We start from the raw sequence: 117,733 nt of genomic DNA, 5'->3' as shown, positions 1-117,733 counted from the left end.
AAAACAGTAAAATGGAAGAAAATAAAAGAAAAATAAATTGGAGTAATAGAAAGGGAAATAAAATGTGGGAGAAGGAAAAAGAAAAAGTAGAGAATAAAAGAAAATAAAAAAGATGTTGAATAAAAATAAACATGAGAAAGAATTTACCAAAATTTATTCACAATTTACCAATGGATTTGAAAATTGGTGATGGAAAATAGCAAAAAAAAAAAAGAAGAAATTTTCCTTTAAAATTTACCATTAAAATTTTAAATTTGCTAGTAATTTACCAAAAGATTTTGAAATTCTGACATATAAGGAGAAAGAAAATTTTGTGTTGAAATTATCAACAAGTTCTAAAATTTATTAGTAAATTACAATAATTTATATTTTTTTAAAATATTACTATAAATATTATTAATTTTAGTTTTAATTGTATTATATTAAATATTATTATTATTGTTATATTATAATTATTATAAGCTACCATTATTAAAATAATATTTTATCTAGTTAAAATATTTCTTTAATATTGATTTTTTAAAATAAAATAAAATAAATTATTATTTAATTCTTACAATATGAAAATTTAAATTAATTTATTAACTTTAAAATTTTATTAAAATATTTATAAATTTTTAAAAAATATTAAGTGATAGATCCATTAATTTTAGTAATAGAGTGTAATTAATATTTTTTTTAATTTTTAAAATGTTTTTAGTGTATGTTGCAAAACTGAATCAACAATAATTAATAAATTTTTATATATAACAAGAATTAAATACGAAACACTTTACTATTAAAATTAATAAAATGATTAATTAATTGTTTTTTAAAAATTTTAATAATATTTTAATATATTTTTAAAATTAAAATATTAACTAATGAATTTTTATAAATAATATTTTTTAAATAAATAAAAATAATATAATATATAAATAATAAAAAATGAACTAAATTAATTCCCAACCTTTTCTTTTTCTTTTTCTTTGATTTACATGCTTTGTTAAAATGCTAGAACTTAACATGGTTAGAGAAGTTTTCACATATTGAAACACATTGGAGGGTAGTGCAGGTATAGCTGGATAACAGCTGAGATGGCCAAAATGAACAAATTTTTTTATAACAATAATATAATAACTTAAAATTATAATAAATATAATATTAAACTTTAAAAAATTTTTTAAACTTATTAATATGTATTTTTATAAAAAAAATAATAATAATTTTAGAGAGAGGTCGGAGAAAAGAGAAACACAATTTCTTTTTCTTGAAAAGTCATATTTCATTTATGAGATGAGTTGAGTCCAATTGTTGAATCACATGCCGATAGATAATGTGTCTCTTATAAAAGTTTTAAATATATTTTTTTTTGAACTAGGTTTTGAGAGTTTTAGACACTTTTTCTCTATGTGCCGATTTTTTAGGTGAGTTAGTCTAATTCAAATAGTCTTCTAGGCCCGATGAAATGTGTTGATAATGAAAAAAAGGCTTGCGAATTTTAAAATTTATTAGTATCTATTGAGAGAAAGAAAAAGACTTGCGAATTTTGAAATTTAGTGGTGGGAGAAAGAAATCGGTAATTTACTAGTAAATTTCAAAAGTGTCCTATATAAGTATTATTTTTATATATTAGAATTTTATTAATAAAATCAAGAAAAACATAGTGCGACAAATTTAAATTAAACTTGATCATTCGTGTAAATTACCAAACTTCAAATATTAAATACTAAAGTCATATCTATGAATACCCAACAACAAAAATATCGTAAAGAAAACCATAACCTATGAAAAAATCATTAGAACGAAGCAACAAACTCTTTGTAAATACCTTATTTAGCCAATGCATCAACAATCCAATTTGCCTCCCTTAAAAGTATGCATAAACTCAACAGCACGAAGAATTTGGAGACAATTAACAATTGAGTTAAAGAGCTTCAAAGGGAACAAAGAACATAAAAGACACCACGGTGTATCAAAAGTAAAGCTCCAAAAATTAGGTTTAGTAACTAAGTTACTTTAAGGCTTTATCTATAGTTATATACTTGGCAGCATTAGAGTCTTTAAAATCGAGTAGTAAGGGAAAATGCATATAAGAATCCTTTACAATCTCATAATACACCTATGATAGCAGAATGACTCGGTTTTTCTAATAAAATTTCACCCACAATTCATTTTAATCAGCTTAAAGATAGAAGGTCTAAGCAATAATCGAACGAGATTTTAAAAAATTAAATCAAGATTTAATAGTATTAGATGATAGCAAGAAGTCCATACCATACTAGTACGAGGAAAAGAAGAGTACTAAGCTTTCAACCAAACTGCAATGCTAGGCCGGATTAAAGCACGAAGTGTAGAACCTGAGCGATGTTACCACTAAAATTTTTATCATTCCTTACCAACCGTATTGAAAATAAAATTAGTAATGAATTATAATCGACTTTAAAATATATTAAATTTTAAATTTAAATTTTTTATTTATAAATTATCAATAATATCGTTTGATAATTATTAATGAATTACCAATAGATTTCAAATCTTATTAATAAATTTAATTATACTTTATTAATAATTTTAATTTTAAATTTATAAATATTATTGACCTAATTAAAGGATAGAATTGAAAAAATTCAAAAAATTTTTAATAAAGAAAAATAGAAATACTAACAAAAAGAAAGTATAGATAGCTTTCATTCTCATACACATATAACCTTGTTAATTGGAATTTAAAATTTCATAAGAATTTTAATTTTTTCTATTAAATTTTTTATTTAAAATAGAATTATTTATTTATTTATTTATTTATTTTATAAAATAAATCGTACCATGTGAAGACTGAAGCAAAGAGCCTCCCAGTATTACTAAGTGCGGCTAGTTTTGTCGTCTACAAAGGTTTAGTGCACCCATAAGTTGCTTTTTCGCTGGTAATATTTTCATTTTCTCTATATTTTTTTTAAATTTATTTTTAAATTATATTGTAAGACTAAAATTATTAGATTTTTTAAAATTTATTTTCAAATTATTATTAAAAAATCCATGCGATTAAAATTATTTAAATTGAAAAGGTGTAATTTATATTTTTAATTCCTTACAAGTGATTTCTTTATTTAATATTTTAATAAAATTTCAATAATAAATTTAAATAAAAAAATAAAATTTAATATTTTTTCACATTTAACATATAATTTAAAGATAAGTTTAATTTTTATCGATTATTATTAATTTAGAAGTATTAATTAATTTTTTATTATAAAAATATAGATATGAATAATAATATATACCAATAGGTCTACATGCAGATACTTATTTTCAATAGAATAAGTTTGATAATAAGTAGTTTTAATTTAATTTGAAATAGATTTTTAAATATTAAATTAATAATTTGAATGTAATTTAAAATTATTATAAAAAAAATATATTCTAATAAATAGTTTATTTTATACTTAATAAAATTAAAATTTAGCTTTTATTATTTTAAAAATGCTTTTCAACTCAATTAAAAAAATGCTTTGTAATAGTATTTTAAATTCTGCAATAAGAGATGAATTATTTTTTTTAATTTAATAATTTGATAATAATTTAAAATTAATGCAAATAAAATATTAAATTTTAATTAATCTTTTAAAAAATGTTATTCCAATTGTGCTTAAAATATTCTTTTAAAAAAATTACTTTTTTAACCCCTCAAATTGGGAGAACAATATAAGTGGAAATTCGTCCACTCGGATTACAGTAATTTTGAATTTTATATAACTAGTATAAAACTGCTAAAAAGTGAATTTAAAAATTATTTGAATTAGTTTTCGTCGAACTGTTTTAATCGATATCAGAATCACTCTATAAATCTATGGAAAAAGAGCTATCGGTGTAAGATGAGGTGGAGTCACATAAGGTACTAGTGAACTATAATACTCGAGAGTTCAGTCCTAATTAATAATTATATCTGATTCAGTTATAATAAAAAGATTATAAATTTAGTAATATCAATATAATACGGTAATTCTGAATTATATATAATAATTAGCATAAAATTATTAAATAATTTAAATTAATTGTTTTAGATAAAATAAAAAGTAAATTTTCTTAAAAAAGAGATAACTCCTTTAGTTTGTAGGCTAAATTGTGTTAAAAGAAAAAATGTAAGTCTTATTTTTAGATGGTTTTATTTTTTAAAATTTATTAATCTAATTAATTTAAATTTATATTGAATATATCAGGAGATAAGACACTACTTCTAAGATTTTAAAAATATTTTATAAATAAAGTTTAAATTCGAAGTAAATGCGAATCTCTATTGGTCAGTCAATATTATCATGAAAAGCTACTAAAGTAATGGTGATGGTAGAGAGAATTTCCCCAGGAAAACAAAGTCAACAAATAGCTACCACTTTTGTTTTTTTCTACCCCAAACTGTGGTAAGTAATAAGTAGCATTATTACAGGTTTCATGAAAAATATTTTTTTAAAAAATACTTTTCATATTTCACATGTTTTAAACATTAAAAAATTAGTAAATAAAAATATTTCCTAAATCAAAGTAAAATCTAAATCATTTTTTATATTTTGAAAATTTTATTAACAGTTTTATATATAGATTTGTTAATATATTTTATTTTTTAAAATTAAATAATAAAAAATAATTATTTTGTTAGAAGATCTTTTCTATGGAAGTTGATTTTTTTTAAAATTATTTTTTATAAAAAATATTTATCAAATACAAATTATTTTTAGAGATAATTTTTCCTCTTAACTTTTGTATGTTCTAAAAGAATAAATTAATAATAATTTTATTCTCCATTTATTTTGTAAAATATATTATTTAAGGAAATATTTTACATTTTGTAGTATTTAAAATACTCATAAAAATTAGTTAATAAAAAAATTTTTTTTTATCAAAATGAAAAATTAAATTATTTTTTTCAAAACATGACTTTGAAAAACAAGTCATTTTTTGAGTCTTAAGAATTTTATTAATAATATTGTATTTTCTATGCAGGAATCTTATTAATCTCCATTGTTTTTTTATATTTCAATTAAATAAAAAATATATATATTTTTAAAAAAATTTTCATGCCAAATATAAATGAAAAAAAAAAAAAAGCATAGATCGATCAAAATTCTAAAGTAATATTCTAGCTAGGAAGGCACTTAAAGATAAGAATATTCACTGCCATCCCCAACCTCCAAGCAAATGGCATCCCTCTGTGTGGATGATCTCTTCATTAGTCTAAGCTTTTTTTCATTTTTTCCTCTTCTAGATAAGATTATTCACTGCACTGTCATCTTATGCTCACACTCTAACCACTTTTTGAAAACTAAAGTTTATTAGAATTCTATCTAATTAATTTTTAAATTAATTCTCCCATTTAAAAATATGATAATCTAAATTTTTTAATTTATAAATAGAATTTATGTCGAAAATTCTCCCACTTAAAAATATGATAATTTAAATTTTTTAACTTATAAATAGAACTTATGACGTAAACCTATAGATCAAGTCTAAAAATTCTGAAATAGCTTTTAATATCAATAGTATACTCTCTTTATGGCGCTCAACACGAAAAACAACAAGAATACCAATAATTGAGAATTAAAGAAACAAGACAAAACGTCACAATTGAACTAATAAATTTATCTTGATTCTTGATGCAATTGAAAGAATATAATCTTACACTCTTACAAAGGTATACAAATATTATGAATAATTCTGAATTTTTCATTAAAAGTTCTCTCACTTAAAGGATGGTTTGAGTTTATGTACACATGCCTTGTACAAACTGCGTAAGTTGCACATGCATTACATATGTTTCTCCAAATCTGTCCACTTCATTTGATGGATTTGTACAACTTCTAATTAAGCCAATGAGTTTGAATCTTCACAAAAAATTTCACTTTAGATTTCATTTTGTGTAATTTTGATCCATAGGCTTCATTATGCTCTTTAAACCATAATCGTAAATATTACACTAAATCTACCCCAAATGAATTAAATCACACCCCAATAAATGTATTTGAATCATATAAATATGACTTTAAACTCTTTGTAGACCTAGCTATTTGAATGATATAAGGTTGTTTTACACTATTATAGTAAATCTGCCTTATTGAATTCGTATCAATTTATTTAAAATAAATATAAATCATATTAAAAAAATAATGTTATTTTGTGAGAGTTGAATTCATTTCTTTTTCTGCACATGATTAAAAATATTATAAATTTATTTGAGTTGCTATTTAGTGATTTTTTTTTTTATTTTGCACAGAGATATAACAATACCTTATAATACCAAACAAAGAATATTATAACTTAACATTATAGTTGTTTTAATGCTAAACTTTAGGAACCTTAGGACATATATAGTGTTTTTAAAAGACAGAAAAAGGCACCAAATCAAGTGCCAAGCAAGCAAAGTGCCACTCCATCGGTTCGCTTTGATTAAGTTAAGGTGCTTTGTGAAAATACCGTCTCGGATCTAAAGTAAGGGTACTTTTTTTAACTCTCTCGGTTTGCCTCAATTAAGTTTAGGTACTTTGCGATGATACGGTCTTGGACCAGTGAGGCACCAAAGGAGGCATCTACCTAAAGTAAGGATACTTTTTTTTAACTTTCCCGATTCGCCTCAATTAAATTAAGGTGATTTGCTAACACACCGTTTAAGACCATTGAGGCATCAAATGAGACATCTACCTAAAGCAAGGATACCTTTTTATTGCTTTTAAACAACAAAGGAAAAATTCTAGTATATTCCATCTCTTTCAAGCAACATACAATATTTTTATAACAATCAAACCACTAATTTTTTCCTTTTTTTTTAAAGGCGCAGAAAGGCAACAAACCAAGTGCCAAGCAAGGTGATGTGCCACTCTCTCACTTTGCCTTCATTGAGTCGAGATGCTCTACAAAGACGTTGTCTTGGACTATTGAAGCGCCAAAGCAAACACTTAAATAATGCAAAGTGTAGTTTTTTTAAAAGAGGTTTTAAAACAACAAAAAAAATCCTAGTATATTTCCATGCATCTCTTTCAAACAATAGGCTATATTCTCACAATAGGCAAACTATAAATTTCTTCCTCTTTTTAACTCCTAACACTAATACCTAGGTATTTCTCCCTTCTTCTCCCTTTTTCCTCACGTGTTCTCTGCTTCTCTTTCTCTCTTTCCCCTACTAGGATTTCATCCAATAACATGTTTATTTTTTTAATTATTGTGACAAATATACAATAGTAAAAAACACACATGCGCACTTACAATTACAATAATAAAGTAAGAGATTGAAAAAAAATTAATATCGTTTGACAGTAAGATTTACATTATGAATAAGGTACAATCCTCTCAAAACCCTAACTATAATATGTTTCCTGTTAAATTTGGGTCAGGGTCAGGTCTAACTCACTCAAAAACTAGTTAAAAGGGAGGAGTGCATAAGTAAGGGATACATTACTCCTGTTCGAAACTGATATGAGATTCCACATACCCCTCACGCCCAAAACTACAATGGAGCATGATGTATTTATAGGAGACTAAATATCGGTGGAGAGACTATGATATCATGTTAAATTTAAGTCTACTATAAATATGTCACACTCCATTGTAATTCTTGGCGTGAGGAGGTATGTTGAATCCACGTCAGTTTGAGATAGGAGTAATGTGCCCCTTATGAAATCTTAGACACTCCTTTCCCTTGAGTTAGTTTTTGTGGTGAGTATAATCTAAATTAATATGGTATCAGAGCCTTTCCACAAATGCTAGGTCTCTCATAAATATGTCACGCTCGAATATAGTTTCGGACGTGAGAGGTTTGTTAAATTTAACATTAGTTTGGAATAGGAGTAATATATCCCTATAAGGGCATTAGACACTTCTTCCTTTGAGCTAATTTTTATAGGGAGTTAAATCTGATCTAAATTTAATATTTTCTCATCTCACATCATCTAGAAAAAAAGAATGCAATTCTTTATTACTCTCACATATTTGTATTTTTTTATAAATTCAAGTCACAACATAAAAACTTTTGAGTCCAATCACAATTCCATCAATGAGAAAATATACCCAAATTTAAGTTATAGATTTAACAAAAAAAAGACTTGCGGATTTTGAAATTTAGTAGTGGGAGAAAGAAATCCGTAATTTACTAGTAAATTCAAAAGAAATCAGTATTCTTTTTATATATAAGATTTTTATTAATAAAATCAAGAAAAACATAATGCGACAAATTTAAATTAAACTTGATCATTCTTGTAAATTACCAAACTTCAAATATTAAATACTAAAGCCATATCTATAAATACCCAACAACAAAAATATCGTAAAAAAAACCATAACCTATGAAAAATCATTAGAACGAAGCAACAAACCCTTTGTAGATACCTTATTTAGCCAATGCATCAACAACCCAATTTGCCTCCCTTAAAGTATGCATGAACTCAACAGCATGAAAAATTTTGAGACCATTAACAATTGAGTTAGAGAGCTTCAAAGGGGACAAGAACATGAGAGAGACCATGGTGTACCAAAAGTAAAGCTCCACAAATTAGGTTTAGTAACGAGTTACTTTAAGGCTTTATCTATAGTTATGTACTTCGCAACATTAGAGTCTTTAAAATGGAATAGTAAGGAAAAATACATATAAAAATCCTTTACAATCTCATAATACACCTATAATAGCATAATAACTTAGTTTTCCTAACAAAGATCCATCCATAATCCATTTTAATCGGCTAAAAACAGAGAGTCCAAGCAGTAACCGAACGAGATTTCGAGAGATTAGATAAGAATTTAATAGCATTAGATGATAGCTAGAAGTTTATATCATACGAGTACGAGGAAAAGAAGAGTTCAAAGCTTTCAATCAAACTACAATGCTAGGCCGGATTAAAGCACGGAGTGTGGAAATAGAGCGCATTGCCACTAAAATTTTTTACCATACTTGACCAATCATATTGAACATAAAATTAGTAACGAATTACAACGGACTTTAAAATATGTTAAATTTTAAATTTAAATTTTTTACTTGCAAATTATCAACACCATCAATTAGTAATTACTAATAAATTACTGATAGATTTCAAAATATATTAGTAAATTTTGCATCAAATCTTATTAATAATTTTAATTATATTTTATTCAATTTGTAATTTCAATTTATATTTTATTCAATTTAAAAAAATTTAATGTAATCATTTTATAATAAAAATTATTATAATTGAAAAATTAATGAACAAATTTCACTATCAACTAAATTAATTATTATTTTTTTAATTTATGTGAAAAAATAAAAAAAAATATGAAATAGAGGAAGCATATATACAGTCAAATGCAATATTTAATGATGTAATTAATATGATTAGAATACCAAGCCATAATTAATTATAAATATAAATAATTTTAAATTTATAAATATTATTGACCCAATTAAAGGATAGAAGAAAAAAATTCAAAAATTTTTTAAAAAGAAAAATAGAAATACTAACAAAAAGAAAGTAGAGATAGCTTTCAATCTCACACACATATACCTTGTTAATTAGAATTTAAAATTTCACAAGAATTTTATTTTTTTATTAAATTTTTATTTAAAATGAAAGAATTTTTTTTTAATTATAAAATTTTCATTTAAAAAAATCATTTTAGAATAATTTATTTAATTTTTTTTATATAAAATAAATCCTACCATGTGAAGACCGAAGCAAAGAGGCCCCAGTATTACAAGTGCGGCTAGTTTTGTCGTCTACAAAGTTTTAGTACATTCATAAGTTGCTGTTTTCGCTAGTAATTGATTTCTTTATTTAATATTTTAATAATATTTCAATAATAAATTTAAATAAAAAATTTAATATTTTTTACATTTAACATATAATTTAGAGATAAATTTAATTTTTTATCAATTATTATTAATTTAGAAGTATTAATTAAATTTCTATTATAAAAATATATATATGAATAATTATATATCCCAACAGGTCTACATGCAGGTACTTATTTTCAATAGAATAAGTTTTGATAATGTATAATTGGATTTGAATTTAAAAATTAATATTTGTGATTAATTGGGATGAGTTCAAGTTTTATAAGTATTATTCATTGTTCAAATTTATTTATATAAATAATTTAATATAAAAAATATATTTTATTATAATATTTACAATTTTATATGTTTCTATTTATAAATTAGAATTTAAATATTTTTTAAAAATATTAAATTTTTAAATGAAAAATATATTTTTATATAAATTAGTAATCAAAATATATAAAATGAAAAAAGTTTATTATTATTCAAACGGTAATAATTGAATTTAAAGTGAGTTTATGTAGTTTTAAATATTTTTTAAAAATATTAAATTTTAAAATGAAAACTATATTTTATATAAATTATTAATAAAAATATATAAAAATAAAACTAATTTAATTATTATTCAAATAATAATAATTAAATTTGAAATAAATTCAAATAATTTTAATTTAAATTTATATTAAATATATCTAGCGGCAGAACGCTTTTTTTAAAATTTTAAAAATATTTTATTTTTTTTAAATAAAATTAAAAATAATTAGAGTAAAATTTAAAATTTTTTAAATCTTTTAAATTTATTCGCAGTTGTTATTGATTAAGGCTGTGAGTACTTGACACGTACAGTTTAAATTCGAAGTAATTGCGAATCTCTATTGGTCATTCAACATTATCATGAAAAGCTACTGAAGTAATGGTGATAGAAGAGAAAATTTCCGCGAGGAAAACAAGTCAACAAATAGCTACCAGTTTTGTTTTTTTCTACCCCAAACTGTGGTAAGTAATAAGTAGCATTATCAGGGACATTTTGGTACTTTAGTTTTAATTCTATATTTAGGTTTCACAGGTTTCATGAAAAATATTTTTTTAAAAAATACTTTTCATATTTCACATGTTTTAAACATTCAAAAAAATTAGTAAATAAAAATATTTCTTAAATCAAAGTAAAATCTAAATCATTTTCTATATTTAAAAAATTTTATTAACAGTTTTACATATAGATTTGTTAGTATATTTTATTTTTTAAAATTAAATAATAAAAAATAATTATTTTATTAGAAGATCTTTTCTATAAAAATTATTTTTAAATATAAGTTATTTTTCATAAATAAACTAAGTCTATATTATTTTAAAAAATATTTTACATTTTTATAGTATTTGAAATACTCATAAAAATTAATTAATAAAAAATATTTTTCTTATCAAAATAAGAAATTAAGTAATTTTCTTCAAAACATGACTTTGAAAAATAAGTCATTTTTTGAGTCTTAAGAATTTTATTAATAATATTGTATTTTCCATGCAGGAATCTTATTAATCTCTATTGTTTTTTTATATTTCAATTAAATAAAAATATATATATTTTTAAAAAAAATTTCATGCCAAATATAAATGAAAAAAAAAAAAAGAAAGCATAGATCGATCAAAATTCTTAAGTAATATTCTAGCTAGGAAGGCACTTAAAGATAAGAATATTCACTGCCATCCCCAACCTCCAAGCAAATGGCATCCCTCTGTGTGGATGATCTCTTCATTGAGTCTAAGCTTTTTTCCATGTTTTCCTCTTCTAGATAAGATTATTCACTGCACTGCCATCTCATGCTCACACTCTAACCACTTTTTGAAAACTAAAGTTTATAAGAATTCTATCTAATTAATTTTTAAATCAATTCTCCCATTTAAAAATATGATAATCTAAATTTTTTAACTTATAAATAGAATTTATAATGAAAATTCTCCTATTTAAAAATATAATAATTTAAATTTTTTAACTTACAAATAAAATTTATAACGCGAATCTATAGATGAAGTTTAAAAATTCTGAAATAGCTTTTAATATCAATAATAAATTCACTCTACGTACCCAACGCGAAAGACAATAAGAACACTAGTAATTGAGAATTAGAGAATTGAACTAATAAATTTATCATGATTTTTTATACAATTGGAAGAATATAATCTGACATTCTCACAAAGGTATATAAATATTATGAATAATTCTGAATTTTTCATTAAAAGTTCTCCCATGTAAAGGATGTCTTGAGTTTATGTGCACAAGGCTTGTACAAACGGCTTAAGTTGCACATGCATGGTATATATTTTTTCAAATCTGTCCACTTCGTTTGATGAACTTGTACACCTTCTAATTAAGCCAATGGGTTTGAATCTTCACAAAAATTTTCACTTGTATAATTTTGATTCATAGACTTGATTATACTCTTTAAACTATAATTATAAGTATTACACTAAATCTACCACAAATGAATTAAATCACACCTCAAATGACGTATTTGGATCATATAAATATAATTTTAAACTCTTTTTAGACTTATTTGAATGATATAAGGTTGTTCTACACTATTGGTAAATCTGCCTCATTGAATTCGTATCAATTTATTTAAAATAAATATAAATCATATTAAAAAAATAATGTTATTTTGTGAGAGTTGAATTCATTTCTTTTCCTGCATATCATTAAAAATATTATAAATTTATTTGAATTGTCATTTAGTTTTTTTTTAGATTTTACACGGAGACATTACAATGCCTTATAATACCAAACAAAGAATATTATAACTTAACATTATAGTTGTTTTAATGCTAATTTTAGGAACCTTAGGACATATATAGTATTGTTAAAAAATGGAAAAAGGCACAAAATCAAGTGCTAAGCAAGCAAAGTGCCACTCCTTCGGTTTGCCTCGATTAAGTTAAAGTGCTTTGTGAAAACACTGTCTCGGTCCTAAAGCAATGGTACTTTTTCTTTTAACTCTCACGGTTCGCCTCAATTAAGTTAAGGTGCTTTGCGAAGACATGGTCTTGGACCATTGAGGCACCAAAGAAGGTATCTACCTAAAGTAAGGGTACTTTTTTTTTTAACTTTCCCGATTCGCCTCAATTAAGTTAAGGTGCTTTGCTGAGACACTGTTTAAGACCGTTGAGGCACCAAAGGAGACATTTACCTAAAGCAATGATACTTTTTTTAAAGCTTTTAGACAACAAAGGAAAAATTCTAGTATATTCCATCTCTTTCGAGCAACATACAACATTTTTATAACAATCAAACCACTAATTTCTTCTTTATTTTGTTCTTAAAGGCGCAGAAAGGCAACAAGCTAAGTGCTAAGCAAGGTGATGTGCCACTCTCTCACTTTGCCTTCATTGAGTCAAGATGCTCTACAAAAACATTGTCTTGGACCATTGAAGCGCCAACGTAAACATCGAAATAACGCGAGAGTAGTTTTTTAAAAAAAGGTTTTAAAAGAACAAAAATATATCTTAATATATTTCCATCTCTTTCAAACAATAGGCAATATTCTCACAATAGGCAAACTATAAATTTCTTCCTCTTTTTTGCTCCTAACACCAATACCTAGGTATTTCTCTCTTCTTCTTCCTTTTTCCTCCTGCTTCTCCTCCTCTCTTTCCCCTACTAGGATCCGGTCCAATAACTTGTCTTTTTTTAAAAAATTATTGTGATAAATACACAGTAGTAAAAAACATACATGCACACTCACAATCACAATAATAAAGTAAGAGATTGAAAAAAAATTAATATCGTTTGATGGTAAGATTTATATTTACAAATAAGGTAGAAATAAAATTTTACTATAATGAAAAAATATGATACAATCTCTCAAAACTTTCAAAACCCTAACTATAATGTGTTTCCTGTTAAATTTAGGTAAGGTCAAAAGTTAGTTCAAGGGGAGGAGTGCATAAGGCCCTTTTGAGTGGCACATTACTCATGTTACAAACTAATGTGGAATTCAACATACCCCTCACGCCCAGAACTATAATGGAGCGTGACATATTTATAGAATGCCCAACATCAGTGGGGAGATTCTGATACCATGTTAAATTTGAGTCTACTATAAATATGTCATGCTCCATTGTAATACTTAGCATGATGAGGTATGTTGAATCTTACATCGGTTTGGGATAGGATAATGTGCCCTTATAAGAATCTTAGGCACTTCTCTCCCTTCAACTAGTTTCTGTGATGAGTTAGGCCCAACCCAAATTATCACGCTCTAGTGTAGTCCCACTCGTCTAGAAGTTTGTTGAATCCAACATTAGTTTTGGATAGGAGTAATGTACCTGTTATAAGAGAATTAGAAACTAACTTTCATAATGAATTAAGTCTTACCCAAATTTAATATTTTCTAATCTCACATCATCTGTAAAATACTCTCGACAAATATTTATTTTATTTACAAGAATCGAACTTTTGAATTTACTTAAACAAGAAAACTGTTATATCGTTAATAAAATTTTAAATTAATTCATGCAAAAAAATAAATAAAATGATGCTTTATCCCATGATAATAAAAATTGAAGATTTATAATTACAATTTAAATTTATAAAGTGAGAATTTATATTAATTAGATCTATTTTTCTTTTTTTTTTTTTTTTTTTTTTTTTTTCTTTAAGGTGATTGGCACTAATATCTGTACGTTTTGGCAAATAAAAAAGAAAGGATGGAAAGGGTAAATAGATGAGACGAGGCAAAATTATGATCATGACAACCATTGGTGGGCCTCTGCTTTCCCTAATGATTTCTCTTGCTCATCATGCTTCCAAGATATAATAACCATTTTCTCTATATATTGCCGACCATCAGTGATGACCAGGTCAGTTATGATAAAAAAAAATTATTTTTTTTTTCAGTTTTTCCATTTATATATATATAATTATAAATTTTATTAATTAAATTTTAAATTTTCATGATAAAATTATTTTCATCAAATTTTTAAATTTATTAAAATCTTTACCATAGTTAGCAAAATATACAACATAGTGAACAATATGTGTAATTAGATTTTTTTTTGATAAATCATTAATAATATGTACTGTATTTTAATTTTTTTATTTACTCTATTTTTTATAATTTTTATCCACTTCATTGTTTTTACGCATATTAAAAAATATAATTTTTTAATTTGTTTTAAATATATTAAATTTTATTAAATATTAAAAAATATTTTAAAATTTTTTAAAAATAAAATAAAATAAAATAAAATTATAATAGTCAATTTATATATTATTACTGTCTAAAAAATAAAATAAAAATAATTTTAAAATTAGCTCATTGATAATTTAAACTAAAATAATAATCTATTAAGCACTTAAATTTATAAAAATTATAATAATTGAACTTATTATTAAAAAATTATTATAAAAAATAATAATATGATTCTACTCTAAATTTTGATAATTCCACTTTAAATTTTTACAAATTGATAAAATTATATGAGAGTATTTTTTTTATTATTTTATGAAAATTTATAACGTAAGTAATAATTTTTTTTATAAAATAAATCATGATAATAGTATAAATTTATTAGTAATACTAATTTAATATGAAATCACCATTCATATAGACACATATGTGCCCAATTCTATTAAAGCTAAGGGGATAGTTCTTTACAAGCTATGAGGTTTAAAATATGCATCTTCTTGCTAAATTTTTTCTAATATTTTTATTTTTACTTGCTTTTCAAATAAAAAAAAAGAAATGATTTTCTATAATATATTTTTAATGATTTCTTAAATGAGAAATATATCAATAGTTTTTTAATTTTAAATTAGAAAACTATCTTTATTTTTAGAAGGTAAACATATAAAGTTTTCAATTGTTTCCCATGAAAAATAAAAACTGAAAATAATATTTAGTGTTTTGACTCGATTAAAATATACATATTTAATAATTAAAAAATTAATTTTTATAATAATTAATTAATTATTATTAAAATAATTGTCTATTTTTAAAATCTATATATGATAAATTGCATTAAACGTTAACAAACTTAGAATAATATGCTAAATTTATTTGAATTAATTAGTAATCTTCACCTCATTTTATTTTTAAAGATAAACAAATAGTAATTAACATAATTTTGTACATATTACATGATGAAAATTAGTGCTACTGCATCACAAATAAATTATTACTACTATAAAAAACAGGTTCAAAGCAGCGGCTTAAATCGTTTTCTTATATAATTTAACTATAATTATAGGTTAATAGTAACAGTTTGAAACTAATTATAGGTCAATAGTAACATGAAAACTCGTTATATCTAACTGTTAAATATAAAATAACGATTTAATTATTTTTTCACGGTAAATAAACAGCGTGATTAAAATTATAATTTTATTATTATATATAGTGAAAAAAATAAATTTTCTTTTTAATTGTTTTAAATCGCTGTTAAATTATTATTTTAATAGTATTAAAGTAATAATTTCATAATCGCTCCGATGATATTACCGCTTAAACCCTAAAATATGGCGGTGTATATATATGAATTTATAGGATGAAAGGCATGCAGAAAGGAGTTCCTAAAAAGAAGATTTAGGGACAATGTGTTTATGTATTTTACACACAAAAATTTAATTTTTTGTTGAATTAGGGCTAATGGTCTTAAACTGGTAGTTAAATTGAGTGAGTATTGAGTTCAAATTCATCATCTCATGTACTTGGCTGATATCAAAGTGTTTTTCATTTAGACAGAAATTAATTAAATGCTGTAACTGTTATGCATCATCTACCATTCACTTTGAGACTCAACTTGAAAATTGAAAAGTTTTCTTTTTTTTATTTTATTTTTTTTGAAGTGGAAATTAAGGATTGGGGGAGTAGAACCTGAGATCTCTCAGTTTTGATGAATCATACCAAATAAAGGAATAAAGAAAAATAATCTAGAAGCTGATTGATGATGAGTTTAGGTTAAGGGAGAATTCTCCATGCATATGCCTTATAGCTAGAAATAAACCAAAAACTATAGATATTTTTACAAGATTGCATATACAGACATGCATGTATTGAAAATTTCAAGCATTAATTAATATACGACTCAACATGTGTTATGAGAACATGACACTTGTTATTATCTCATATCTACTCAGTCTTTTCTTTAAAGTTTCATTTGCAATGATTTGGGAAAAAAAATTCAATTAATTCTAATAAAATTATACATAATTTTTATTTTTTTATATGTATTTTTTAAAATTAAAAAATAATTAAATTCTTCCATTCCAAACAAGATTTTTGATTTAATAAATTAAATTGAATTCTTATGAAATATTTAATTTCGAATAAGAACCCTAAGAATATAATGTAATAATAACTATTTTCTTATTGAAAGAATTATAAATCAATTCAACAAAAGATTATTGTTTTTAGAGAAATATATACATATATAAAGAAAATTTCTGATCTTTTAAGCAGTCTAGTGTTTGTCTTTGCTCTGGTGCTATATGTATATATGGGGGGAGAGAGAGAGAGGATTGAAGAGTGCTGATGAACAATTTAATCATTGAAAAAAGAGTTTCACAATAGAATTGCAGAAAGAAAGAAAGATACACACCTCTATTTTACATTAATTCTAAACAGAAAGAAAAACCATACATAGTATTCTTCAAATCATTTGTCCACTTGACTTGACATATCATCATCTAACTGTTATATATATGGCGCCTCCAATGACTTGAAGAAAGATTGCAAGTCTGTGATTTGATGCTGCAACCAAATTGATTGTGTAAAAAAATAACATTTAATTCCTTGATTTATGTAAAAATGTTTATGTACAAAATCATCTGGAAGACAACTATAGCTACTTCTTTCTTGGAACTCACCTCTTGGGGCATGGCAGCGTTGTACAGGTGGTTGTTAATGGAAGAACAACATGCGCTCCACTTTTCCATGATCACCATTGAATCATCAATCATGTTCTCCGAGGTTACTAATAATCTGTCTTGCTCTTGTGTCGGAATCTCCAAGGAATTAGGATTCATGGGGTGACTTTGTTTGCCAGATTCTTCACCTATTTCAAATGGACTCCAGCAATTTAATTGGTTAAATTCAAGATCTTTGGCTTCTTCACTTAGCTTTGATTCGTCAATTCTTCTATTCTGAAGCTTTTCTCTTGTTCTTTCTCTTGCTCTTGCTCTTGCTTTGTCCCTTGATTCTCTTGCTACTGGGTCGAATGCAATTTTACGTGATGGTTTTGCTTTTTTCCCCTTGTTGGTAACGCATGAAGATGATGAGTTTTTAGCATTAGAGACCTTGCTGGTGGCTTTAATGGCGGCTGCCTCATCATCGTTTCGAGATACAACTTCACATTCTGAAGTAGAAGATGCACTCTTCGCATGAACACTGCAGCTGTAGTTGAACTGTGGGAGACCACTTGATAGTTTCTTGATTGCTGGTTTTGCTTGCATGAGCAGCCACTCAACAGTTTTGCTAGCTTTATCAAAACAAAGCTTGTCCTGCAGATCAAAGAATTCTCTAGCAACTTTAAGAGACAATCTCATTCTACGGTCTCTAGGTCCTTGAGCTGTGTAAATCTTGCTATGGCGATCTCTCTTGCAAGATCTCTTTCTTGGGATCTGATCAGAAGAAGCACTACAAGATTTCTTATTAGCATCATTTTGGTTGGAACGCACCATGTCAAGAAATGTCTCAGCTGATGATGCTACAGTACAACTGGTGGAAGCAAGAGCTCTGATTAAGGGTGGATGGTGAAGAAAAAGATCATGGTTTTGATGGAGAAGATCAACATCATGATCTTGAAAGTCCAGTTGATCATAAGGAAGAAAAGGAGATGGAAAGTGGAAGCAAGAAAATGGAAGCTCTTCATGTTTAGAATTTGAAGTGATGTCATTGAAAAAAGGCCTATTGTAAACTTGCTGTTGGTCACTGTAGCAGATGGGGTCATTGCCATTGTTGCTTGAAGGAAACATGTTAAAGAAAAATTGAGAGATAGCTTTAGTAAAATTTGCACTGAACAATAGATAAGAAAACCTAGTTTTATCTGTAAAGTGGAGCTTGAGAACGACAGATATGCATAAAAATGCACCAACAGGCAACAGATCATGTGATATTATTAGCTAAATCAGCTTAGCTTGAGGTGCACTAAAATCCCTTTTCTTTTTTCAATTTCTCCAATCTATTCTCTTGATCTGCAAAGAAAATGAAAAGAGGGGAAAAACAAAAGAAACCAGTTAGTGAGAAAGACAGCCATTTGTTCCTGAGACCCAAACCTCATCATCAAGATCAGCAAAAACACTGTGAGTATGTATATGTTTGAGGATTTGGACATGTGTTGTTGTTGTTGCTGCTGCTGAAATTTAGTACTTATTAGTACCAAGTTTTTGTGGGTGAGATGAAGAGAGAGAGAGAGAGAGAGAGAGTTCCATTTTTACCTTGCTTTTGCTCAAAGCTAAAGGGCTAGAGCTTGAGAAAGACAGCACAGAACAAGTACCAAATTTCCATGGGGTGCTGCAAAGACAGAGAGAAAGAGAAAGAGAAAGGGATTTGTTTGAATAATGATGGTGGGAGCTTAAGGCACACAAGGAAGGGGAATTTATTGGAGACAGATTAAGACTAAGAGGAACTATACTAATACTATAGCTTCTTTTGTTTTTCTTTTTTAAAAAAATTTCCTTTTAAATTAGAGAAAGAGAGAGATTAGAAGTTGGGTCTTGAAGACTAAAAGCATGAAAAGGAAAGGAAAGGTTGAGAAGGACAGCAAACAATGCTTGGGGAGTGAGCAGATAGGAAATAGCAAGCATTGGTGCTACATCACATGGTAGCAGGTGAGATAGAAGGAATTTGCATGGACTCCATATTGAAAAAGTTTTCTTTTCCGCGGAGCGGTAGCTAGCTATTGTGCTGTGCGTATTTGTGGCATGAATCTTAATTAGATTGAGATTTTTCTAAAGGTATGTTCCATGATCGATTTTTCGTAACGAGTTTCATTAGAATCGTCATAATTTTAATTTGAATATTGTAATTATAGTTGATGCATCCGAAAAAAGAAATTTTTTTTTTTTTTTTTGGTTTCATTTGAGCATGTGGGTTAGGGTTGGCTGGGTCACAGACACTTGACTTATTATGGGAAGATTCATATAATTTTTATAAAAGAAAGAAAAAATAAAAATGCCCATTACAAATTATATAAAGAAAAGTCCACGTGGCTGTATGAAATGCCAGAAAAGAAGGACAATTATTTAACTCAAAGGGCATTACACTGAAGGGAGAGCCTGTCATAATTCATGAGATGCCAATGCTCCTTTGACTGTGTGTGTCTCTAAAACGTCGCTTTCACCCAAAAGAGAAAACACCCATTTCTCTTTCTTCCATTTTCTTTCTTAATTTTCTTTTTTCATAAGGCCTCTCTTGTGATAGAAAGAAAATTAAAGGAATATTGTTGTTGTTGTTGTTGATGTTGTTGTTTTTGTTGGGTTGATCTCTTTCAACCCATGCGCAGTAGTGCTTATCGTTTTACCTTTTCTCACTTCTTTGAGAGATTAAAAGCAAAGCCATGTAGTGAGAGAAAGGTTTCTGCTGCTGCTGCTCCTGCTGCTAGCTAGCTAAGTGCTATTGTACTATTTTTACATATCCACTGCATTATCTAATCCATCTCCACTGATAATACTACAATACTACTATTCCAAAAACCCTAGCTGGCTAGCCAATGATCAATTCTTGACATGTGTTCAAGAACCCTCCTCTCCCAAAAATTAAACAGTGAAGTGATATATATAGATTCAGTCTAAATAATTTTTTTTTTTTTAAGTTTATATGAAAATGCTCAGTGATTGAAACTATAGCTGATAGATTTTTTTTTTTTTTTTCATTTCCATTTATACATGCCGTTTTCTCTCCACTAATCAAAAATCTTGTTTCTTTTATAAGTGTATATTTATATATATTTTTTCTTTAGCTGAGCCTGACCTTTTTTAGACTGGCATATAATTAGGAGGACCACATGATATGGGGTATGGGTGGGGGTTAGCTAGCCATGGGTTAGTTCTTGGGTTGCTTTCAAGAAGATGATAACTATGAAATCAAAAGGTGGTGACTGGTGAGAATTGTACCATTTTTTGAAGAAGTGGGTGATAATGAGAGCATAAAACCCTAAAGTCTTTCTTTCTCTTTTGAGTGCTTTCATTTCCATGGTGAGTTCTCTGCCTGTACCATAAACCCATTTCTGTGGTTCAAATCAAACCCCCCTTTTATATATATATTTATATATTTGTAATTTTCTTTCACTCTTCCCCAGATGCATTTGGAATTATAAGTCTTCAAGGGATGAACCATTTTCCATTTCTAGCCAAGAATTTCAATAACCAGTACAACAATAATTTCTTCTGCACTACCTTAATTTGGTACCTTAATCTTTGCTTTTATAAAAATCCTCACTCTTTGGAGTTCTGATGAATTTGATGTTGGACTCTTATTATTTAGCTCCCATATTTAAAATAATAATAATAATAATTTTAAAAGTGGTGAATGGTGATGGGAAAGAAAGTCATTTTGCCTTTTTATAAAATATCCTTCTGCTATATATATATATATAAAAGATTTGCAAGGAAAAAAGAGTTCTATTATGGTATTATAACTTTTAAACACAATATTCTTAATCCATCAATTAATAGGTTGTTTTAAAAAAAAATTATAAAAATTTAACTCTTTTTCATCGCAGCGTGTGTGTTCGTAAATGTAAACTTTATAATTAAACTATTTTCGTATTTTTTTTTCGAGCGAAATACCTTGTCAAATAGAAAGGTCTAAGCATTGAAAAAACCAGTTGGGAGAAAGAGTCGAACCTACAACAACATTCACAGAAAATTGAAGAGTTTCTACAAGGTCAGTCGACGAGGACGTCAACTATTTAAGGGGGAGAGTATTAGGATTCTAGAATTTTGAGGGATTAAAATGTAATTTTCTCAATATGAGATTTCTTGAAAACGAGGATAGAAATTAGTATAAAATAGTAGTATCAAAATACCTGTATTAATTTTTTATAAATTATTTTCATGTAATTATTAAGGGGTGTCACCTCAGACATGTTAATATTTCTCTTGCCACAGCTCATTTTGTTCCTAAACTCTTTAGGGGAGTGACTAGTTGGTTACCAATAAAGATTGGGTCTTTATTACAGCTCACTTTGTTCCTAAGCTCTTTAGGGGGAGTGACTACCAATAAAGATTGGGTCCAACTGACTATCGTAGGCACGGTAGTCGTGTATATATTAAATCTGTATGTCTATTATTACAATAATTGAAAGAAATGGATTTAGAAGAAAATGAAGAGTGGCTGTGACTAAACAAAGCTGAGGCTATCAAAACATATAGTACACTAAGAAGTGTAAATTTCAAACCGATTTCACGCTTGGTGTGACATGTCCCTTTTGTCTATGCTGTGCACATGTTAGATACCATATCCACACAGTAATAGATGCTATTTGTTTACTTCATATTTTATTTTATTTATTTATTTATTTAAAAAAATTATTTTTTATATTTTCTAGGTTTAGAATATTAAAAAAATATATTTTTTTTAATAAAAATAAATATTAAGTCATTATGATCAAGCTTTTCTTTCTGTTATGATTTTGATTAGATTGGCCATAAAGTCTTTGATAACCACTTTAAACTTTGGTTTGATTCCAATATTAGTGGTGGCCCACTGATTTGATGCTTCATTATATATATGCTAAGGAAATTAGTTAATATTTGCCAAATACAATACAAATAGCAAGAAATTAAAGTAGATACATGTGTCGTTTTGCATATGCATAAAGCTTAAAACGACCTCACCTTTTGGGTTTGATGAAGGTCAAATTATAAAGGCAAAATATTAGGATTAATAATATATTTTTTTTTTTTTACTTTTTGTAGTAAAAGTTTTTATTAGTAATTTTAGCCTTTTGTTGAGTCAGTTGACAAAAACATGCAACAAAAACAGTGAAGAAGAAGAAGAAAATAATGAGATTCTTGCACTAAATTCTAATTGAATAAGAGAAGAATAGAAAAGAACATTATGCAATGTCTCTGCCAAACCATTTGGTCTTTTATGGTTTACCTCAAGAAAGCAAAAAATTCGCATTAATTTCCTTTTTGCATTGTCTTTTCCTTTGTTCTTTTGTGATGTGGTCATAATATCTGTGGATAAGTGATGGGAATAATTATATTATAACGTTCACACGTTCACCCTGATTTTTTTATTTTTAAAAATATATTAAAATATTAATTTTTTATTTTAATTTAAATTATTTAATCATCAAAATCTACTAGTTCAATTAATTTAGATTCTGATACAGGACTATTTAGACTCCGTCAGGAGTTGTAATCAATATCGTTTGGTTAAGACGAAATAAGAGAAAAGATAGGCTAAAAGACGAAAAATCTTATTAAAATTTCTTAAAAATTGAAAAGTTGCTTTGTAATAGTCAAGGGAGCCTATTTATAATAAGAACAAAATCTTAATATGGAAAATTATGAAAATATCTAAAATATCCAAAAAAAATAATTAAAATGCAAAAATTAGCTCCGGTCTAAATCTGCCGTAAAATCTAAGCCTAGTTGCTCCATATCAGATTCGCATCGGATAAATTTATTAAAGAGCAAAATGTTTTCACCTAAATTTTTAAAAGTGTTTCATATTTAGAATTTAAATTTGAGATCTCTAAATAAAAGATAAGGGATCTGTACCATCTCATGTCACTCTTTACCAAATTATCTTAGGCAGAAATTTGATTTTGAATGATTATAAATTTTTGTTAGACCCTATAGATACGTCGTAATACTATTTTAATTACTCATACTTTAGCTAGAAAATTTATTAGGTATAATTATTTCTCTTTTTGAGATGATATTTCTGATTGAAATTTTATTAATACAATCATTAATTTTACTCTAAAAAAAAAATTATTTTCATTTCGCTCTTTGAAACTCATTAAAATATCAGTTTTGCTAAATATATTATTAAAATATTATTATTGAAAAAATTATTTTAATATATTATATAAGAGAAAAAATATATATAACACTAATATTTTGGGATTCTAAAGATAACTTGTATTTAAAAAATATGAATTTTTTTTAATGAAAAATATTTTTTAAAAAATTAATTTATTTTTTTATTATTTAATTTTAATTTTTAAATAAAAATAAATTAATAATATATAGATATATTAATAAATTTGTCAAAATATAAAAAATGACTTATTATTTTCAATAAAAAATTCTTTTTTCCTTAAATGATCATTTAATTTCTCATTTGATAAAAAAATATTTATCCTCCACCAATTTTTCTAAACGTTTAAAACATTAAAAAATAAAAAAAATTATTTTTAAAAAAATATTTTTCGTATAAATGGAGCTTAACTATAGATTTATACGAGATTTTACTAGTGGAATATATTAAAAGCATTAAAATCAAAATTTAGTGACATTTTTATAAATTTTTCAAAATATAAAAATCTACTTATTAACAATTAATGATTATAAAACACCAATATTAATTTAATGCTCGCCTTGTATTTCCTTTATTTATCTGTTTAATTAATTTTGATAAAAAAAATCATTTTAATAACAAAATAATTTATTTTTTTATTAGTATTATAAATATTTGTATATGATTATAAAAAAATAATCGCTAAAATAAATTAGCGATCATTTGAAATACCAATAATAAAATTATTGATCTAATTACGGATGAAAAATTATAATTTTATTTTCACTTTTTTACAGTAAAAAATAACTTTGATGATAATATAGTATATTAAAACCCAGTGAGACCTGATGCTGGAGATACTGGGACAGATATTACTTCTACTCCTACCAATTCTTCTTTAGTTTTGAATAAAATTGCTACTCTTCCTAAGCCTAGAAGAGCTGCGGAGGAGACAGAACATATCTTTGTTTTTGGAGGAAAGACATATGCTTCGGTTTCCCATACTGTTACCAACTGGGGTGTTTTTTCTAATCATGCCAACACTCATGCTAATGGTAACCTTGATTTTCCTAATGTGGAGAATCAATTTCCGCATCCCTCTGCTTTTAATATTGACAAGAACCTGGAAACGAATGAGATTCAAGAGATGGACATTGTTTCGAAGACTTCATTTGAGGGGTAATTCTTTAGCCTCTCGTCTGGAAGGAGAAATTGTCAATTGATGTCTTCATGTGAAAACTCGTTATTACTTACAAGCTGATGCTATTGGGGTTATATGATCTCGTGATTTTGCTTAAGGGTTTAATACCCTCGTAAAAAAAAAAAAAAACCTTACTGATAATATAATATATTAAAACTTTGATAGGAAAGAAATGAAATATAAAAAAGTAGTTAAAAAGCTGATCTTTAGGAATAGATTCCATTAAAAGATTCTTTGAACAATGAAGGTGTAATGGAATTGTACAGAGGTCATCTGAAGCAAGAGAGACAATGCTTTAGCAGTACTATCCTATTCTTCTCTCTGTAAATATTTAACAGTTGACCATCACGGACCACTTCCCAGTACACTCTATGGATAAGTCTTAGCCATATTTTGGAAAAACTTGTCTCCAACCAAATTTATCCATAGTGAAATTCACTTGTAAATTTTAATGCATTTATCCCTTCAATTCATAGTGAGATGATTTATATAGATTTAAAGATATAAACTCTCCCAAAATAGATTTATAGAGGTTTAGCTTCTTTCAAAAGCTAGCTCATGGATATTCTTTTTCACAACCGATATAAATTCAATATATCCAGATTTTTACCGTGTGTAACATATTAAAATCGGATAGAAAACTCTGATATCATGTTAAATTTAAAGAAGGTTTAACTCATTTCAAAAACTAATTTAAAAGGAAAAGTGTCTGTAACTATATAAAAGGCACACTGATCCTTCTCACGATAAATTCAATTAATTTTTACTTATTTTTTATTTATTATTATCTTAAAATTATTATTTATTTTTATTTTTTATAGACGTAAAAAATTATCACCTTATTTAATTATTATTCACATTTTAATTTTTTTTATAATATTTAACATTTAAAATTAATAAAAAATTAATTAGTAATTCTTTAAAAAATTAAAAATATTTAATATATTTTCAAAATTCATTAATTTTTTTTATAATATGAAAACTAAATAAAATTTTTTTTATAGTAGTAATGGTTAGCGTATTCGTTTAAAAGACGTTTTGAGAAATAATATTATTTTATCCACATAAAATAATTAATTACGAAAACTTATACCAACTTAACGGAGAAATGCTCTTTTCTTTAAATAAACATATTTTAGTGAGAAAAAAATATTAATTAAATTAAATATTAAATAAGATATAATTATTTAACATTTCACGTCTAAATTCTAAGAAAAATTTTAAACATTAATAAATAAAATTAATATGTTGCAGGGAATGAATAATTTAACCCAATTTTACAACTAATGTCTTAATATTTTCATTAATTAATATCTTTGTTATATATATAAATTAAGACTATTCGTCGCAGAACTGTATATTTAATTATAATTATAATAAAAAATTTTAGTTTTAAATAATAAAATCTCAATTTTTAATTTTATTTTAATTATAACTAATTTTAAAAATAATTTATTTAATTAGGATTTAAAAATTTATATTTAATAATGATTATAACTAAACTTTTCTTTTGGTATTCGACACAACAACAGCGAGTGAGTTACACGCGCGCGTAAAACCCCGCCACACACTGACTTGGTTTCCCGCCATCGCAATTCGGCGGCTCAGATATAATAGCTACGGCTATGTAATCGCACCGAAACACAAACGGCTTCTCTTCTCTCTTCTTCTAATCCGATGGGTGAAGATAACAATCTCGAAGAGAACAAGCTGCCTGAGCTCAAGCTCGGTAAAAACCCTATTTTTTTTTCTTTAATTTTCTTTTCTATTTTTTTTTATTTTAATTTTTATGCTTGAGAAATAAAATGATTTCAATCGATTGTTCATTACCAGATGCTAAGCAGGCTCAGGGTTTTCTCTCTTTCTTCAAGACCCTACCCCATGTAAGTCCTCTGTTTGTGTTAGTTCTTCACTCTCTGTTTTTTTTATACGATTAGCATCGGAATTGTTAGATTTTTTTTTTCCTTCAACAATCTGTTTTAAATGAAGAAATCCGACTATACTGTGTATTATTAGGCAACAGGAAAGTGGGAATTATTTCATTTGACATTTCCCTGTATATATTAATGTTTTTAAGTAGAAGTTGTAATTTTGGGTTATTTTATTTTTGCCTCTTCCTGTTGCAGGACACCAGGGCTGTTCGAATATTTGATAGGCGGGTCAGTTCTTATTCTAGTGATGTTTACCTTTTTTTTTCTGGCTTTTGTTTTGATTGATTATGAATTGGTTTACCCCTACTAGAATTGATATTTCAATTTGATTTTTGTTATATTTCTAGACACTTATCTACTAGCTATAGTGGTTGCTTTTTCATGATGGATTGAGATTCTCTCTTTTTTTTTGGAAAGCAAATGATTATATATATTTATGATGGCCATTTATTGCCTTCTTTCATAGACTCAACTTTTTTGTTCTGTTATTCAAATGTTATCTGTAAGCATTTTGTAAGGAACTTAGGATATGTTTGGTAGGCTGTAATGCAATGTAATAAAATCAAAGTTTCTATTGCTGGCCTACTGAATGTAGCATTAATATCAATTGTTGGGAATCATTTGAATTTTCATTTTTCAGTAAATTATGCAAATATCCATACCTGGCAGTATATTTAAGAAATTTTTTAAATTTTGTTCTAGAAAACTTTACATGTCATCCTCATTTCTATTTATTCCTTCCATCATTTTTAATGCTCTCATACACATCAAAACAACATTCTCAAACCTGCATGTCAGATAAGTGTCCTCTACAAAATGCATATATTATTTTCATGTAAATCTCTCTCTCCCTCTCTCTCTTCCCCGCACTATTCTTAACTTGTTGATGTCAGGCCTGCATGTGCTGGATTATAATTGTAATTTAATGGTCATTATTATGGAAAGGATAGTAGTTGATAAATTTTAGAAGACTTGCCATGACTGATTTGATTCATTGGAGATACTGCAAGTAGTGCTCTTTCTTCGTTAGTCAAATTTGTATTGTTTTTTACCAGTATATGTATATGTGTGTGTGTATATATATTACTTTTTCCCACTATCCTAGATCCTTTAAATACTTTCTTCTCCCTTTATTTGCATTGTTACTAGTCATTTTTCAAGCAATTTTATGTGAATTTTTTTTAGGATTACTTCACTTCACATGGCGAAAATGCAACCTTCATAGCAATGACCTATTACCATACTACTACTGCTTTGCGACAATTGGGTAGTGGACCTGATGGCCTTTCCAGTGTGAGTATCAGTAAGACCATGTTTGAAACAATTGCCAGAGATATTCTGTTGGATAGAAGAGACCACACTCTTGAGGTCTACGAGGGTAGTGGGTCCAACTGGAGACTGGTGAAAAGTGGGAGTCCAGGAAATCTAGGCAGTTTTGAAGATGTTTTGTTTGCCAACAATGAAATGCAGGATTCCCCTGTGGTTGTTGCAATTATTCCAAATTTCCGAGAAAATGGGTGCACTATTGGTTTAAGTTATGTTGATTTAACAAAAAGAACTCTTGGGTTGGCCGAATTTGTGGATGATAGTCACTTTACAAATGTGGAGTCAGCTTTGGTTGCTCTTGGTTGTAAGGAATGCCTTTTGCCCGCAGAAAGTGGTAAAACCAGTGAGTATAGAACATTGCATGATGCTCTGACTAGATGTGGTGTGATGTTGACTGTGAGAAAGAAAAATGAGTTCAAAACAAGAGATTTGGTGCAGGATCTCAGTAGGCTTGTCAAAGGTTCCATTGAACCAGTTCGAGATTTAGTTTCTGGATTTGAATTTGCATCTGGTGCTCTAGGGGCATTACTTTCATATGCAGAATTACTTGCAGATGAGAGCAATTATGGAAATTATACAATCAGAAGGTACAATCTTGACAGCTACATGAGGCTGGATTCTGCTGCTGTGAGGGCTCTTAATGTCCTTGAGAGCAAAACTGATGCAAACAAAAATTTTAGTTTATTTGGTCTTATGAATAGAACATGTACAGCTGGGATGGGAAAGAGATTACTGCATATGTGGCTAAAACAGCCCTTACTTGATGTAAATGAAATAAACTCTAGACTAGACTTGGTACAGACTTTTGTGGAGGATACTGCACTTCGCCAAGACCTAAGGCAACATCTAAAAAGGATCTCGGATATTGAGCGACTGATGCACAATCTTGAGAAGAAAAGAGCTGGTTTGCAGCATATTGTAAAGCTTTATCAGGTAGATTTCATTTTGTTTTCCCTATCTACACTTATTTTACTAGGTTTTAGTGAACTCATTGTTGTTAGAATGGCTGACTTTATTGATTATATTGGCTCCACAACCAGCTGAAAGGCAGATACTTTTCATTTTCATACTAAGTAGACTAATATATTGTTGGTGGTTCTCCGTTTTTGTCAGTTAAGGATGATTATATATGGTCTTCGATTGGAATGGTAATTGATATTCAAATTGTGTTCTTGGAAATGAACTAGTGGGCGGTATCCTACCTTTATAGTGCTAGTTTTTTCTTGATTCTATCCAGCCATGGTATTCAAGGATACCTATCTGCTTAATAGTTATATGTGCATTTTCCATCCTGAAGTTAATTACATGTTTATGCATCACAAACTGTTTTTATGCCTTTAGACAATTGTCTAGATGTTTTAGTTAATCAGCCTCTGTTTTTAATTGGATGTAGTCGAGTATAAGACTTCCATACATTAGAAGTGCTCTCGAAAGGTATGATGGACAATTTTCATCCTTAATCAAGGAAAGATATTTGGATCCCCTTGAGTCATTGACTGATGATGATCACTTGAATAAGTTCGTTGCTCTCGTTGAAGCTTCTGTTGACCTGGATCAACTTGAGAATGGGGAGTATATGATTTCACCAAATTATGACCCTGCTCTATCTGCACTGAAAGATGAGCAAGAGTCATTGGAGCGCCAAATACACGATTTGCATAAACAAACTGCGCATGATCTTGATCTTCCTCAAGATAAAGGATTAAAGTTAGATAAAGGAACACAATTTGGACATGTCTTCAGAATTACTAAGAAAGAAGAACCAAAAATAAGGAAAAAGCTGACCACCCAATTTATTGTCCTTGAAACCCGAAAAGATGGGGTGAAATTCACAAACACAAAACTTAAGAAGTTAGGGGATCAGTACCAAAAGATAGTAGAAGAATACAAGAATTGCCAGAAAGAGCTGGTCAATCGAGTTGTTGAAACTGCAGCAACTTTTTGTGAGGTATTTATCTTTATCTTGTGTTGCTGCTTCTGTCAGACCATTGTTGGACTTACTGTAGTTTCATATTGCAGGTGTTTGAGTCTTTAGCTGGCATACTTTCTGAATTGGATGTCTTACTCAGTTTTGCTGATTTGGCTTCTAGTTGTCCAACTCCCTACACAAGACCTGACATCACATCATCAGTAATTATTTTACATGCTATCTTCTGCTTTTATTTCCCTTAGTTCATTTTTCTTGTTTTGGAGAAATGAACTTCAATTTGTGATTGTGTCCATAATAGGATGCGGGAGATATAATATTAGAAGGGAGTAGACATCCTTGTGTGGAAGCTCAAGACTGGGTTAATTTTATACCAAACGATTGCAAACTTGTGAGTATTAGTTGTTTGAAAAGACCATGCTTCTTCAGGCCTTGTTAAATCTAAGTACATCACTGCTTATGCTTTGGCTTTTTGCATAAATCAGGTCAGGGGAAAGAGTTGGTTCCAAATAATCACAGGGCCTAATATGGGTGGAAAATCCACATTTATTCGGCAAGTATGGTTCTATGATTCATTGTCAACCTTTAATCTATCACTTGCCTGTCAATTACATGAAATGATTTCTTGATATTGCTCCCATCCTAACCCTAAGATTTTAGATCATATGGTGTTTATTTGTTGATGCATTGGCACAGCACCTATTCACAGTATCGCCTTCTTGTGGACTTCAGATTTTTATTTATTCTTTGTCCCCTAAGTGGAAAACCTCATGATAAATGGGTGAACTCCAAATTATGTTGCTAAAGAACAAATTTTCCTGGTTTTTATATGTCTTGTGATTTTACCTGCAGGTTGGTGTGAATATTCTTATGGCGCAAGTTGGTTCATTTGTTCCTTGTGACAAGGCTACCATTTCAGTTCGCGATTGCATTTTTGCTCGTGTAGGTGCTGGTGACTGCCAAGTAAGTTATACAGCATGAATTGTTGGAGTTCATCTTGAAATGGAATATAATAACATATGGATTCACAAATATTATATTTTACTTTTCAATAATTTCTTAGAATATTGCCTTTTTAAATTCCATGGATTTTAGTTGGTCCTCTCTTACATGCTTTATTTCTAGATTCTTTCTTTGCGGACTCTACATTTCTTTGCTCAATTGAAATGATTGAGGCAGCAGCAATTAAAACTTGTTTGTAATTTCAGAAAATTGCATGCAGGAGCAGATAAATGCATGGAAAGAAAAACTCAGTTTTAAAAATTCACCTAACTGATTGTAAATTTCAATGATGTAGCATAGCCATTAAAAAAACATCTCACTCGGCAAGCTGTAGCTGAGAACCGAAATGATGTCCAAAGGATGCTTAGGCAGAAAGTTCCCTTAAAAAAGATTGCTTGTTGTAAAATGTTCCAAAGTATGCATTGGTGGGTTTAGGTAGGACGCTGCTAACTGGATAGATTACATGCAGATGCTGCTTTCCTGTAAAAAGAAGCCCTCTCTCCCATCTATTTTTATAAGAAAGGCTTGCAATAATGTGGCATTTTGAAGCCTAACGGGCTCTGGTAGATCTTTTAAAATTTAATATTTAAATTATATTTTTTTAAATAAAAAATTATTTTTTGTTTTAACTAAACTTGAATTTTGTTTTTAAATTTTACTTTTAAATTAAATATAAATTAAATTTGATAATACTAATAATAACAAACTCAATTTGAGCCTAAAATTGAGCTTGAACATGACTTTGGCTCGTTTAGAGTATAAACCAGCTTGAGATGAGCTGAGCTCAAATCATGCTTGAGCTTAATATATTTATAGCGAGTGAAGCTCGATCTTTGACATTAAAAATACAAATCTAGCTCAAATTAAGCTCGAGCCTGATAAAAGAATATAACAAGCCAAGCTGAGGTTTTCAATGCTCAGTTCGGCTTGGTTCTTTACACTCCTATTGAAGGACAAGTAAAACCAAACCGTGAACTAATCTTAACATCTATTTCATATGCCAATTTGTGATGTTCACATTTCCTTTTAAGAGTGACAACCATAAGTTCTTGTCTTGAAATAGCGAATGAATCATTTTTCCCCTTCTAAAGGACTACGCCGTGTAAGTCGACCAAATATTTTGTTAAAAAAGTTTGGTTAGCTCTAGTGATTTTTTTAAGTCTACTGATATTTTGAGTCTCACGCACATGGAGTTAAAGGAAAGTTGCTGAAATTGTCTCCTCTTGCTAGAAGATGCTTTTGGATCTAGCTCACTGGCATGTTCAATTATACGAAAAGTAAAGATATTGGCAAGTTCAATAACTCTCAGATGAATTTAGTCTCTGGTTTAAATGCAAATAAAGTTTGTAAGCCAAAATGAAACACGATCCATCGTAATTATTGCTTCAAACAATTAATTTGGGCATTATTGGGTTAACTGCTAGTAAATTCTATAATTTATAGTTCTAGGTGATTTTCTCTATAACAGTTAGCCAGACAGGATCTTGTTAAAGTTTATGAATGTGTTCTTTTGATTTTTAGCTACTTGGAGTTTCTACCTTTATGCAAGAAATGCTTGAAACTGCTTCAATACTGAAAGGAGCTACAGATAAGTCATTGATAATCATTGATGAGTTGGGCCGTGGGACATCAACTTATGACGGATTTGGTGAGTTTAAAATTTTAAATACTTTCCACAACATTGTAGTAATTACTTTTGTTGTTAGCTCCTGGATTACCTCCCTCCTATTCTGCTTAGTATCGATGACGTCTTTTGAAACTATTACATGAATGGCATCAAATCGTCTTCTCTTTCCTAATATTTGTGTATTTATTTTGTTTGTGTATTTGGGTGAAAACTTATCCACCCAATTACTTTCAGGTAGACTTTCTTTCATCTCTAGTTGAAAATAACCATCTACTATGTTTGATCCAAATTTTTCAGAGAATCATTGGAGATAGTATTGTAGTTAGACCATCTATAATCGTTACTATACACATCATGTTTTAAACTCTGGTGTTCAGGGTTATCTGATTTACTTGTAAATGCCTACTCATTTTCAATTCAATCTGTTGTTCAGGTTTAGCTTGGGCCATATGTGAACACCTTGTTCAAGTAATTAAAGCACCTACATTATTTGCAACCCACTTTCATGAACTGACTGCATTAGCTGATGAAAAGGCCAACTCTCATGCAAATGATATCGTTGGTGTGGCAAATTATCATGTTAGTGCACACATTGACTCGTCAAATTGCAAGCTGACAATGCTTTACAAGGTAGGTTTACGAATTGACTCAGTTGGAAAAGAAATGCTGGATCTTCCCCTGGATAAATATAATAAAGACAAAAAATAGTAGGGAAATATTTGTTTATTATGTATTTTTAGGCCTTTCCAATTTGCTTGTATATATTTATTTTTCTTTGAGGCCCTGATATGGTTAATAATTTAGATGTTTAAACACAAGTTGATTTCCATCAGCTGATTTCGATTTCCACCTCTTTGAGAGAGGCTAAAAATGTTAGTTGCAAGAATCAGAGGAAATATTAGGTTTCATGCTTGCACTGTCTTGTCTCGCATAAATATGTCGAGGCATGGCATTAGAATTGCATAAACTACGAAGTTAGATGGAAAGATACTAAAATAATGAAAGTGAAGGGAAATTTATTAGCAAACCAGCTTCAGTGCAACATTTTTTTTCCCTGTTTAATGGTTTCTTATTTGCGGAGCTTCATGCCCCAAAAGAGAAGGGAAGAGGGAAAAAGAACTATAGATTTCAACTCTTATCTATTTATTTTTTTTAGCTTTCTGTTGTCATATTATTTCTTTTGCCTCGTGAAAGCAGCAAATAAACTTTCGTTACATCTTTAAGTAACAATATCAATTGTTATTCAGTGGTCCAGTCATTTTATTTGTCTTAGTTGGTAGGTTGCATTCAAGTGATTCATTATGTGTCTGTTAAATAAGTTTATTATGCTTTGTCTCCAGTTCTCTAGACTACAAGTAAAATCTATATTCATTCATGCCCTTCATTTGCTCATATTTACCAGGTTGAACCAGGGGCTTGCGATCAAAGTTTTGGTATTCATGTTGCAGAATTTGCAAATTTTCCTAAAAGTGTTGTTGCACTTGCTCGAGAAAAGGCAGCTGAGTTGGAAGATTTCTCACCTAATCCTATCTTTTCAAATGATACTGCAGAAGAGGTGCGTTTTAGTGATATTCCAGTGCAATTGGATGGCCAATTGCTTTAAAATGCACATGATGATGTCAGGAATATTATACATGTCGATTAAAAACATTATAAAAATTGATTGCTTTGGAAATGTTAAAAGAATTTGAAGTTTCAAGCTACTCCAGTCTGCCATATTATCCCTAAAAGGCAAGGTATTGAACCCAGGGTTCATTCAAAGCCTTAATCTACCCTTTACTACCTGACCCAAGGCCACATGAGGGGGATTCTTTACGAGTTAGTAAGACCAATGAGCTAGAGACACCACGTAAGTCTTAGCAGAGTCAAAGTTGATTAACTTGCTTAAAGAAAGTGCACGTAGAGAATGACACTAGAATCATGAGAGATTTGTCAATAATATAACTGATCCTTCAGACAATATTATGTCTCTGTCTTCTTACATTTATATTTTTTGGGGATGCTTTCTGAGTTCTGGAGTGCTAGTAGGAGCTATGTGGTGACAATTGTTGTGATTGGTTAAATCATGTTCAGAAGTTGCATCTATGTAAGCTTAAGCTTTTAAAAGTGAAACTTCTATGCTACATGCCATGCAATCTGAATTATGTGAATTGCAAGAACTTGTCTTTTGTGAATTTGCTTATGGTTTTTGGTTCCTGCTTTGGAAAGCTAACCAGGGTTTTAACATTTTAAGATTTCAACTGTTTCTGTTTACTTAGTGCTGGAAAAGTCATAGTCTAGAGGGGTCAAACGCTAAACACAGTTACACGATGCTGAAATGCTATGTGCCAAGAGTCCAGAAAAAGAATAATGATTACTGAAAGATTACAAACCGCTCCTTTCATTGGCAGTTTGACCAAATAACTTGTCATTAGCTCTTTCATGTGTCAAAAATATGGCTTCTAATCTGAACTCGAGAAATTGAAGAAAAGCGATTCATGTTATATCATGGCATCACTATATTGGGCTAAAGCTATTATTTGGTTGAATTTGATTTACAGGTGGGTTCCAAACGAAAAAGATCCAGTGACCTTGATGATATGTCTAGAGGTGCAGCTCATGCTCACCGGTTTCTGAAAGCATTTTCTGATTTGCCATTAGAGACTATGGATTTGAAGGAGGCTTTGCACCAAGTGGGCAAGCTGAAGGATGACTTGGAGAAGGATGCAGCAAATTGCCACTGGCTCAAGCAATTTTTCTAGTCGCCCTTGCAGCAGCATGATTAGCAGTAGCAGCTTATTGGATGGTTTTATCAAGGTAATGCTCCATTTCAAATGCAGAAGGCAGAAGCATGCAACAGCCATGGCTTCAGCTGAGTAGGACATTTTCAGGCTGTCTTTTTTCCTTTTCTGCCATTCGATCTTCATTTTAAGAGGTGTGGTAGATGGGCCTATCTCTCTTGTAATTTTGTTCACTAGTTTCCCTTTTGGGGAAGCACACCGTATATATAAATTATCAACACTTTTTATGCTTAAGTGTACGTCTTCATCTTTCTGCTGTTTTTTTTTTTTTTTTTTAATTTTTCTCTCGTAGATCCTAGTGCTGTTTTAATTTTTTTCATTTTTTCCCCACTTCATTGAATGTCTAGTGGCCTTCATTTTATAATGCAAAAAGTTAAATTTGCCGAGGTTAAAAAATATGAGATTTACATTTCATTGAATTTATTTAATTTTATTTGAATTTATATAATTTTTTAATAATAATTTAAAAATAAATTTAGATTGAAAATTGAAATTTAATATGTCTAGCTTTTATTATGTAATGTTGGAAAATTTTAGCTTTTTTAATTAATTTTGCCTGGGAATACCTTTTTTTTCTTCTTCCTCAAATCCCATTTCTTGATTTACTAATAACTATTTTTTATTTTTGTATGGTAAAATATGGGTACAAAAACAGAAGGGATGAAAATATTTTTTAAAAAATCTAATGAAGGTAGTTTAATCATTTTATATGAAACCATTGACAAGTTATCTCCATGGAATAATTCTCAATTTTAATAAAATTAAAATCAGGAGATATGATAAAAATATAAGAATAAAATATTAAAATTTTACTTAATAATTACTCTTTTAATCGATTGCAGATAGTCCCAAGAAACTCATAAATTTTTTTATTAAACTTTACAATAAACTCAATATTTTTTTTTGATGAAATCAAATCATAACTTTACCTTTGAATTTAAATAAGCCATGATTTTATTTATTTTTAAATAAAATAAAAAAATTCAAGAAAGATAGTAAATAATTTTAAATACTTAAAATTTTCAAAACTAATATCTTATTATTAAAAAATTAAAAAAATTAAATAGAAGAAAAATTATCCCATTCCTAATTTTTAAGATGTTGATTGGTTAGTTTTTATAATTTTTAAATATAATTAAAAGGTTGTTTACTATTTTAGAATGCAATTATTTAGTTATTCTTTTAATATTTTATTAGTTAAAAAACTAAATTTATAATGATGAAATGTTAAGTATCTTATAATTGTTTGTTTAAATGTTAGATATCAAATTTAAAACGACATTTATTGGTTTATCAAATATTTAAAAAGAAATATGTGAAAATATATATATACATATATATAATAAAAAGGTAATTTACAACAATTTTACAAAACCCATATAATAATTTTACAAAACTAATTATTTTGCCAATTTATTTGCGAAATGAGACCACAGGCCTGATATTGTTTTTAGATTAGTGAGAGGAGAATTTCAAGTGACGATGGTAGAGACTTAGTGGCTGATTTTACAGATGAGGAATTCTGAGTTGCAGTATTCCAAATGCATTTGGTATATTGTGGGCAGAGATGTAGCTGATAGTTCCAGATTGTAGCTTGAAAGAGGTATTTTCCCTCAGCACTTAAATGATACTGATATTGTCTTGATTCCTAAGATAGTCGGTCCTGATTTTATTCGTGACTTTCGACCTATTGCTTTGTGCAATGTTCTTTACAAAATTCTTACTAAGGTCTTGACCAATAGGTTAATAAGAGTGCTTAATAGCATTATTTCCACTGGTTAGTCTGCGTTTGAGTTATTGTATGGGATAAAGAGAGAAAGATTGGGTGGAGAGGGGTCAGTGGCTCTAAAATTGACATATCTAAAGCTTATGATAGAGTTAGATGGTCGTTTCTAGAAAACATGATGAGGGCCATGAACTTTCCGGCTAAATGGATTGAATGGATGATGTTGTGTGTTACTACGGTTAACTACTCCATATTTGTAACGGTGCTATTGTGTGGCCTATTAAATCAGAGAGACATTTAAGGCAAGGGGATCCACTTTCCATATATTTATTTTCCATATATTTATTTCTTATGTGTTTAGAAGGACTGTCTTTGTTGTTTGAAGAGGAAGAATTGAGAGGCTGAATTCATGGCTGCAGAGCAGGTAGTAGTGCCCTAGAATTTTCCATCTCCTTTTTGCGGACGACTTATTTTTTTTTTAGGACTAATGAAAGTGAAAGTAGGCGTGTTAAAGAGGTATTAAAGACTTATGAGGAAGTTACTGGTCAGCAATTAATTTTCAGAAATCAGATTTAATGTTTAGCCCTAAGGTGGCTGAATCAAAGAAACAAGCTATTTTAGGGTTGCTGTGAGTTCATAATTCTTTGGTCGAAGGAAGATATTTGGGTTTACCTTCTCTTACAGGAAAAAATAAGAAGTAGGTATTCAATTATATCAAAAAGAGGCTTTAGGTTATAATTAATTCTTGGAAAAGTAAGCTTTTGTCTAGAGCAGATAAGGAAATCCTCATTAAATCAGTTGCTCAAGCTATACCATCATATTGTGTGATGGTTTTTCTTCTTCCTATTTCATTTTGTGATAAGTTGCAAAAAACGATAAATGCTTTTTGGTGGAAATCTAATGATAGAGGTGTTAATTGGCTATCTTGGGACCATATGTATAGTAGTAAGAAGGATGGGGTATGGATTTTCGTGACTTGCGTTGTTTTAATATTGCTTTACTAGGAAAGCAGGAATGTCGATTAATTTTAGAATCCAATACTCTTTTATTTCGCATTCTCAAAGCTAAATATTTTCATAATGACAGTTTTTTGGAGGCTACGCTACATAGTAATCCTAACTTTACTTAGAAGAGTGTATTGCTAGATAGGGATATATTAAACAATGGTTATAGGTGAAGGGTTGATAATGGAGAGAAGATTTTAGCTAGTACGAACCATTGGATTCCAAAGAATGATAGTTTTGTTCCTGATGATGATTACTTGTTTCTCGAACCAAATTTGAAGGTGAAGGATCTTATTGTGAGTGAGAGGAGGGAGTGGGATGCGGGTAAAATTATAGAGTTTTGTAGTGCGAGAGATATCAGACATATTTTGAATATTTTTTTAGGGTTGGATAAGTATGAGAATGAGATTATATGGCATTACGAGATAAATAGACTATACCGTATCAAAATGGATTATTATTTGGCTCTCAAAATTTTGAATAGGGATGGAGATTGATTGGTGAGTGAGTTATGGAAAACTGTTTGACATATGAAAATTTCACTTAAATATAGAAAGTTCATGCAGAGAGTGTTGGGGGTTTGCTATCAACTAAAGTAAAGTTAGGAGAGTGAAGGATGATGGTTGATAGAACATGTGGATGGTGTGATGGTGAGGAAGATAGGGACCGTATATTGTTTAAGAGTATTACAAAATCATTCCACGCTCGAATTAAATGTATGATTGATTTGGAATTTCAACAAATAGAATATCTCCACGCTTCATCTGCTCCACAGCAGGAAATGATCAGTTTACAGCCTGACAGGTGGTTTGATGATAAGCTTAGGCTTTGTCGTTAACCACCCAACTATGAGTACTGATCTTAAGGTGGTAACAGTTGTTTGGGATTTTTTTGTTTTTTTCAGCGCAAGAGTTCGGTGGACGGATCCTTTTTTTTTTTTTTCATTTCTCTCAATTTTAGTATTAAAAATTTCATTTCTCTCAATTTATTTATGAGAATTTTTCTTTATTTATTAAGAACACTGAATGAGTCACGGCTATTATTGATTTTAAATTATTGTTTATTCATTCTTGATGAGTATTGAGTATTATATTTAACTTGTCATAATATTTTTGAAGAAAATATTAAATTCTATATATATATAATAAAATAATTGAGCCTATGACACGACAAACAATATGTTTGTTAATTTCAAACTATGAATCCTTTCTCCTTTTAAACATTAAGAACTATAACAATTATTTGAATAATTAGTTATGTTTGGAAAATACGAATTTTGGGAAAAGCCGAAGAGAGAAAGAAAGGTGAAAGTGAGAGGATTTTCACAGTCGACGGTCGGAAGATCTTTCGGTCTCTCTTAAATTTCGTTGTTGTTTTATTTTGTTTATTTTATTTTTTTTCGTATTAATGTAATTTATTTTTATGATTATTGTGTTTGAGTTTTGATTTGAGATGATTTTTTGATCTAAAAATTCTATATGTAAGAGTGTTTAATCTGTTTTAGGGAGGATTTTCGAGTGTTAATATCGATATTTGATTGGAACTGAGCCGTTACATCTAATGATTAATGCTTTTGATAAATTCTGTTATATCATCTTTTTTAGTGTACTGATTACTCTGTTGAAAATTTAAATCTTTCTTATTTTGTTATTGAATTTTAACGGTCAGTAAATGATCGATTACTTTGCCTTTAGTATAGCTATGCTGAATTTTCATTTTATCATCTTGATTACATTGTGAATGTTCTATGCGGAAATTACTCTTTAGCGATATGTATGATATTTTTTATCTCATTAATTGATTTCTTCCTCCTCTTTTCTCTGGCTGTAGTAATGGGAAGGTTTGGTTCACGATGTATTTTTGTGTTTCAAATAATATCGTTTAGATTAGATTTATTTATCTAATTTTCGGTTGAAATTTAGATCGAATTTTGTAGAGTTGAGTTGTATTTCTTATATAATTGGGTTTGAATTTTTTAATGCAAAACTCTTATCATTTGAACATTACAAAAAAAATAATTATAAAAAGAAAAAAAAGCTTCAACTTTAAGATTTATAATTAGAGTAATATTACATGCAGACATTTCACCAGTTTAGCAAAATCTATTTAATTCGTCTTTACAAAGAAACTATGATAAATAAAATAATGTCATATTAAATTAATTAATTGATTAACATTTTTATATTATTATACAATTAATATTGTAATATTCCTTTCAATTTAATCTGGCATTGTTTGATCCTGACTGGACAGAAAAATGTTGACGTGTCAAAAAAATTATTGAGAATCTTCTAAATTATTACATGCATGCTTTGTCCTAGTCATCAGAAAATTTAGAATCTGAACATCACTATCAATTATTTAGCTCAAATGCACACTTATTATATAAATTATTAACTCAATAATCATTACTTATGATAATAATTATTTAAAGAGTAAATTAAAATCAAGTAAAACTAAAAAAAAGTTAAGTTTAATATTTTTCTCAAGCGCTAAATAAATTAAATTCAGTTTTTTCAGTTAAATAAATTTCTAAATTTTATTTTTAATGATTAAATAAAATTTGAGACAATAAAATACTGTTTTTAGTAAAAAATTATTTTTTAATAATAAAATTTATTTTTTATTTTCAACAATTATTTACCTTTTATGTATTTTTAATTTTTATATTAATTAAAATAATAATTTTTATATTTTTAAGTATAAAAATAATATTTTATTATTTAAAAAATATTACGTTAGGTTAAAATATATTTGGTCTTAATAGTAAAATTCAATAGTTTATTTAGTAAAAAATTAAAATGAAATTATTTAGTTTTTAAACAAAAATATAAGGATTTAGATTCCTTTTTTTTTCAAAAAATAACTTTTATATTTTCATAAAAAATATTTTATGCTAAAATATTTTTTTATTATTTAAAATTTAATTTTAAAAAATATATTAATAAATTTATATATATAAATTCTAATAAAATTTTCAAAGTATGAAGATAATTTCTTTTAATAAAAAATATTTTCGTTAATTAAAATTTTTAAATATTTTAAAAATTTAAAAATATAAAAATTATTTTTTACGAAAAATTTTCCTTCAAATAAATGGAGCTTAATTGGTACTTACTTTCAAAACTATCCATAACCCTTGAATTCAATCTTAGACAGCTAACCAGTCAAATCGAAACCACTGGTTGGGTTTCTGTTCCAGCCAATTCGGTCACGCGTCTCGGTGCGCCTAATGCCACCAAAATAAGAAAAAAAAAAAAATGCGGAAAAACCAACGGGAATTTTTTTTTTTAATAAATTAAATTAAAATTTTTAAATAAGCTTTGTTTTGACGTGAAAGTTAAGCCCCAGAGAGAGAGAGAGACAGACAGTAAATGCGGCTTGTTTTCTATTCATTAAGGCGTGGAAAGAAAAAAAAAAAAATTAAACAAGAGAGGAGAGAGAGAAAAAGTGAGCGTTTTCTCGCATGGCCGCCCACTGTAGCTGAGACCTGAGCTTCTCCTTCTCCTCGTTTTCCTCCATTTTTATTTTTATTTGTTATTTCCACGCGGAGAGCGACTACAGCTTCCTCGTTTTCCTGCTAGTGAGTTAGGGTTTTATCATCCAGGGTTTGGTTCTTTTAGCCTTTCTCTGTTGCTTTGGTTTGCGATTCGTTGTTCAATTTCTTCTTCTTCTGTGTTGAATTTCTGTTTTTCGCTCGTAAATTGAACAGTAAAACGGTAGGATAAGAGGATGATGAGCTGGAGAAGGGTTTTGAAGTCTGTGCAGGCCCTGGCTGCTCATAGTCTTCTTTTCTTGTTCACCCTCTTGCTCGTTTTCAAGCTCGATCACGTCGTCTCCTACTCTTGGTGGTCAGTAATATTTCTTTTCTGTTTTTTTAATGAATTTCCCTAATTGTGGGATTACGGAATGTTATTAACTGTGGTTTTCTGTGGATTAGAAGGAGTTGTTTGGGTGTTGAATTTGTGTAAGTGGTGGAATTTTTGAGGTTTTTGCAGGCAAGGATGGGCTTATGTAGTTCTGGGGGGTGTAATTTCTTCGCCTTTGAAACTATCTCTTTCTAAATATCAGTTTCACTGATTTTCTTTTTTTTTTTTTTTAATGATTATTATTATTTTTTAAAAAATTATACAAGTGAGGGAAAAATAACTGGATTTTGAAGTCATAAATGGAATGGAGTGCCTAATGCCCGTTCTTCATCTATCGTATTTTGAGGATTAAGTAAGTGTTTCTTTATTCAAATAAAACAATGATGGCAGAGAGGCGCAGCAGAGTCTGCTTTTGGTTTCACATGTAATGTAAATATTTAATTCTTTATGGGCCTGATAAGGTTTGGTTCTTCAGGTCTTGATGGTTTCAAATTATAGGGATTAGTAAAGTTAATGTAAAAGGACAAATAAGGATGAGCCAAAAAATGGACTAGGGCAGCAAGAATCCATTTATTTTTGCAGCAAAACTGGGACAAAACTAGAAGTGCTTTTGCAGTACCTGGCCTGCTGGCCATATGCTTTATTTTGTAAATTGTGGGGCAGGGAGCGGAGAGAGAGGGAGGGTTGCAGCATCAAGTGTGTTATCATAAAATGCGAGGTTGAATTAATGTTAACAGAACCTACTTCCCCAGTTTGGCAATTGTATAGAACTAAAGGTCTTTTGATAGATGACAATATTGAAACTCTTTTTTGAAAAGGGAATTGCGAGTTAGAAGAATGGAATGGTTGATAGGTGGTTGGTTCATTTGGCAGCGGGTAGTCACCTGAAGATTGTTGTCTTTATGCTTTGTGGTGCCTGTGGAGAAATTTGGGAGGGGTAGAGTGGGTAAATTATGGTAGGATTTGTGAACTGAGATGAGCGGAATTATTTGGTGTTCGGGCTGTTGAATTTCTCCATGTAACCAAATAACTCCTTCCACCCACTTTTGGAGAAATTCGGGAGGGGTAGAGTGGGTAAATTATGGTAGGATTTGTGAATTGAGATAAGCGGAATTATTTGGTCTTCTGGCTGTTGAATTTCTCCATGCAACCAAATGACACCTTCCACCCACTTTCACAACTTCCAATCATGTTTTAATAGTTCTCATTAGGAGAAGACATGCAGTGATGGCCTGCTCTATTTTATGGTCGAGGTTTTGATTTGCCACTTAATGTCATGGTATTGGGGTTGCATAAAAAACATAACAGCCTCTACTTGTAATTTTATTTTTGAATAAAAAGGGAAATGAGTTCATAGTTTAATAATATTTTAGATACTCTAGAACAACTAGTACTCCACCTAAAATATATAATTTTTGGAAAAAAAAAAGGTGACTTCAAAACATGGGGTGATCACCATCAAAATGGTTGAGGCTATTTTACTGATAAAATTGGGGTCAATAGGGTTTAAGAAGTTTAACTACTCTAATAACTGTTCCTGCTGGTGTAATGACAGTGTATGTTCTTGTATGCATGAGATGGGTACAAAACAACAAATTCCTTTATATTTTGCCTTGTATCATTTTCCTCTTTGCATTTCCAATGGGTATTGGGCAAGCTTGAAGTCATGGTTATGATAAGGGAATAAATTACACTTTTAGTGGATTCTGGCCTGTAATAGTGGCAAGTTCTGCCTTCTGAAGCTAAATTCAGTGCATTAGTATTGATAGTTGATAAGTTTGGTACATAAAGTTTCTTTTTGTGACATGAAGACCTTATGGAATATAATCCAAGTAGTGAGACGGAATGGGGATGAGTGGCCTGGAATTGCTGTATCCAGCTGTGGCATCTTGAGCTAGCTTGATTATGCACACATGCATGGTCTGTAGGGTTTTGCTTCCACAATAGTGGAAGTGAGGATTTATAATTGTAACTGAGATCACACTTCAACTGGTTCTACCTCATCTCCTTGTGGTGTTATTCCTTGCTCTAGATTGTTAGTTGGGCCTTTTATTTTCCAAACTCTCAATTGACAGTTTCTTCTGTTGTTAATGTTTTTGTTTTCTATTTTATTATATTATTATTATTATTATCTATTGCGGGGTCATTTCTCGGTTAAGGTGAAGTTGTGAATGAGTCATAGCTAGTAACATCACTTGCTTTAGAATGGAGGTACATGGCAAAGGCAAAGATGGATGGTTGGTTGGATTATCTATCATTTTATGTTTTAGTCAAGACAACTTCCAAACCCTTTTTTTTTTTGGGAAAAATGCTGGGTAGTCTGGCCAAAGTTGAAATAAGCTAAAATAATGAAATGGAATTAGATGAATGTCGATAGGTTATGGAAGCAGTGAGAAAATTTTCATTTCTTTGTCTTTTTTTTTTCTTTTTCCCCATTTTTTAATATTTAGAATGGAAGAAATAAGTTGGATGGAATTTACTTTCTAGTGATTTGTAAATTTGTGTTTTAGATGTTCATAATATTCTGTTATTTGGAAGTGTGCAATTATAGACTTAACTAATTTATGTATTGGCTTCAATTTTCAGGTTGATTTTCTTTCCTCTCTGGTTGTTTCATGGAGTTATTGCTCGAGGAAGATTTTCATTACCTGCTCCATCAGTTCCACATAATCGTCATGTATGTCAATAAACTTCTCTATGATTAGTCGACATTTGTATAAGACTAATGCTTTTTCTTCTGCAATATTTTGGTAAAAGATAATTCTCTCATAAGGTCATATTTTTTTGTTAAATTGTATGACCTGGAACTTTTTAAATCCTTGATACATTTATGAATATCTACTATTGAGGTTTTGTTTCTTGGACAGTGGGCACCATGTCACGCAGTCGTAGCAACACCATTGCTCATTGCATTTGAACTGCTTCTTTGTATTTATCTTGAGAGTATTTACGGTAGATAGCAAATGCTCTTAATACTTTTTGTTGTAAATGCTGTTTAAATTCTCCTTGTTATTTTGTACTTGCTCATTCAGTCTTTACCAACGCCTTCTCTGCTTTTGCAGTGCATGGTGTCGCAGCTGTAAACTTGAAGATTGTCTTTATTCCATTGTTGGCATTTGAAATAATTATTCTAATTGACAATTTCAGGTATTTTCTTTAGCATTTATTAGTTCATCATAATACATTGCACTACTGAACATCATCTACTGTTCCATATTGCTTGTTAGTGCTTATTGAGTTATTCTCATGAAGATGTTTTATCAACAGGTCATATTTTCTTGATTAGCATATTAGCTTTGAGCCATAAACAAAGTTAAGAAAGATACTACTCTTTGGTATTGTCCAGTTTATTTTCCTTTCATTTTTGCTGAACTTATCAATGCCAATTTTATTGATAGGATAACAACACTGGAATTTCTAAAAGTAGAATTGCTTCACAATGAAGTCCTAAAGCAAGAAAAAAAAAAGAAAAGAAAATTTAAAATCAGGTCATGATTCTTTCAACATTGCTCAGCCTCAGCACTAGTGATATCTGTTAGTAAACACCAGGTTCTTCTACTGGTCAACGCTAAAAATTTTCCTTTTCTCTCTTTTTCTTTTTCCTTTCTCTTTTACATTCCAGTCCTAGAACTTTTAAGAATTTGCATTTTTCATCTTCTTTTGGAAAAGGGAAGTTTATGGTTTAGTGAAATTAACTACTTAGTCCTATATTTTAAAAATCATACTAAATAGTCCATTTCTGATGAAACCATTAACTTTTTAGCCTTTTCATCTGGTTAAACCATTAATATGTGTAAAGTGACTAAAATGCCCTTATTTCTAATTAGTATTCGTAATTTTAAAATGTAATTATTTAGTTCCTATAATTTCAAAATAACAACTATTTAATCCCTGCAATTTGCAAGAGGGACTAAATAGTTAACAGTATGTAAGTATGGACTGTTTAGTGTGGTTTTAAAAAACAGAGGGACTAAGTAGTTTCACTAAAACATAGGAGTAAATAGTATTTTATCCTTTAGATAAAAAGTAGGAATTAGGAAATCATATAATATCAGAATAAATTTATATCAACAAACATTTAACAGTGTTTTAACTGAAAATTGTTTCTTTGACCAATAAATCAAAATATTTTGGCAACTAAGTCCCATAAATATTTTCTTTTAAATGATCTTTTTTTAGATGTTAAAAATGTTTCAACAATGTATCAAAATATGAAATCATATGGAAAGAAAGTAAACAATATTCCTTCAGGACTTGATTGTTAAAATATTTTGATTCATTTTTGAGAAATGGAGTTTCATTTAATAATTTTAATCTATGGTTGTTTTAAATTATTATCGTTTTATATGTCTTGAGATATTTTTCCTTATTGTTTGCTATAATTATGTATCAAAATTAGTGTCAAATAGAAATTATCCTAGCCCCTAGAATCTGTAATTTTATATCGTTTTCCTATTTTTGTTCCCTTCCTTTTACAATCTCTATAGAATGTATAAATCCCTAATTAAGCCTTAGGGGAATAATTAAGCATTTCATATGTCCATCTTTTCTCTTTCTATATTTTATAATATGATTTCATGTATCTGAAAAATTAATTCTAACCAAAAAGGCTTAATGGAGCAATTTTAAAAGAATTAATACTTAGTTGTAAAGATTTTTACTTCTAAGATGTAATTGATAAAAGACGTCTTCCTTTATCCTTTATTGAAACATGCATTTAACTGAGCTCAATATATCCGTAAGCGTGTCTTATTTGTCTTTTATATTTAAGTCTTCTGCTTCAATTAACTCAAAACATTTTAGACCATCTATCTACAGATCAATTACATGAAGGGTTGTTGTGCAGCTCATGGTTGGCCTTTTACAGCTAATGATAAAAAAGGGTCCCCTTCCCTCGCCCTTCTATTATTGTCATTTATTGAAGCCAAAATATCAGAGGATTACAACTTACAATTGATTTAATGACATGAATACAAAATTCTGATATTGTGGACAGGAATGCTACATCCACTTGACATGAGATATGGATGTCTCATGTCTGTATATGATATATGGAAGATCAGTTTTAATATTTTCTTGGCAACCTTTGCTTAGCCATGTAGTACTAGAAATTCATCTTTATAAACCCTTGCTCTGTCCGTGCTTAGATTTATGTGCAAATGATAATTAGTTAATGTCTGAAAGGGCACAAGTGATTTTCACTTTACTGTGCAGAATGTGTAGAGCTCTAATGCCAGGAGACGAAGAAAGCATGAGCGATGAAGCAATATGGGAGACATTACCTGTAAGTTTTATTAACTTGAAGGGTGGTTGGATTCTTTTAGTAATTTTGGCTAATTTTTTCTCTTCCCCTCTTCCAACCCCTCATCTTTTTCCTACAAAAGAAACAAAAGAGTCTTATGATAATTTTCATGATATAGTGAAAAATGCTTGAACTTCTGATAGCGTCAATTCTGGTTCTGAATGATTAATGGGATACTTGAATGACCTTAGCAGTCCTTTCTCTCCATTTAGCTTTAATGGGAGCTGTGTGTTTTTGTTACATATTTCATTTTTTCTTTTTTGAGTTTAGCTGAGTAGCTCGCATTCAGATGAGGTACTCACACTCAAAGCTTTATGCCCAGTGCAGTATAATATAGTTTAGATATTCTAAGGTGTTTCTAAACATGGAGGATCTTGTTACAGTTGCAAGTTTCTCTTACTCCAAGTCCTACTTGTGAAAATAAAAATATCAACTCTTTAAATAGGTACTTGTAATCATCTCCTTTGTAGCGAAAAATCATAAGTGTCTCTCCATTATTCTCTCTTTCTGTGATCATTATTCTAAGCTGCTTGTGCTTTCGTACATATTATTTTGAGTAATTTCCTAACAATTCTATATTGTACATTCTGTATCTTCCAAAAAGTTTCTACTCTCCCCCACCCACTGCCCCTCCCTCTGTCTGTTTCTGGGGTCCCACATTCCATAAATAGGATTTTGGCAGATCCTCAGTGTATTTGATAGGCTCAATCACCGACAACCCCGACTGGTATTATCCATTTATGGACCAGTACAATCCTAAATGGCATCAAAGCTAATCCATGGCCACTAGGCCACTACATGGGTACAAGGTCAGGCTATGTAATGGGACAGTTTTTTTTACTAGATAGAAATGATAATGTATCACTTTGTAACAGCAAAAAAAATGGCTGTTTTAGGATGCATCCAAAAATGGTGCAATTGCAATAAAAGTTTAAGAATATTTATATTATTATTATTATTATTATCATTATTTCTTTTTTTTTTTTTGGGAGGGGGAGGGGAGGGTGTTTTGAATGCCAATGACCCTCTCAGGTCTTTAATGGTTTAACTTGTTGGTCAGGTGTATATACTTCCACATATCATAATAGTGGTAATGTAGGAGACATTTCTATTTTTCCCCAAGGAATCAGTAATCAGTACTTATATTAAGGCCTTCTATTTTCTTTTTGAATGAATTTTCTTCTGCCATCTGGGATTGGTGTGTGGTGTGGGCATCTTAGTCATTAGCAATTGTATTGCTCTCCCCTATTAATGGATTTATGACATGCTTGTTTTGTGCATGCAAATATTTTCTATCTTGTTGATGGGGAAAATTTTCTTTGCTTTTTCATGGTGTGGCATAATTCTGGAATTGTAGGTTTTCCATTTGAAACTGCAAGGACATTGTGAATGTTTTATGAATATCAATGTTTAAAACCCAGCTTTGTCATTTTGAGTCGGTGAAGGCAGAGGGTAAAGGGTTTAATATTCAATCAGGGTCTCAATCAAGGTTAACATGTGTATTATTAAATAAATATTATAAAGTTATTAATACAATACTTATAAAATCCATACCTTTTTATATCTTGTAAATAATTATAAAAATAAATTTTATTATATTACTATGTAAATTTTTTAGAAAGTAAGTTAAAATTTTAATAAAAATATTCAATTATAGTATTTAATAATTTATAATAGAGAACTAATTACTTTTTTAATAATAATAAATTTGTTCTTGTCAATTGAAAACATATTAATATGCAAAAATTGTATAACACAATAAGTAGAAAATTTTATATACTTTTTTATTATATAAAATATAAAAAAAATAAAAAAATGATAAATTTAACATATTAATAAAATAAATTACTCGTACTATTAATTATTTAAATAAAGTGAGTGAGATTATGATTCTTTTTGTTTATGTTTGGTATGTTAAAATTTATTAATTATTTATATAAATATAATTTAATAAAACAAATAAATTTGATATAATGGACAATTATAGATATATAGCTTGTTATAAAGAGGTTTCAAAATACAATCATGGATCCATTTACATGGTAACATGCCCAGAGAGTCTATTTTTGGTTCTAGGTTCAAATCCTAGAATTACCCAACTTTTTAGTTGAGTTGGATGGTTGGCTTGAGTTGGAAGCCCATTCCAAACCTGGCTGGGTTTTCTGTTCTTCAGTTACCCTACTGGTTCACACCAGTTTCTTGCAAATAAGTGTTTGATGCTTAAACTGAACTGGACCAGATTCTGGTTCCTGGTTAAACCGGACTGAATTTCCAGTCCGATCGGTCTGGGTTTGATAACCATGATGAATATATGAATATGAATGTTAGTAATACGCCTATCTACTTTTTGCAGCACTTCTGGGTTGCAATTTCCATGGTCTTCTTTGTAGCTGCTACAGTCTTCGCCCTTCTAAAGCTATGTGGTAATTTCTCAAACTTCATTTGATTCTATTTAATTTTTTTTCTTGCATCAAATTCAAATGTTTCTCTTGGGGGCCTTTTTTTTGTTCAGTCGAATTTAAAAAATGAAGAAATTGAATATAAGAATGCTATTTGGTTCTACAAGGTTATCTTATATATCAGTTAAAAAGTTGGCATGGAATAAACCCTGTGTGATCCTTGGAAGTGAGGATTTAGATAAAGACATTCATGAACTGGAGTTCAATCGATTATTGAAGAAATAGAAGTCTGATGTCTTCAAAGGCTTGAATCTTCTACCTCTTTGCCACTGGATTAGAATGTTATACTTCCCTAGAGAAATAGCAGATCTTGTGGTTAGCAAAGAAAGAAGTCTTGGATGGAGGCAAGGGATCCCAAATTTTCAGGAAGTGATGTCATTGGTTGGCAGTAAATCTTTTCAAAGGCCCATAGCTGTGTAGAAAAGTATCTAATGAATAGCTTGGCTCTAAATCCTCATGCATTAAAAGGGGAGGATTGTTCTTCAACCAAGTTTCTTTGCTTGGTAAACAGAAGCTGATGAGGCACACTTTTTCTTGCAATAGAATGAGAACCTCCAGTGACTTGACCTCCATTTTTTGTCATGGATTTTTTACTCGAGAAATTCAAATGTCTTTATTCAACCATTAATTCCCTGAGGCAAAATGAAAGCTACTATTACTCCAAAGTAGCATTATATGTTCTAAATTCTTTTGGATGTGCAAGATCCTACGTATTTGTTTTCATGCAGTCATTCTTTAGGACATATTTCTATTTTCTATTTTTGGCTTGTAGCCCATAAAAGATGTGGATTGCAGGTTATTTTTAATTCTTTCCATGTTTGCTATGAGATTGACTGCATGAAAACAAATATGTACTGATAGTGTTACATCCCAAAAGTACGTATAACCCTACTTTGAAGTAACAGTGGCTTTATAGATGTACTATAAATGTATAACTCTAATTTATAGATGTAGTATATTTTTCTGTTGTGTGCGTGTGTTTCCATGATGCTTCCTGTTTGCTTCTGAACTTATTAGCTGGGTAACAGTGAGCAATTCCATTTAACATTTCAGTTTCAATTCTGTTTCTTGATTGTTTTGCGTTTCTTGTAGTCCATTCACTTAGTCAACCTTTTGGTATTAGCATTTGGCTGAATTTTGGTAGTTCTACTTGGTCAACCTTTTGGTATAAGTATTTGGCCGAATTTGGTAGTTCTAGGGTAAAATGTCGGGATAGTGATTGTTGGAAATTGCAATGTTAGTTTCTTAAGTTGGTGAAGGTTGCTGATGTCAAGTAGTTTTCCATGTCCAATTTGAAAAAAAGAAAATGATGTGGCTCATGCCCATTTTTGTGCTTTTATGGTCTTTTGTTGTAATCCTGTGGTGTTATGCATGAGATGATAAGAAACTGTAGCTTAACTGCAACCTAGAGAGAGATCTTTAGTTTACTAAATGATTTTCTCTGCGAGTGATACCTGTTGATTGATTTATTCTTTTGAAGTATCGATATTTATGCCATCGAACTGGTAACCTCCTTTACATACATTTCAGTAGTCCTATATGGATTCAATTAGAGTGCATAACTATTTATTAGGAAAAGGATATTTATCTTATGAATGCTCCTGGATCATCTATCTTGATGAATTGGGTATACCAAGTTAAGTGGGAAGACAAACTTTGTGGTTAACTTCAGCATGCATATTCTAAGTTACAGTTGCTTGTATTCTCAAGCAGAGCAGAACTCTTGAATGGATCGCCTACAGACCTACAGTCTGAACACAAGGTTTGGAAGACTTCATAATATGATTTTTCCTGTGATGTTCCTTGTTCAGTTCCCTCCAAAAAAAAAGACAGAAAAGAAAAAAATTTCTATGTAGGATGATTTTCTTTTTCATTTAATTACCATTAACAGGTAGGTGTCCTCATGGAGAAATATTTTATCTTTTATTATCCATTATAAATTCACTTGCATGTAATAAAGGGAAATTCCAGTATATCCTTGGAATCATAGTAATTGGTTTCTGCGCTATTCTTCTCTCAGCACCATGATGTAATACCCAACTCTCCCGTACCATAGCAACATATGAAATCCTTATTGATAAAATTTTAGATGATGCTCATTATCAAAATAATGATCATTTTTCTGATTCCGAGTATTTTACAGGTGATGTAGGTGCCCTAGGCTGGTGGGACTTGTTCATAAATTTTGGGTATAGTTTCATTTATCCCTCCATTTGAACTGCATTTTCTCTACCTGGGCAGCTCCATTCAAGGTTCTAATGAATCAATTTTGATAAATGTATGTTATTTCTGCAGTATTGCAGAGTGCTTTGCTTTTCTTGTTTGTACAAAATGGTCAAATCCAGTGATTCATCGAAATTCCCAAACAAGAGAAGTTAGTTCATCTTCTGCAACCATTAGGTATCTTGACTGGAACAGTGGCTTAGTAGTTTCCCCGGAGGAGAATCAACTTCAGGATAGAATGTGTGGACTTCAGGACATTGGTGGCCATGTCATGAAAATTCCATTAATTGGTTTTCAAGTTCTCCTTTGTATGCGTTTAGAGGTATGCATGTAATTAATTTGTTTTCATGGATTCTGGTTGGTATTATCTTGTAACAATTATATGTTGACTTTTGAAATCAGGGAACACCTGCCGGTGCTAGAAATATCCCACTTCCCATTCTTTTCTCTCCCCTTTTTCTACTTCAAGGTGCTGGTGTGCTATTTGCTGCATCCAAGGTTGTGGAGAAGCTTGTTCTTTTACTAAGAAGTGAAGCTGGCACTAGTACATATTTTAGATTTTCTGCAAGCGCTCATGACTGCTTGGGATTCTTGCACCATGGTTCTAGGTAATGAATTATGCCCTCCTATGAAGCCAAATCTGTATGGCAATATCGTATGTGCCGAGTCCAGATAGTATTTGATGTAATGCTGGACTGCATGATTTAGTCTCTTCATTCTTCAATCTGTTAAAACAGGTTACTGGGCTGGTGGTCAATTGATGAAGGAAGTCGAGAGGAGCAGGCCCGACTTTACCACGAGGGAGTTTCTGGGTGAGTACACTGCATTGTTTCATTTTTATGTTATTTTAGAAAAAACACCCTTAAATGAGGGTAAATACAAGGCAGACATTGAAATCCGGAAAATTCATTTAAAATTTCAATGATTTGCTTACTTTCAAATATCCCCATTTTGTAAAAGATCTGTAATTTTGTATTTCTGACTTCCTCAATGAAATATTAGTCTCTTTCTCTACTAAGCACTAGAGAATCAATTTAGTGGTCTTGCTGCTTACTTGGGTATTTATGTTATCTCAAAATTTCATGAACTTAACCATGCAGTATTTGCTGATCTTTTTACATAACATTCCTTGACATGCAGCTATAACACTTTCTGTGGTTATCCTCCTGAGATTGTGAAGAAAATGCCTAAAAAGGATCTCGCTGAGGAGGTGATTTGTTTTATATAATTTTTTACTAATCCAGTAAAGGGTTTGTTGGCTGGTTATAGAGTTGTTGATGATGTTTTTCTGCTGTATTTAAATTTGTATTTGGTTTCTTTTCTTCTCAGGTCTGGAGGCTTCAAGCTGCCCTTGGTGAACAGACAGAAATCACCAAGTATACCCAGCAGGAGTTTGAAAGACTGCAAAATGTAATATCGCTTTGTTGTCTGACTCTGAGTGAATAATTTCTGCTATTTATGTCTTATGTTTCCAATAGGTGTCCTGCTTCTTGTTAAGTTGCTTTTATCTGTGCCCCTTGTAAGGCTTTCAGTACTTCTTCTCTTTGAGTTAGCTTTTGGGGAGTGAGTAGGCCTAGTCAATTTGCTTAAGATGTTATCAATCTTCGGATTCAATAGTGGTTTTTCCAGAAGTATTTCATGTTCTAAGTGTTTGATCTTGGGCGTGAGAGAAATGCATTAACTTCCACATTGATTTATAATTGGATAATATGCTCCTTATAGAACTTTGGATGCACCTCTCCCCTAGAGTTAGCTTTTATGGGTGAGTTAGGCCAGCTTATTTGCTTAAGAGATTACAATTATTATACAATTATCAAGGTGTTGCGCTCGCACACACATACAAAAACATAATATCTTCATGGTGTTACATAACTATCAGAATAAGTTTGTGCATTATTAAGTCCGTGAACTTGATTTTTTTCTTATTCCTTAAGACTTTAATATATGACCTTCTGTAAATTGCTAGAAATTTTTTTTTTTTTTTTTGGTTTTTCTCCTGCTGTATTATTGGTCGGTCACATTAATACATAAATATTGTTTCAATATGCTGTTCAGGAAAAAGTATTATGTAGGGTGTGCTTTGAGGGAGAGATCAGCGTTGTTCTACTTCCTTGTAGACATCGCATCCTTTGCAGGTAAGGACATAAACTTGGTTGCTTTTCTTAAAATATGTCTCGTCATTTTCCTGTCGTCTTTTACGTCATGCATATCATTATTCCTAAATGTTGCAGTGTCTGCTGTGACAAGTGCAAGAAGTGTCCAATTTGTCGGATCGCTATTGAGGACCGCATGCCTGTTTATGATGTTTAGGTTCTAACTTGTCCAGCTATTTTCTATTATGGATAAGCTTACCATAGACGAGGCAAAAATAACTTTTTAACAGGGAAAATCTCTTTTTTTTGTGGTTCACTGGAACTTCTAACGACAAGGCAAGAGTGTGTTCAAATTAACATGAGAAATCTAATATTAGGGTATACAGAGAACACGGTTGCTATAATTTTATATCAACACCTCTTTCTAGTGTTATATAAAAATGTAAATATTTCGGACTATGATAAGTGTAATTTTCTGTGCCTAAGCTTTTGGCTGCTGCAGTGAGTAATAGAAATATAAGAGCTGTATATTATGCTAAATGTATAGAAATGATTGTTGAATTTGAGGTGCATACATTTTGAGGATGTGCTTTATGATGCGTGTAACAATATAATATATATTAGCATGATTTGTGTGTCCAATTAAGATCTCTTAGGTGATGGCGAGGTAGACATTGATCATCAACGTGCATTTTGATTTCTTTTAGTTGTCTATATTTCCTTATTATTTTGTGGAATTGGGTGTGATATTTATTTTCTTTTGAGGGGACTAAAATTAAATCTGAAATATTTTAGAAATTATTTTTAAAATTATTTGGGGCTTGTGTACAAGATGAATCATGCTAAATCATTTAATCCCAACATTTTTTTTGCGATCGATGCAACTGGGAGATTATGATATAATTTCAAATATGTGCCTACCTTGGCCTCTGAAACCACGGCCGCCGGCTTCTATTAATGGGTTAGGTTATTAATCCCATGGCAATTGGTCTCCATTTAAGAGCTTGGGCAACCTGTACTTCAAAGCTTGGGCTCGCATGCTCTAGTGTGCCGTTTATAGAGCTTGCCTATATTCTTTTATTTTTAAAGCACAACTACCACTTTCTAAATACGGGGGAGAGGAAGCAACGTCTTCATGCTTCAACTACAGATTCTCATGGAAGTTCTGGGTCAGTGGTTAGAGATAAGAGATTGAATCCTGGTTATGGAAGTGGGTTTTTAGGGTTGGGACATCGCTCTTCTGCACATGAAGGCGGAGGATCAAGGTCGTACCAAGAAAAAGAAAAGGAACTCCATGAACAGAAGAGCATAGGTCTGCTCTTTCTGCTCATGATACTGGCCAACAAGCTGACACAAGCCCAGCAGGTGCAGGTGCAGCTGCTATGGGAACTGCATTGAAGCTTAGGATTCAAACCCATATGCCTGGTCTAGGCACAATTGCTCATCCCGTTCCCTGAACAGCAATTCTGAAGTTTAGGCTGTTCAATTATCGTTCTTGCTGAAGAATGATAGAACTAGGACACAGGACACAGCACAATGATATTGTATTGGCCCATCATCACATTATTCCCATTCCATAGAACTGTTGAACGTTGATTGGGAAAGAGGCTTCATTAGCAAGGACAGCAAGGTTACAGAAAAATATTTGGGAATTTGAGAAAGGATGAGGTGGTTGTGATCCTGAAAGAAGCCAGAGGAGAAGGTGAGCGTAGTGGGTTTTGCATCTTGCGGTTGAAGAAGATAAGTCTCAGGTGAATTTGCTAGACACTGCTAGGCAGAGCTGAAGTCCAGAAATGGAAAAGAGAATCTGCCAAATTTTGGGAGACAGAAAAAGGAAGGGAAATGTTTCAGCTAGCTGATGTTCTGCATGAAGAAAGGGCAGATCAACAATCATTAAAAACAGAGACAAGTTAATGAATAATGGCAAACTCTACAGACTTCAAAGGGTAAATTAATACTCAAAATCAATAAAACTTTTGATTTGTTTTTCAAAGAAACAAAGAACGTCGTAGTAGCAGTTAGACGGCAGTATCTTGAACAAGTCACTACTAAAACAAAATTTCACATAAGTGAAGGGCAAAGAAAGGAACGAACAAGGAGACGATTCATCTAGTCAGCCGCTGTTGATCTTTTTACACGAAGATTCCCGCTAAGTAAATGATACAACAAGCTCTTTCTCCCCCATTTCCACCATATTGGTGCTTCAGTCCTCCGTCTCTTTTTAATCTGTTCTTCTGCAGGAAAAGGCCACAAAAGATTAATTTTCATTCAAAGCACCCAAGAGAAGAAAGATAAGCCTAAATTTAAACCATCAACCACTTGAGAAACGTTTGAGAAAAGGACTGGGAACTTCTCACTTTTATTCTCAGAACAGTATTCTTCCCATTTCAACTGCAATTTTGCAAAAATGGACTTCAGAGAAGACCAAATCTGCATCTGAATCTTCACCACTTCGAGAACAGTTTGCAGGCCAGCTTTAGAAGGGACTGTGTTGCCTAATTCAAATCCAGTGCTTTCACCCAGCAATACCTTTTGTTTTTTTTTTGGCAAAAACCAGGCCAGGAAGAATTAGACAACAGAAAGTCTACGAAAAAGAATGGTGCTAATTTTTGCACAACTGAGACACTAGCACATAAGGATTCTCAATAACTCCACAACCATCAAGCCAAGACAAGTGAAGACAATTCTAACCTTGTAATATGCATATGACTTAGACTTGGAGAATAATCAGACCAGCACTATTATCTATTGCCCATTAGTAATATTCTCAAGTGACAAGTATAATGAGTGCGTATTTCAGATATACAAGGATTCACCTTAATCACTGCAGTAGCAGATGATGATATAGAGCGTAGATTATAGCTGCAACAAACAGCTGTATTATAAGTGTGGGCACAACCAGAGATTAAAAGAAAAAAGGAATAAATTGATAAGAATAAAAGGGCCAAAAGAGAAAGAGAACAAACCCGCCCTCAAGAATTACAAGCAACTTTCCCCCGCTGAGTGTATACAACATATGAGTCATCTGTGCATAGCCAGCAGGAGTTACCTGCAACAACATTGCTAAGGTAATGTAACGGCAGGCGCACGCATTAAAATTATGTAAAAGAAATTCCAAAAAGCTGCATTGGCATATACAGCCAAACTGCTCAAATTAAATAATTAAGGTCATTGGACAATTTGACAAGAGAAGACTACGGAAACAATTAAAAAGATATGGCAATAGCAACCTTATTAAATGATACAATATGAGAGTGTAAAAAATTACTTAGGGTAAAGGGGTAAGTCCTTACATCACAGCAGCCCAAAGGATCACCCCTTGCTGCATCAAATCCAGCAGAAATGATGGTGAAATCAGGTGCAAATTCAGCAGCTGCAACAATATGGTTCAAACACCATGAGATCATAGTGAAACGTCAAAAGAGAACTTAGAGACTGGTAAAGATAAACTGTTCGAAATTTGTGAAAAGCATTTTAAAACTCTCTCCCATTTCAGTCACTTTATCCTAATTCCAAAACAGTAGCAACTACTAGTTCAAGTTGAAGACCATGCCAATAGCAAATATCACACAACACTGACATTAATATTAAAAACTAAACGTTGCAAGGAAGAGAAGAGGAGAAGAAGAAAAAGAACATAACAATAATAAATCCAAAATAATGATGGGGACTTCAGCACCTACCAGCAGCTTTCAACAAAACATATTGATAGCATGCAATGCCTTCGGTAAATCTTAGAAATACAACATATTCCCTGTACCATGATGAGCTATGACAATAAGCAGTTACCACCCCTCACCCACATTGACATACAGACCTTCAATATTTCATGTTGATACGTGGTTAACTCAAAGATCTTCATGTTACAAAACAAATACTGCATACTGCCACACCATTCTCGCCAAAATGATAGTGGATGCAAGAACAACGTGAGATATTAACCTATAGGTAGCACAACATGCTGAAATGCAAAAATGTAATCGTTATCGCCAATCCCTCCACGACTCCATGGAATATTTACACAATATCCTGCTGCACCATTGGTACCAATCTGCAAAAGTAAATAAATGAATATCAAAAAAAAAAAAAAAAACTTGAGAAGTCATCTACACACATTCTTCCCAATAACAGCCACATGCAAAAAGTTAATCAGAACATCTATTGATATTTACACTTGACAATGCTTCAACAATTTTGCAGGAATGTAAAACCAGATTTAAACACAGTTAAAAGAAAAGAAAAAGAGAGAGACCAAGAGATGTAAATCAAAACCATATACATTTATTCAATTGTGGCCATTTAAAAATTATCAATAGTAGCCATGAACTTTTACATTGATAACAATGGCAACCATCCTTTACATTTTATCCTCTGCCTCATTGACATGAAATGTTTATTAATTTAATTATATTTATTTAATATAATTAAATAAACAATCTAAATAAGCTAGGACAAAAGTCCAGTTAATTAATATGCTCTACAAAATAATTCCTTCTATATTTTAATAATTTTAACTTGATACTAATTTTTTCTCACTCATTCTTTTAATAGTTTAAAGTAACTGGAGATCAAGATTAGCACTGCACGAGAGAGAGAGCATATTCGAGCAAATTTTAGTTTGCTAGCATGACATCATTAGTGTATAGCATAGAAAGAATAAAATTTTGACATAGTGCAATTATTACTTTTAGTTATCTTTATTGCCTTTTGCTAATTTAAAAGCCTGCAAATGAAAGAACATGTACAGTTATGGATTTTTTAGTCATTAACCTGAAGCATACAGTTACATAATTTACAGCATTAAAAGACACCTAAAGTTATATCTATTTCATCCATATGAACAAGCAAGCACAAGCATATTTAAGATATATTATATATGCACTTGCAGGTGGAACTTATAAATTGGTTAACCAACATCGGTGTCACATGTTATCATTTCCCATCTTAGGCATGTTGCTTCCATTTCATGAAGAATAGATTACCAAGTATCAAGTTCATCAGGGAGAAATTACAATTTCCATATGGTCCTGAGAGGAGGCTCAGTTCATCAAACATATACATGGCATAGCCCTGATCAAGATAGTGAAAGCTACTCTGCAATTTCTTAACTCAGAAGTCAAACTATTTTAGGATCATCAACTTAGGTGCCTCTCTCATTATAAATCACTTTGTTCTATCATCATACCATTCAGGGAAAATATCACAAATTTCACCTGATGGCCCCTACCATGGTCTAAAGACTTCAAAAATTGACATCCAGATTTCACCTCCTGTATCCTTCCACATTTTCAGTAACTCTGTGGTTTTTGCCTGTAGAATGCTGGACCTACCAAGGTCAGGTTACTAAGACAAACAAATGAATCCTAGCAACAACAGCGATGAAATGTCGCCTCACTGGTGCACATCCAGGGGCTATGGAGTGGAGGAGTGCAACACAACATGGATTCTTTTCATTAATGCCTGTAAATTGTCTAAATTCTAAAATGTTGCTCCCTTCAATATATGTTTTTAGCTTGCTAAGGCCAGGAATTCAAAACAACCCACTGTACTGCTTATGATTTAACACCAATTTTGAATGCTGTGTCAATTTCCACATCCCATGGCAGAAGAATCAATGAAGTATGTGTTATTTGTTATGTAAAACAGTCTAAAGAATTTGTCTGATTAACTACAATCGATCTCACAATTACAGCCAACAGAATAGTCATCCCTCCCTCCCTCCCTCCAAAAGGCTTTCTTGGCAGATCTATAACTAACTTACTTAGCCTCTTTTCTATGCATGATGATCTGGAAAATGCATTCCTCTACTCTAATGTCTCCAAACTTGCTAAATTGGAACAGCTTCCTCAACTATTGGTAATTTGGTATCTTAAATAATAAGTTGAAAGAAGTATGAGATCAACTTAAGGGGAGGTATTATTTTGTATTTTATGAAACAGTGACATAGATTGTCTCAAATTGCACAAAATCAGATTTCCACTATTTTCTTCCCATTGCAATAGCCATACGTTTAGCTATAGCTAAAATACAAATAGAATATCACATCCAGAATCAGTTATCATGTTTGCAAAAAGGTAAAATATGGAACATACTATGGACAAGAACTTTAGTTATAAGTACATGAAATGCTAAACCAAACATTCATGAACTCAGTATCTCAGAAAGTATGGCCATGCTCTCAAACAGGCTTAAAAGAAGGATAGCACAAAGACAGCCAAATACTAACTTTTAGACTACATATCCAGAGAAAATGCAAAAATAATTTACACATCTAAACAGGAGCAGCAATCCACCATATCTAGATAAGAGGGGAAAAAAAGTCAATGTACCTCGTCAACTGCTCCAGTACCAGGATAAAACTTTCCTCCCTCGTGTCTATGCAAGGATATGTACAAAACCTATAAGTATATCAACCTCATCAAAACAGAAACTGAACTTAAAAAAGAAAGTATTTATGTAAAGAAATGCAAAACCATTTGAGATCAAAGACTGACTAGGCCAAGAGCATGCTTGGAATGCTTAAAGTATGTTTAGTCATATAATAATCTGCATTACTAATATGGTTCTAAATAATGGCCATTAAATACTGTAAGGGCCATTATGTAACAGGAAATGGGGGGCCATTACCCATTACCCGTTATTTACAGCTCCCCCTGATTTGCACGCGTAATGGCCGTTACATGACAATAACAGCAATGGCTGTTACCAATAATTTAATTCTTTTATTTACATGCTAAACAAAATGTATTCTAATAGTTCCAGAGCTCTTTTCTTTGAAAATCTCTTTTTCTTTTTTTCACAAATTACTTTTTCCTACATTTTTGTCTTATAAGCTTAGATCCATCGCAAACTACTCCATTTCTTAATGTCTTTCGTCTAAAAGCTGAGTTTATTTTTCTACTTTTTGCTTTTATTTTTACAATTTACTTCTTTGCATTTTTTTTTTTTTGTGTTTTTATTGATTAAAAATCATTTTGATGTTAGTTTTGAGTTAAAATTGCATTTTAATCTATTAGTTGAACTCAACTGATATATAAGATAGTGTGATTTTTTTCTTATTTTAAACTATATTTCAAAAATTTATTTTATTAAATTAATTATAACTATAAGATAACTTATATAAAATTTTAAGCGTAAGTTTTATTAGTTATTTGTTAATGCTAATTGTAATTCAATATTTGGAACAAGTTATAAATTTAATATCAATGTTAGTATAAATAAAAATTAAGGTATAGATTTAAGGTTTAAAAAAGTCAAAAAATATTTTTTTATTAACAAAACCTATGTTGTTGTAATTGATTTGAAGGGTATTACTTAATTTCATTCCATTAATTTGTTATAATGATGAATTGATGATTGATTTAAGTTATATAGTCGATATTTAAAGTATTTGTCTATTATATAGTTATGTACATTATTTTGACTTATATCTATCGATATTACTTCATTTATGAACTTTACAAATTGTTCTGAAAAAATTGTATAGTGCCAGGCCATTATCGTTACATTTTGACTGTTACATGCATATTTCCATTACTCGCGACCACAATCATGGCCATGACCGCGATTTAAAACCAAGAAGGAACTTTCTAGCTGAATATTTTGAAACTCTTCAGTATGTGATCCAATGACAAACTTTTGAAAATTTATTTGTATGATGTATAACCCTAGAATTAACTTATTCTATATCCAATTCAGTCATAGAAGTGAAAAAGGCCAATACTATTTCACCTCTAACATTTCATCACTAGTGTTTCAATGGACGATGCACACACAAAACTTTGTTGTGAACTCACCGACTTGTTCTGCTCAAATATTTCTTGAGTGCCATTTCCATGATGAACATCCTACAATAAGCATAAGGGAATAAGTTTACTTATCACAAGCACGAGACATGGAATAAACAGCCAAAAATGAGAATCACAGTAAACAGGACATTACCCAGTCAACTATTAGCACCTTCTTGGCACCAGCAGCCTGAGCAGCTAATGCAGCAACTGCTGCATTATTGTGGAGGCAGAATCCCATTGCTTGTTTTATACCAGCATGATGACCAGGAGGTCGAACCTGATTCAAGAACAGTGAACAATATTTAAAAACAAACAAAAGAAAAATCCGGATAGACCTTGAACTACCTTGATAATAGTTAAATAATCTAAATAACATTAGAACCTCCATACCAGGGCAAAACCATTTTTGGCACATCCAGAAAAAATTGCTGAAGCAAGATCAGCACACAGACCTGCTGCAAGCCTAGCAGCACATGCTGAATGCTCATTAGCATAAGTGTCAGGAGTGAAGTAACTGCCCATCAAAACAAAAAATCAAGAATGAAGCATTGTGTGATCAATATCCATAAGGAAAAAAGAGCATGCTGTGTCCTGTATATAAACTCCTAGCCATAAAATACTTCCTCAGAAGAAGACATCTACATCCTAAAAAACTCATTTTTCAACGAGTCAGCATCTCAACCCCTTCAAAGGCACCTTTTTTTTGGTCGAAAGATAAAACTCACACAAACGGATTGCAACGACTGGATTCAAGATAAAACCATGACAATTTTGACAAGACTACTTGGTGATATATAAGTACATACGCACACTCATCCACATTGATGTAGGATCCCGAAGGACCAGCCCATAGGACACGCCCCTGAAGGGACCTCAACCCAAAGGCCTGTGCCACATCACACACTAACTCTCCCCTCAGCTTGTTGCCTTTTTTTGTCCAAAGATAAAACTCACACAAAAACTGCAATCATTGGGTCTAAGTCAAAACCATGGCAATTTCGACAAGACTCCTTAGTTGTATATAAGTCCATATACACCCATCCACAACCGATATGGGGTCCTAAAGGACCAAAGGCACCTTTCACTCTATACAAGCTATATCAAACACCAAAACTAAACCCACATAGTTCCTGGTTACAATTACTTGCATACTCGCACCTTACCTACACCAAAAAGTATTATCTTCACATTAAAAATAGACTCAAATAAAGAGAGAACCAGATACAAAAGAACTCTAGACATAGACAGCAGACACCTCTATGTTTCTCCACAATGAAAAGGCATTCTCTGCAACTACCAATCTTCTATTACATGATATGCCATTTTTTTCTATTACGTAAAATGGGTTTTCATTGTTTACTTTATTTTTGATATATGTGATCTATATATGCAAATAAGCTCCATCTCATTAGCCACTTAGTTTGAGCCTGAATACTCAGTACAGAAATAAAATAAATCCCATTATCAAGGCTCCCTTTATTACTGAACCAAGTTTAAGAAGCACAAATATTTCAACAAAACAAGGTTTGACCCAGAAAAATTGTATGCGCGTAGCTGTTTTGGTGATACATAATTTGTAAAAACCCCAAGCTTTATATTGAACTGAAGTCAGTGAGCTTCTCAAAATCCTAGCTAAGCTTGAAGAGCAAAACTTATATGACTTCGAGCCAGCAAAAACAAGTCTGTTATTCATCTTGGCTTGGTTTAATTTGCCTATTCATACTCCCAACAAAATCCCTTCTATCTTTGCATTCCTGCAATTCATTTAGCATGCGACTGAAATGCACAAATGCCTCTTTAGAGATATTTAGAGAGATGAAAAAAAACATCGACGTACCTAGAGAAAATATGGCTTGTAAGTTCTACAGCCTGAACATGCTCCAAGGAATGAACCTAGAGATATTAAAATTACTTATCAAAAGCACAAAATCATTTCATGACATCAAAATATCTTTTCTTTATCAGAGAAAAGGACAAATCAGTAGATCAAGCAACTAGAACAAGGAAGCACCACAACCCGGCAAAAAAGAAAGGGATAAGGTACTCCAGAAAATCAGTTCAAGGATATTACTTTAGACATTTCACAACAAAGAATATTGTTATGAGCACACCTGTTGATGCAATTATGAATTATAAACTTTTAGAACCTCTGAAACAATACAGAGGTTAACATGCAAGTGTAAAATTGCAAATAGATCATATAATATTCCAAACAAAATATGACCACTCACCATCTGAAGTTCTTGTTGGGTAATTTCTCTCGCAGGGATTGGGTAGCATCTTCCAGGAAATATACCTGCACAAATTCACAGTTATCATCAAGCTGATCATAGGCATAAGAGGCAAAATTGTTAGACATGAATAAATGACTTGACAATAAGTTGGTGCAAAAGGAGAAAACATGTATTCAAAACAATCTTTGAGGGCAGGCATGGGGAAAGTAAATACCAGCAGTGGCAAGGCTAGCAGCTATAGCTCGCAGGCGATCAGGTCTTTCTGGATGCGGATGTGACTTCATTTCAACCTACTTTAACATAGCAATCACCAAAGCAAAGCAACCAAATTACATTAACAACTAGCAAAGAAAATCCCAACAATTTCCTCAACACAAACATCAATGACCAAAGGAGCAATCTCCATCAAAGTATTAAGTTTATGTAAAAATCCTTCCATCCTTAAATCATGCACTGTTTTTCCAATTTTTCATGAAGGTATCCATAACTATGTTGAGATTATCCAAATACACAGAAATAACCCTAAAATTTCAAATTCCTTCCTTTTAATACTCAAATTGAATAGAAAGAAAATGCACGTGTTGAAAAGGGGGAAAAACACATATGCACACACACAAACACAAAATAGAGAAAGCTAAAGAAGACCATCTGCAAGAATCAGGCTTAACAAAAAATCTGAACAAAATAAGTAAAAGAAAAGCACCATACTTCTGAATGTAGCAACATTCTTTCATCAAAACCAACTGCTGTGCAACTGTTTGAAGATGAATGCTTTACACGTGTGTCTATCAAAAAAAAGGGAAAGAAAATTACGGTTGATGGCATGTTAGTGTACAACAAAACGATCTCCAGGCATAATAGGCTATCTCAGCAGCATCAGCTTAGAATAAGTATTATTTCCTTCCACATATTTTAATGCAACTGGTATATTGTAAAAAATGGAGACCTTTTTAAGATCATTATCAATTCATCCTACTGTACCTTAGAAAGACTACCTTTTCAGCAAGAATGTCTACTCATAGATTAAAAAGGGAACAAAATATTCCTTTTCATGCCAAGAAACTGCAGAGAAGTCTGCTAAACATGTGTAATTAGTCATATTTGACACATGGTCCAACTAACATAAACACCAATAAGAATCTCCAAAGTTAAACTAAAATTAACTAAAGCAAGTAAGTGCTAAGGAGCTTCAGAGTCCGTAAAAGTTCAAGGAACTGGGCAATAACAGATATACATTCATCCCAGAAAGCAATTCAACAAAATAAGATTTTTTTTCTTTTTTGAAACAAACAAATTAGGAGGTTAAAACAATGCCTTTCTAAGAATCTGAAGAGAAAATTAACCGGGTTCTTTGAAAATAATAAAGGATATAGGCAGCTGAAAAAAATTGGATCTACGCATTTAATGGTTAATAAAACTTGAAGTTAGATAAAAGCTCAGTTTCAATTCAAAGCTGCCATAGAACAAAATGTGCAACCTAACATTCAGATAAGGTCTGCACATATTTGAATCACTAAGATATTACACAGCAGGTCTTTACTTGTCCAACTAAATCAAGATTAGAGAAATTGCTTGTAGGCCAGAACCTAACCCCTCAATAGCCTCACTTTGTTAACTTTTATCGAGGGAATAGTACAAATATTGATGCTTTTAACATGAAATGTTGATTTGAATGAAGATGAGGCAACCATTTAACTATGCTATTGGTTATTCTTAGTGGCATTGCATAGGCCACAAAAAAGTTTCCCATGCAGACAATATCTTAGCAAAATAAATTCTTCATTCCAATTGGACAAGCATGATAACCACCTTTGTTTCTCCCCTTCACTTCTGTCTCAACCTCAGGAGAACCTGCATCTTGTGAAAAAGGCGACGCAAAAAATCCATGTCTCAAAATACCAGATTCTTTATGTTCACCACATATCTGCATAGAAGAGATTGCACAAAATCACTCTGATACATCACATCACAGAACTGAGTGGCAACATACAGATTTACAAGCAACAATTACATAATGAACCACCAAAGTAACAAAAAGTGTCAGGCTATTGAAACTAACATCCAAAAATGCAAAGCAACATTTAAACATACTTCACAGTGGACAACATCATTGAGATTAACCATCGTGCAGTTGGTACAGAACCACTTCATGACATCTATCCGCTTTTGTAAAGGCTCCCAATCGCTGTCATCGTCATCGTCATCAAACAAGTCTTGGTTGTTGTACATATCTTGAAAAGTCATTTCTCTCTGCCTTGTCTTTCTCTGTGATAAAGTCACATTACAAATTGGGATATAACGGAAGTTAATAGTTACTGTCCCAGGACATATTCCTTGAACGTGTTAAGACATCAATGTGGCACATTCTACTTACTGATACAACAACATCAGGTGATATCTCCACATCCATATTGTCATCCACGTCTCTGGCATGTACTGTCAGAATATCTTCATCACCAGAGATTTCATCATTACTACAACTAGCACCAGTTCCATTAGAACCAAGGTTTTTATGTTTTCCAGAAATGCCATTACGTGAAATTCCACGTCTTTGTTTTTGAAAACTCATCTCTGAATCCCCATTCACCAGACGATTTGCTTCAAAAACCATGTTGCCTTCAGATTTTGCATAAAGACTTTCTTCCACAACCACCTTCCATTAAAATCACAACAATATGGCAAAGTATGAAAAAATTGATAGAAAAATACATTAAATAAGAGCAACTACATACAATTAACGCTAAATACTGCAGAAAATCAGGATAAACCTAAAAACTGGATGAAGTAAGCATCTAAAATTAAAACATCTAAACTGCAGTACAACAGATACAGAAAATGAAAAGAATGGTTAGTCAGGTAAGAAAGTAATCATGTGCAGAAAGAAAATAAGACAAAATAACATGTATGTATTCAGAAATAAAAGCTATCAGTGGGTTTCATTCTCTCCAAACTAAGCTAGCCTGTAAACAATAACTAATAATTTCTTCTCCATTTTCTTCATTTATACTCTGAAACATTGTGGATTTGAGGAAGTTAAGGGGGAATGTAAACGGAGTTTAGCATTCTAACCTTGTTGGAATTAGAGAAGGTTAATGGCAGTTGGTATCCATTAACCTCACACCCATTTTTCATTAAGGCTTCATTTGTTTCAAGAAAAGTATTTTCTATCAATTTTTTTTTTGCATCTTCTAGTGTTACATGTACTCAAATAATTGGTTAACAGAAAATATTTTACAGGACATATCATATGTGAGGGGGGAGTTACAAGTGTAAGAACAATGAGACGGGATATCGATGAGTTTCTTATAGCAATGGGTTTACATCATGGATCGGCTTTGAGTCCATATCCATTTACCTTAGTTAGTGAAAGAATAACTTCTTCACTACTTCTGCAGCCGTCTTCTCTTCTTCTTATTCTTCTTATGAAGTTATTCTTTCACTAACATAGTTCTTCAACTACCTCTTGTGCTCAAAAAGTTGTTTTTTGCCACTATGACTCCTCTTGTCTCCTTACTGGCTCAACACAACATTTGTGACCAGGCCCCTTAACTTCACCATTTTCTTCTCCTTGCAACCACCTCCATCTCCATCAGCTTTACGCCTCTCCCCTCACACCAAGCACTCATGACATTGACCCAATTTAGGGATCGTACATTCATAAGTAGATATGCATTAGCGAGGTCTTTGGCTACTAGGAGTTTGGCTTACAAGATGAACGAGATAAGTTTTGATGTTCACGAGATGCAAGCCCATTTTGATGCTCACAAACAGCCACCTACTATGGACCAAATCCTTTCTCCTTCAGCCTCTATTTATGTTTGCTTGGCAAATTGGATGCTTGGATTTTGCAGGGATTGTTTTTGTTGTTATGTTTGTTAATTGTGGCTTTGTCATATGTGATATGTCTTAGATGTTGTTTCTTCCTCTTTTTGGTTTTGCTTTTTTAAGTTTACCTCATATCTATTGTGTTCACTTCACGATGATGAGTTGATGTTGTTACTTGAGATTGCTCATAGATATTGAGTTTGGGACTGAGATTGCTCATAGATTTTGAATTTGGGACTAAAGAAATTTGTTTCTATTTGATTTTTGAAATAAGAAGAAACCAATGAACCAAACCGATTTATTTCAGTTTTATTAGCTTTTCTCCAGTTCGGTATCTAAAAAAATATATTTTCTTGCACACCCTTAGTTGTCCTTGCATAACCTAAATGAATAACCATTTGTCTGCAACCATCAATTGGTGGTCATTCTTGACCAGAGGAATCATGGTGGCTGCCATAATTTACCATCATATGTATTTATTTCTCATATTCAGTAATAAAAAATTGAAGTTTCATAGTTCAAAAATTCAAATATTTATATAGCATTATAAGTTGAACTGAAGTTACATTTTCTTGTGTATCTAAAGTAGGGCTGATTATATTTTAGTTTAAACAAAAACCTGAACTAAACCAATTCAGTTCAATCAATTCAACTTTCAGATTAATATATTTGATTCTGTTTAAGAAAATTCTATTTTTGGTTCGGCTCTTTTTTCTTTTGTTTGTGACAGAAACTCCATAAAAAATCAAGCCGACTGAAATTGGGCCACCTCACTTGAAACTTCATATAAAGCCAAGCCCCAGTCTTCCCACATACAACCTATTGTCTATAGCCAGTCCACACCTCATTCTTCTACACCCTTTCCCAACCTTAGTCCCATATCCAATTCTCTTCTCCCATTTCTTTGCTTGGCTTCATGCCCTCTCCCACAAGCAACGCCTACTATTTCAAGCTCAAGAGGGTAGCCATAGCCTACATATCTACTCTGATTGTTGCAGTGCATCTTCAGACCCTCCTCTCATTTGTTGCCTCCAGCCTCCACTATTTCTTCGAGGTTCTTTGACTATGCCTAATCAGTGATTGCTAGTGTGTTTTGATACAAATCTGCAATGGATTGAACTAGAGGAGTTGAGTTGTTGACTGTTGTTGCTTCTCCAAATGAACCAAGGTCCAAACGATGTGATGAGATGAGAGAAGAAATCCATATCTTCTTCCTCTTCTTTATGTTTTCTTTGCTGAGCTTGAGTGTTAATTGTTGTTGCTTTTTTGCTTAGGAGAATTTGAGTATTGAAATCATTTGATTGATTTTTGATTATTGAATTTATTGGATATTACTTTGAAGGTTGATATTGATTAAGTTAATCTGTTTTATTTGGATGAAATTAATTTTGTTGATCCATTTTATTGAATTTGTTAGATTTTAGTTTGAACAATTAGGTGGAATAGTTCTACAAATCTGAATGTGCTGATCACTTTATTTGGATGGAGTGGATGGATCTAAGGATGGGGTTTTTCCAATCTCTGTTCATTTGATAAGATGAATGGGTTTCCTAAAAGATTTTGATTGCTGGAACTGAAACTGATGGTCCAGACCAAACATTTTCAGTTTGATTAGGTTCGGTTAGTTCCTAACTTAGTTCATTCTCTTGCAACAAAACATGGGAAAATAAGTTACTTTTCAGAAAATGCATACACAAAAAACCATGAACAAACTCATCCTAAATCTGAACTTGCATTCCCTTCATTTGCCTTCAAGAACTTCTCTCTCCACCAACCCTACCCCCAAAGCCATACAAATGTATGTGCATACGTGTGTGTGTGCGTGTACATAAAAGAAAATAATTTTTTTTCAAAAGAATAAGGTACAGGAAACAAAACAAAACCTTATGTGATAACTAATCTCCATATCAGTCTCAAAATCCATAACTGATTGTAACAGCTCTCCAACTGTACCAAGGAAGAAGACCTTGATTGCCACCAGCATTTAACTAAAAACACATTCTTCACCTTCAATCTCCTTTCTACTGTTGCAGTACCGTATCAAAGCTAATGTAAGCATTTGCTCTAACATAAGAACCAAACCTTTTTCATTCTAAAAAAGTAAAATTTAACGCCTAAAAAGAAAAACCCTAAACAAGATCTATTCTCCCCCCCTCCCCCAAACCAAAAAAAAAAAAAAAGTCAAACCCTAATAAAGATTAAATCAAAACCCTAACATCATCGCCTAGAAAAATAATAAAATAAAATAAAATAACAGTTCCACACGAAATAACAAATTTCACGATTTGGATTCCGGAATCTGAAACCCAAAAAATAAAAGTACCCAAACAGTTCCTCAGAAAAGAAGTACCTGAACAGCGTTCGATTGAAGATCTCGGACGTTTCTCCTGGTTGATTGTTTATGGTGAAGAAAATCTCACTGTAAATAGATTGAGCAGATAATCTTGAAACTAAAAAAATAAAAAAAAGAAAAAGAAAAAGGAAAAATTGCTTTAGCAGTATTTTTCGGTAGTGGTAGTAGAATAGCTTCGGTTCTGCTGCTGCTAGTACATTGGAAAGGACGAAGACTGTTTCAGAAGAGAGAGAGAGAGTTTCCCTCCCTCCCAAAATCTTTGTGCTTTTTACTTCCTTTCTCCGTTCGTTGAAGAGTGGCTTCGCACATAGACTCCTTAGGCTCTGTTTGGCAGGAAACTTCAACAATATCCGTTATAAAATGGAAAATTTTCTATTTAATTCAAAATTCATTGATTAATTAATCATCAATTTCATAATTTTTATTCATTTTATTTTTTTATTTATATTAAAAAATTAAAAAAATTTATTATTTTTTTAATTATATTTATTTTAAATATATTAAAATTTATTAAATACTGAAAAATATTTTAAAAGATTTCTTTAAAATAAAATAATTAAATAAAATTATAATAATTAATTTATATATGATTATTATTTTAAAATAATTAAAAAAATAAAAAATGAGATAGAAATAAAACAATTTTTAAAATATATTAAAATATATTAAAATTTTAAAATTTATCTTTATTAATTTTAGTAATTAAGTGTAACCGAAAAAATTAAAATATTTAATATATATGAATTAATTAATAAATATTTTTATAAAATTAAATAATTAATTAATAATTTTTTATATTATAAAAATAAAAAAATATAAAATATTTAATCGTTTTAAAATTAATTAATAATTTTTTCTATCACATTGATTAAAATAAATAAAAATTAATTTTAAAAGATTTATCAATTTTGTTGGAGGGAATTTGTGATTTTATAAAATAATAAAAACCCTAAATATGCCCATAAACTTTTTAGTAGATTTCAAATAAGTGCGATTTATTTTTAAGTCAAATAAATCTTCAATATTTTCAATTAAATTCGGATTATTTAATATATAATAAAATGTTATTTTTATTATTTAAAAATAATATTTTTATCAATAAAACATAAATATTTGATTAGATATTTAATAAAATTTAATCTAACTTAGAAATTCCCAAAATAATCCTAAAAATTTATTCTTCCCTCATCTAATTATCGTATTTTTCGTAATTGGGTTTATTGCTGGACGTCTATTATGATTGTTCGCAGTGATTGAATGTTCATGGTAATCGTTAGATTTGTAGGAATATTTGTTGCTGGGTCTTCAAATATCTGCAAATACGTGCAAATTTTGGAGGTTAACGAATAGGTTGAATCGTATTTAGTTTAAATTAAAAAAATTAATCGAATTAAATTAATTTAAAATTTTAATTTAATTTTTTTATTTATTTCAATTTAGATTAATTTTTAATTTTAATAAAAAATTAAAAAAATCAAACTGAACCGATTCGTGATAATAGTATATTATTTTTAATAATATAAAGATATTAAATCTAAGTTAAAATATTTTAATTAAATTTTAAAATATTAAAAATAAAATGTAAAATATAAAAAAAAATTATTAAAAATTTAAATCGAATCTAATTGAACTGAATCAGACTAATTCAGTTTGATTTAATTTTTAATCAAAATCGATTCGGTTTGATTTTTATAAATATTAAAATTTTAATTTTTAATTTATTTAATTCGATTCAATTTTAAATCAAATCCAACGAATGATCTATGAAAAATAGAAATTACTGAGATGGATAAAAAGAACAGTAACCCATTTCTAAGGGATCGATGAAATATGATTTAAATTTTTTTTAATTCATTAAAATTTAGTTTATTAATAAACCAAGAAAAATTAAATGATTTTCTACTATTTGAAAATCTTATTAATATTATTATATATAAATTTATTAAAGTTTTTCATTTTTTAAATTAAAACAAAGCAATGGGTCATTATTTTTTTTTATAATTTTTCTATAAAAAAATATTTTATACGTAAAATATTTTTCAAATACAATTTATTTTGTGATGAGCTCTGGACTCATCTCACTCAAGTCTAGGGTCAAGCCCATGACTTTAGCCCATTACCTAGAGATCCCCAAGCCACTTACGCCAACTGGGTCCAGTCCGCTCAGCCTCACCGCCAGGCCGGCCTCGTCTTCACTGTACCTTGAGCTGATCCCGTTTGGGCTCAGCCTTGTTCCTATCCTCCGGCTTAACCCGGAACCCGAAGAAGGATCCACCCACCTGCCTCGTAGACCCGCCTACACGTGCACAGGGAGAATCAGAGGCCGTTACGCATGGGGCAGAGATCTGATTCCCTCGTACGTCCATATCAGCGTAGCAGGATACTCGTTCTGTTGGTACGTCACTAGCAGACAAAAGGAAACATATAAAAGAGGAAATGCACCTCTCTATGTTTAAACTTTCTCTAACTTTTACAGAGCCCATTGTAAAAACCCTATTTTCTGGATCTCAGATCATCGTTTTGAAATAATTGCAAATTTAATTATATACTTTATAAATTTTTATAATTTTATTATGTATAACTAATTAAATTTTATGTTTTGAATATTTAACTAATTATACTCTATCATCCATTTAACTGTTAATATATTAACGTCGAGCTGCATCACTTTCCATGTTCGAATGTCATATGATATAATATAGAAAAAAATATATTTTTAATTCTTATAATATAAAAAACTCATTAATTAATTTTAATATTTTTAAAAATATATTAAAATATTTTTAATGTTTTAAAAACTATAATAATTAATTATTCAATATTTTACTATTTAATTTTTATAATTTTAAAAAAATATTAGTTAATTTTTTAATTTTATATAAAATTTGTATAGAGTATTTTAAATTTTTTTATTAATATTTAATAAATAAAAATAACAGTAAAACTAATTAATAAGCTTTTTAAATCATTAAAATATTTTAATATATTTTTTAAAATTGAAAAACTAACTAATAAATTTTCTTATATCATAAAAACTAAATAATAATTTTTAAAAATATAATTATAAATTTTTTTTATACTTTTAGATTTTGAACATTTAACTAAATATATCTTATTTTTAAAAAAATTGTTGTCATGAGAATTTGAAAAAACTAATTTTTAATTTTGAATGTGACTTTTATAAAGATAAAAGCATATAATTTTTTGCTAGAATGACTACTTCAACATACGTTTTTGGAGAAAAATTGTAGATTCATATGGAAAAAGTGAGCTTTCGAGGAGAACTTTAATTCAAACTTTAAACTCAATTTTGGTAAGATATATTACTATTCAAATTAATTTTTAAATTATAAATATATATATATGTATAATTTATTTTAATACATAATTATATATGATACAGGGTGAATTTTGACTAATTTTAGATCTTGAAAAATTGTTATTTTTAATCATATTCCAATTGAGGCAGTGAGTTAGTAAACTCCAAACTATACCTTAGGTTGGTTATTGGCTTAAACCAAAACTATTGGATGACTCAAAACACCTGAAACCCCATCAAAACAACAAAAAAAGGCAGTGGGTGGCCTATCCAAACCTAGGTGCATCTGAGTACTTACGCGCATTGCACTTGAGGACTGGTTCAAGCAACCGGGCCTGGGACCGAGGGGCGCTCAACATGTAGCGTTGGGCCAATCCCGTGACGCTGGGTTGCTAGGCTTAGTGCACGCTAGCTAGGACATGCCTCAGCTCTAGACTGAGTCGCCAAGCACCATTGCATGCAAGCGATATGCCATTTGTGCAAGATGGCATGTCATTTTGTGCAAACGACTTGTCATGTTGGCGAATGACAAGCCGTTGAGACCTTTTTATAGCTTTTTTTTTTTTAATAAAAAAAAAAACATGTTTTCCTTCTTTTTTTTTTTAAAAAAAATTTCTATATGCTTTAGAATTAATTAAAAAAAAATATATGTGACACAAAAATATTTAACAATATCTTTAGACATTTTTAATAAATAGTTGATAATATACATTTTTTGTTTTCATTAATTAATTTTTTATTATTAAATAAATTTATTAAAATTTTAATAAATGTCCAAAAAAATATTTAATATTTTTTTTATATTTTTGTCACTATTTATTATTATTATTTTCTTATAGACCTTAATTTCCTGTGTATAGGTGCAGAAAATTAATGCAAACTTCTCAAGTCATTTGTATTTCTCATAAAATTATTCTCAAAAATAGATTCTACAAACACATTGAATGAATTAAACCGTCTAATTCATTTTATTATCATGTAAATGTGAAAAAACAAATGATCATTTGATAAAATAATCTATTGTGAGATAAAAAAAGATATATACTTTTGTGAATTTTGTATAATATTAATTTAAAAAAAAATTTGATTTTACGAAAGGTCAATAACTTTTATAAACGCCTAGTTATCAGATTCATCCATAAATATTTTAAATAAATTATAAATAAAAATAGTGTATATTTTAATGGAACTATTAAAATTTAATAATATGTTTATTGTTAAGTTAAAATTTTTAAGAATTGAACGTGAATTAAAATAAAGCCTAAAAAAAATCTCTTGTGACGTCAATTTTAGTAACAAAAGTCTATATTATACACACATATAGAATTAGGTTGTTTTTTCTTTTTGTAAATAACCTGCTCTATAACCAACAATAATAGGTGTTGATGAGTGTACTGTTGCTTAATGAAGATTGGGGTTTTTATGTTACAGAATTAAGTTCATATACCTTACTGTTACATCACCCTAAGTTGATGTACCATTGTGAAAATTACCCAAATTGAATTCCTATTTACGATATAATTTAAGATTTCTCAAACACCAACAAGAAATAAACAGAGTTATATGCGCGCTATGCAAAGAGCAAAAAATCCATTCACCACAGTAGTTTCAAATTTTCAAGTAAATTTATCGTTTATGGAAATTAACAAAGTTTAAAGATCCCAATTAGGGATATTCCACTGTAATCTCTTGGTGTAAATAATTACATACAAATCAAAACAGTCATCTCTTCTTTACCCTTAAAGTTTGTAAGATTTGGGTTAAGCTCAAATAACCATTTATATTATATAGAGAAGCCAATCCTTATTCATAAAATAATCTCTTTTAGAAAAACAATAAGCAGAAAGGAGGAGCTTATAAGATATCAACATCCAAAGAAGAAGAAATGTAAAAGCCATCTTAATCACTCCAGCAGAGAAGCATGACAACACATCTTTTTATGAGATAAAGCCTACCTCTTCCTTCTCTGAGCAACCCACTAAACCCTTTATTATATGATAATCTTTGCTTAGAATCTCCAGCTGTAGAATCTTTCATCTTCATGAGACTTCCCACTTTGAATTTGCAGGATTCCAACTGTTTTGATTCTCTCTTGCAATGTTCCAGAATGATGGTTTCTGAGGTTTTGGTGAGAGGTTGATCAGCTTGAATAATGAAGGATGATTGAAAAGAACTTGGAAGGCTGGCTTTAATTCTTATAGAGGAGGGGGTAATGAGTGTGGTCCAAGCTCAAAAGTGTCCACTGCAAGAACCAAACGTGGCTCATCAATGTCACACATAATGTCACCAGCCACTACATTTTGGGTCCCCAACCCCTCCCTAGAGTTCCAATTTACACAATGGATAGAATGTATTATAAGAATCCAAATAAATCTAAATCAATCTCTTTTCCCTCTGCTTTTTTTTTTTAATTTTTTGAATTAATTGATCAGCTCCAATTGAGCTTCTGTTATCTTCTTTTTCTTGCCTACTTTGTTATACCTCATGTGTGGGATGCTTGTAACTTCCAAGGAGGTACAAAAGCCAGGCAATTTTCAGTCTTTTAAAGCTTTTATTTAAGGCTAGATTGAAGATTTCAATTAATTTTAGATGAAAAACAAGCATAGTTTAGATTGCTAGATGTGGAAACATCAAACCACTAATGTACGATTTCTTTTTCCAACTCTTATCCTTACGTTTAATACAAAGTAAATAATGAGTAGTTATATTATTCTAATATCAACTTCTGTAGTTTTTTCTGTTGTACCAAAGAAAAAAAAAACGCTTCTTGGACAGAAAAAAAAGAAGAAGACAAATACTACAATAACAAAAGAATATTTTTAATTTAATTCTAATAATATTTAAAACTTTTTTTTACTCTTAAACTTATGTGTATAATTTTCAATATTATTGAGTTTCATTATATGTTTGTGTCCAATAATATTGAAAATCATGTATATAAATTTGAAGTGTTAAAAAAAATAAATATTGTTAAATTAATTTACAAATATTATTTTATTATTTTAAAAAGTTAAAATATGTGAATTTAGTTTAAAATTTAATTTTCGCAATCCTTTAATTGTTGAAGAGAGAACTAATATTATTAACAAAAGAGTACATAGTTAAATTTAATAATGATAAATAAGAAAAAGACTAAAATAAAAATATTTATTTTAAAGGATTATCCTATTAATTAAATAAAATTTTAAAAATTATAATATAATTTTATTGTTAATTTTTTAAATCTAATTTATTTTTTTAATTAAAATGGTGACTAATTTTAAAAGTTTAATTTTATTGGTCAAGAAAAAAAATACAAATATAAAACTAACTTTTTCTCTTCAATAGCCCTTTGGCAAAAAGCAAGTAGAAACTACTTTCAACATGTGTTAAGATTTTTACAGTAAAACGCAAGGCCGATAATGAACATTTTATATATAAAATATCAGTTGAAAATCGATGGAAATGCTCAATCCCCTCTCTCCCACATCCACATTCCACAACCCAAAAGAAAGGTAAAAAGATAATAGACAAAAACACAAGTCTCTGTAAATATAATTTCCAACTGCTTTAAACTAAATTTCTCTTTTAACTTCTACATTCTACTGCTTCTTCGTCTCACCATTGACAAGGAAGGTAGCGAGGCAGCAATTAGATACACGCCGACTCAAACTAACCTTTAGCATAGAAAAGATATAAATGACTAGAAACAGTAGTATAAAATTGAGATTTAAGACTTACCATTATTACTTAAGAATGACGGTAGTTGAAATTTGAAAGCAGCATAGTCTTCAAGTCATCAATATCCTTTAGCAACTTCTCATTCTCATGGTTTATATTCTGTATCTCAACATGTAAAGCTGCAATTTAACAACTTGTAGAAGATCACTAAAAACTCGATAATTGATCAACCAGATTTAATTGTTAAATATTTATATTTCAATGCATAACTCTCCCACGAATTAATAGTCCAAGAAATATAAAAAACATAGGTAAGTTCTAACAGTAAAACATTTATGGTATCTAACTGATAATTGAGTAACTTTAATCCTAATTCAATGAAATCAAGCGGCGAAAATCAAAACGTGAGGAGCTGCATGCTCAAATCTTCGTTGTGTTTTTGAAAAGGATATCAATTTGAATTCTGAAAGTAAAATCTTAGATTTGTTATGTTTCAAATAAAGTAAAGAACGATGCTTTCAAAACATCAAGACGAAGTTAGATGACAGTTCTTAAATCCGGACTTTAGTTTACAGAAAAATGACACGATTTGCAATCAAAAGTAAACTATCCAACTAAATAATTAAATCAACAGCATTTAACTATTATTATTTTTTAAAATCACTTTGGTTCTTTGACAGAACTGGACTTTCTAGCACTTGCTTTTGTAGATCGGAAATACTCGCGTTTAGTGAGAGAATGTATCATTTACATCACCCTACTTAGTTCCTTCAACACCTTAACAATATATGTTTGGATAGAATGAACCCTAAACAGGGAAAAAACGAAGATGGAAAAGAACCTTGGGAAGATATATTTGGATTTATGAAGCACATCACAAGGATTCCTTCACTCAAACAAAGGTAACAACCTACATAAATTTCAAGTATGACCATAGCCTTATTCTTTTGTCTAGACAAATTCGTTATCAAAGAATCCCATCAAATACCAGGATTGAATTAGTCAACCAAGAATGCAGAAATGTAGAATATGTAATCATATTTTTTAGCTATGTTTAATGTTGTAGTATAACCAAAAGATCTAAAGCGATATTTGGTACAATTTTCTATTCAAATTCAATAGAAAATATGATTATGGTAAAACATTGCATAAATGCTTGTCCAATGGCTATAGTGGCTAGGAAGAAAAAAAAAATCAAAATAAATACTATGAAAAAAAGAGGGGCTATAACCCCTAGATTGAAGCAATGAAACCTTCAAACATAAAAAGTTAAGGACATGCTTATTATGTGGAGTTGTATTACCGGAGTTCGAATCCTGAAGATCCAGAAGAACTTCTTCCACAAATGCCAACATTGAGTTCTTCAAAGAATCATTTTTCTGTTCCAAGAGACGGATTTCATTTTCGAAAAACTCTTTTTCTGACAACAGTTTCTTGAGTTCATCATTTTCTCCTTTGTCAATCTCCCTCTGAAATTCTAGGCACTCCATTGCAAACCGTTCTCTATGCAGAATTACAGTCAATATCAGTCTCTTCGCAAGAATAACATGAACCAAACTAAGATCCAACTATACTGATGCAGAACCAGCTTAACGTAAACACGAAGTGAACTGAGTTTACGAAAAAGAAAAACAAAGAAAAAGAAGAATAAAGAATTGAATTTGCACTAGACTAACTCACTCAAAAATTAAACTAATTTAAGTGGAGCTGGTTCAAGACCTTTATAAGGGCACGTCAAGTCTAACTCACTAAAAGCTTGATCAAGGGATGAGTAAGCTTGATCAAGGGATGAGTGCCCAAGAACCAGGTCGTTCACGTAACCACATTACAAAATGACCAAATTCAAAAACAATAAGGAATTCCAGTACTTTTTTCTTTTGGAAAAAAAAAAAAAAACCTCCAAGTTTCAAAAATTGGAGAAGTTATAATAAAATTCACAGCTAGCAAAATTGACCTGGAAAGCCAGGTGAACAAATAAACAGATGAAACTTCTAAATTTTAGTCTTTGTGGTTATGGATCTTGTGAAAAGGCAAAAGATCCGTAGAAAATTTAGTTGCAGTTGTGATTCTAACATCTAAGCGATCTGTTCTTAATTTCCTACAACTCTGTGGAATTTTTAAATTAATTTTTAAAAATTAAATATATATAACACTTTTTTGAGAATAATATTATGTCACACTGTGGATATGCTGTGACAAAATTATAATGTCACATTAAAATTTAAATTAATATTTTAATCCTCAAATATCACCAATGATATCATTCTCTGGCAAGCATCTCTGGCATTTGGGCCGGCATGCAACAGATAATGTCTAACCCCTCAATACTTAAGATATAAATACTACTTCAGACCTTTTTGTGCTTGTGAGAAAACAGGTTTCCTATCCAAGAAGTTTACTTATAAGATCTCGAAAGAGTTTTCAAGTTACATATTAATGTTACTTCAAACCAGTCAAAGATTAGCACATCAACCATTAAATTCTTAAAAGCCGTAGGCTTGACGTTAGTTGCAGAAGGATGGAATTTCATCATAAATGTCACTAAAAAAGAATGCTCAACAGGATCTTTATTTTTTGTTCTAAGACATACAATAAATTTCATCACTCATATGACATTGCTGCACTGGAAGCTAAAAAACAATGTAGAAGCTTCAAAATCTTTTATTTTTGAAACTGTAAAAATAAATAGGACTCAATTAAGATAATGCAGAACTGAGAAAGATGCAAGGAAAAATGCCAGACTGCCATTTTGGATTTAGCAAGGCCAGGTTGTTTAGAAGCCTTTGTGGCCCAAAAATAATACAAAACACAGAGGAATAATCCCAAAGGAAATTAGACCAACAATGCATAAATGCACATATTCTTGAAAAGAAAACTGCACGCTCCAAGAACACGTAAGTCAGTCAATTACCGCTTATTGTTCATTCTTTTAAGCATCTCCTCTCGCTTTTTCCTTAGACTAGACAGTTCCTCCTCCAATAATTTGGCAGATTTTCTTGATTCGTCTACACAATTATTTCAACAAAAATTAGGACTGTTTCCTTTCAGATATTGATTCAAGGTTACGAGAAAAGGAATTACTTCTGACGGATATTAATCCGATTATGTCAAATTGAGAGACGTAAAGCGTCTTAGTGAGCTCCGATTCTCTGGAGGCCAAGGTGGATTCGTACTCTGTACATTTCACGATCTCTGATTCGATCTCTCGCGTTACTTGAATATTCGCCTCAATTTCTTCATTTACCTTAAAAGTTGTTGATTGAATGGGGAAAATTAAAAAAAAAATCAGTGAAGAATCACTGAAGATGATAAGAGAACCCTAGATTAGTAATTGCGTGTAAGAGAAGATTAGAGCAGAGCAGAGAAGAGAACTTGATCTAGCATGTCCTTTAGAGCAGAGATTTGGCAGAGAATCACGCCTGAGTCGTCCATGGCGTTCTCTCTCTCCTTTGCACTTCTGAGATCCCGCCCTTTTCAAGTTTAGCCCGTCAAATGGAATTTTCATTATTAAATTATGAAAAATTTAATGTCTGATATTTAAATATTTTATTGATTAATTATTATAATAATTTTAATTATTTATATTTCTTTATTAAAATGTGAAATAAAACCATTATATATTACAATTTTTTAGTGTGAAGTATGTTTTTTAAATTTATTTGATTTACTTAAACTGTAAATTTTATTTAAAAAATATAATTTAATATATTTATCTGAATTCCCATGCAATTTTTTTTTATTTTTTAAAATAAAAATTTTCTTTTAATCCATATCACTATTTTGGAATGGTAAAAGAGCTCAATTTTAGAAAACTGAATTTGATTTTAATGATATAAATAGATTGAAAATAACATTAACACACATTATAAAATTTTAACAAATAATTACTTTATTTAATCTTTTAGGAGATTTTAAATCAAAAGATACCTTCTGTATTTTTGGCTCAAAAGCAAATTGGAATCTTTAGTAATTTTGAAATCTTAACTTCAACTAAACAAAACATGTGAGCATTTTCAATAACTTCAGCTAATTTTGACCAAGCCTTGACCTACTAATAAATTAGCTGAAAAGTCAAATTTACGAATAAGACAAAAAATACTAAATATTTTCTATCGTTCTAAATATTAAAATATTATTAAAAGGCCAAAATTCAATACTTAAATTAGGCTTTTATTTGCCTTTCAATAATACTTTAAACAGATTTATACGAAAAAAATGACGTCGTATAATTCAAAGTAAATTTGAATTTTTAGCCAATTCATTATTAGGAGGTCAAAGATTGGTCAACGATATACATCCAAATACTCGAAACAAGAGCTAAAAAGATAGAATTAAAGCTCCAAAAGCTCCATCCCCACCTTGTTAAACAGGTCTAGTCAAGAGAACAAGTCATGGAGAACTACTCCAGACTGGTTACATTAACAACTTACCATGCGACAGCTCAACACATCCATTTTAAGTGTGTCTCAATGTTGTGAGACATCTTGTAGCAAAACTGAAGCTGATGAGCTCATCACAAAAATATCACCCAGATGAAATACCACACATCTTCCCAACCAGAAAGGTAGTTTAAATGGATAATTTAATATCAATTTGATGTGAATATCCACACCACCTATAACCGTGCTTGGCAAATTGTGAAAACACACAACACTTATAAAGGATAGGATACTACACTGCAATACATGGTTCCTTGAAAGCAGCTGTAAAAGCATAAAACTATGCTATGCAACCTTTTTTTTTCCCCTAAAAAGTTTTGAGAAAATCAACACCTTAAAAAGTTTTGAGAAAAGCAACACCTTGAAAAGTTCTGCAATCCCACCATATGTCGCAGTGAAAACCAAGTACAATAACCAAGTCACCTGTCTTGTTCTTGTTTATATCTTCATACAGGATGATGGCATTCAACCGTTCCTTTTAATGGGGCCATGAGTTGTTTCTGGCTAAATATTAATGTGAGACTTCTTGTGATGACATGGTCCTGCAGAAAGACAACGACCAACAAGTATTAAAACTGAAGAATTGGCAGAAACAAAGAGAAAGAATACATTAGATAGATGAGAAACACAATAGCAATGAATACTGTCATTTCAAAAACTAATTCAACTCTTAACTATTTGGCAAGACCAAATGAAATATGGCAATACATATGGCTGAATATTAACAATTAAGCGAAATTTCAATAGTTGATCCCGTAGCTCTTCTATTTCTTATTCAGTACATTTCCTGGTCCTTTATGCCATCTTGTGTTTTTCAGCAGTACAGGCAAATAAGGAAAAGGAAAACAGGCAATAGCATCCAAAATATTTATATGTTATCAAATTCATGTACTACCTATATGATAAAGCATGAAATTTGTTTAAAGGAACATAGCAACTCATATGCCAGTATGAAATTATTTATTTCTTGAACTCTTTGATTTGGTTGGTTCTGGTGAATATAAATAGCCCCACTTACTCTTCCCACCTAAAGTATTTTACACTTGCCTAGCTGAATGTCATTAAGTGGGAATATTTCTCATCCAATTCTAGAAGATCTAGAGGTCTATAGGTTACTTTCTTACTATAATTATGCCATAAAAAATATAACTTTTCCCCAGATGCAGTTCCAAGAAGTGCTCCCAGATCCTTCCAACCTTTTCTACACTTCTTTTGATGGTTATGAAGAATTCAGGTGGCCCTTCTCTTTAGTTACTTTGATGGTTATCTATAGTTCATGGTCACATCAACAAAAGCTCGTCTCGCACAATTTCAAAATAGCATATTTCTTTGAAATACTGGTCTCAGATTAATTATATGTATAGGCGCAAAATTACAACAGAATGTTCCTTAACTACTCCTCTCCCTTTCTTACTTGAGAAGTAAACACAACAAAATAAAATAAGCCCCAACACAGTGCCTGTACATAAGAACCAAAATTTATAATTTAGCAAGAATGAGAGAGTTTGGCACTGTGGATTGTGCTGCTGTGCACAACTTCTAGAACCAAAATGCAGTTGCCCTGAGAAGCTTCTCTTTTGCTTCTCCACAAATGAGGGAGAATAGAACATCAACAACCTCCATCAAATTCTCTACAAATCTAGTATATTCATTATTTTCGCATAAGTTCTCAATAGTCAGTAAGTACCATCTCGAAAGGTTTTCACTTAAGCTGGTGTCAATGAGTCTAGAGTTCTCTAACTTGTCTTTTAGCTTGGTTAAGTTGCCTATAAATATGACATTGAATCCTTTCTAGGGTCATGGAAGTAAGAAAAAACAAAGATGAGATAAGAGACCAAAGAAATAAATAGAAAGAGTGGTGAAATGTCGTACTGTTGTGAAGTATAGCAAAGTATACGTATTCTTATATTATCTTTCCAATGACAAAGGTAATAGTATATAGTAATTGTTAAGTGGAATTTTATATAATGTGACACTGAAGCAAAATTTACTCACAGCATCAAATTATAGAGTTAATATGGCAATGCGCATATAGCATGCAAGAAAGTAGACTTTTTATAGCAACAAAATTTCAGACAAAAAATTATGACTCATTTTAACTCCCAATACAACTCTAACTCATTTTCGCCCGATCAATATTACATGATAACATGACTTCACCACTGTTGCAGAGTACTTTCACTTACACTTCAATTCTTCTATGATTCTCATTTCTGCACAAAGCTCAAAGAACCCAGCATATTTATATGCAAATGAATTAGCTAGAGAACATGATAGGAGAACTCTAAAATACAGGTCCCTCATCAAAATTGGTAGTTGCAGGCCACGGAAAGGAGTTGTTCTCTTTCTCGAAAGTATCTGTTGAATCACTTTCTGAACGAAGTGATGGAAGTAGGAGAATATGGTCAAACTCCTTTTTACTCCAGCTAGACAGATGTGGATAGGTATTTATTTGAATCATTTGATATTTTACAAATTTTCACTAGAAATATAAATCAAAATCCTCATTCATTTCATATGCACACCAATCCAAATGGACCCTTCTAGTTTTTACTCATTTGCAAGAAATGATTTCAAGCATGCCTAACAACAGAAAATATCAAAGGTAAATCTAAAAATTGCAAGAATTTTGCTATGATTATGATGAAATTGGTGGTGGGAAAATGCTGAATGTAATACCTTTGCTTAAAGGATGAAGTATAAAAAGAAAAGAACATCCACTATAAGAGCAAAAATTAATAGATAAGAAATCAAAGAGTTATTGTTACTTTCAAAATTTATAAAGCAACAAAATAAAGAAACAGAAAGGGCAATAGCCAAGGCAGATAAATGCGAATTCAAAAACTGAATCAAAATCCAAAATAACAGCTCTAAATCCCTTACCTGCTTGTTTTTCAGCGTGGTGGGTTTACTTTCTTTTTTATTTTTACTTTGCATCCGTTTTCTCAGCAACCAAACAGGGATAGTTCAAAAAAAAAAAAGGGAAAAAAAGAAGAAAGAGAGACAAAACTAGATGGAGTCTTCAAGCTGATTCAACTTCTTTTTCTTCTTCAATTCATTCTCGTATTGTTTCAATCTCTCGTTCATCTTCTCCTGTATCTCAACAATAAATAAATAAAAGAATACCAAATTAACAAAAAAGTAGATTAAGAAAAACATAAAGACTACTATCTCAGTTGCTGAAAAGTACTAAAAGGTTAAAATTATAAAAGTTTCCAACTTTCGAGCGAGTTTCTCAGTAACCAAACAGAAGACAGAGTGAAAAATTGAAACCTTGTAAGCGACTTCGACGCGGTGCATAACGTAGAAACCTAGCATACCACCGAGAATTGTGCCGGTGATGATGCGAATGTAACCCCATTTCAACGAATCCAACGCCATAGTAATCTCTCTCTCTCCTCCTTAGACCTCTGAACTCAGACCTCGGTCCTTCCCCTCGGAGACCACGAGCACCTTCAGTCGCACTGATTTTGTTCCTCTCCTCATCTTAAACGCAGCGTTTAGGTTTTCTGGGGACTTTACTTTTATACATCTAACCGGCGATCCCTAAAAAGTTATTACCACTCCAATATTTACGAACAATTTACCATTTAACCCCAAGAAGTTATCGTTTATAACAATTTGATCCTTATTTTTAAATCGTCGATTTAATCCCTCGATTTTGTTTATCTCCCATACTTAAATCATTCCGTTACTATTTAAGATAAATTATTATTTAATTTATATATATTATAATTATTTACTGTTTCATTATTCATTAATTCTTTTAAAAGGTTTATTTTATATAAGTTGTTAAATTTTTTTTTAAAAAAATTTAAGAGAAGTCAACTTACAGACATTGTCAAATGATATTAGTCGCATTGAAATGAGATTTCTAATTTTTTAAGTATTCGAGATTTGCAGAAAAATTAATTAATAAAAAATATTTTTTTTAGTTAAAAAATATTTTTTTAGTTAAAAAATATTTTTTTTAGTTAAAAAATATTTTTTTTAGTTAAAAAATATTTTTTTTAGTTAAAAAATAAATTATTTTAAAAAATTCTTCTTTAAAAAAATTATTTTTTTTTTATTTTGAAATCCTTATTAAAGTTATTTTTTAAAAAAATAATTTATATTTTATGTGAAAAATATTTTTTAACGAGATGTTTTATTTTTTATTATTTAATTTTAATATAAAAATAAATTTTATTAATAAATTTATATATAAAAGATTAAGTATCTCATAAAAAATAAAAAAATTATTTTTTAAAAATGATTTATTTTTTAATTAAAAAAATATTTTTTATTAATTAAATTTTTTGAATGTCCAAATACCAAAAAATATAAAAAAATATTTGCTTAAAAAATATTTTTTATAAAATAAACGGAATCTAAAACCTCTCCATATATATTTGTTAATAAATTTTATTTTTTAAACTAAAATTAAATAAAAAATAAGTTAATTCCTTGAAAAATATAAAAAATATTTTTCAATAAAAATATTTTTTAAATATAACTTATTTTTACAAATATTAATTTTAAAAATTTTTAACATACTTTTGGAAAATATTTTTGCACCCATAATTATTTTTATAAGCTTAATTTATATTAATCTAAAATTGACTCTAATTCATACTTGTGCTACTATGTATTTAATATTTTATAAAAACAATGTATTTTAACAATAATAACAATGAGAAGGAGTAAATGTACTTGTAAATATTTTAAACTAAAAATAAAAATATTTATGAGAATAATTTTTTATTTAATTGTAAACTTACTATCTTCACATAATTGAAAAATACTATATGTATTTACAAAAAATGAATTAAAGTTTTTTTTCCATTTCACTGTGCTCCTTTAGTATGATTTATTTATACGAAAAATATTTAAATTAAAAGAAAAGAAATGAATTCCTTTATTTTCAAATAAATTAATTATTAAAAAAATAAATTGAATTATTATAAATTATTTTATTTTAAATGAAAGGAATAAAAATTAAAGTAAATATTTATATCAAAATTTTACATTGAAGTAATTAAATTATATATATATATTTATATTGAAACTTTATATTAGAGTAATTAGATTATATACTATGTATATTTAATTTAATGATGCTATTAGGTCCAAGGTGATTATCTTTAAATCTATTTTCTTATGTTGTTTTGACTTAAATTTATATTAGACGACTTAAACTTATATTAGATTCTAGTGGGCTTTCATGTGATTCTGTAAGACTTATAAATATATTTTATAAATATATTTTATCTATTAATTTTATTGTTGGCATACAAAATTGTTTATAATTATAAATTATTGAATCATTCATTAGATTGATTTAGCTTAAAAACATTCAAACCAAATTCTATACAAATTTAAATAAATGTCTAAAATATAATTTTTTTCAAGGAAGCTCTTTGAAGGAAAATAACACCACCACCCTAACCTGCTCGATGTTAGAGTTTAATTCTAATAATTGAAAGGTGATACCTGAAAAAGGATTGCTAAAACCTATTCAATATTAGAACATACTTATCATTGTGTAGGATAAGGATATTGATCTTTGAAATCCTAGTCCCTTTATCATACAAGTTACAAACATCACCCTACAACAAGGATACAATTTTCTGACAAGAGTAAACCAATCGAGACAAGTCATGCTCTCCCGCAAAAACTAGTTGGGAAGGCAACCGAGACTTGTACCTTTCTGCTGCTAACTCTATAATTAATTACACTGGACTGGACTGGACTGTGTATATATCTACTAAAGTCTATCCAATCATGTACAACAATTTGGTTCTAAAGATACGATAAGTATGCCAAATTCAGAGAAGGCAGCACAACTACTTGAGCATTGTCCTCCTTATTACATGGTTTACTTCGCCTTTTCTCTTCGATCTCGACCCCTTCTGATTAAATGCTTGCTTCTGAGAAGGCTCCACGAGCAGCAAGCGTGACATCACATAGGCTAACAGTTCTTCATGGTGAGAGAATGTGAAGTCCAAGTGAGCATACCCATACTCTTTATACGATACATCTACACCAGCATCCTTCATCAACCTGTAATGTACTTTCACCATTGAATGCCGAATCACGTTGTCCTTCCTTCCAGCAACCAGATCAACAGGAATATCAATGAGCCCATAGTATTCGCCCAAGTCTAAAGGCTCTGGAGATCCATATGCCTCCATGTTGGCAGATGCACTTCCGTAATCATACATTATGAATTTTTTTGCATGTTTCATTTGTGCAAGGTGGTGTGCTACATAGAATGAAAGTCCCGGCATGTCATTCATGTTGTAGTGTGGCAATCCTAATACTCCTACCCAATTTGAACTGTCTCCACCGACGACATAACTCATTAGGGTTTGTACCAGCCCTCCAACTGCAGGGTAGTTGTGGAAGTCTCGAGCCAACTTGTTCACCAACATGCGGAAAAATCTTGTTGGTATGTACAAGCCAGGTATAATAGGTCCTAGAATAGGGGCCAGCAGAAGCAGCAGATATTCCATGGCTGTAAATGCCAGAGTGGAGTCGTGATGGAAACCAGCAGGCGATAATAGAATCAATCTTGCAAGTCTATGAGGCTTTTCTTCAATGCGGCGTGTTATAACATACATCAGCATGGCAGCTCCTCCCAGGCTATGGCTAATCGCACAGAGTTTGTAAGGCTGATCATCACTCATTTCTCCCTCAAGCTCTGGCTGGCTAATTTTCAGTTCTGCAGTTTTAACTTGGTGAATTTTCTCTATCATAGCTGGAATGTCCTCCATCCCATGCTCATTGATGGAATACCTCCAATACCTGCATCAATTTGTTACTTCCAATTAAGTCATCATCATCTTAATCGAGTACAAAAAAGAAACTTTTCCTTCCTGCATTTTTCATTGTCAAATATGGAAATGCGTTAAAGATGGTTGCCCGTTAAAAGGTCACCACAATACCAATATTGACTTACTTCCGTGAGGAAATGTTCTTGTCAACGTGTTCCCGAGAAACCAAACCACGAAAATTCCCAAGGAAAACATCAAACCCTGCATAATAAGGAAACAGCAGCATGTTCTTCAATTTTAATAATAATAATAATAATAATGTATCAGAAGATGCACATAGTCTTGAGGCAAATGTTACCAACCTTGATCATATGCTGCAAAAGCTGGAGAGCCAACAATCCCATTAGACACCCAACTGGCCGACAAGTAGAAAAGAAGTGAATACATGAGAAGGATCAAGAAGATGAATAAAGAATGAACCAGCAATAAATCTAATTAGACAAAATTTAACTGCACAAGCTTAAAATGATAGGGTAAATTAAAAAGGAACCTTATAAGAGGAGACTAACAAATCTAAGAGGATGAGATCAAACTCATAGTTGCATGGGCATCTTTATTGGAGAAAAGAGGATAGTTACTAATACATTCCTAACTTTAGGCTCTGTTCGCAGAATGGCAAGAAAACTCATACTCAGAATGACCAAGTATTTTTTGCATTCATAGAGTCTGAAACACATGCCAATTCCAAAAATTTTCTCATGAACAATGTTGAACTTTGTTAGGAAGTGTATTTGATTTGACCACATTCTATTCAAGAAAAGCATCAGTATTCAGTAAATACCTTCCTTTTATTAGTTCCAATTGTTCCCAGACTGGCAATAGTCTGAACTCTGCACTCTCAACTCTAAGCTAAACAAATGACCTTGTTCAATAGAACTACACTGATTCACTCCATTTTTAGCCAAATAATATACATAAAGGCTACAGAAGCATAAGAAGCTCCCAGAAAATTTATGTTTCTAATGCTACTATCTCCAGTATTTCATAATTTCAAACACTTTTCCCCTTCTTATACGTTATAATTATACTTTATATATACACTAAAAAGAAATCCCTATCCCTAGATTTTGAAAAATGTATTAAAACATCCTCACATAATTAAATCGTTAACAATTAAGTAATTCCGTTCTCTTTTCCGTTAAAAAGAGATAAAAGATGAGAGATGAAATTTTTAAAACCTAATTTTGCCTTCTTCAATCTCAATTTATCGTCATTCCCATAACTAGCAAAGAAATCACAAACTTGTTGGAGACTCACCCTCACAGATTAAAACCAAATCAAACACCATTGAGATAAGGAGACTAATCCTCTATCATTTAGTCCTACGGCAAAATGGGCAAAGTCTAAATTTGAAGATTATTTGTTGTGGAGGAGGAAGACGCTCAAGCACACAATTTGAAGCTTCAAAATAAGAATAAGCTCAATTTCAACCTCAAGCACACCAAGAGAGAAGGTAGATTGTGTGGTGATAGGAGTAGGTGTTGTGGGCATAGCACTGGCAAGAGAGCTTGCTCCCAAAGGTAGAGAGGTATTAGTGGTGGATTTCGCCTTGACATTGGCGTCGGTACCAGCTCTTGCAATAGCCAAGTCATTCATGCCGGCATCTATTACCTGCCCAATTCCCTTAAGGCTTTGTTTTGAGTGAGGGGAAACATCGATTGTGGAAAGGGGTAATGTGCCCCTTATATGGGCCATAGGCACTCCTCCCCTTGAGCTAGCTTTTGGGATGAGTGAGGCCTGGCCCAAATTTAATATGGTATCAGAGCCTCCCCATCCGATGTTGGGCGCCCCATAAATGTGCCACGTAGAAATTCTGGGCGTGAGGGGGTGTGTTGAATCCCACATCGGTTGTGGAAAGGAGTAAAGGAGTAATGTGCCCCTTATATGAGCCATAGGCACTCATTCCCCTTGAGCTAGCTTTTGGGGTGAGTTAGGCCTGGCCCAAATTTAACATGGTATCAGAGCCTCCCATCTAATGTTGGACGCCCCATAAATGTGCCACGCACCAGTAAAAATTCTAGGCATGAGGGGGTGTGTTGAATCCCACATCGATTGTGGAAAGGGGTAATGTGCCCCTTATATGGGCCATAGGCACTCCTCCCCCTTCAGCTATCTTTTGGGGTGAGTTAGGCCTGGCCCAAATTTAACCATTCTTATTGCTCTGAACATGGGATTCTGCAAATTCAATCTAGAAACCAAAGATATCGAAGAAAGAAAACAACCAGATCTAAAGCCATAAAATTTTAGCTAAATCTTAAATTAGAAGTACAATGCCGAGATAGTAGATCCGGATATGCAAAAATTACAAATGGGTATTATTAGAAAAGTGACGATAGAGAAAATGCAGTCAAATTTTCTCGAGAAAGTGAAAGAAAATGCACTGATGTGTTATGAGTTATGTTCACTTATTTGCTAATTCTAGTGATATGATTTGATTACAGATTTTAGGCATAAATTAAAATTCTTAATTATTTGTATGATTATTCTTTGATTATTTACTTCCTGTTTAGTTGTAATTCTATGTGTAGAAATAGTCATGTAAAGCTCCTATAAAGATTAATAGTGAAATACAAGAATACCACAAGTCAATCACTGATTTTGCCCCTTCAGCCTTTATTGGTTGCAATCCGTCGATCTCGTTGGTCTTGCATGTGATCAAGGAGTTCTTTAAAAGCTGGCCTAATGTGGTGCTGTGCAGGCTTAGTTAACAGTTTAATTATGTAAGGAAATTTTAATACAATTTTCAAAATTGAAGGATTCATTTGTTAATAATAGCAAAAACTCAGGAACTAAACAGTAAATTTTCCTTTTTAAAATTGGATAATCTTTTTTATTAGAATGTCAGTCCAAACAATACCTCCTCCACGCTACTACGCCATGCATATTTCCATCCCTGTCAAACACCCATTTAGGGGTTTTTTTAATATAAATGTTTAGAAATGTTAGTTTAAAAATATCTATGACATTGTTACTATGATATTGTTTCTATAAGCTTTTTTTTCTCCTCTAACCTCTACCCTAAATCACTGTTCAAAGGACCAATAATTTTGGAAAAGAAACCATTCTGTTTTATGTTATACCAAGAGGGAATATCATTTAAATGTTTTCATATAACTTCAATAAAATCTAATAAAATTATTAAATGTAAAAGAGAATCCATATCTTCTCTTAAATAAATACTTTAATAATATTAATTTATAAAATATAATGTCTTAATAAATTACAACCAATCAATACTGTTGATACACTGCAATTATAATATGAGAATGAAAATTATTTTTCTATCAAAAAAATCATCCCTAATTGTTCATTTCAGACTATTAATAATGAAATTATAGCACTATAATTTTTTTTTTCCATACTACATGTATACATACAAAAATTTTGTTTACATTCTTTTAACAGTAATTTGCATGTTTAGCATCAACCAGTGAAATTTCCATGGAAATATTTAATTATGGCACTTGGATTATCCGTCATTTTATCCAACCCACCACATATTTACAATCATAGTAAGCCCAAATATTATGCATTATTTGCTTCCTATCAAATTATTAGCCTAATGATATAAATTGTTGGGTGGATTGTAAGTAGCCAGAATTGGACAAGAATCGCATGAATTGAAGGTGAATCATTACAAATTGATCGATTCATAAGAGAAGGGCAGCAAATGGCCATTCAAAAGAAAAGAAAGGGAAGAAACAAAAAGCCCAAGAGAAGGCAACAAGTTTATGAAAGAATAATTGGCAGATGGTTAATTGTTTTGTTTTAAATTTTAACTTGCTAGCTTGATACTTTGAGCTTGGCCCAACAAAATCATTAGGTTCACATTGATTTTATATTTAGGACATGGTTTGGAATTAAAAAGAAAGACACACACACACACACATCCCATCTACAATTAAATTTTTTATATCTTTTTAATAAAATTAATAGGTAATATATATAAATGTATGCATATTGCTTTCAATTCATTTTTCAAGAGTTTTTTTTTTTTAAAAAAACTTACCTAGTCCTTTCAGATATTTATGATTGATCATACTAATTAACTACCAGTGATATTTTTAATTAATTCATACCAAATCAGTTACTTTTCTAATCATGTAGACAAATGTTTAATTCATAACATCAGGGCTATAATTGGAGATACCATTATTTCTGGTACAGAAGTTCCTTACTTTTCTAAAATTTCTAACATCTTTTTGTTTTCCACCATCCAAAAGCATTAGTTAGATACAAAATTTATTATGTGTTATGGTGATAATACAGCCTTTTCATTTACAAACATAAAATAATAGGCACAATGCCTTGCACACTCCTAAGTTTAGAAAAAATATACCTTTAAACTAAGGTACAGGTGTGCAAATATGCATTTAGCCTAAAATAATATCAAAACCACAATATGCTCTGTTGTTAACCCTTTCCTTTTATATTGTATTATAGGTGCAAACTTACTGTCTAAATTTTGTTTACAATAGAAATTACAAGAATTAGTAAATCTAGGACCATAATAAGTAAATTTTAAACCTCTTTGAAGAGTTGAAAATTATATTTAATTAAGTAGATATAAAAAAAACAGTTAAAATATATATAAAAAAGCACTAAATAGAAAAATAAAACTAATCACTATATTGTGAAATCATATGCTTAATCATTATAAAATAAAGTTCTGATAAAAAAAAATCTAAATTGACACATCTGCAACATTTTGCAGGCAATTCTGCTTTATGAAGTATGAACTAACTAACCAGAGAGAGAGAGAACTTACCCCATAGATGAATCCAAGATCCCATGTTGAAGGTAAAGCGCTTTTCGTGAATCACGTCTGCATCATCAAAAGAGCAGGTTTGCTGATTCAGGCACTAGTTGTTTAAGCAATCACAACTTGTTGGCTGGAGAAGAAACAAACAAATACCTGGGAATTCTTTCTAAAAGAAGAACATATCCGTCTGAAGTGATCACGCGAATTGCTTCATATGGGTATCTACAACAGAAAGAAAAGGGAAAACCAGGAGAGCATAAGTGGCTAAACACGAAGAGCGGAAGGACCAAGTTAAGTTGACTAGAAGTGCACTTACCCAAGCTCTGTTATTACATCCTGACATGTCCGCGCATCTGTGTTCAGAGACTGGTGGAAAGTAGTTTTCCTTTCTGTGGGAGTTGGATCATCCTCCCCAAGTGTAGCAGTGGGAACAGATGTATCTGGCACGCCATTAGTATCTTCATGGCCACTTCTCTGACCTGAAAACCATCTGTATAGTACTCTCAAAACTTCTGATGGAGAAAGAAGAAAATGTGCAGCTTTGTGGAAAAAATCAAAAATTGCTTCTATGAATATCTCAATTGCCAAATGAAGATCCTGTTGTTGAAAAAAAAAAAAGCATGAGAAATTGCACATTAATGACAAGTGAAGCAGAGAGAAGCAGAAAAGAGAGAAAAGGAACAAGGATAGGTAATATATTGAAGTTCTTGATGAAGCACCTCAATGACTCCACGTCTCCTGTCAGTTGTGTGATGAATGACATGATCCTTTGGATTATGACCTCTCCTAATAGAATGTAATCGTGAAGGCATATGGCTTCCCCTCAAGGAGGTTGATGACCCCCTAATGTAAAATAAACGACAAAGAAATAATGGTATCCCCAGCAAAAACCTCACAGGAAAGAGAATCCATGACAATAAGAGGGTAGTGTATCCTGCCCAATACCCGCTGTTCTTCCTGAAAGAATTTGCTCGCGAGACTCGTGAACTTTGAGATAATGGTGATGCAGGGCATAATCCATCACTATCTTCTTCTGCTGATGAATAATCCTCACTTGAAGAATCAGAATCCACTGATAGATCATGTATGAATTTGTTGAAAGAGGACACTCCACTATAATCATCAACAATCCGCCCCCAAATCAGCCAAAAAAGAAAAGAAATAGAAGGAATATCAACACCAATTAGGAGTCCCAGTATAAGCTAGCTATAAAGCAAGAAACAACATGTGGATATTATAATAACCATAAATTTGAGTAAAGTTTAAGTACGAAAAGTTAATCACAGGTAATAATAAATGTCCCTCCACCCCCTGCAATAGAAATCTATAATAAGAACAGAGTCTCTTAAATAGTCAAGTCCAATGCAATCCCCCTACTTCCCTCAACAGCAGTATAGTTTTACTTCACAAAGTTGTACTCACAATAGGGACATTAAAAATTTCCAACAAAAGCATCAAATATACATAAAAGGATCATTCTAGAATAGCCAATTACAAATGGAAGATCTTAGTTGATCATTTATGTAGAAGATTTCAGTATTACGATCTAAACTTACTTCTCCATCCAGCGGGGGAATCGAGGCCCACGAACAGTTGGCCTAAGCTCCCAGCCATGAAGACCTTCAAGGATATTAGCCTTCCCTGGCAACAGTGTCAACAGGAGTGCTGATACTCCATTTATCAGCCTTACTATATTATGCAGAGACTCGTAAGTGAATGTCTTTACTGACCTGCACTAAAAGCCAAAACAAAAAACTTTTCTAATGAAGATGCACTAACAACAGCCAATAACTTGCTACCAACACCAAGCTTATAGCCCCTCTCAGAAGGGGGGAAATAATATGGATTAAAACATACCATTAACAAATATTAAAGAATTCAGATTTCAGAACCCTTTATTTTATTTTATTTTATTTTATTTTTTATAATTACAGCAGCATTGTTTATTAAGAATTCATCTGCATTACTCAACCACATTCTTCAGCTAAGAGTTAACCAATCTCTGTAGAAAGTTTCATTTCTAAGCTAAATTAAATGCCTACTATCAAATGAAATTCCCAGTAATAAAAATTTTTTTTAAGAAAAATAGCTAAAACATTTTCTTCGGAACCCCAAAATTAATCAGTCAGGCTGCAAATCGAACACCTTACAACAGTTGATCGGAGCCTCAAAATTACATGAATTAAACGATTACCAAACAAAAAACCAGCAGCAGCACTTAAAATTTTATTTCCAGAATAGCGAATGAAAAGTAAATAAAACCCTGACCATTAAATTCCAAAAAAAAAAAAATCAAAACCAACAAAATTATAAAAAAAATTCAACAATTCAAACAGAAACCATCAAAAGAACTTACAAACAATAATTAATTAAACAGCCACCAATTTTTAATTTTTTTTTAAAGAAGGTATCAAATGTGAATATATAAATGAACCTGAAGGTTTCGAAGAGGAGGGACTCACTCTTTGGTAACAGCAAGGACGGTATCAACGAATCGCTGCATAATTGATCTTCAGCGATTTCTCAATTTATTAGGGGAAATCTAAAATCGAAATCACAGCCAAAACAGAAAGAAAAAATCGGATAGTCAATAACAGAGAGAGAATTTAGAGGAAAATGAAATCCAAAACCGATTTACGAGGCGAAGCAACGGCGATTCTTTCTTTCTTGCCTTACGAAGAACGTCATTAATGGGAATTTGTAAAGGAGCTGATTTTATGTCGGGAGCACACGTGTTCATGTCTCATTGGACAGACGTGATAGGTGTCGCTTTCTTTTTGCGTTGTTAAGGACACGTGGTAATGAGTCAGTTCTGACTTCTGAGATAGTGGTGCGATGGGACATGGTTAATGTGTGCACATGTGGATAACCATTTAATCTGGATCGTAGATTCCACGTGGACGGCTACGATGGGCGTAGAAAGTTCCGGTCCAAATCCAATAAGGGTGTGCACATGATTGTACCAACCGTCAGAAATATTAATTATCCATAAAAAATTTTACTTTTTAGTTTATTAATATGAAAAAGAAGATGATTTTTTGAAAAATATATTAAAATATTTTTAAAATTTTAAAGAATTTATTAATAAGTTATTTCATTGATTTTATTAAATATTTTTTATTTAATTTTTATAGTATAAAAAATTTATTAATTAGAATTTTAATTTTATAAAAAAATTTATTAATTAATTTATTTATATTGAGTATTTTATTTTTTTAACATTATTAAAATTAATTAATATACTTTTAAATATTTAAAATTAACATTGTGTTGAAATGGAAGAAAAATAAGAGAGAAGAAAAACAAAAAATATATTCCTTTTATTTTATTTAAATAAAAAAATAAAATAAAAAGAAAAAATTAAAATTAAAATTACTATGCACTTTCTCTTTAATTTCATGAGAATAAAAATGAAAAATAAATATACCTTTTTATCTCGATAATTATTTATTTTTAATACTACTAAAAAAAATAAAAATAATTATTTAATTATTTAAAAATTATTTTTCACTCTTATTTTTCTTTCTAGCATCCAAAACAATAAAAATAAAATAATATTTTCACTACTTTTATTTTACTTTCTCTTTTTTTCACGCTATATTTTTCTTTTTTCCTTTAATAATTATCTAAATAAAAATGAAGAAATTAATTAATTAATTCTTTTATATGAAATTAAATAATAATTTTTCAAAAATATTGAATAATGTACGTCATTATATCGCTCCCACAAAAATAGATCTAACATTTTTTAATTATAAATTATTTTTAAAATTAAATTTTAGTCATAACATTTTAATATAATTATTAAATAAGAAATAATATTTATTAAACGTAGTATCAAAAAAATTAATCATAAAGTAATATGGATAGAAAATACATAAAATTAAATTATTATATTTTTTAATTTATGTACTAATACAATTATTTTTATAGATAGAGTGTATATTTTTATTTTGTATAATTATTTTAATAAATTAATTTATTGATGAATATTAACTAATAAAATACAAATTTCAACTAAAAAAATATAAAAATTACTCATAGAAAATGGGAATTTTCAATAAAAATTTTTATGTTTAAATTTTAGTGGCTTACCGGTCCCACAATTCTTTCTACATAAAATCACTAGATTGTTAGACGACTACGGTGACGAGTCAAAGCGCTGCTCATTAGATGATGGAAAAATTATTTTTTAGTCCCTGAGATTTAACGTAATTAACACTTTTGTCTCTCTATTTTGGCGACCCAACACTTAAATCCCTCACTTTATTTTCTGTCCAAATTCGTAGTCCTTCCGTCCAAAATAACCGTTTGGAACACGTGAATTGACAAAATTAACCCTCACTAAACCCAAACCTAAATGCCTCTTCTTCTTCTTCTTTTTCCTACCCTTTCTGCAATTTCTTCTTCTTCTTCTTTCTTCTTCTTCTTTTTCTTCTTTTTTTTTCTTCTTCTTCTTCCTACCATTTTTGCAACTTCTTCTTCTTCTTCTTCTCCTTCTTTTTCTTCTTCTTCTTCTAAACCCAAACCCAAATATCTCTTCTTCTTCTTTTTCTTCCTACCCTTTTTGCAACTTCTTCTTGTTCTTCTTCTTCTTTCTTCTTTTTCTTCCTACCCTTTCTGCAACTTCTTATTCTTATTCTTCTTCTTCTTCTTCTTCTGCAACTGGAGAAAACATGAAAGAGAAAAAAAAAATTTCACATTGAGAGAAGGGTATTTTTAGAAAAAATTATCACCTCTCACTTTTGACTATTTGACCAAACGGTTTAAATGGACGGAAGGACTACGAATTTGGACGGAAGAAAAAGTGAATGACTTAAGTGTTGGGTCACCAAAATAGAGGGACAGAAATGTTAATTACGTTAAACCTTAAGGATTAAAAAATAATTTTTCCTTAGATGATGGATTTCCAAATTCTTTTGTTCGGTGAAAAAACAAATTGCATTGTATTAATTATAGTAACCTAATAATTGATAAAAATTAATAGTATAATTGACAAGAAATTGAAAATGACTTGCGATTCTGTAAAAAGAATAAATGAGAGCAATTAATTTTTATTAATTTAACGTTTAAATCAGTGATCAGTAGATTATTTAAATTTATAAAAAGTGTATAAAATTATATGAATAAATGTCTGAATTAAAATATATTATTATTATGAGTACGTATAATTATAAGAAAAATATTCAGTACTGATACTTATATTACTATTCAAAGGTCTGATAAGCTAATTTTTAGAGATATCTATTTATCAGACTGTCTATTTAAACTAAAGGCGGATATAGATACTATAATAAAATTTTATAAAAAAATATCTCAAAAAATTTAGGGAGATTTACAATTTAGTCTCTGAGTATTGCCATTATTAACAAGTCAGTCCCTGTATTTTTAGAAACCTATTAAAATGTTATTATCTTTTCTCTCCGTCAACGAAATAGTCCTTCTGTCTATTTTTGCCGTTAAAAATATTATAAAAGACCAAATTACCCTCCTTTCTTTTCCTCTTCCTCTTCCTCCTCCTCCTCCTCCTCCTTCCTTTTCTTCTTCTTGTTTCTTCTGCTTCTGCTTTTTCTTCTTCTTCTTCTTTTTCTTCTTCTTCTGCTTTTGCTTCTTCTTCTTCTTCTTCTTCTTCTTCTTCTTCTTCTTCTTCTTCTTCTCCTTCTTCTTCTTCTTCTTTTTCTTCTTCTTCTTCTCCTTCTCCTCCTCCTCCTTCTTCTTCTTCTTCTTCTTCTTTTTCTATTTCTTCTTCTCCTTCTCCTCCTCCTCCTTCTTCTTCTTCTTCTTCTTCTCCTTCTCCTCCTCCTCCTTCTTCTTCTTCTTCTTCTTCTTCTTCTTCTTCTTCTTCTTCTTCTTCTTCTTCCTCTTCTCCTTCTCCTTCTTCTCCTTCTTCTTCTTCTTCTCTTTCTTCTTCTTCTCTTTCTTCTCCTTCATCATCATCATCTTCTTCTTCTTTTTGGAAGAGGAGGAGGAGGAGGGGGGACTATTTTGTTAACGGAAAGAAACAATAAGGATATTTTAATAGATATAAGAAAAGATAATAATGTTTTAATAGATTTCTAAAAATGTAGGGACTGACTTATTAATAATGGCAATATCCAAAAACTAAATAAGAGGTTTTATTTAAGGGTAAAATTGGATTTTAAAAATTTTATCCTACCTCCTTTATTCAATTTTAATGGAAAAAAGGACGGAAGGACTATTTCGTTGACGGTAAGAAAATATAAGGACATTTTAATAGGTTTTTAAAAATACAAGTACTTACTTGTTAATAATGGCAATACTCAGAGACTAAATTATAAACCTTTCAAAAATTTATAAAGATTGAATTAGGTCTCAACTAAAAAATAATATTTTATTACTAATCATAAATTTTATATCCAACGCAATACGTGAATTAAATGTGATGAAAATTTATTATATAATATTTTTTAATGGTAATTAGATGTTGAAAATATATATATATATATATATATATATTCAATTAATTATTTATATCCATAGATTCAGGTGGTAATGAATACCAACAAATAAAATTTAAATCTAATTTAAAGCTGATATGGGAATTATTACCAAGATCGAAACATATCTAAAATATTATATTATTCAAAAAATCCAATTCATGAAAATTCCTATTATAACAATTAATAACCGATTATCAATAATTGTTAATATTTGGTAGATTTATGTAAAACTTAAGAAAAATTAAATCTAACTAGTATACATCTAAAAAACTATTAATAAGAATATATATCATATACTATTTTAAAATAAATATATCCGACAAAAATAAAAATTATCTGCAAATTAATCTATATTAATTTTAAAATAATTTCTTAAGTAGACTCCAAAATCATCTCAAATTATCAAAAATCACATTACAATTAAGTTAGCTAATTCACCCCAACACAATTTATATACATATTTAAATCTCGGCTATCAATGAGATATAATTAGGCTGTATAATCGGTCGGTTTGGTTCGAAATCGAACCAAACCGAACCGAAAAAATCGAAAACTGAATTATAAAAATATTAAAAATAGAAAAAACCGATTATAAAAAATAACCGAACCGAATCAAATCGATAAAAATCGATTCGGTTTAGTTCGATTCGATTCAAACCGAAATCTGTATTTTTTTTTAATTTTCTGCTTTTAATTTCATTTCAGTAGAATAATTTAATAAATATTTCACATAAATTTATCAATAAATATTGTTTGAATACATAATAATAATACTTAAAAAATCCATAAAAATCCATATAAAATTTAAAAATATATATAAAATCAGTATTTATATATATAAAATCGGTTTTCAATTTTTTTGTTATTTAACACGTTTAAATTGAACCGAACCGAAAACTAAATAAATTAAAAAATACTAACCGAACCGAACCTTCCGATTAACCGAATCATTAAACTAAAATTAATCGGTTCGGTTCGATTTTTCGGTTCAGAATGATTTATGCTCTCCCCTAGATATAATAGTTCACAACATTAATAAATTTTTATTCCTATCCACTTTATTAAAACAAAGCCAGCTTTAAAATCATCATAATATATAATCATATTATATATTTTATTATCTTATTTGTTAATATCTACATAATATATATGAATTGTTTAATTAATTTAATTAATATTATTATTCCATCAATTGATTTGTAATATTATGTTTCAATTCATATATGTATTATATAATTTTTAATTGAATTTATAATATAAAAGTGAAAAAATTGGAGGAATGATAGATCTGCTTTATTAATTATTTAAAAAGTGGAGAATATTATAAAAAAAATTAATTATATTTTTTAGTCTTTATTTTGATGTGTTTTGTAGAGTCTACAATTTATATCTGAGAAAATTTTCATTATATTTTTTATATTATTAAAATAATGACTAAATTAATTAATCGGTTTTAAATTTTTATTTAAATTATTTATAGAATTTATATAAATTTAAAATTATTAATCTTTTTATACTTAAATTCTTCAATTAAAAATAAAAAAGTACTTTAGCCTTATAAAACTGAAAAATTAAAATAATAACTTTCATATGTCATATAACATTAAATATGTTTTTAAAAATAAATAAATAAATCGTTTTTTTATTCTAAATTGATTTGTATTAAAATTGATTAAAAAATTAAATAAGAGGCTAATATCATAGTCTAATTTAATTAAAAAAGTAATTAATTATATGGAATCATAAAAAATCTTTGCTTTATTAATTAATCTTAGTAATTTTTATTTATTAGCAACTTAAAGTTTTTATATTAAATTTAATTTTTAATTTTTAATTTTCTACATAGGTATAAGTGTATATTTATGTTTTTTTAATTTATTAAATCTAATTCACTTAACCAAGTATTTAAATAAAATATTTTTCAATTTCAATATACCTAATGTCTTATAAAAAAAAATCTCTTATTTAATTACAATTAATGAATTTTTTATAAAGTAAAAAGTTTAAAACACTCCGTTCGGTTGAAATAATTTTTAAACTCATTTTTCAGTTGATCCAAAATAATTAATCTAAATTATTTAATAATTTTATGCTTGCTATTGTATATAATTCGAAATTGCAATCATAGTTTCATATGAGGTATTATATACAATTTGAAATTGCCGTAATCCGCTATTGATGGATTAAGTAAGTATCGTCGGAACTAAATTCAGAACTAGACTTTTAGATATTGTAGTTCACTAATACTTCGGACGGCTCTAGTTTGCTAGTATCTCGGGCTCCATCGCGTCTTACACATGTAGCCCTCCCACTAGCTTTTATACCAATTGAAAAAGACCAACCCAAACTGATCCAAATAACTTTTGAATCTATTTTTTCACTTACAAAATAATTAATTTTAATTATTTAATAATTATTTTATAATTAGTCGTGAAATGTTGGAATAATTATAAATTTTAGTGTTTAAAAAAGAATTTTATATAAATAAATTTTCAATGAGAAAAAATGAATTCAACGTGATTAAAAGAAAGTAACTAATATATATCAATAATATAATTTATAAAATCAACAGTACATACAATGGTATAAACTAATAAATTAAATATTAGAATGAAGATAATAATTTAAAAAGTAATTTAATAAATATTTAAATTTTCTTATAGGATGATGGTAAGAATTTAAAAAATATTTCAGATATTAACAAAAATACTTTCTTCCTAGATAACAAAGTAATTTTCATGGCAATGGGGATAAATAAAAATCTAGTTGAAAGAAATTATCTCAACTAGAAAAATAAAATTTACAACAATAATTTCAAACTCTTGAAGAATCAATTTAACAAAATTTTTAAGATTACATTCATAACAATGAGAATAATGAGGATTTTACGAATTAAAATTGGTTTAGGACGCATTCGATCGGTTCAATTTAAAATCAAATTAAACCATATAAACTGAAAATTAAAATTTTAGTATTTAAACAAATCAAATCAAACTAATTTTGATAAAAAACTGAATCAAACCGAATCAATTTGATTCAATTTGATCGATTTGAAATTTTAATAAATTTTTTATTTTTTACCATTTATTTTTAGTATTTTAAATTTAATTAAAATATTTTAATATTAATATGATCTAACCTTTTTATATTATTGAAAATAATATACTATTATCACTGATCAGTTTAATTTTTTTCTAATCAAAACCGAACCGAACCAAAATAATCAAAATTTTTAAAATTAAAAATCAAACCAAACCGAAATGTATAAAAAATCAAACTGAATTTTCAAATTAATTCGGTCCGGTCAATTTTTTCGGAACCGAATAGTGCTCGCCTTACTATAAACAATGAGAATAACAAAATTTAACAAGTGTAATCCAAATTGATCTTTTCAGTTGAAGGATGGTAGAAATTACATGTTCTATGAACTACTTGCAATTGTAAATGAGTTATCAATGTTTCAATTTTCAACTAACTGAATTCATTTACATCTGCTTATCTTTTGGCTCAACAAAGAGATCAGCTGATTGTTTCATCAGGAAAGCAATCCACACAAACACACAAAAAGAGTGAGTGGATATGTGGAATTTCAATCTCAATCATGGAAGTTCATGCCAGCCAATATGCATCCATCATTTTGATTTGTCATCCTCTCTTGAAGATGAGGTGTCTGCAGCTGAGACTGTTGCTTTGTTTGTGGTGCTTCCTTCTTTGGCTCCTTGTGTAAAGGTAAACTCAGAAACTAGAGCCAAGTGATCACTTCCCAGTTTCTGCACATTTGCCAAAATCAAAACTAGATTTCAATGATCACACTTTCATTTGTAGATATCATATATTGAGCAAGTAACAACTCTGCAAGCAATTTTCATGAGTGCAACAGTGTCATTTGAGATGGTACCATCTTTACTAACCATTTTATCAGTATGTGGTTACTGATTAGTATAGAATCAGTGCCATGAAATAATTATATAATGGTAATTTACAAGTAGTCAATGAGATCGAGAGTTGATCCAGTAAACAAAATAGTCATTTCATCTTTGATCATATATACTATTAAATACAAGTTGAATCTTGTTTCAATTTGAAACAATTACATTCCTCAAATTTTATTTGCTAAAAATGTCCAACCATCCAAAATTTATATTTAAATAACCAGAATCAACAGTTCCTAGGAGGAGAGTTGCGTTTTCCTCAGTTGCCCATATAGCCAACAATTGGAGGAGATTATTATCTCCAGGGGGACGGCATAATTTTAAAGGGGTGCTCTGCTGAAAGGATGTCACCTAAAGTGCCAGTAAGCAGTGAAAATGGATGGGGGTGGGTTATCAACATCATACTCTTATAAACAAGCTTGGTGAAATATGATGCTATTGAAAAGAAGAGAAGAAAACTAAAATTCTACAGTGGACTGATGTTTTAATTTCCAGAAAAAATTCAGTATTCCCTATTAGTTTGTTAACAGAAATGAAATGAAAATTCACTCCATTCATAGAAAAGCTTTGTTTAACTTTCAAGTGAACTGGCATCAGATGGTAGATATTGCTATGGCATCAGATGGTAGATATTGCTATGGCATCAGATGGTAGAAATTGCTATCTCTATAATTCTTACCTCGCATGGAAGACCACCTGTCCTTCTGAGAGTATCGAATGGAAGTGTATCCAAAACTCGTATAGGTGCAACACCATCTGAGTACCTATGTCAAACGCCAATATTTTAATAGCTTTGTCATCGTCATCATCATAATACCAGCTTTTTAGTATAGGTGTTTACCATAAATAGTCAACGGTACCAAGAAACTTCGAGTGGTAGGAAGTAGCTAAAGGTTCACCATTTAAGTCCCTCGTTCTTGTAGAGCCCTGAATGCAGTCCACAAAATTTTTTTCAAATAATATGACTTGGAGGATGCAAATAATAAGCCATCAAAAGGTAACAGAAGTAAAATTCTACATGCCTTAAGTGTCGCATAGGAACTTCTAAGCTTCAGAGGATGAGTAAGCAACTGACACTCAGGGTCGCCAGTTGCAACTTTAACCTCTTCATTTGTCCAGCAATTCTTCAAAAATCTAAAAGAAAAAGCAGCAGAGACATTTCAAGTTGTTATTAAAGGGATAATATATCCACATCCAATAGAAGTTAATTACTTGAACAAAAAGAAAACGCAGTGGTTACATTTCTTCAACAGGCTTCTACACGATAGAAATGAAGCGCAATAGATAACAAGAGAGAGAATAAATAAAACTTTTAAGTTCCAAACTTATAACTCAACTCTAATATATATGGTTGTAAACTTTTACAACCCAACATTCTATAGTGCAGCCTAAATGGACAAAAGGGGAAGCATCAAGCGTCTGAATATCCTAGTGTTACCACCAATGTAAAGAAAGAAGATTACCTGTCCATCAAATGTAACGGAGTGCTCAATTCTGTCTTGAGACCAAAAACTTGTGTGGGGTCACAATTCCTCTGACCAGACATCTGTTTTCTGTCATATAACATGATATTCAGCTGCAAACAGCACATATCAATTCTCAATCAAGAAGCCAAATTAGTTGTTTGATACACTATTAATAAGACTACTGAAAGTATTCTATGCATATTGCAATTCCACAGCCATGATTATTCCAATACATGAAACAACTTTGAAAAGCTGTTTACCTCAGATGAAGCCAAGAACTTATATATAGCACTCTGTCAAGCATGAAAATAAATGAATTTAGTTCCATAAGAAGCAAATGCAACTATAATGGTGAAAAAAAAAGGTCAAATTTATAATATTTTACCTGAGGAGTGCTATTGAAATCACCAGCAAGAATGACTGGTATATTGCCCCATTTCTCTGCAAGGATCTGTGCCCTTGATAAAAGAAAACGAATCTACAAATCAACCAATTCAGTATTAAGACAACAGAGAAAATTGTGCCTACTGATTGATAAACCATCAAGAGTAAGAGGCACCAAAATACAAGCCTAAGCTTCATTTGTTTAGAGCAGATATTTTAAATTTTAACCACCAGGATTCAATAACATGATTTCTAAAAACAATTAAGGCCATTATGTATAATGTAAGCTCAAAAACATTGACTTGCAATGTATTTGGAGAATGCAAAAGAAAAGATATTGACAACGACTAGCATGATTGATGATGCAAGTCATATGAAAAAAGTATGTTGAGGTGGCAGTGATATTTTATTAACATATACACACATTTTTTCCAGTTGCTCTGTTGCTGGGCTACCAGATGCAATGTGATCTCAAAACAAAGACTGCTTTCAACAGTAAATAATTTCCTTATAAATAGACCTGGGCATTAGGATAGTTTCCAGTTTACTGGAGGTATAAACCTGACTGGCCCCATAAAACCCCCCAAGGTTCTGGTTTGTGTTGAATCCAGTTCACTTGGTTTTGATCAAATCCAACACTCCAGATTTTTTTCCAAAACGTTTAATATTTTCTAAATGAAACAAATTTGGCCAGGAACCAAACAGGCCCGTTCTGCTTCCAGTTTGGTTCAGTCACTATTCAAATCAATCACAGGCTTGACCGGTTCCGGTTCTAATCCTGCTCATGGCCAGGACTACTAACAAAATTTATCAAGTTCAATGTGTCCATCAAAGAAATATATTGCAAGAACTTTATTATTTCATTCTGGAAAAGTTTGTGCTCTAATAGTTAATAAGAAAGTAACATTAGAGGCACCTCATGTAAGCTTGTTAATAATTTTCAGCATAGATTGTAGTTACCGAGATAAAAGGAGTACTTACTTGACCTAATTTAATTTCTCCTCTATTTGGACTATAAAGGACATGGATGTTACCAACCAATAATCTCCTTGATTCAGCTTCACAGATCTACCTGTATGAAATGAAGTCAGAATAGGAAAGAGGCAACTGTTGACAAGGAAGAGAACAAAGTGCAAGTTAAAATCCAGTGCAATGGGGAGGGCAACACAAGAAAACTAGTTCAATATTCTATCAAACGCTACGTTTCTCATAAAAATAAATGGAAGCCCCAAGTTCTCAGAAAAACTTGAAAAAGGCCAAATGCTATTTTTATTGCACAGTCGAGACTAGATAAAGTGGTTCTGAACATTTAAAAGTAAGACTAATCTCAGCTCACAAAGCAACATTAATTAGAAAGAGAAATAAATCTCAGCACCATTTGTTGCAGTTTTGCTAAAATAGACATTTCCTGTATGATAGTCTTGCTTTGAAATCAAACAGTTTCAAAAATAAAATTTACAGAATACAAGATATGGAACTTAATAGACAGAATTGTGTAAAAGGCTGCCTAAGGCCATATGATGATTATCTCGGTGATTTAGTCAATTTATTCAATAGCATGCCACTATGACAGTACAATGTTCATTTTTATGTACCAGTGTCAACAACAATTAGTTACTCAAGTCAGTGTATACCAGTTAGATTAACCAAGTCCAACAAAAGAGATCGCAACACAAAATTGAGAAGTCATAACATAATCATTAGATTCAAACATCATTTGTCTTCCTCTAACGTTCTGACCTTACAGTACAAGCAACAACTCACTACAAATTTTTGCTTTGTACATATCCATTCAATTTCAGATGTTGAATGAGTAAAGAATGTGGACAAAAATAAAATAAAATAAAATCAACTAGACTAAAGATAGTGCAAGAAATTGTTTCCGCTTTACTTTAAATATAACAGCAGATAGAGGATGTTTCTGAATTGCTACCTCAAAAACGGAGAGTTGAGCAACATTATCACGAAGACCAAGTGCCTTAAATTCAATGCTTTCTCCTTCCAACAACTGAAATCTAGTTGGGAATAACAACTTATTTGAAAATTCTCTTTTAACCAAAGTAATTCAGAAGCAACCAATGAACATAAAGAAACGTTTTCCTTACTTATCAGCTTTCCAGAACATGGCACAACCATCAGCATAATCCCCCGTACGTCGCTGCAATTATGAGAAATGGAATGAATCTTCCTCTAGAAAAGCAAGCACAAAGGTTTTGATGTTTCAGATATCAAAAGTGCGCTGACTGCTAACCTTGTAAGAACCAGCATATCCTGCTTTCTCCATAAGCTTCAGTAAATCATAATACCTATCTACCTCCTAGCATAATCCCATTTGAATCCATAAATTTCAAGCGACAACTTATTTTTTAAGTCTGGACTTTCAAAAAGAAGAAGAAGAAGAAGAAGAAGCTTACTTGCAAGCAGATAACATCAGCATTCCATCCAGCTAATTCTTTATTTAAGGCCCTTTTGCGATGTGCCCATTCCAGGTAGAGAGGGTCAACATTCTTGTACAAATCTCTGTGTTTGAAAGCGTTTCTGTCTCCCAATATATTATATGACACCATGGTAAAACGTTCTTGCAATTCAAAAGCACAAATTTACAAATTAGATTTCAAAATATAAAGCAATTCAATATAAAACAGCTATTAATGAATAAATAGTGCAATATTTGTTAGACTGTGTTAGTGATTGTGAAATTTAACGAAAACCCAATTCTTATCCATCATTCTATTGATCTTGGTTACCTTGGGATGCTTGTGATTGATCCTCTTCTACCCAATGGCGGAAAATTTCAGGTGAAGGGTGGTCGTAAGGCCTGCGCCTAAGAGGATTGTACCACCGACGAGTATAGGACGCAGATAATAAGGATGATGATGATGAGGAGGTGGAGGAGGAATCATCAGTGGGGTCAGTAGCGCAACAGGTGATAGTATTGGTGGTGGAGGATTTGCAGGAGAAAAAGGAGGAGGAGAAAGGTTCGCGCTTGGGTGATGAGGCAAGGCTAAAGACGGTGGCGCGTGGGCTAAGCCAAGAGGAAGAGGCGCTGCTACTTCCCATTGAATGATTTTGTGAGGTAAAGAGCTATTGCTGGTGGGTGGGAGTTGGGAGGAGTTTGGATTGATAGCATGGATAGGGAGCTTAGAAAGTGAGGACGTTATGCGTTGGAAAACTGAGGTGATAGCGCTCTTAATTCATATGGAAAATTTTAGGGCGAGAATTCGATCCAAATAAAAAAAGTTTATAGAATTGAATTAATTTAAAATCTGAGTAATTTTTTATTTATTTTAATTTAGTTTGGTTTTTAATTTTAAAATTTTTAATTATTTTAATTTTATTTAATTTTAATTAGAAAAAATTTTAAAAATTAAATTAAATTTTTTATTGATAATAATATATTATTTTTAATAATACGGAAAAATTAGATCATATTAAAATTAAAATATTTTAATTAAATTTTAAAATATTAAAAATAAAATATAAAAAATAAAAAATTTATTAAAAATTTAAACTGATAAAATTAAATTGAATCGAATGAAATCGGTTTAGTTGAATTTAATTTTTGATCAAAATCAATTAATTTAATTTTATAAATATTAAAATTTTAATTTTTAATTTATTCAGTTATATTCAATTTTAAACTGAATCGACGGAATATTCACCTCTAAAATAATATAGATAAAATTAAAAATTATTAAAAAAATCATTTAACTAATAGTTATTATTTTTTTATTTATATAAAAAGATAAAAATAAAAATTATAGAATAAATTATTTGCATTCATATGTTCAATCTGGTGGTAAATATATTTGAGTAAATTCGAGAGATTTCAGTTCTATTCCTTCGATCTCTAATTTTCAATTAAAAAATAATAAATAAATTATTTACCATATATAATCTTAAATATATTATATTAAAAAAATTTATTATAAATTTTTTTTATTATATCACACATAAATATTATATATTAAAATTTTAAATATAAATATAAATTAATATAATTATTTAAAATTTTTTATTCAATACCCCATATATAACCAATAATATATTTATGAAAAATAATATATTTATTTATTTTTGTTGAATTTTCATTGTGTAAATTATCAGATTGACATTTAATTAACTTGAAATTAATTGAACATACGGCATTAAATTGATCATCTAACAAAAAAATATGGAAATAATTATTTAATTTTTTATTTTAAAAATATTTTTAATTAATTGCTTTCAAAAAAATATTTTTAATTAATCCTATATTTTTATTTTTTCAAAATTTATATATTTTAAGCTTATTAAAATAAAGATACTAAATAATAATTTTTATAAGTTATAATATATATCAACTCTACATAATATGAGTAGAATTGATACTGTAGTGGATTGTGAGGTGGATCTCTCTAAAATGGAGAGAATGTAATTAGTAATTTGATGAAATTATTTTTTTTATAATAATTCATTTTAATAATAAATAAAAAGGAAAAAAATTATTTTATTATTAAAAAATTTACTTTTTCTCTTTTATTTTCTTCCAAATAAAGGGAGGAAAATAATTTTCTCATTCATTTTAAATTTTCACCATTTATTTTCTTCTCTAAAAAAGTTTCCCAAAGTTAATAAATATTAAATTTCAAAAAAAAAAAAATCGTCTATCATAAATAATTTATTCTTACCAAATAAAAATGAAACTTTCTCATTAATAATAATAATTATAATTATAATTATAATAATACAGTAGCTGGTGCACGGTAAGGATTACAAATCCATTATTACTATATATACTAGCTCATCCTTCTTCTCATAAATGGCGATAATTCAACAGCATGCAGCACCGAGATCATCATATAGAAGCCAAGCTTCTTCAACAAAGCAAGCGATACTTCGGGACAGCAAGCAAATGAGTAGCTTTGAGCATCGTGAGTGTAAATCTCTCGCTCATGTCAATTTCATTCGGCGACAAACCATCAGGAAGCTCCCAATCAAAGCAGTGCAACAACTGAGCTACAACAATTCGAACAGTGACGAGTCCCAGCTGCATTCCAGGGCACCCTCTACGGCCAGAACCAAATGGTATAAGCTCAAAATTATGCCCACGAAGATCTATATCACTATCTCTAAACCTTTCCGGGAAAAATTCCTCTGCATTTTCTGGCCATGCAATGGGATCTCTCCCAATCGCCCATGCATTTACTATAATTCTGGATTTTCTTGGTATGTGATACCCATTAACAGTGACGTCTTCTGTGGACTCATGTGGGATCAATAATGGTCCAACAGGACGTAGCCGCAAGCTTTCTTTTATCACCATGTCTAAGTAGGTTAACTTTGGAAGGTCTTTCTCCTCCACCATTCTATTTAAGCCGACGACGTTTTCTAACTCTTCTTGGAGACGTTTCATCACCTTTGGATGCCGTAGAAGTTCGGCGAATGTCCACTCAACTGTCGCGGCCGAAGTATCGAATGCTCCCACGATCATTTCTATCATTAGTGCTTTGATATTAGCTCGATCAATTTTCTCCTCTTGAGAATTGTTCATCAGGGAAAGCAACTCGTCGATGAAATCTTTAGGCTGATTTTGAGTGGAGCTATTAGCTTTTTTTGCATGATCCTCAATTATCTTCTCTAATACTTCATCCATCCTCTTGCTGAATGCCTTCATACGCTTTGTCAATCCCTACATTAACATAAAAAACAATACTTTGTTAACTATGTTTCTTGAGGTATAAGATTGGACTGCAAGGACATGTAGACATAGATAAATACCTGAAGGTCAAATGTAGCTAAGCATGGCACATAATCAGCAACATTGAAAGCTCCAGCCAAGTTCATATTTTCCATAATAAGAGACTTCATATCAAACTCATCATCATCATTTCCTCCAAACACCATCTTATAAGTCATGTTCTGTATTACTGCCTCAACCCTTGCACTGAAATCCACCACCTCCTTCACCGCCGCCGCTTTCTTCAACGAATCCACCAGCAACCCAAGCTTTTCCTTCCTCATCGGTGCAAAAGACTCAATTTTTGATACACTCAGAAGGTGCAGTGCAGACAACTTCCTCATGTATCGCCAATGGGAGCCATATTCAGTAAAAGCCATGCCTTTAAAATCATAAGACATGAGAGATGCTTGGAGTTTTGGACGGCTAGCGAAAATGGAATCATAGGTCTTAAGAAATAACTCAGCAGCTTGAGAAGACGAAACCACAATGGTTGGTATAGAGCCTAGCCTCAACGACATGATGGGTCCATATTCTTTGGATAAGGAGTAAAGGGATCGATGAGGAAGGTTCCCTAGCATGTGGAGGTTACCAATGAGTGGTAGGGGCCGGGGACCCGGGGGTAGTTTCCTGCCATGTTTGTAGTTTCCGGCTCTGCGCAGAAGGTAACGAAGGAAAGGCAAGAGAGACCCAAGAAGGATCAAGAATATAGCTAATACTAGTGAAGACATGGAGCTGGAGCTTGAGCTTGGTAAAGACGGTGAGAGTAGAGGAGTTATCTCAGCCGTTTATAACTGTTAGTGTATGTGAACCGACGGTTTGATGGCTATTTATAGTTCTGTTCAGCTGCCAGAGGTGCTTTTGACATTGCTTATGTCAGCACAAATATTTTAATTTTGTACTCCAAGTAAAGTTAATTTAGATGGTAGAGGAGAATCCACAATTCCCTTCTACTTTAATAAGAGATCTCCTATTTAAATTTTAAATACAAATTATTTTTAAAAATTTTAAAGGAAGTATTTTTCTGGAGCGTAAATTCAAATTAATTAGATTAATAAATTTTAAATACTTAATAATATATATATATATATAAAAAAAACGTGAAGGAAAAAACAAAAGAGATTGCTTTTCATTGTTTCTCTCACTTCATTTATTCTGAAATATATCTGAGGAAGAGGAAGGGAAAAGAAAATATTGCTTTTCATTGTTTCATTATTTCGCTGCTATAAAAAAATAAAAAATATTTTACAGCGATATTAATTTTATTATTATAAAAATTAATATAAATTAATAATAATATTATTTGATATATAAAAAAATATAATAATATATAAAAAATATCAATAACAGTAATTATTGATATTTAATATTGCTGTTAAATTTTTTTTATTAATTTTAATATTTATTATAGTGTGCTCTATAAATTTAAAGTAACGATTTAAAAATTATTGTATTTGATAATAATTTATTTTTTTATAATAAATAAAATATAATTAAAATTGTAATTTTATTTAACACAGGACAAGAAAATACATATATATATGAAATAGTTTTTAACAGATTTACATCTAATTGTTTAACTTTTGAACTCGAGACTGTAGCTTAAGAGATATCAAAAAATAGACTTTTAAGAATTATATGGTATAAAAAACTGACATGAAGAAAAAATTATTTATTTATTTATTGTAAAATATTAATTCAATTAATAGAAAAGAGAAATCTCGTGATTCCCTTAAAAAACTCTTAACAATTGTTTATTCCAAATGAACAATAATTATTAAAAACAAACGTAAATTTTAAATAATTAAGTTATATTAATTTTTATTTAAATTTATTTGAAATCAATTATTTTTTTAATTTTAAAAAAGTTCAATTTTAACGTTATTATCTTTTATGACAAATAAATTTAAAAAAAAAAAGTGTTGGGCTGTTGTATTAATTATTGGGAGCAGCCCCCATGAAAAAAATAAATAAATAAATTTGAGAGAGTCTCTCGTTTGCGTGCCGCAGCCCAAGTGCCCAACAATATGGAATGGGAAAATGGTCACCGTGCCGCTAGTCAGCGGTCGTCAGTCACGCTCACTCTTAGGGGTGTACATGAACTACACCGTTCGTGAGTTATTTGAGATTCGATTTGATAAAACCTCGATTGAATTCGACTTGATTTTTAAACGATCTAAACTCGAGCTTAATTTTTAGACTCATTTGGTAAATGAGCCAAATTTGAGCTCCATAATATTCGACTCGTTAAGACTCGTGAACTCGGCTCATTTCTGAGTTCATGAGCAGGCTCGCGAATAAGCTCGTAAACGATCTCATTAAGCAAACTGAAATTACTATCATAAGAGAAATAAACTCAAACCCTGCATATACTTTAATGAGCCAAATCTAAATTTTTTAAAATTTAACTCTATATATTTAGTTACACTCTTAAACTTGCATATATTTGAATTATTAAAATTTAAAAACTCATCTTTATAAGTTTACATGCTAATTTGTAGATATACTTATTTAACTAAAATTATTTTAGTTTTAAACTCATTAGTTTTAAATTAAAACTCATTATACATGTAAACAAATTAAATTACTCGTGAACTATTTGAGACTCAGCTTGATAAAAGCTCGACTCGTCTAAACTCGTTTGCTAAACGAGCCAAGTTTGAGTTTCTTAATGTAACGACCCGGAAATCCGACCCGTTACCGGCGCTAGGATCCAGATCGGCTTAAGGCCGCCGGGACCCGTAGCAAGCCAAACATACCTCCTGTAACCTGTAATATCCCATACATGATCAACAACATACATAAAACTGTAAACTTTTTTTTTTCTTTCTTTTTCCAAGCTTAACCTGAACATGAGGCAGAGGAGATGGGTAGAGCTGTTGAGTGACTATGATTGCAAGATTCAGTACCATCCGGGTAAGGCGAATGTTGTGGCAGACGCCTTAAGCCGGAAATCACTCGGCAGTCTATCCCACATTTCAGCAGAGAGGAGGCCGGTGGTGAAGGAGTTCCACAGACTTATGAGTGAGGGATTACAGTTGGAGTTGTCTGGCACAGGTGCCTTAGTGGCTCAGATGAGAGTGATGCCTGTGTTTCTGGAGCAGGTAGCTCAGAAACAGCATGAGGACCCAGAGTTGGTCAGGATAGCCAGAACGGTTCAGTCAGGCCAGAGTGATGAGTTCAGGTTTGATGATAAGGGGATCCTCCGCTACGGGAACAGATTATGTGTGCCAGATGACATCGGTCTGAAGGGAGATATTATGGGAGAAGCCCATAATACCAGGTATAGTGTTCACCCTGGGGCCACCAAGATGTATCAGGATCTGAAGAGAGTGTATTGGTGGCCAGCTATGAAGAAGGACGTGGCACTGTTCGTGTCAGCCTGCGATGTGTGTCAGAGGGTGAAACTAGAGCATCAGAAGCCGGCTGGAATGTTGAATCCACTACCGATTCCAGAGTGGAAATGGGAGAATATAGCTATGGACTTCGTAGTGGGGTTACCGGCGACGTCCAACAGATTGGACTCCATATGGGTGATCGTGGACAGACTCACCAAATCTGCTCACTTCATCCCTGTCAGGAGTGGTTACTCTGTGGACAAGTTGGCGCAGGTGTACGTAGATGAGATTGTCAGACTGCATGGGGTCCCGGTATCTATAGTGTCAGATAGAGGGCCCTAGTTCACCTCCAGGTTTTGGCGGAGTCTGCAGAACGCTATGGGTACCAGATTAGACTTCAGTACTGCCTTCCACCCACAGACAGACGGTCAGTCAGAGAGGACCATCCAGACAATAGAGGATATGCTCAGAATGTGTGTGCTAGATTTTGGCGGTTCTTGGAGGCAGCATCTACCTTTGGTGGAGTTTGCCTACAATAACAGCTATCATGCTAGCATAGGGATGGCTCCATATGAAGCTTTGTACGGGAGGAAGTGCAGATCACCTATCTGCTGGGAGGAAGTAGGAGAGAGGACTCTTGCGGGTCCGGAGTTAGTAGAGCTTACCAGCAGGGTAGTACCCATAATCAGAGAGAGGATCAAGACTGCTGCTAGTCGGCAGAAGAGTTATGCAGATATCCGCAGAAGACAGTTAGAGTTTCAGGAGGGGGATTTGGTTTTGCTCAAGGTGTCTCCTATGAAAGGAGTGGTTCGGTTCGGGAAGAAGGGTAAGTTAGCTCCACGGTACATCGGTCCTTTTGAGGTGCTTCAGAGGGTCGGTAATGTGTCGTACAAGCTAGACTTGCCTGCTTCGATGGAGAGAATCCATCCGGTTTTCCATGTTTCTCTATTACGGAAGTACGTGTCGGATCCTGGAAAGGTTCTTAGTGAGCCTGATGTAGAGATCCAAGAGGATCTCACCTATGTAGAGCAGCCAGTGCGGATCCTAGACACTCAGATCAGAAAGCTAAGGAACAAGGAAATCCCGATGGTGAAAGTCCTTTGGAACCACCACAATATTGAAGAATGCACCTGGGAGACACGGGAGTCCATGCTCCAGCAATACCCCCATCTGTTTTGAGGTGAGTGTTAGTTGTTCTATGTGTTGCATGTATGATATGTTGTATGTTATGATTGATGCCATGCTTTGTATGTTAGTTGAGGAACATTCGGGGACGAATGTTCTTAAGGGGGGGAGAATGTAATACCCGGCTAGACTCCGGTATCGGAATCCCTACCGTCCGGTGGGACCTCGGATGTCGGAAACCTCTAGAAGGGCAAAACTATGAATTTATGAAATGTTTTCATGTATTTCATGTTTTTAAGTAAGAAATTAAATGAGTTTTTGCATGAATGTAGCTTGAAGGAAAACCCAGGTTCGGCCGCCGAACTTGACTTTCGGCCGCCGAACATGCATGTGATTAGGAGGCACGTTAGGCCCCCGAAAGCATGAGTGAGGGAAGTGCAGGTTCGGCCGCCGAACCTTATGTTCGGCCGCCGAACATTGCATGGATACGGAGGCACATTCGGCCCCCGAACGTGGCCTGGCCAGCCACATATAAAAGGGTCCCTTTGGTCCGCACGGGTGAGCTTTTTCTCTCCCATTGTCGGCCAAGGTGAGTCTCCGCCGCTCCTCCCTCAATCTTGAATGTTTTCCCTAGATCTTTCATGGTTTTCACGAGTTTTAACTTCCATTTTGAAGATTTGTGAGCTAAGAGCAAGTTTTGGGTACTTGGAGGTTCAAAGAGCTCAATCTCTCCATCTCCAAGCTAGGATCGCCTTTCCTCTCGTTTCTTCAAGAGGTAAGCCTCGATCTATGCTTCTCTTATGTTTTATGAAAGTTTTATGCAAGTTGATGAGGTAGAATGCATGTTTAGGCTTGTTGTTAGGTTTATGAGCTTATGGGTTGTGATGCTTTGATGAACAATGTATGTTGATGTTTGTGTGTTTGAAGTGTTGTAGTTGGGGTATATTATAGTTTGAGACCCCTAGGTGTGATGTATGATGTGTTTGCATGTGTAGATACAAGTTTATGCATGTTTTGAGGTGTTTTGGAGGCTGTGGACACAAGGAAACCAAGTTTCTGCCCTTCGGCAGAAACTCAGGTTCGGCCGCCGAAGTGACTTTCGGCCGCCGAACCCCCTTGTGGAGGCAGTTTCGGCTGCCGAAGCCTGCCCCCGAAACTCAAGGTTCGTCTCTGTCTGGGAGGTTCGGCCGCCGAAAGTGCCGCCGAACCTGCATGACCTTCGGCTGCAGAGGGACTTTCGGCCGCCGAACCTGCCGCCGAAAGTGCCCTGTTCAGCCATTTCTTGCATGTTTTCATGTGATGTTTTCAGGATGTTTTAGGGGGTTTTTGGGGAGTATTTTAGAGTCATATTCAGGTATGTTTGGTCCCTCATTTGAGTCCACCTGTGTAGGTTCGGACCCGAGGAACCGAGACCCCCAGCAGTGAGCCAGCTGCTTCAGAGTCTCTTCAGAGCTAGCCAGAGGTGAGTGGAATAAACTTTAAATTTTAAAGCAAATTAATGAAATGTTTTAGCATGATTCACGCATCATGAATGCTATGAGATATATCAGGTTGATTGCATTAGAATTCACGAATATGTTGCATTGCATACTTTGTTGTTGATGTGGATGAATGTTGAATGATCCATTAGCCCTTTTATGTCATGATAACCTATGTGAGTCCAGGTGTGCCTGCTACGGCTCTACGCCCCTGGCACTATGATTGATTATGGTAGTCCGGGTGTGCCTGCTACGGCTCTACGCCCCCGGCATGTATAAGTAAGAAAGATAGGGGCTAAATGGTGACAAGTTCATCCTTGATGTGAAATGTTTGTGTTATGGCGCATACATGAAAGCATGATTTAAATTGATGTTTTATTATTCTGCTCACTGGGCTCTAGTAGCTCACCCCACTCCCTTTATCCCCAGA

At 30.8% G+C, this 117,733-nt stretch overlaps 9 protein-coding genes across 22 annotated transcripts; 2 read left to right on the top strand and 7 right to left on the bottom strand.

Moving 5' to 3' along the window:
* Positions 1-17,273: 17,273 nt before the first annotated feature.
* LOC110623087 (transcription factor TCP12) lies at positions 17,274-19,702 on the bottom strand. 3 transcript variants are annotated; one of them, XM_021767959.2, is made up of 3 exons: positions 19,194-19,702; positions 17,625-19,111; positions 17,274-17,508 (listed from the first exon to the last, which is right to left on the bottom strand). In XM_021767959.2, the coding sequence occupies exons 2-3, from the start codon at positions 18,729-18,731 to the stop codon at positions 17,452-17,454; spliced, it is 1,164 nt and encodes a 387-aa protein (XP_021623651.1). In that variant the 5' UTR covers positions 18,732-19,111; positions 19,194-19,702; the 3' UTR covers positions 17,274-17,451. The 3 variants fall into 3 exon arrangements, with proteins under 3 accessions (XP_021623651.1, XP_021623667.1, XP_021623676.1); XM_021767975.2 differs by having other exon boundaries at positions 17,625-19,108; XM_021767984.2 differs by having other exon boundaries at positions 17,625-18,950.
* Positions 19,703-26,463: 6,761 nt separating this feature from the next.
* Positions 26,464-35,761, top strand: LOC110624712 (DNA mismatch repair protein MSH2). The gene is made up of 13 exons (XM_021769979.2): positions 26,464-26,663; positions 26,768-26,817; positions 27,061-27,093; positions 28,051-29,124; positions 29,585-30,139; positions 30,211-30,321; positions 30,420-30,509; positions 30,604-30,675; positions 30,971-31,081; positions 32,642-32,768; positions 33,181-33,377; positions 34,150-34,302; positions 35,288-35,761. Exons 1-13 carry the CDS (start codon positions 26,612-26,614, stop codon positions 35,486-35,488), a joined length of 2,826 nt encoding a protein of 941 aa, XP_021625671.1. The 5' UTR covers positions 26,464-26,611; the 3' UTR covers positions 35,489-35,761.
* A 5,866-nt stretch (positions 35,762-41,627) lies between these two features.
* On the top strand, positions 41,628-54,788 carry LOC110624734. Of its 2 annotated transcripts, none has more exons than XM_021770017.2 (15): positions 41,628-41,840; positions 41,970-42,108; positions 44,713-44,803; positions 44,994-45,078; positions 45,189-45,273; positions 47,341-47,410; positions 49,782-49,851; positions 52,031-52,076; positions 52,183-52,432; positions 52,513-52,718; positions 52,848-52,922; positions 53,251-53,320; positions 53,440-53,520; positions 54,166-54,245; positions 54,342-54,788. In XM_021770017.2, the coding sequence occupies exons 2-15, from the start codon at positions 41,990-41,992 to the stop codon at positions 54,418-54,420; spliced, it is 1,407 nt and encodes a 468-aa protein (XP_021625709.1). In that variant the 5' UTR covers positions 41,628-41,840; positions 41,970-41,989; the 3' UTR covers positions 54,421-54,788. The 2 variants fall into 2 exon arrangements, with proteins under 2 accessions (XP_021625709.1, XP_021625701.1); XM_021770009.2 differs by having other exon boundaries at positions 41,628-41,865.
* A 1,350-nt stretch (positions 54,789-56,138) lies between these two features.
* On the bottom strand, positions 56,139-70,744 carry LOC110624721 (histone deacetylase 15). Of its 5 annotated transcripts, none has more exons than XR_006349980.1 (19): positions 70,403-70,744; positions 69,936-70,076; positions 66,602-66,880; positions 66,319-66,492; positions 66,037-66,151; positions 64,936-65,012; positions 64,442-64,517; positions 64,225-64,289; positions 63,831-63,886; positions 62,384-62,507; positions 62,145-62,270; positions 62,000-62,050; positions 60,533-60,601; positions 58,146-58,254; positions 57,472-57,576; positions 57,170-57,252; positions 57,020-57,065; positions 56,561-56,732; positions 56,139-56,437 (listed from the first exon to the last, which is right to left on the bottom strand). XR_006349980.1 is itself a non-coding variant. In XM_043954040.1 (19 exons), exons 3-19 carry the CDS (start codon positions 66,836-66,838, stop codon positions 56,313-56,315), a joined length of 1,824 nt encoding a protein of 607 aa, XP_043809975.1. In that variant the 5' UTR covers positions 66,839-66,880; positions 69,936-70,076; positions 70,403-70,744; the 3' UTR covers positions 56,139-56,312. The 5 variants fall into 5 exon arrangements, 3 of the variants coding, with proteins under 3 accessions (XP_043809975.1, XP_043809976.1, XP_043809979.1); XM_043954040.1 differs by having other exon boundaries at positions 57,170-57,266; XM_043954041.1 differs by having other exon boundaries at positions 57,497-57,576.
* A 4,189-nt stretch (positions 70,745-74,933) lies between these two features.
* Positions 74,934-81,022, bottom strand: LOC110623393. Of its 3 annotated transcripts, none has more exons than XR_006349977.1 (6): positions 80,757-81,022; positions 80,466-80,628; positions 80,296-80,389; positions 78,688-78,887; positions 77,445-77,543; positions 74,934-75,966 (listed from the first exon to the last, which is right to left on the bottom strand). XR_006349977.1 is itself a non-coding variant. In XM_021768324.2 (6 exons), exons 1-5 carry the CDS (start codon positions 80,814-80,816, stop codon positions 77,454-77,456), a joined length of 627 nt encoding a protein of 208 aa, XP_021624016.1. In that variant the 5' UTR covers positions 80,817-81,021; the 3' UTR covers positions 74,935-75,966; positions 77,445-77,453. The 3 variants fall into 3 exon arrangements, 2 of the variants coding, with proteins under 2 accessions (XP_021624016.1, XP_021624024.1); XM_021768324.2 differs by having other exon boundaries at positions 74,935-75,966; positions 77,445-77,563; positions 80,757-81,021; XM_021768332.2 differs by lacking the exon at positions 74,934-75,966 and having other exon boundaries at positions 76,984-77,543.
* Positions 81,023-81,933: 911 nt separating this feature from the next.
* On the bottom strand, positions 81,934-85,324 carry LOC110612769. Of its 2 annotated transcripts, XR_002487509.2 has the most exons (3): positions 85,097-85,324; positions 84,707-84,916; positions 81,934-82,365 (listed from the first exon to the last, which is right to left on the bottom strand). XR_002487509.2 is itself a non-coding variant. In XM_043954036.1 (2 exons), exons 1-2 carry the CDS (start codon positions 85,202-85,204, stop codon positions 84,833-84,835), a joined length of 192 nt encoding a protein of 63 aa, XP_043809971.1. In that variant the 5' UTR covers positions 85,205-85,324; the 3' UTR covers positions 84,540-84,832. The 2 variants fall into 2 exon arrangements, 1 of the variants encoding a protein (XP_043809971.1); XM_043954036.1 differs by lacking the exon at positions 81,934-82,365 and having other exon boundaries at positions 84,540-84,916.
* Positions 85,325-87,306: 1,982 nt separating this feature from the next.
* Positions 87,307-96,085, bottom strand: LOC110624698 (gastric triacylglycerol lipase). 4 transcript variants are annotated; one of them, XM_021769959.2, is made up of 10 exons: positions 95,863-96,085; positions 94,957-95,130; positions 94,346-94,513; positions 94,120-94,243; positions 93,717-93,997; positions 93,554-93,622; positions 93,407-93,463; positions 88,941-88,993; positions 88,764-88,839; positions 87,307-88,609 (listed from the first exon to the last, which is right to left on the bottom strand). In XM_021769959.2, the coding sequence occupies exons 1-10, from the start codon at positions 95,901-95,903 to the stop codon at positions 87,649-87,651; spliced, it is 2,004 nt and encodes a 667-aa protein (XP_021625651.1). In that variant the 5' UTR covers positions 95,904-96,085; the 3' UTR covers positions 87,307-87,648. The 4 variants fall into 4 exon arrangements, with proteins under 4 accessions (XP_021625651.1, XP_043809964.1, XP_021625660.1 ...); XM_043954029.1 differs by having other exon boundaries at positions 94,120-94,513; positions 94,957-95,135; positions 95,835-96,084; XM_021769968.2 differs by having other exon boundaries at positions 94,120-94,513; positions 94,957-95,135; positions 95,863-96,084.
* Positions 96,086-103,139: 7,054 nt separating this feature from the next.
* Positions 103,140-108,825, bottom strand: LOC110610346 (carbon catabolite repressor protein 4 homolog 3). The gene is made up of 13 exons (XM_021750266.2): positions 108,391-108,825; positions 108,058-108,221; positions 107,895-107,960; positions 107,749-107,801; positions 107,577-107,658; positions 106,625-106,711; positions 105,645-105,737; positions 105,520-105,552; positions 105,257-105,369; positions 104,816-104,927; positions 104,635-104,720; positions 104,473-104,557; positions 103,140-103,631 (listed from the first exon to the last, which is right to left on the bottom strand). Exons 1-13 carry the CDS (start codon positions 108,701-108,703, stop codon positions 103,494-103,496), a joined length of 1,425 nt encoding a protein of 474 aa, XP_021605958.1. The 5' UTR covers positions 108,704-108,825; the 3' UTR covers positions 103,140-103,493.
* Positions 108,826-110,384: 1,559 nt separating this feature from the next.
* Positions 110,385-112,133, bottom strand: LOC110611491 (cytochrome P450 CYP736A12). Its single transcript, XM_021751874.2, has 2 exons — positions 111,404-112,133; positions 110,385-111,314 (listed from the first exon to the last, which is right to left on the bottom strand). The coding sequence occupies exons 1-2, from the start codon at positions 112,091-112,093 to the stop codon at positions 110,502-110,504; spliced, it is 1,503 nt and encodes a 500-aa protein (XP_021607566.1). The 5' UTR covers positions 112,094-112,133; the 3' UTR covers positions 110,385-110,501.
* Positions 112,134-117,733: the final 5,600 nt, after the last annotated feature.

This window comes from Manihot esculenta, chromosome 1, assembly GCF_001659605.2.
Source record: "Manihot esculenta cultivar AM560-2 chromosome 1, M.esculenta_v8, whole genome shotgun sequence".
NCBI classification, from domain to species: domain Eukaryota; kingdom Viridiplantae; phylum Streptophyta; class Magnoliopsida; order Malpighiales; family Euphorbiaceae; genus Manihot; species Manihot esculenta.
This window is presented reverse-complemented; position numbering and strand designations above follow the sequence as displayed.

Coding starts and splice junctions, on each gene's coding strand:
- LOC110624712 (XM_021769979.2), top strand. CDS start 26,612: ATGGGTGAAGATAACAATCTCGAAGAGAACAAGCTGCCTGAGCTCAAG. Junction 29,125..29,584: donor ATATTGTAAAGCTTTATCAG/GTAGATTTCATT, acceptor AATTGGATGTAG/TCGAGTATAAGACTTCCATA. Junction 31,082..32,641: donor TAGGTGCTGGTGACTGCCAA/GTAAGTTATACA, acceptor TTTGATTTTTAG/CTACTTGGAGTTTCTACCTT.
- LOC110624698 (XM_021769949.2), bottom strand. CDS start 95,903: ATGCAGCGATTCGTTGATACCGTCCTTGCTGTTACCAAAGA. Junction 93,464..93,553: donor CTTTTAGAAAGAATTCCCAG/GTATTTGTTTGT, acceptor TTGATGATGCAG/ACGTGATTCACGAAAAGCGC. Junction 88,994..93,406: donor ATCTTGGATTCATCTATGGG/GTAAGTTCTCTC, acceptor CTTGTCGGCCAG/TTGGGTGTCTAATGGGATTG.
- LOC110610346 (XM_021750266.2), bottom strand. CDS start 108,703: ATGGGAAGTAGCAGCGCCTCTTCCTCTTGGCTTAGCCCACGCGCCACC. Junction 106,712..107,576: donor CTCAACTCTCCGTTTTTGAG/GTAGCAATTCAG, acceptor TCATACAGGTAG/ATCTGTGAAGCTGAATCAAG. Junction 104,558..104,634: donor GGTACCGTTGACTATTTATG/GTAAACACCTAT, acceptor CGTTTGACATAG/GTACTCAGATGGTGTTGCAC.
- LOC110612769 (XM_043954036.1), bottom strand. CDS start 85,204: ATGGCGTTGGATTCGTTGAAATGGGGTTACATTCGCATCATCACCGGC. Junction 84,917..85,096: donor GCGTCGAAGTCGCTTACAAG/GTTTCAATTTTT, acceptor GTTGAGATACAG/GAGAAGATGAACGAGAGATT.
- LOC110624734 (XM_021770017.2), top strand. CDS start 41,990: ATGATGAGCTGGAGAAGGGTTTTGAAGTCTGTGCAGGCCCTGGCTGCT. Junction 44,804..44,993: donor CAGTTCCACATAATCGTCAT/GTATGTCAATAA, acceptor TTTCTTGGACAG/TGGGCACCATGTCACGCAGT. Junction 45,079..45,188: donor TTATCTTGAGAGTATTTACG/GTAGATAGCAAA, acceptor CTGCTTTTGCAG/TGCATGGTGTCGCAGCTGTA.
- LOC110611491 (XM_021751874.2), bottom strand. CDS start 112,093: ATGTCTTCACTAGTATTAGCTATATTCTTGATCCTTCTTGGGTCTCTC. Junction 111,315..111,403: donor TAGCTACATTTGACCTTCAG/GTATTTATCTAT, acceptor ATGTTAATGTAG/GGATTGACAAAGCGTATGAA.
- LOC110624721 (XM_043954040.1), bottom strand. CDS start 66,838: ATGGTTTTTGAAGCAAATCGTCTGGTGAATGGGGATTCAGAGATGAGT. Junction 66,152..66,318: donor ATGATGTTGTCCACTGTGAA/GTATGTTTAAAT, acceptor TCTTCTATGCAG/ATATGTGGTGAACATAAAGA. Junction 65,013..66,036: donor AGTGAAGGGGAGAAACAAAG/GTGGTTATCATG, acceptor TTTTTTTGATAG/ACACACGTGTAAAGCATTCA.
- LOC110623393 (XM_021768324.2), bottom strand. CDS start 80,816: ATGGACGACTCAGGCGTGATTCTCTGCCAAATCTCTGCTCTAAAGGAC. Junction 80,390..80,465: donor CGGATTAATATCCGTCAGAA/GTAATTCCTTTT, acceptor ATAATTGTGTAG/ACGAATCAAGAAAATCTGCC. Junction 78,888..80,295: donor AAAAGAATGAACAATAAGCG/GTAATTGACTGA, acceptor AATTCTGCATAG/AGAACGGTTTGCAATGGAGT.
- LOC110623087 (XM_021767959.2), bottom strand. CDS start 18,731: ATGTTTCCTTCAAGCAACAATGGCAATGACCCCATCTGCTACAGTGAC. Junction 17,509..17,624: donor ACGCTGCCATGCCCCAAGAG/GTGAGTTCCAAG, acceptor ATTTGGTTGCAG/CATCAAATCACAGACTTGCA.